This window comes from Schistocerca serialis, chromosome 1 (genome assembly GCF_023864345.2).
Source record: "Schistocerca serialis cubense isolate TAMUIC-IGC-003099 chromosome 1, iqSchSeri2.2, whole genome shotgun sequence".
Classification (NCBI taxonomy): Eukaryota; Metazoa; Arthropoda; class Insecta; order Orthoptera; family Acrididae; genus Schistocerca; species Schistocerca serialis.
Genome location: NC_064638.1, coordinates 833,702,010 through 833,846,188, shown reverse-complemented (window position 1 = coordinate 833,846,188; position 144,179 = coordinate 833,702,010). Strand labels below are relative to the sequence as shown.

At 43.1% G+C, this 144,179-nt stretch overlaps 1 protein-coding gene across 1 annotated transcript; it reads left to right on the top strand.

The window, feature by feature from the left end:
* The first annotated feature begins 59,975 nt into the window (after positions 1–59,975).
* On the top strand, positions 59,976–131,984 carry LOC126458333 (pyrimidodiazepine synthase-like). The gene is made up of 5 exons (XM_050095297.1): positions 59,976–60,020; positions 81,471–81,802; positions 100,038–100,170; positions 121,418–121,530; positions 131,686–131,984. Exons 1-5 carry the CDS (start codon positions 59,996–59,998, stop codon positions 131,806–131,808), a joined length of 726 nt encoding a protein of 241 aa, XP_049951254.1. The 5' UTR covers positions 59,976–59,995; the 3' UTR covers positions 131,809–131,984.
* The last annotated feature ends 12,195 nt before the right edge of the window (positions 131,985–144,179 follow it).

The window sequence follows — 144,179 nt, the reverse complement described above, 5'->3', positions numbered from 1 at the left end:
GTTCAGACTTTATGCAGAGGATGCAGTTGCCAAACTAGTATTGTCTGAAAAAGCTGAACCAATATAGAGAGATCTTAATTAGATCTCACGGTGGTGCAAAGCTTGTCAACATGGTTTAAACATTCTTAGATGAGAAGTAGTATACTTCACTAAACAAATAGGTGGTCCCAGTATCACAATATCACTGAGCCACAAATAGAATCAGTAAGTTCACACAGACCGCTGGGTACAACAATTTGCATATATTTGAAAAAGAATGTCCCCATACGCTTAGTAATGCATAGAGAATGTGAAGACTTCATTTCGTAGTTAGGATACCGGGAACATCATCCAGTCCAATCAAACACGAAACGAAGGAGATTGCAGACAAAAAGCGCATATGACACATCCTAAAATTTTGGTCATATGTGTGGGACAGAATTTGTAGAAGATGTTAAACCTATACAAAGAAGGGCATCACCAATGTTTTCTTTTTAAAGACACACGATAGACAGGGTTGCACACTCTGAAGGTACAAGCCTACTATCCCATGAAAGGCTACTTACAAAATTACTTCGGGAGCTAGTAATAATAAGGGAAGAATGTACTACAATTGCTGCTTACCGCTCCCACAGGGGCCACAAAACAAAGTTAGATTGATTACGACGCACACAAAAGCATTTGGGCAGTCATTCTTTCTACGCTGCATAGGCGAATGGAAAGGGAAGAAACACTAATATGTGGTCCATTGGAAGTACCTTCTGCCAGGCACGTCACAGTGATTTTAAGAATTAAATGTAGATGTAGAGGTGATGAAATGCATATAGAGAAGAAGAGTATGTCGGTAATCTAAGACAGAATGAGAGTAAGTGGACATTCTGTGAGGCAGGGACAGTGGCCTAAGCAAAGGCATAGCGAATAGTTCAGTAGGGGTGGAACATAGTACAGAAGGAACCAGTTACGGTAATACAGTATATCGTTGGTGTAGCGAAAGCGGAGGCAAAGTAGCTGTGAAAGGCTCAGAAAATAATCGAAATTATGGAATGAAGATGAAAATACAGGTGTCCGAACTAGAGGTGTACACAAACAAAACTTTATAACGAAAGGACTCGACATTTTATATTGTTGGGTGCATACCCAATCGATAGAGACACTATCCAAGATGTGATCCTGACCATTTCTTGAATTGTGCTGAGTTGCATGGGGCATGCGCGCAGCGACGGGACACACCTATCTCGACATGTCTGCGAACTATTCAGCTTCACAGATGCCTCCTGACGTCTTTTTCCAAAAGGATGGTCCCCCCCCCCCCCCCCCCCCGGACCCCGGACTATCATGGGTGCGTTACCACTTTTCTCCATGAGATGTTTCCTGAGGGTTGGATCCGAGTGGGGGAGGTCCCATTGCTTGGCCCCCCTTGGTGTCTCGATCTGATTTCACTGGATTTCAATGCATGAGGGTTTATCAAGAACATTGTTTACAAAACAAGAGCTCGAGATCCAGCACATTTGGAACAACTGACCTAGGCCGCAGCAGGGACCTATCATGCATATGAACATGTGGCGAGAAGTGGAGTACCGTTTCGATATCTGTGGCGAGCTATGAACGGTGCCCACACTGAATGCACCAACTCGCATAAAAATGTTTGATCTCCTGCGTACGATATTGGACGAATCAACTTACAAATCTTAATAGGTACTGAAATGTAAACAAACGCTTTTGTGTATCTCTAGCCCAGACGCCCTGTATAAGAATATTAAGAACAAAGTTGGATGGCACCAGTATAGGCTGCTTAGAAATAAAATCAGTAGGAAGTGTTCTACATCCTGCAGCACCGTACACTAAATGCATACCTGTATTCCTCTAAGCTGTTTGTGTCCCGTATTCAAGAACTAGCCATGACCAGTAAAAAGTTGATTACTCCATCACCGACTTGTCACTGACGACTTTGTATTGTTTTTCACCATACATTATGTAGAAAGTAGTTTGTTACGAAAGATAAGTAGTTAATTCTCACAAGCATTTCATTTCTTTCGGCGTGAAGCATCCATTACAGAACATTAGCTTTATATCTCACACTTCTCAGTTTGTATTCTCTACTGTCTCTACAGTTTTGACAGATGTAGTTGGGACATCCTGTATTAACTCAGCTGAACACGTCAGTCGCCGTGTTTATTCTCTTCTGGACACAATTCAGCACTTGTGGAAAGCACTGCTGACAGCGTAGCTACAGATACCGTTGGAGGACAATCAGCTCCTGACTTAAGAAATTTATTGTTCTTCGATCTGATGAGTCTGTAAACAGCGGCTACCTCAGACTAGCAGATGGTAGTGCTTTGGTGATTCATTAGGGTACCGAAATTACGTTCGGTTGACAACTATGGGAATGGTAGTGATAATCGTGTGGTATTGATGACAGGGAGTCTCCACTTGGGAAAGTTGGGCCCCCGATTTACAACCCTTTCCAGGTGGCGCCACATTGGGCGACTTGTGTGTCGATTCTCAAAGGGGGCGCACTGCGACAGTTGCTGTCGCACTTGCCACTCTCGAGTACTCACGACACGTTCATTTTAATGTCATGTCGAGTTTTTCGTAAACATTTATAATATTCATAACAGCACTCCTTACCAGCATTCTCACACGAACCCATACAACAGATGAGTAGACGTCCGACAGGATGCACAAAAATATGTTTGAAAATAAGTAACAACTTGGAAATGAAGATAAAGGTATGGAAGACTATATGTAATGACATACAGGGGAAGGGATGAAATCATGAAAACCTATAACAAAGTCCTACAGAGTAGGCGATGCCGCTGTTGGAACAAGATAGCGAGCCAGCCAACTGATACCGCAGTATTACATTTCGCATCTGCTTCGCCAAGTGTGTGTGTGGAAAGAGCAAACAACATAAAAGCTTTCGAGTGAGAAAGTATGTTGACTCTCACTGTTGGCTGACAGATATCTTGCAACGATGAAAAGCTTCATATTGGGAATCTGATACGTTATCACACAAGCCATGATAGAGCAGGAATAGAGACATGCTGCTAAATAGTAAATGGCTGCAGGCACTCGAAATTCTAAGATTTCCAAACTGACGTGTTACCTCAAACATCCCAGAAACAAAAGACTGGGGATGTTTATTGCTTCACAAAAAATTTTCAAAGGAAGAGAAGAAGGTTATTATTTAACGACTCGTCTACCCTTAGGCAACTGAATTTTCGAAAAATCTCCCAGTGAAACAGCAGAGAGAATTGAGAGGGCATCCTCATCAGTTACGTTTACCACTGTGTCACCTAACATGAGGTCAACAGAGAACTTTGCCCTCGACGGGGTACAGATGTAGACCCATATATCAAACTCCAAATGCGCCGCGTAAATCACAAGCTGTGAGAGAAACAACTTATATCACTCAAGATCAATCCCCCATCTGTTTTTATGATGGAGACCGTGGTCTAGGGGTAGCTGCTTTGACTAACAATCAAAATGTACTGCATACTGGGTTCGTTCCCAACTACTGCTTAGATTTTGAATAAAAATCATCAGCTAAGACGACCAAAGAATCCCGTAATATGCAGTCATCCTCATTGTGCCTACGATCTTGTCAAAACGGCGCTGGGGAACTGTACCTGTAAACTGAAGGCCGGCCGGTGTGGCCGTGCGGTTAAAGGCGCTTCAGTCTGGAACTGCGTGGCCGCTACGGTCGCAGGTTCGAATCCTGCCTCGGGCATGGATGTGTGTGATGTCCTTAGGTTAGTTAAGTTTAAGTAGTTCTAAGTTCTAGGGGACTGATGACCACACATGTTAAGTCCCATAGTGCTCAGAGCCATTTTTTTGTAAACTGAAGAACCAACAGCACGTCGGTACAGAAAACAAATGGGGGAATTATTGAATTAAGACACAGGAAGTGAGTACCAAGAACATGTGGACCCTAAATGGAATAGTGTCATGTAGACTTCAACATTGCAAAAAAATCCGGATAGTTCCCCATTCGGATGTCAAGGAGAGGCTGCCAACGGAGAACTGACCATGAGAAAAGACAGGAAATCCAACGAAAAGTAATGTTCTAAGAGTCGGAGTGTGGAATATCAGTATGAATCTACTAGGGAAGCTAGAATATCGGAAATGGGAAATAAGAAGACTAAACCTACATATGTAGCAGGGATCAGTGAAGTGAAAGGGAAAGACGATAAAGAACTATGACAGAAGATTATAGGATAATATCAACAGATGCAGAAAATTGTATACTGAGAGTAAAATTCGTTGTGTACAAACAGCAAACTAATTAGTGAGTAACTGGAAACGGTTCATCAATACAATTATTCGAGTCGGAATCGAAACCAAATCAACGCAAACAATTACAGTTCAGCTGATTTCTTCTTGACCAGCGAGCCATCTTGGATGAATTTAAATGATACCATTTTCATCAGGTAGTTTTATTGTGTACGTTATTAAGCACTTCTAGCTAGCTTCGAGCGTGCGATTATTCTCAAGTGAACCTCATTAAAACAAACCACAAAACACTCATAATAAAATGCTCTTTAAAACTAACATCCTGGTGGAACTTAGTACAGATATCGTTGTCAATGTCAGAGGCAGAAGACAACAAGATGAAGGCAGTATACGAGGGAACTGAAGGGACAGTTCAGTATTTATAGAGAGATAAGAAACAAATAATCATGAGTATTGGAAAGCTATAGTACGGAAAGGAATAGCTTCAAGCTGAGTACAGGGGCAATACAGATTCAGCAATAGGAACGACAGGGAAGGAAGATTCTGTAAATTCTGCAATAAATTTCATCTAGTAATACCAAATACATTTCTCGAAGTCACAAGAGGAATGAATCTACTTGGAAAAGACGAGGAGATACTGGAAAGTACCAGTTGGGTTACTTCATGATGTGACAGATTCCGGAATGAGGTACTGGATTGTAAGGTGTGCCTGGGAACAGATACAGACACATACCCGAATTTAATAATTTTGAACAGTAGACAGGAATTTAAAAGAATGGTCTGGAAAATTTAACGTACAACCAACTGTGATATTGATGTGCTGGGGAATGATGATGTCCGTTCGAAGTTCTATGAGGAATACTGATTACTGAAGAAAGTAAGTCAGCTGAAGAGGAAAGGAAATAACTAGAAAAAAAGCAATCACGATTAGGACAGGCAAATACACAAGGAAGGTTACTGTAAGGAGATTGTGTTTAACAGACTTAATAATTTAATTAATCGCTGAATGACGGTTATACAAAAACATTCAAGGAATTAAAAGGATACAGCAATAAAGGCCACTTAGAAATGACACCAAAAGGAAGTGAAGGGAGCTAAAAGCGAAATGACTAGAGAAAATGTGAAGAAATCGAAAAGGAAAGGCTCGGCAGGAGGACAGAGCAGCATGCATGGAACTTGGAGAAACTTTTTGTGTATTTTTAAGCAAACGCGTTAACATTCAGAGCGCAAAACGAATTCTACAATTACACGTGGAGGAGAGAACAGATAGGTACGTAGAGTATCTTAAGGTAATCAGCAAGGGGACGAACAGTATGCTCTGATAGAACATGAAATTGTCGTCGATTTGGAGGACAAAGCGGACCCAGTGTTAGACTGGGAGTTTGATCTAGCTCCGTATAATCAAACATGGCAAAAGGATTGATAACAATACACCGGAAATTGTAGAAACACTGGAGGAATGGAAACCAAATAATTATTAAAGATTGGGTGTGGAAACGATGAAAGAGAAGACTTACCATAGCGATTTCAGAATTGTACAAAGCCACCTAATACTGAAGATAGCAAGTGCAGATAAATGTGACACCTATCGTAGAATAAACTTGATACCTCATACAAGCTGCTGATCAGAATAACAAATATTGGAATTTATAAGGAAATTGAGGAATTGTTAGATGACGATCAGATTCGTTTCAGCCAAGGTATAGAGGCATCAGAGAGGCCAGTCTAATGCTACTCTTGATAATGGAAGCAAAAATTAACAAAAATCGTGGCAATATCATAGAACCTGTGTAAAATGTATGCTTGAACCGTCAAGTGTTTTTATTTTACATCCAAACATCTACCGGTTTCGGTCTTGGACCATCTTCACGGATGAAGGGTTAAAACGGTTTATGCCACCATATTGCATCAGTCATGAACTAAATTATGTAGTGCATGCCATGAATGTATATATATGACACAGGACATACTAATACTAAATGTATACATTTACTATTCGTATATTTCATGTTGTTTGATGGTTCAAATATACATTTTATACAGTACTTAGCGGCTGTTGACAGTAACCTAAAATTGTTCATAGAAAATGTCGGTCTATGAGCAGGTTACAATAATGTAAACGGGATAAAGTGTCTTCATTACTTAGGAAGAAACGTTTACACTGTAGAAAAGGATTGGTTATACACAATATGTACAAGAAACAATAGGGAACTATCGAAGATCACAAGAGTGTAGCTTCGATGACAAATGGTAGGGGTTACTAATAGCAAAATTAAAATTACAGCCTATAAAAACATAAGGACCATCAAGGATAGAGTTAGAGGGAACTCCTTTTGAGCTTATTCTTTGTGACATATGTTCCAGTGCCACTCTTCGCTTCAACGTGCAACATACTTTTGGACACAATAGTGCTGTGACGTGCACGTCGACGACACCAGTAGCGCGGCATAACTCAGCAGCGAGAATGAGGTGGGGGCAGAGACGTGAGGACTTGTAAGTCGTGACTGTATAGTTCAGTCAGTGGAGCACTTTACCATAGAAGGCAAAGGTGTTGGTTCGAGCCCGTGTCCGGCATACACTTTTAACCTGCCAGGAAGTTACTCCTCTACTTTTCATCCTTCACGTGGAAGAAGCAAAGTCGGAAATAAAATAATGGCTTAGAAGTGAGATTAAAACTCAGGAATAATTACAAGATATGTTGACAGGAATGATAAGTCTTCTGAATACAGAAGACAGATTACACCAAAGAAGGGTGAAAGTACTGACGAGCAGCGGAAATGAGACGAGCGACAAAGTAAACATAAAAATTGGGGGACCATATAGCAGTCGAAGTGAAAGCATTCTGCCGTCATGGAAGAAAAGTAATGCCACATGACGCAGCAACTTGCATGTCGGAAACAGATTCCTGCAGGCCAAGAGATCCTTCCTCGTTAAAAGCGGTCTAATTATATCTTACATTGGCTTTAACATAAGGAAGAAATTAATGAGGTTTGTCTAAAGCACAGTAGGTAAGTAGGCTGCTTAGGTTTTTATGTTGGTAACGCTACGTTAGCGCTCTGTATGAAAATCACTGACTGTGCTGTGGGCAGCTGGTCCCGGCGGAGGTTCGAGTCCTCCCTCGGGCTTGGGTGTGTGTCTTTGTCCTTAGGATAATTTAGGTTAAGTAGTGTGTAAGCTTAGGGACTGATGACCTTAACAGTTAAGTCCCATAAGATTTCACACACATTTGAACATTTGAACCTATGGCAGCGCCATCCAGCGGGCCAACCATAGCGCCATCTGGTTTCCCCCTTCAAGCTAGACAAGTTTCGTTCTTTGCAGTTTTTTCGTTTTACTCTAATTTTGTGAGATATTTGGCCCGGTCACGATCAAAGGACCACCCTGTATATGATGACTTTTGAACATTATTAAGGTACATTGTTTGTTCTCTATCAAAATATTTCATTTGCTAACTATGCCCATCAGTAGTTAGTGCCTTCAGTAGTTACAATCTTTTATTTAGCTGGCAGTATTGGCGCTCGCTGTATTGCAGTAGTTCGAGTAACGAAGATTTTGGTAAGTGATTCATGAAAGGTAAAGGTTATTGTTACTCAGGGCTATTCTTTTTGGAGGGATTTTTGAAAGTCAGATTGAGTTGCGCTAAAAAATATTGTGTGTCAGTTTAGCGATGATCAGAATAAGTAAAAAGAGAGAACTGTCTAAGTACGTTCAGTGTTACTCAGCTGTCTTTGTATCAAATAACGTAGAAGTTTACTAGCACAGTCATTCATAGTTTTTCAAAGGGGACGTTTCAAGTATTATGTGGAAGTGGATCATGGATGTACGACAACCGGAAAGAACTGACGAATTTCAGATGTGATTTTATAGATTGATGCTAATACTATGTCGCAGATTCGTCGAAGAAACGAATACGTGGAAAACGCTGACAAGAAGTAGATGTATTAACATGTGGAGATACATGTAGACGTTGTTATTGATGTATAAAGATATCATGGAATAAATTCGATGGTACTAATGGGAGCCGAACAGGGTAAAAGCTTTTGAAAGTCATAGACTGGAATACGGTGTACAGAATTCCGGACACTGGACGTAGCTGCTCCTCAGAAATCAAGAGATTGGCACAAGAAAGGACGTTGTGTCGATCCGTACAAAGCCAATCGGAAGACCGATAAAGCAAAATAAGATATTCATTACCACTTATATTTGGTCTGAAGAAAAAGTTCTGCAACGGAATAGCGCGTGGTCCTGGAGTGAATGAGGTAACCAGAAGCAGACTATATTTCAACTGCTTACACAGGGTGGACAAAAACATGGATACACCGAAACGAGATACATTACCATGCCAAATACGCTATAGGAAAACCGTTCGCATTCAAAACAGATTCCTGTCGTCTTTGAATAGATGAACACAGGTCCTGGATGGTTTTCAAGAAAATCTTATACCATTCTTCCAGAAACATAATGGCAAGTTCATGTAACGACGACGGAAGTGGATAGGTATCACGCACCCTTCTCTAAAGAAGACCACAAAGTCTCAGTAACATTGAGATCTAATGACTGTGGTGAACAGGGGAGATGAGAAGATGAATTATTCATCCTCATGTTCACAAAATCCATCCTGGATAATGCGAACTGTGTGAACAGAGGCCCTGTCGTCTTAGAATACAGCATCACCATATGGGAACAAACTTTTTACCATAGGATGGATCTGGTCAGCCAAAATTGCCGCCTAATCGTTGACAGTAGTGCGGCCTTGCAAAGTAATGGAATACCGCGATATGTCTTCCCAAATCATCACTAAACCCCCGAATGTTTCACCCGTGAGATGTATTCATGATCATCATGATCATCATCATCATCTCAGCCTTTTACCACGTCATGTGGGGTCGGCGTTGCTTTTCTGGATCCTTCTCTTCCATAAATGTCTATCCAGTGCTTCTTTTCTGAGCCATCCTTTCTCTCGTAGGTCCACTGCTACCTTGTCCTTCCATCTCAGTTTCGGTCTTCCTCTTCTCCTTGGTCCTTCGATTTCTAGGTCTTCCATTCTTCTCCCCACGTAGTACTCACCTCTTCTCTGAACATGTCCATACCATCTTAGCCTACTTTCTTGGATCTTCTTCTTTATGGACCCCACTTTCACTGTTCCCCTAATGTACTTATTCCTTAGTCTATCACCCCACTCATCTAGCTTAACATTCTCATTTCTTCCACTTCAATCTTTTTCTCTTGGGCTTTTGTAATTGGCCAAGTTTCTGCACTATACAGTATCGTAGGCCTCACCACAGGCTTGTAAAGCTTTCCTTTCATTCTGCACTAACCTTCTTATCACACAGTACTCCACTCAGTTCCCTCCAGTTCATCCATCCACTAGTTATCCTGTGCTGTATTTCGGCCTCCAGTCCTCCATCACTTTGCATGTAAGAGCCTAGGTATTTAAATTTCTTGACCAGCGTCTGTTGTTCTCCTTGTAGGTTAATATATAGGTCTTTGGCATCCTTTGCACACATGTTGTTTTCACCCTGCTAATTCTTATTCTCCTTTCCTCTAGAGCTTTTATCAACTCTTCAAGCTTGTCTTGAAGTGCCTCCTGGGTGGCTTAGCTGATTACAACATCACCGGCAAACATCGTGTTCCAAGGTGAGTCTTTTTCACATCTTTGACTAGTACATCCATGACAAGGTCAAAGAGATATGGGCTGAGAGCAGATCCCTGATGTTGTCCTACTCTCACTGGAAATGCCTTTGTTGCACCTGCAATGCTTCTGATATGTGTCATTGCACCTTCATAAATGTCTTCTACCACCCTGATACACTTTTCTGGCAGGCCTTTACTTCTCAGACATCTCCATATCTCTTGCCTCGGTACTCTGTCATATACCTTCGCAAGATCGATAAAGGCCATATGCAGTTCGGCTTGTACTTCCCTATGCCTTGCCATCAGTTGCCTTACTGCAAATATTGCATCGGTTGTTCCTCTTCCCAACTTAAACCCAAACTGTTCTTCACATACTTCAGTTTCTAGACGCAACCTCTTTTCAATTATCCTTTCCCAGATCTTCATTGTGTGGGACATTAGTTTTATAACTCTATAATTGCCACAGTTTTTGATATCCCCTTTCCCCTTATATATGGGAAAGCAGTATACTGCTCCATGCATGCGACATTCTTTCTCCTTTCCAGATCTTCTGCATTAGATCCCAGAGAACATCAGTTCCCTGTTCTCCCAGACTTTTCCATGCTTCTATTGGGATTTGGTCTGCTCCTAGGGCCTTCTCATTTTTCATTTTCTTCATTGCGTGTTCGACGTCTTCCCTATATATACTTTGAATCATTCCTTCATTTATATCTCCATCTTCATAGTTCTCTCGTACATTTTCCTCATTCAATAGCCTTTCAAAGTACTCCCACCACCTAATCAGGATTTTCTCAAGGTCGTGTATTACTACACCTGATTCATCCTTTATCTACCTCATTGATGTTATGTCTTTGGTCGCCTTTTCTCTTGTTTTAGCAATCCGCAGGAGTTGCCTGCCGTCCTGTCTTCTTTCCAGTTCTTCATACATCTCTTCCATTGCCTCGGTCATTGCTTTTGCCACTGCTCTTTTTGCCACCTTTTTTGCAGTCTTGTAGGTTCCCTATCCTCTTGTCTTCCTGTTAAGTCCCTTTGTTTTTTGCCTCTTTCTTCACTTTTATCGCTTCCTGAACCTCCTCATTCCACCACCATGCCTCCTTATCTTCTGGTGGTGCCTTTTCTGTTGTTACACCCAGTAAGTTTTTTCCAGCTTTTGTAATTACATTGCTATTATAGCTCCACCTCTCCTGTACATCCTCTGGTAATTTCACTTCTCTTAATACTGTTTCCTTGAATTTATCTCGCAACAAAATGGTTCAAATGGCTCTCAGCACTATGGGACTTAACTTCTAAGGTCATCAGTCCCCTAGAACTTAGAACTTTCTTAAACCTAACTAACCTAAGGACATCACACACATCCATGCCCGAGGCAGGATTCGAACATGCGACCGTAGCGATTGCGCGGTTCCAGAATGTAGCTCCTAGAACCGCTCGGTCACCCCGGCCGGCTTCTCGCAACACCTCTTCTTTCAGTTTCCATCACTTTATTCTTTGTTCTCCTCGCTTGATACATTTACATCTTTTCCCCACTACCATTTCATAATCGGCCACTACGAGTTTGTGTTGCGCAGCAACACTTTCACTGTATATAACCTTGGTATTCTTTATTTACTTCATGTGTTTGCTTCTGGACAACAAGTAGTCTAACTGACTCCCATGGTCTCCGCTCCTGTACGTTATAAGTTGTTCTCTTCTACGATTGACGTAGATATTGGCAATCATTAGGTCAAAAGATAAAGTGTATTCTGCAGTATTGTGCCCTGCTGCATTTCCTTCTCCATAGCTCCATCCACCATGAATTCTGTGTCTTCCCCACTCCTCCTCTCACCAACATGTCCATTTAAATCTCCCCCAATTATCACCCTTTCATTGTCTGGTATTTCCATTGTTACTCCATCTAGGATTTTCCAAAATTCGTCCTTCTCTTCCTCCGGACACCCTGTCTGGGGTGCATACACATTTACAACTGTGATGACGTCTCTTCCGATAGTAAGTTTTACGCTCATGATTCTGTCATTGATTCTGTCCACTCCACAGACTTCCTCTTTCAGATCTTTATCCACAATAATCCATACGCCATTTCTGGACTCTTTGTCTGCACTGCTATAGAACAACTTGTATCCTTCTGCCAATAGTTTGGATTTGTCGTCCTTCCACCTGGTCTCTTGTAAGCACAGGATATTTAGCTTCCTTCTTTGCACCATGTCTACAATCTCTCGACTTTTTCCTTTAATGTTCCAATGTTTAAAATTCTGACTCTGATTTTGCACTTCATTCCTTCCTTCGCACCCTCTTCTTCTGTTGGATTCTTCATAAAACGTCTCCACCTGAGATCCGATTGGGAGCCTATTACTACGGAACATTTACTTTGAGAAGTATCTATCACTTTTTTCGTTTTGGCAGGGTTTTTTCTGGCCCGATGCCCTTCCTGACGCCAACACTCCTCCTTTTTCCGGGCTTGGGAGCGGCAATAACAGTTTACGAGCTACTCAATCCACTCGTTACCTGTTGCAGGCGGAGATGTAATCTGGTCCAGAAGTTGAAAACAGTGTGAAAGAAGATTCATCCGATCTATTAACGTTCTTCCATTGCTCCATACTTCAGGTTTTATTGCTTCGGCGCCACATTTTCCTGTTACGGGCATTTGCATCACCGATGAGTGGGTCTGGATTTTCCAGATCGCCCTGCAATACGCAGCATGTGGAGCTCCCTTAGCGTTTTGTTTCTGACAGATTTCGCGAGTGCAATATTCAGTTATGCAGTTATTTTGGCGCTATCCTCCTCTTATGTTTTGTCGCAATCCTATTCAGTGTCCGTCCGTCATGATTACTCAACACATTCTTTCGCCTGTGTTATGACTTAGCGGATGATGATTTTCCATATACCCTGTATGTAATACATAACTTAAATATTGTGCCTCTTGAAACCCCAAACACTTTGGCTACCTTGGCTAAAAATTTGCTCACGTTCGAGTTCCAACACAATGCACTCACAGTTACACAGAACACTGTTCCGACCACGATGGCACTTGTAAAATGTTGTGGACATTGCACAGCTGCTGTTCGTGGTCAAATACCTCGATGCAAACTGCAGGTTTGACTAGCGTCTTCATATCCAAGCATGTATTTCCTGCCGTGTTTCCATATTTTTATACCCCTGTGTCCGTATAGTGGAGTCGAAGTTAGCCTCCTTCACGTAATATCGCTGCATGCTCAAGCACTCCTTTCTCTGGAGTACTTTCACATTCTGGTTAACCGTCCTGAAGCTATGGGAGGATCTTATGTCATCAAATGTGTAGCGCTCCTGCACTGCTGAAATAATTCGACAGATCTCCTTTAGAAGAAAAAAACGAAATGGGATAGTTTTTGAATCATTAAAGGTGAGCCTTTCCAGGAACATCTCTACTTACCGACCAGAGAAGCCTTGCTGTGAGTACTGTTCGACTAGGGTCAGCTGTAGACAAGGAGGGATTGAAGCAGCGTCAGATGATGCAGATTCTAGGCAACGAGTCTGCCTGCGGAGAAGGAAGTGGATAGCTATGGGCATCCTGGTGGATGCTGTGCTGTGACGTTCTAATAACGATGGATGCGGTGACGTGGCTCTGCTATCGTGGCTCTCAGCTGTGCTCGCAAGACGATAAATAGCCGCCGTGCCAGTTGTCGTCGGAATTTAAACTATTGACTACGCACAGCCGGCCGGAGTGGCCAAGCGGTTCTAGGCGTTACAATCTGGAACTTCGCGACCTCTACGATCGCAGGTTCGAATCCTGCCCCGCGCATGGATGTGTGTCATGTCCTTAGGTTAGTTAGGTTTAAGTAGTTCTAAGTTATAGGGGACTGACAAACCGAGAAGTTAAGTCCCATAGTGCTCAGAGCCACTTGAACCATTTTTGACTGCGCACAGAGCTTCACCGTGTGTTCTGTTCTGACAGAGGCTATTTAATCTGTTTTCCTCTTTACAGATGTGTGAGGGTACAGCAGTCTAGTGGGTACGGAGAGCGTGGTTCCTTAGCGCTTAAGCAACGTTGTTTGGCAGACATTATCGTTGATCTGTATTTCGGTGAATTCGGGTGGCATCGCTTGGCAGACATTGTGGTTCATCAGGGTATGAGTGGCGTTGTTTTGTTTGTCATTGTGGTTCGTTACAGCTGTGTACTTTTGGTGTGTTTCTCCGTCATGTCTATGTCTTCTACTGGGTTCATTTAAGACTGCTTCCTCAGATGAGCTTCCGTATGTTAGTGAATTGGTTTCTAGTAAAAGTGAGGGGCTTGTTTTTAATGCCAAGATTCTTTCTCGTTCGTCCCCTGTTGTAAAATTAGTGTTAAGTTCGGTTTTTTTGTGTGTTTTGTGTCACTGCATCACTAAGACATTGTGACGTTTTATTGAGAGGTTAATTTATAAAGCTGTGCACCATTTGACTGCTTTTAATATTTATTGCGCAGGCAGTGCCGATATTGTGTAGCGGATGGTTCGATATTTGTGAAAGCTATTGATATAAGGTTACCACCATTTAACTGTGTAACGTTACTGCGGCATTTGCGCCAACGTTATGTCAGGAGTTCTGTGTGCCAAGCTAATGTGTCATGTATATTTTTAGAGAGTTTCATGTCCAAGATTTATTGTTTAAGAAATCTCTAAACTTGTAAATGTCTTTCGTCATTCTTAAGGAGAAAGCTCCACTGGTTGGGAAGCTGCTGTTACTGTAACTTTAAATATTTGTAGTAACATTCTTTGTTTTCAAATTATTTATCAGTTCTGTTATCGGTTTTTGCGAACAATTGCGTTAATATCTGGCGGAGTATTGTTTTTCATAATGTGTTTGAAAGTTTACAGCAAAATATATTTTATTACTAGTTGTAAGGCGAAAAATTTGTTTCTTGTTGACAGTTGTTTTACGGTCGTCTATGGTGAAATGTTCCTTACAAGTAGTGTAATGTTTACTAATAAATGATGAATTGACAGTCGAGTAAAATCACCAAGATGCTCCACTCCCCCAAACCCACTCTCCTCACCGCCACAAAAGGACTAATTTTGCATTGAAAAAAAAGTAAAACTATAATAAAATATAATTTTTCATATTAGTTGTAATAATATTCGGTTTAAATTACATATGTGGAGCTTGTTTTCAGAAAGTACCAAATCCAAATGGACCAATCTTTGAGCAGAGCAAAAAAATTTCCTGTAGCCACAATAATTCTCATGTGTAAACCATACTTGATATACTGTGCAGTATGACGTAGTCATACAGTCTTAGTCTCATGCGACAATATCGTGGTGGAATGTTTCGACAGGAGAATTCTCGTCCACACATGGAAAGTTTATCTGTGACCAGGAGGACCAGTTACAACAACTGTGGGTCACCGTGCCTATGGATGGCATAAATTGGCTTTATGACGCCCTTCCCATAGGAATTAGTGCATGTGTCGAGACCAGAGGCGGTGCAACAGTGTACTGGTAAGTGACCTCATACTGCCGAGTTCTTCGTGAATTTGACTTGATTTGGTAATCATTGAAATAACAACACATACGTAGTCAACCTTCAAAGTTTCATTTCATTTGCTCCTCCCCTTCTGTATGCTTTACATTTTTTGTCAGGCAGTTTATTTAAAGTCAAGGTTATATTAATTTATGGAGCTTGTTTCCAAAAGATACCAAATTCAAAACATTCAATATAATCATTTAGAGATGGCAGCCCCTGCCTAAGAGGTTACTGGGGCTAAAAAGTGAATATTTTCTTGCAGAAAGAAGAAAATCTCTTTAATAGAAGCCATAAAATCCAGCATTTTACACAAAATCACACCAAATCCCTTTTAAGAAGTACACATACTCTTGAAGTGATCTCGCTGGGTGCTGTGACGTCACAAACGCTGTGAGACAATATAGTTTGTCTGTGTGATCATGTGATTACAGTTTCAATAATGGTTGCCTTCAGCTTGTCATTGTGTTATTTTATCTAAAATGCTTGTGCTTTCTGTTATGAATGTGTATAGTGAACAGTTGATACGTCCGACAAATATGCCGATGTGACTGAATTTAGAGATAAGTCAAAGAAACCTAAAAATCTGTAAATACGTCGTGGCGGAACGTGTTGAAACACGAAAAACAATACTGCTGCAAGCGCAAAACCTCAGATCAGAATAAACGTACTGATAGCTTTTTCAGCGCATTATTCGTATCAGCAGATGATATAATACTTGAAAATAACAGATATTAGAACAATACAGTTGTCCTGTGTCAGAGAAACTCTTTAATAGGGTACACTGATATGAACTGTCCTAAAAGAAGAAGGCCTAATGACGATCACATAGAATGTTCAAGCAAAGAGAACACTATAAGTTATAGTATACAAACGGCTCATCAGGGGGAAGGTCTCTGTTTGTAGAACTACATTCCAAAGTGTTTTCAATATTGAGTGGAGGAAGGTTGAGACTGCTGCTGGCGAGAAAATGAATAGTGGGCGGCAGTCTCTGAAACAAGAGGTGGTGCAAAGCGTGGTGACGATATGAAGAAACTGCAGCCTGAAATAATAGCTCACGTAACAAGGTTTAAAAGCAGAAAATGGCTCTAGGGGAGAAAAAAGACACCATTAAGAAAATACTTGCCTCCAGAATGTGCCATACATAAGATGTGGAATTTATCTTGCGAGGAGAGAGCAGTTGGCAGTACAACTTCAACACAATCTACTTACGCGAAGTATAATAAGATGAGCAATAAATTAATCATCTAGTAGAAATGATAGTATGACTTGACAGTAAAAAGTTAGATTCATATTACATGTAAATTTTTAGTTACCTTTCCTTTCATTTTATTTAATTTTTTATCATAAAATTTCGTTTGAGGTTTGGCACCATAAAACAGGACACCTGCAGTGACTCCCTAGCGTTCAAAGTTATTTTTTAAAGCAGCTCCTGATGAGGATATCAACAAACATCTTGTTGTGGAAAGGCTTTTCCATAAACTAAAAGCTTGTTTTAAGAACCTTGATAAATTTCCAAATGGCAGTTTAACGCTCAACTTTGATTTGATGCAGAATCAGCCTTTACGAAAGACACAAATGAATAGAGCGTATTACTCACGACAGTTATGGTGTCATGTTTTGAAAATAGTTATTCAGGTGAACAGCAAAATTATTTCACCAAACAGGACACAGTATTTATAGGTGGCTTGAGAGAGAAGTTGGTAGGGGTCCCGAGGAAATTAGTTCATGTCTGTGGCATTTTTCAAGTCAGTCTTAAAACCATACTGTGACGCGAATAATATTGAGTGTATTCGATTGTTTACTGACAGTTGTACACCTCAAAACAAAAATAATTGTATTTTATTTCTGTTTTGTAAGATTACATCACAATGTGGATTTAAGATTGAGCGTTTCTTCCCATGTGTGTGTCATCAATACTTGCCTGCAGATAGTATTGTAGAAAAGAAATTCTGAAAACTTGAAACTGTAATGCTCCCAGAGGTATATGGCAGTGTACTTGAGGCAGTAGGAACACTTTCCTTCCTGAATTTTGATTTTTCCTGGCTCAGTAGGCAAGAACTCAGTCGAATGTCGGTTCAAAAATCAAAAACCTTTCAAATTAATGAAGTTAAACGTCTCACTATTCATCATACATCACAACTGATTGATTAGCATACTTCATACGCAATGACACCAGCGTGCGAACACAAAATAATCCGAAGAGAGGTAGGCTACGATCGTATTTTGCCTCAAGTAAAGGATTTACCCAATAGTAGTCATCTGCAACAGGCAAAGAAAAATGGTTTAGTACCCCTACTTTCTGCAATGTTCTGTCAACTAAACCAAATACCTTTCTACAAACGTGTGGCAGAGTAAGATGATGTATGGGTAGTTACAGAGGGTGGAGACAATTATAACATTGACGTTCATTATAATGACGGATGTTTTGATCAAAGTATCGGTAATACTATGAAAAATTAGTTTCTACATACGTAATCGTTATTAATAAAATATCTCTTAACAGTTCACTATGTGTGAAGTGAACTAAATACCATTTTAGAAGGTCCAGCACAGAACTAATATACTGGGTGATCAAAAAGTCAGTATAAATTTAAAAACTGAATAAACCACGGAATAATGTAGACAGAGAGGTAAAAATTGACGCACATGCTTAGAATGACATGGGGTTTTATTAGAACAAAAAAAAAGCACCCCATATTGCTAGACGCGTGAAAGATCTCTTGCGCGCGTCGTTTGGTGATGATCGTGTGCTCAGCTTCCACTTTCGTCATGCTTGGCCTCCCAGGTCTCCCCAGACCTCAGTCCGTACGATTATTGGCTTTGGGGTTACCTGAAGTCGCAAGTGTATCGTGATCGACCGACATCTCTAGGGATGCTGAATGACAACATCCGACGCCAATGCCTCACAATAACTGCGGACATGCTTTACAGTGCTGTTCACAACATTATTCTTCGACTACAGCTATTGTTGAGGAATGATGGTGGACATATTGACCATTTCCTGTAAAAAACATCATTTTTGCTTTGTCTTACTTTGTTATGCTAATTATTGCTATTCTGATCAGATGAAGCGCCATCTGTCGGACATTTGAATGTTTGTATTTTTTGTTTCTAATAAAAACCCATGTCATTCCAAGCATGTGTGTCAATTTTTACCTCTCTATCTACATTATTCCGTGATTTATTCAGTTTTCAAATTTATACTGACTTTTTGATCACCCGGTATGACAAGTTATGCTGTTTCTACACTCTTCTACGAACATCTTTAGGTATCAGACATCATATATCTTATACGGGTGTAGGATAGTAGAGCAAAGATGCGGCGGTAGAGTTGTGTGTAGCACTGGGTGTAAATGTGTTGTCATTCAGTTAACAGTCACTTATTGCTGAGAGTTTTACAATCACTCTCTGTTCCCAGTGCGACCTGGCAGTGCCCGTGCTGAGCCAGCTTTGCTGTTGGCTGGCGCAGGCCCCTCGCATTGCCTAAGGTCAGTACTGCGGTCCCCTCGTAGGAGGGTACGGCAGCCAGCGGCCGGCGCCGAGCTGCAGCCTGGCGTGGCTGTGGGCGTCTGTCAGAGCCTCAGCGCTCTCGCTGAGTGAAGCTGCGCACAGGCTAGGCCCCAGAAACATGCGTGCCCCTGTTGCCGGTTGTTGAGATGGCGTGTAGGAGGTAGACCCAGCAGCAATACAAGGACAACCCGAGGAGAGGTTCCAGAATGCAGCCAGTAACGCGGCACTTTTACTGTCCTGGGATGGCTGCTCAGGCGCCCTGCTCCCACCTAAACTAAAATTAAACTCCGCCCGAACACGCCATGAAGGCCCAACAATACCGACCGGCCGCCGTGCCATCCTTAGGCCACAGGTGTCAAGATGCGGATTTGGAGGGGCATGTGTTCAACGCACCGCTCTCCCGGCCGCATGTCAGTTTACGAGACCGGAGTCTCTACTTCTCAGTCAACTAGCTCCTTAGTGCCTCACAAGGGATGAGTGCACCCCGCTTGCCAATAGCGCTCGGCAGACCAGATAGTCACCCATCCACGTGCTAGCCGAGCACGGCAGCACTTAACTTCGGTGATCGGAGGGGAACCGGTGTTACCAGTGAGGCAAGGCCGTTGGCTACTCCCAATTTAACAGCAAAATTTAACTGGCAGATCGGTTCTTCATCCATGGAAGTTTGTCCTGGCCCTCGTCTTCGGATAGGTTCAAATGGCTCTGAGCACTACGGGACCTAACTTCTGAGGTCATCAGTCCCCTAGAACTTAGAACTACTTAAACCTAACTAACCTAAGGACATCACACACATCCATGCCCGAGGCAGGATTCGAACTTGCGACCGTAGTGGTCGCGCGGTTCCAGACTGTAGCGCCTAGAACCGCTCGGGCAATCTGGCCGGCTCTTTGGATAGTCACAGGTGTGAGCGGCGTTTTGGAGTGTTGCGGTTCCCTCCACAACCGGACGGCTGAAGAGTTGTAGCAGTGGACCCCAAGCGAACAGCTGCTGGAGACACTTCGTCGTATCCTCCAACTAGTGAAGCTGACCTTCCATCCATATCAATGATGCAGATGGAGTGGCTAGACTCTGACAGTAAGTGGATGGAAGGCGACGATTTTATAGCAGTCGATGACATGATTCCCTCCATACTGGCGACCAAATGTGCTCCCGTTTTCTGAACCTATCTTCCCTCTTTGCTATCCTAATGTTTAACTTCAGAGCTTCAAAGCTATACTTTAAACAAAGTTTGAAGTCTGAAAGGCGTTCTTGTATCATCCGCAGGTCAAGTTACTACACCTAGTTCCGCTAGAGAAGGGCATTGTGTCTGCTCTGCACTGTGTGTAAGCGCTGAATCAGGTGTTCCTGAAGTTCTCTCTCGCACACTGTGAGACAGTAAACTATTGGTTTTTACTTTAGATCTTCCGGGTGTTGACATACGCCACCGTTACGTACTCGACGAGCTCGCTCCACTTAGCATTGTCCCAGCTGGTTAAAAAGAAAAGACTGCACTTAATTAACTTTCTGCTATGCAACAATTTGTGATTAGCTGTCTTCGACTGTTGTAGTTGACGACGGTTGACTACAACCAGCAAGATATACAATGGTTTGTTTCTCACGATGACAGTTAACAATTGGAATGACGTCACTCTCGTGTGCACCAGTTCAGAGGATAACTTCCCGTGCTGACAACTCTGATGCCATAAAATGTTATTCTAAAGTAGGTGCGGTCTAGGCATGATATATAAGACAGCGTACACTAGACGCACTGTGCCATTCGTGACTGGGAGCACAGCGCACACTAATGAACAGCACTGCGGGTGCAGTTTTAATGTTACAGTTGGCAGGCTGTACGTAACGGTTTCCTGCGGACAGGAGAATATTAAGAAACGGTTCTTCACTTTAACTCTCTAAGTGTGCACGTCTTAAGGATTCTGCAACGTTATTTTTAAGTAGTTTAAAAATGAATAACTCAGAAAACAACTGGTAAAATATGCTGGTGTAGTGATTGGTTCCTTACAATGAAGAGGCCGGTTACATTTAGGGAGAAATTATTTTGAAAAACACAGGTGCTGAAGCTGTGATGCAAAACTTGTGGTGTGTTCAGAGCCCGCTTAGATTCCTGAACTGTAGTTTCTGCGTTAGTAGGCAGGCAGCTTTTTTTTCTCTCTAAAACTTTCGAATTACGTCTTTCACAACATTTCGAAAAATATACAGGAATCTGTTACCTTTCCTTGATGAATCGTACTGCCCGATTGTGTCTGGTGGGTCGGGACCTTATTCTAATGTGTGCCTTTCGCACTAACAAGAGGTTTCGGAAATTCAGTTCGGGATGAGACTTCGCAGGTTAGAATTATACCTCAAGGGTGTCCACCCACAAAATTTGTACAGTGCACTAGCCAGAAGATACCGAGAAAAAGACTCTAAATTTTTATGAGCAGCTCATAAACCGGTCAACTTACGGGCTATGGCAGCACAGCGAAATTGGTGCGTCTATAGCACAGTTACTTACCACGCGAGCGATCCCGGTTCGCTTCTTCCTACGGGTAAATGTTTATTTTTTTCTTTGAAGTTGTTTTGAAAACTATGACAGCTTTTAAAGAAAGATAATTACCTAAACTATTATCAATTGAATGACAAAGAATTTTATTTTATTTTTGAAATGACTGTTAACAGCGAATAAGCAAAAACGGGGAATTAAGATTTGTATTTTCTTTTTAAAAAGTTGAATAATTTGAAATGCATTTTTAATCGAGGTAACTAAAGCTTTACCACTGTAACAAATTTTCTGCTAGGGTTTTATTTACATAAAAATTTTTGCAACATCCTCTTTATTGATCAATTTTGTGTTTTATGTACTAGTACCGGAATGATAACTGTTATAAAAAGATGGAAAAATATATATTTTGGCTTTTGCACAATTTATGAAGGACGAAGACAGTTGGATCCATCATTTACTGCATGTTTATGCAGTTCAAATGGTTCAAATGGCTCTGAGCACTATGGGACTTAGCCAGCCGCGGTGGCCGAGCGGTTCTAGGCGCTCCAGTCCGGCACCGCGTTGCTGCTACGGTCGCAGGTTCGAATCCTGCTTCGGGCATGGATGTGTGTGATGTCCTTAGGTTAGTTAGGTTTAAGCAGTTCTGTCTAGGGGATTGATGACCTCAGATGTTAAGTCCCATAGTGCTCAGAGCCATTTTTGAACTATGGGACGTAACATCTGAGGTCATCAGTCTCCTAGAACTTAAACCTAAGTAATCTAAGGACATCACACACATCCATGCCCGAGGCAGGATTCGAACCTGCGATCGTAGCCGTCGCGCAGTTCCAGACTGAAGCGCCTAGAATCGCTCGGTCACACAGGCCGGCTTTTATGCAGTGTTCACGGGAATAAAATAAAATTCTTTATGATTTAACTGATGATATTTTAAATCATTAACTTCGTTTAAAATCTGTTAATTTTAAAACAGTTTAAAAGGACAGAATAAAAAGTCACTAGAACGTAGGATCGAAAGTGTATCGTCCGCGTGACAAAAGAGTCCGGTACAGGAGAACCCATTTCGATGTGCTGCCATAGAATATAAACTGACTGGTATAAGAGCTGCGCGTAAAACCTTAAGAGATCTTCAGCTTTTGTAAGTGGACACCCTTGAATAATACTGCTAACCTGTGAAGTGTCGTCCCGAACTGAATTTATACTAATGGCTGATTCTTCTTCGGCTTATTCAAACTACCTGATAAGAAAGTACCCTTTTTCTCTTTTATAAAATGCTTATTGCATTCAAGCCTCTTGAGACTAACAGTTGAATAGAAAGAATGTCCAGTAAAGCATTATGACTAATTATTTGTTAGGTCCTTGATTGCGAGTCCTTGTGAAAGAAATATTATCGCATTGCGTTACCTTTAGAGAGGAAGAAGAATGACATGATCAGCATTTCGTAAAATCAAAAACGCCTTCTCATCGTAAGGAGGCACGTGGGGGGCAGACACGCACACGTGAGTGAGACATGTGCGGTCCTTTCTTAAGGATGGCTGCCACGGGCGGCGCCGCCTCAGATGTCGTGACTGCAGCCATAAAGCGGCACGTGACGGTGGACGCGCCCACGCGTTCCTCGGAAGCGCCGGCTACAAACACAGCCTGTAAACACCGACCCCACGTGAGGGCCCGCAGGTGCCGGGAACGCCGGCCACCCCTCCCTGCAGTACAAGGGAAGCGGTGTCTTCTGCCAGGTCACTCAACTATCGTAGTCTGCTGTTCCTCAGGCAGCATACTTTCCTGTACCTGGCGTGGAACAGGATGAAACTGAAGATCGTAAAAGGTCATTTTTGTTATTAACGTTTATCATATCCACTGAATCCATACCTGCATCTTTATGAAAATTGGTACGAGGTGGTGTAATTGTGCAAATCTGAATCTCGTCGCAATAATGTTTCATTGACTTCCCGGGTCCTATTGCATTTATTTTTCAATACGACTCGACAGATTTACAAATATCTTGACACACTACCTAAGGAATAACGCGAAAAATTCAGAGCAACGCGAGCCGTTTAAGTATAACGAAGGCGTTGATATACTCGTAGCTTCATTTCACACGGCGAAAGGCGAACTGCCATATATTCTTTTAGAGTATATTTTTATTTTTAATTAATTCCGTTGTCTTAATGCGTCTTTTTATTTAGTCTGAAAGGAATGCAGTGAGTTATCGAAATACTGAGATCTGTTTCACTCCCACGGCTGTCATCTTCACATCTACACAGAAATTTTTTCGTGTATTAAAGGTGTCCATTGATACCAAGTCTATCGGACTAAATACCTTTGGGTTTGGTTACCAATTCTGTACATTTCTTTATTAATTAGTAAAGGGTTAGCTAAATCCGTTGAGATAATTTCGTAACAAAAGGAGTTCACTGATTCTAGCTTCAAGCTGTAGTCAGTATAGATTAACACTACTGCATGCGAGAGTAACATTCGACTGTTGAACACACTTGCGAGAAACCTATGTGGTGAAGCTCTAAATACTAGCACAATCAAAACAGTTTTATCAGTCTAGCAGTTAGGTTCCTGTATGTGTTTGTGGGCAAAGAAAGAAAAAGTCTGATGAACCAGGCAGTGTACGCACTCCCAGCACATGTTAAGCTACAAGCAACATTTCGACACAGTCGACTGTGCACCTAGTGTGATATGAGGATATATCTACAGGGTGTTATAAAAAGGTACGGCCAAACTTTCAGGAAACATTCCGCACGCACAAAGAAAGAAAATATGTTATGTGGACATGTGTCCGGAAACGCTTACTTTCCATGTTAGAGCTCATTTTATTACTTCTTTTCAAATCACATTAATCATGGAATGGAAACACACAGCAACAGAACGTACCAGCGTGGCTTCAAACACTTTGTTACAGGAAATGTTCAAAATGTCCTCCGTTAGCGAGGATACATGCATCCACCCTCCGTCGCATGGAATCCCTGATGCGCTGGTGCAGCCCTGGAGAATGGCGTATTGTATCACAGCCGTCCACAATACGAGCACGAAGAGACTCTACATTTGGTATCGGGGTTGCGTAGACAAGAGCTTTCAAATGCCTTCATAAATGAAAGTCAAGAGGGTTAAGGTCAGGAGAGCGTGGAGGCCATGGAATTGGCCCACCTCTACCGATCCGTCGGTCACCGAATCTGTGTTGAGAAGCGTACGAACACTTCGGCTGAAGTGTGCAGGAGCTCCATCGTGCATGAACCACATGTTATGTCGTACTTGTAAAGGCACATGTTCTAGCAGCACAGGTAGAGTATCCAGTATGAAATCATGATAACGTGCTACATTGAGCGTAGGTGGAAGAACATGGGGCCCAATCAAGACATCACCAACAATGCCTGCCCAAACGTTCACAGAAAATCTGTGTTGATGACGTGATTGCACAATTGCGTGCGTATTCTCGTCAGCCCACACATGTTGATTGTTAAAATTACAATTTGATCACGTTGGAATGAAGCCTCATCCGTAAAGAGAACATTTGCACTGAAATGAGGATTGACACATTGTTGGATGAACCATTCGCAGAAGTGTACCCGTGGAGGCCAATCAGCTGCTGATAGTGCCTGCACACGCTGTGCATGGTACGGAAAAAACTGGTTCTCCCGTAGCACTCTCCATACAGTGACGTGGTCAACGTTACCTTGTACAGCAGCAACTTCTCTGACGCTGACATTAGGGTTATCGTCAACTGCGCGAAGAATTGCCTCGTCCATTGCAGGTGTCCTCGTCGTTCTAGGTCTTCCCCAGTCGCGAGTCATAGGCTGGAATGTTCCGTGCTCCCTAAGACGCCGATCAATTGCTTCGAACGTCTTCCTGTCGGGACACCTTCGTTCTGGAAATCTGTCTCGATACAAACGTACCGCGCCACGGCTATTGCCCCGTGCTAATCCATACATCAAATGGGCATCTGCCAACTCCGAATTTGTAAATATTGCACTGACTGCAAAACCACGTTCGTCATGAACGCTAACCTGTTGATGCTGCGTACTGATGTGCTTGATGCTAGTACTGTAGAGCAATGAGTCGCATGTCAACACAAGCACCGAAGTCGACATTACCTTCCTTCAATTGGGCCAACTGGCGGTGAATCGAGGAAGTACAGTACATACTGACGAAACTAAAATGAACTCTAACATGGAAATTAAGCGTTTCCGGACACATGTCCACATAACATCTTTTCTTTATTTTTGTGTGAGGAATGTTTCCTGAAAGTTTGGCCGTAACTTTTTTAACATCCTGTATATTTCTGAACGTGACGAAGCTCATTTTAATTGAACTGTTCATATACAAAAGATGCTCTATTTGATGTGCTTCCCAAGGTCAACGTGTTTCAGCAGATATTTGCGATTTAGGTTTTTAATTGTGTAGCTGTGTTAGCGCAAACAAAGAGTGCTCATATGTCTTTCATGCGCAGCCGAATGCCGACGATCAGCGTCTCTTTCTTTCTCATTACAAACAACATGATATTTAAAGCGAAATTTCACGTGCCTATTCCATAGAGCGGTCCCAGATTAGTTAGGTCCGACATTAGTTCTATCGATATGTATTAAAAGGGAAAGTAACATACGAAGAGTAACCAGTAATCCAGCACCAGCAGCACCACCGCCCTGGCCATGCTGAGTGCCACCGTTAAGCATCCAGCGCTACTATGTCGCTACTCGATTGCTGTTTATTTTCATGTCTTATAGTCCTTGTTAAGACATATCGATAAAGCAAATATCGCACTACACTAACAGGGGATCACTCGGTCGAACGGGTCTATAAAATTCCGATGTAAAAATAATTGAAACTTCCTGGCAGATTAAAACTGTGTGCCGGACCGAGACTCGAACTCGCGACCTTTGCCCTTCGCGGGCAAGTGCTCTACCAATTTTTTTTCTTTTTTTTCCCAGTTCGTTGCATCTGCTCGGGGCGGACGTCGCAAGATGCCCATTTCAGTTCGTCGTTGATCAATTAACTCAGATTTTTTTATTACAGAGGGCAGCTAACCCTCTGATCGAACACGCTGAGCTACCGTGCCGGCTACTGAGCTACCTAAGCACGACTCATGCCCCGCCCTCACAGCTTTACTTCTGCTAGTACCTCGTCTCCTAGCTTCCAAATTTTACAAAAGCTCTCCTGCGAACCTTGCAGAACTAGCAATCCTGAAAGAAAGAGAGACATAGCTTGGCCACAGCCTGGAGGATGTTTCCAGAATGAGATTTTCACTCTGCAGCGGAGTGTGCGCTGATATGAAACTTCCTGGCAGATTAAAACTGTGTGCCGGACCGGGACTCGAACTCGGGACCTTTGCCTTTCGCGAGCAAGTGCTCTACTGGCAGAAGTAAAGCTGTGAGGACGGGGCGTGAGTCATGCTTTGGTAGCTCAGTTGGTAGAGCAAAGTTCCCGAGTTCGAGTCTCGGTTCGGCACACAGTTTTAATCTGCCAAGAAGTTTCATATCAGCGCACACTCCGCTGCAGAGTGAAAATCTCATTCTGGTAAAAATAATTGTTTGTAATGGGAAACAAACCGACGCTTTCTATTGACAATGAGAGTCGCGTGAAAGACGCGACCATCAATAATTGCTTGGGCTGACTGCAGCTACAAACGCAAAAACAAAGTGGCAAATATCTGCCAAAACACCGGAGGAAACGCGCCTGACGACTCTTAGGAGAGGCACCCTTTATATGGGACATGAGCTGAGCGTGCCTGGCGTGATAACGTCGGACACACACGTTTCGAGATGTTCCTAGTAAATGCACGCTATGAAACACATGCCGAAACAAGGCCCCGGGATTAGACAACATTCCGTTAGAGCTGCTGATAGCCTTGGGAGGGCCAACAGTGACAAAACTCTTCCATCTGGTGAGCAATATGTTTGAGACAGGAGAAATACCCTCAGACTTCAAGAAGAATATAATAATTCTAATACCAAAGATAATAGGAGCTGCCAGGTGTGAAAATTACTGAACTATCAGTTTAATAAGTCACGTATGCAAAATACTAACACGAATCCTTTACAGAAAAATGTAAAAACTGGTAGAAGCCAACCTCGGGGAAGATCAGCTTGGATTCCGGAGAAATGTAGGAATACGCGAGGCAATACTGACCCTACGACTTCTCTAGAAGATAAGTTAATGAAAGGCAAACCTACATTTGTAGTATTTGTAGATTTAGAGAAAGCTTTTGACAGTGTTGGCTGGAATACTTTCTTTCAAATTCTGAAGATGGCAAGGGTAAAATGCACGAAAGGGAAGCAGTGGTGGAAAGGGAAGCAGTGGTGGAGAAGGGAGTGAGGGCTGTAGCCTATCCCCGATATTATTCAGTCTGTATATTGAGCGAGCAGTAAAAGAAACAAAAGAAAAACTTGGAGTAGGAAGTGAAGTCGAAATAAAAACCTTATTTCCCAATGATACTGTAATTTCGTCAGAGACAGCATAGGATCTGGAAGAACAGTTTAACGGAATGGACAATGTGTTGAAAGAAGGATATAAGAGGAACATCAACAAAAGCAAAACGAGGATAATGGTATACAGTCTAATTAAATCAGGTGATACTGAGGGAATTTGATTAGAAAATGAGACGTTTAAAGTAGTAGATGAGTTTTGGTGATTTGGGAAGCAAAATAACTGATGATAGTCGAAGTAGGTAGGGTATAAACCATAGACTGGCAATGCAAGAAAAGCGTTTCTCAGAAAGAGAAATTTGCTAACATCGAGTATGGATTTAACTGTCAAGAAGTCCTTTCTGAAAGTATTTGTATGGAATGTATCCATGTATGGATGTGAAATGTGGACGATAAATAGTTTAGACAAGAAGAGAATAGAAGCTTTCGAAATGTGGTGCTACAGAAGAATGCTGAAGATTAGATGGGTAGATCACATAACTAATGAGGAGGTATTGAATAGAATTGGGGAGAAGAAAAATTCTTGGTACAACCTGACTAGAAGAAGGGATCGGTTGGTAGGACACATTCTGAGGCATCAAGGGATCACCAATTTAGTACCAGAGGGAAGCGTAGGGGACAAAAATCGCAGAGGGAGACCAAGAAATGAGCACATTAAACAGATTCAGAAGCGTGCAGGTTGCAGTAATTACTCGGAGACGAAGAGGCTTGCTCGGGATAGAGTAGCATGGACCGATGACTATAGCAGTTAAGTCCCATAAGATATCACACATTTAGAGTAGCATGGAGAGCTGCATCAAACCAGCCTTTGGACTGAAGACCACTAGAACAACAACAACAACGAAATACTTGCTGCATATCGACAACTGGAACACATCTCGCTTCCATTACTTGCATGAAAGAAGAAAATACCGTAGGTATAGTTCGCATGAACTTTCGCCGCCGAAACTTGAAGCCGAACTGCGAAGATGTGAGATGGAACTTAGATCAAGCGATACTGTGGTGGCCTTGAAGTGGCATGACGAAAGAGACGTACAGTATGTATGTCGACGATACCTCATACAGCTGCAATGAAATCAGATGTGATTGTGTATTGAATACAACGATACTGTGGGTAAAGTGGACAAATACAACATGCTACTTAGCTCAACTAAATGTGTTCGCGACACATTGAAACGAAGCAAAAAAAAATCTTCCTTCTCTCCTTAGGCATGTGCATGTTGAACTCTTAGGTTATTTACAAGGTTCATACCGGAAAGAATACTTCACTTACCAGATTTCATCTCAGCCTCATTCGCCAGATGTTAGAGACTTACCACCAAGAAAGAAAGCATCAGGAGGTCGTCAATCAGACGGGGAAAATGCACTGCTGCTACGAGAAAGGTATTCTACAAGCACTATCGAATCATCAGCAGCGCACTCAGTAGTGAAAGGGTTAGTAATTAGTTTATTAGTGAGGTAACTAATGTACAACAGTTCATAATACATTTTAAACGTATCATAATAACTGTATGTGATATGTTGAAACTGTGTGCCGGTTCGAGACCAAACCAAGGTCCCTACGGCTCACTGGCACTTGCGAAACGTAGGTATCCATATTCAAAACGATCAAGAACACATTTCATCTTACACGCGAAGCCTAGAGAAATTGGCTGTAACGGATAACATTAAAGCGAATACGCCCAATTTTTTTTCGCACATGCAAATTCTTGCAATGGTTTGCGACTATTGAGATTTTGTAATTTGTGATTAGAGTGTACAGTGCCAGTTTCAATAGAACCACTGGCAGTCCACTGGTGCCTGTAAGCGTGGAGGTTTGTGTTCAGAGGTTATAAAGAAGGAAAATTAAATGTTTTCACTTTCTGATATGAGAATTGTGAATCACATAGTTCGGCAGAGAACGCTCTGTCTCACTTACGTAAGCCGTTATCCTTCACATCATGGTTCCATAAACCGACTATGACATAACAGCAGAACCCATAAGGATTTGTTTTAGGCATCTCTCGCTAGAGAAATATAAATTGTAATTAGTCGTCGAAAGCCTCAGCTGTTATCTAAATTTTCCGCCGCAAAATGACGTTCTATTAAGATAATTTCAGGATTTCCGACAAAATCGTGAGTTACAAGCTGATGATTGTGTGAGATGTGTCTGTCAGTTTTGCCTTCATGCAGAAATTATACTGCCGGATCCTGCACGATGGAGCCTGCAGCTTATCAGGTACCTGCTTGCCACAGAAGAGGCCCTTAAGTGGTCTATTCTCGGATGGCCGGATGTGTGACGTCATTAAAGGCAAATACTCCTCCCGCTCGACTCTGGTTCCCCAATACTGGCAAGCACAAACATCATTTCAGCCTAGTTTTCAGGATTTCATGTGTGAGTGGTGGTCTTCTAATTCCATGACATGAATAATACACTGAAAAGATGTAAAAGTGTATTAACTTTCTAATTAAATTTACGAATTGTGTATGGAGTATAAAGCAAAATATAAAAGGAGCTTCAAATTTTCAGAGAATGTAAATTTGGTGGAAAGTTTTTATCATGACAACGACGTTTTCATGTCGTGTTCAACGCTTTGCTTATACGAATGGTATCTCCAGTCGTCCAGACATACAATGAAGTTTCTGTTATGATTTTTAGAAATCTAATGCCTCTCTTACATTTTGTCCTTTTAAGTAAACGCACAGAAGTGTGAGTTGAGTTACCGAACAGTATCTGATGAAACCTACATCCATAAAGCACTATCAATAAAAAAATATATAAATTATTCAGACATGTTTCATATGTTTCACAAAAAACGTCGGTCTGTCATATATGGATATCAATCTGCAGCAAGTAGACAGAACTTTCCGGTAGTTTTGTGATGACAAGGATTTCCTCCAGCATAGGAGAGTACGACCATTATTGGCATCACTTGTCTTAGGTACACGTGCAATGGATACTGATTGTTAACTGTCCATAATATGTGGCACTGAAGTGTTCGAAAATAATGAATCAGAAGTATTCCACATGTGTGTTACGAAAGTGACCAGTTATACACTTTTTCGGAGTCAATTGTCGGTAGTGTAACTCTGAGCACTATGGGACTTAACATCTACGGTCATCAGTCAGGTAGTGTAACTGTGAAACTGTACAGGCAGTAAGGAAATCTTTCAAGGAGTGAAGGGCGAGAAATATTTCACAATATTGTGAAACAGTATAAGTGAAACAAAAGCTATAAGCCGCTTTTATGCAGTTGTAAGTTGCTGATCACTCATACTGAAATCACCACTGCGGGTACTTTAGTGTTGGCATACGGCCTGACCATGCGCAGAAAGCAAGTGGTCGCTAAGAAGACTGGTTCCTCACTTTCCTATGCAACAGTAAAGAATAAGAGAAATTTGTATCTTCGGAAATACATTCCTGGAAATGGAAAAAAGAACACATTGACACCGGTGTGTCAGACCCACCATACTTGCTCCGGACACTGCGAGAGGGCTGTACAAGCAATGATCACACGCACGGCACAGCGGACACACCAGGAACCGCGGTGTTGGCCGTCGAATGGCGCTAGCTGCGCAGCATTTGTGCACCGCCGCCGTCAGTGTCAGCCAGTTTGCCGTGGCATACGGAGCTCCATCGCAGTCTTTAACACTGGTAGTATGCCGCGACAGCGTGGACGTGAACCGTATGTACAGTTGACGGACTTTGAGCGAGGGCGTATAGTGGGCATGCCGGAGGCCGGGTGGACGTACCGCCGAATTGCTCAACACGTGGGGCGTGAGGTCTCCACAGTACATCGATATTGTCGCCAGTGGTCGGCGGAAGGTGCACGTGCCCGTCGACCTGGGACCGGACCGCAGCGACGCACGGATGCACGCCAAGACCGTAGGATCCTACGCAGTGCCGTAGGGGACCGCACCGCCACTTCCCAGCAAATAAGGGACACTGTTGCTCCTGGGGTATCGGCGAGGACCATTCGCAACCGTCTCCATGAAGCTGGGCTACGGTCCCGCACACCGTTAGGCCGTCTTCCGCTCACGCCCCAACATCGTGCAGCCCGCCTCCAGTGGTGTCGCGACAGGCGTGAATGGAGGGACGAATGGAGACGTGTCGTCTTCAGCGATGAGAGTCGCTTCTGCCTTGATGCCAATGATGGTCGTATGCGTGTTAGGCGCCGTGCAGGTGAGCGCCACAATCAGGACTGCATACGACCGAGGCACACAGGGTCAACACCCGGCATCATGGTGTGGGGAGCGATCTCCTACACTGGCCGTACACCACTGGTGATCGTCGAGGGGACACTGAATAGTGCACGGTACATCCAAACCGTCATCGAAACCATCGTTCTACCATTCCTAGACCGGCAAGGGAACTTGCTGTTCCAACAGGACAATGCACGTCCGCATGTATCCCGTGCCACCCAACGTGCTCTAGAAGGTGTAAGTCAACTACCCTGGCCAGCAAGATCTCCGGATCTGTCCCCCATTGAGCATGTTTGGGACTGGATGAAGCGTCGTCTCACGCGGTATGCACGTCCAGCACGAACGCTGGTCCAACTGAGGCGCCAGGTGGAAATGGCATGGCAAGCCGTTCCACAGGACTACATCCAGCATCTCTACGATCGTCTCCATGGGAGAATAGCAGCCTGCATTGCTGCGAAAGGTGGATATACACTGTACTAGTGCCAACATTGTGCATGCTCTGTTGCCTGTGTCTATGTGCCTGTGGTTCTGTCAGTGTGATCATGTGATGTATCTGACCCCAGGAATGTGTCAATAAAGTTTCCCCTTCCTGGGACAATGAATTCACGGTGTTCTTATTTCAATTTCCAGGAGTGTATTTTTAGGTTACATAATAAAATGTCTTGGTTGCGTCTACTGGTGCTAGAAAACTCAAATTTCATCCGGCATAAATGAATCAATCTTTACCAAAAAGAAAACAGAAAACAGTCGGTGGTTTTTCTTTATTTGCCTTAGAAACTGAAGTTACCTACCGCCGATAATTCGATAATACAGCTTTATACACTGGTGTCAAAGATTAAAGCAACAATAAGGAGTCTTTCCAGATTGCTTTTATTTTGCCACAAAACAGAATAAGCAGGTGATAGTACAGCAGAAACAATGTAAAAATACAGAATGGAAGCAACTTCAACATGCATAACGGTAGAAAAAAAAGTTCTTTTTTTTGCAACTTAATAGTTGGAAAACTGGTTAACGTGCTCAGTATGGTGTGTGACCACCTCTGGCAGTAATACAGAGCTGACAACATTGGGGCATGCTGTGAATGATGTTGTCAGTCTCACATTGAGGCAATAACGCCCATTATTCCTGCAGAGCTGTTCGCAAGTCTTGGAGAGTGGTTGGTGGATGCTGACGTGATGCAACCCGTTTCCCTAGAGCATATCGGATATTCTGTATGGGATTAAACTCGGGAAAGCGAGAAAGCCATCCCGTGCGTGCAATATCTTCCGTTTCCAAGAAAACATCAACAAGCTGTGCTCTGTGAGATCGAGCATTAGTGCGAAGTCTAGATCCAAAGCGTCTCGCAACAACTGCATATGAGGTCCCAAGATCTTGTCACGACACCTAACACCAGTTAAACCTTGCCGATTCATCCCTGAAATTTCACAAAGAGCTGTTCGAGTGCTCAACGTAATCCCTGCCCACACTATTAGGGATCCTCCTCCATATCGGTCTCTTTCCACAATTTTTGACTTCCTAAATCGTGGTCCACGTTCCCTCCAGATGTGAATCCGCCGAGAATCACTCCCCAGACGAAATCATGACTCATCTGTAAAAAGAACTTTGCCCCACTCTTCGGTGGCCGAGCGGTTCTAGGCGCTTCAGTCTGGAACCGCGCGACCGCTACGGTCGCAAGTTCGAATCCCGCCTCGGGCATGGATGTGTGATGTTCTTAGGTTGGTTAGGTTTAAGTAGTTCAAAGTTATAGGGGACTGATGACCTTAGAAGTTAAGTCCCATAGTGCTCAGAGCCATTTGAACCCACTCTTCGACTGTTCAGATGACACGTTGACGAGTCAACTCTAGACATTCCCATCTGTGAACAATCGTCAAAGGTACACATACAGTCGGTCTCCGGTAATGAAGGCCACTCTGCCGAAGCCTTCTGTACACCGTTTGACTCGGTACAACACGTTCAGTGGATGCTGCGAGCTCACACACCAGTTGCCGTGGAGTACTAAGGCGGTACATCGCGTCCTTACAGCCAAATAACGGTCCTCTTAATCTGATGTCACACGTAGTCAGCCATGTCCTGGTCGTCGTGATAGAGTTTCGGTCTCTATAGATTGTCGCCACATCCGAAAAACAACAGAACGATTCACATTAAGCCATCGGGCCACATTAGCTTCCGACTGTCCTGCGTCCATTCTTCCTATGGCCCACCACCGCAGAGAGTCTGGTAGGCGTCTTCGCTGTGCCACACTGCATCGTCTGTGACTGTGTACACAGTGATTGTGGATTGAGGCTATACTGCAAACCCTACCCCATTAGGTAGGTGCCCTGACGTCATCGCTGGCGTAGTTTTCCGTTGACCGGAATGCCATCTTCTGCGCAGAACACGATCATACGGACATCTGTTCACAGTTTGTATGATTATATCGTGAATTAGACACGGGACGGGGAAACAGCGGTTTGTCGCTTTAATTTTGGATGGTGGTGGTGGTTGTGGGGATGTTTAAGGGGGACTAAATTTAATTTTGGACACCAGTGTATTAATACAAGAGAGAGAAAGGGAACGGGAAAAAACGCGGTCCACGAGAGGACAAGCAAGAATGGACAGAACCTGATACACTTCAGGAATTTTGACCTCGAAGTCGCTGCAACGCAATATCAGAAACAACATAAGAAAGAGCGGTCTTCGAAATCCCTTAGAAAGCCTTAGGAGAATTTCAAGTAGACCTGAAAGCGATGGCCTTGGAAAATGCCAGAGAAATTATGAATGTAAGAACAAGGGAAGGATTTTTCGAATCCAGTCATCATCTACTCTAAATCAAAGCGAAGAATAACGCAAGCGGAAAGTTTCAGATCCTGGAAGACATTATACAGGAAACTGAACTCGACATCCAGTGAAGCAAGGATCACAAAACTATAGAAAGCAGGAAATCACTACAGAAAAAGAAGTATCTCCCTCAGTTCCACATTAAGACACTCTAATATAATAGCCTAACGGAGGACTTGTGCGCCTCAGAAAGAACAGCGTTTAAGGAAAGAACAACAATCGAAGAGACAGAAGTACCAACAGAAGAATGATTTGCGGGCTGATTCAGAAAGAGGGGATGTGGATAAAGAGACCGACAAAAGAACTGCCAAACAGACATTGACGATTACAAACAACACTAGGAAAATAAGGGCAAAATTCCCTGGACACATGAAAAACTGATCGAGAAGATTTCTAAAATGGTGACGATTAATAAAGTTAAAACAGACTGGGTAAAAAAGCCATGGAAGACCTCAAGAAACTAAGCGTCTCCAGAGATGACAGGCAAAAAAACATAGGAAAAACAGAACAGAAATTTTGAGCAAACGACCATAGAGAAAAAACGAAAGAAGCGGACGGAAGGAGCAAGACGAAACACAGAGAATTTTTTAGATTTTTGGGAAGAAAGAGAGAGAGAGCAAGAGAGAGAGAGAGAGAGAGAGAGAGAGAGAGAGAGAGAGAGAGAGAGAAAGGCTATGAAAATTTCTTGTGTTTTAGCGCTCTCCTTGAGGGTGGATTAACCAAGAAAAGTGATACCCTTAAAAATTAAGAAGGTAGACAAGTCAACATCAGAACTTTATGAAGCTCTAGTTAAAATTAACTTCAGTCATTTAAGTCACATGAATCCTGATTACAAAATGAGTAGGTTTGAACTCGAAAATTGATAACGGGTTTGCAGAAGTAAGGAACACGTCAGAACTGTAGTAAGAGGTAAATTCAGGCAGGCAGCAAACGACGGATAGAAATGTTGCGGCGTAAATATTAGTCGAGACGAAATATTCTATTATACTTAAACAGGAGTTTAGCCGGTCGGCCCATTACGTAAATAACTCTGGTTTGCAGAACAGATTTCATGTCACGGAGAATGTTCAAATAATTAGTAGACTATTCTGATAAATGTAATTAAGGTAGAAATGAATTTTTGGACTACATCTTTGTGCCACACAAATGCCAAAATGAGTAGGTTTGAACTCGAAAATTGATAACGGGTTTGCAGAAGTAAGGAACACGTCAGAACTGTAGTAAGAGGTAAATTCAGGCAGGCAGCAAACGACGGATAGAAATGTTGCGGCGTAAATATTAGTCGAGACGAAATATACTATTATACTTAAACAGGTATTAAGCTGTTATTCTGCAGGGCGTTTACTCTGACGAGAGCACAGAAAACGTACATCATAGCTCAACTTGTAACCGGCGACAAGGTCTTTAGAGACGAACGGGTAAAAGAAGTGTGGTGTCACCGCCAGACACCACACGTGCTAGGTGGTAGCCTTTAAATCGGCCGCGATCCGTTAGTATACGTCGGACTCGCGTGTCGCCACTATCAGTGATTGCAGACCGAGCGCCGCCACACGGCAGGTCTAGAGAGTCTTCCTAGCACTCGCCCCAGTTGTTCAGCCGACTTTGCTAGCGATGGTTCACTGACAAATTACGCTCTCATTTCCCGAGACGATAGTTAGCATAGCCTTCAGCTACGTCATTTGCTACGACCTAGCAAGGCGCTATTATCATTTGCTATTTATCTTGTGATGCATGTACCGTCAGACAGATGTTCACCAATTATGGATTAAAGTTAAGTATTCCAGAAGCTACGTACCTTTTTTGCTAGATTCAACTCCTTTAACTGTTCCAGACCTCACGCCAGCCTGCGTGAGCTTAAACGCGTGCCTTTCGGCTACCTCATAGTGGCTTGTCTGTCTTGCCAAGTCACAACAGTTTGGCGACGAGCTAAATCGCGTTTGTACCAATTCTGCCCTGATTTACTTGTGTAATGGCTTTGCCACCATCTCCAGATGTACTGTCCGAATTTTATCGCTTACAGAATCAGCAGACGCAGGCCTTACTGGATGCCCTTGGACAGCTCATCCAGGGTCAACGTGCAATGCAAAACGATGTGGCCGCCGCCGCTCCACCGCTCCCGCAGCCACAACACGCAGTTGCACCACCTTTTCGTCCTTTCGATGCGGCACTGGAAAGCTGGACGGAGTGGTCACGCCAATTTGGATTCCATCTCGGCGCCTACAGAATTCAAGGTAACGAGCGGCAGCCTTTTTTGTTAGCATCCGTAGGCGTCCAAACGTACCGTGTGATAGTGAAATTATTTCCCCGACGTGACGTAGCAACTCCGTCCTACGACGAAATTTTGTCTGCATTAGATGCATATTTCAAAGAATCAGTCAATGTAGTTGCAAAAAGGTATACCTTCTTTCGTACAAAACGTATGGCCGGTCAGACTAATAGGGAGTGGGTTGAAACTTTGCAAGGCCTTACTAGGGATTGTGCTTTTGAGTGTGAATTTGGACTTCCATATTCAGATACTATGGTACGTGATGCAATTGCACAGAATGTTTCTGATGTTCGTATACAGGAACAGATTTTGAAACTAGTCAATCCCTCCCTTCAACAAGTTATAGACATATTGGATCGGCAGGACACCCTTGACTTTGCTCAGGAATCATTTGAAACTTCACCGGCCCACCGGGCGAGCTGCGTGGAACAGTAAACAGTCCTTGCGCCCGGCCGCGCCGAAGCCGCCTGGCTCTCAGCCACGTGTACTGCGCAAGCAAGCAAATGCAGTGAAATCATGCCCGCGGTGTGCTGCTAGACATTCGCTTGAGAATTGCCCATCACACCAAGCTATTTGCTTTTTCTGTAATAAAAAGGGACATGTTCAAAGTGTATGCCAGAAAAAGCTCCGATCGGAAGCTCAAAACCATTCCAGGCCCTTTGCTTTGTGCCGGAATCGGAATCGAACCAAGGATACTCTGGCTCGTGAACCTTCACTCACGGAAATTCATGTAGTTCATTCCACTCAGCCCAGTGCCACTCTCTCTAACAGTGACTGTGTTCGTCCCACAAATAGTGTGCGTCGACATCGACGGAAATCCCGTCACGTTGCAAGTGATTCTGTACCAGTGTCAGTTCACGTTGCATGCGACAGTTGCTCTTGTCGTCAACAGGACAATAAACTTTCTCAACTTGGACACTGACGGCAAAGCGATCCCATTCCAGCTCGATACCGGAGCTGCAGTTTCACTGATCAATCAGGACACGTACAAACAGCTGGGCACACCTCCGTTGCATGCCGCAAATGTTCAGTTAAGTAGTTATTCAGGACAAGCTATCCCTGTGTTAGGATAGTGCAGCCTTCTTGCAACATACAAGGGACAAACAAAACTTGTGTCATTTTACGTCCTTCGTTCTTCTTCTGCAGTGAACTTGTTTGGTTTCGATTTGTTTCAGTTGTTTAACTTGTCTATAGTCAATCAGGTCCTATCAGTGAACCAGACTGTGCCTTCAGTGTTTCTCGCCTATGTGAAGAATTTGCAGACATTTTTGCACTGGGCCTTGGTTGCGCTAAGAACTATAAAGCACATTTGGAACTGAAAGTAAACGCGCAACTGAAATTTTTCAGAGCGCGCAATGTTCCCCACGCATTGCGTGATGAGGTCGCAAAAAATTACACGATTTGGAATCACAAGGTGTAATTGAACGTGTGCAGGCTTCTCTCTGGGCATCACCCTTAGTAATTTTGCAAAAGCCTTCCGGAAAATTGAGACTTTGTGTGGACTTCATGGCAACAGTGAATCCACAACTAGTGATTGCAACTTTTCCTTTACCTCGCCCGGAAGATCTTTTTGACAAACTGTGCCCGGGTAAATATTTTTCGAAGTTGGACCTAGCAGATGCGTACTTGCAAATACCGGTGGACGAAGAATCCCAGCGCGTTTTAGTGGTTAACACGCATCTTGGTTTGTATCGATTCAAACGACTGCCATTCGGATGTGCATCCGCCCCTGCATTGTTTCAGCAATATCTACAAACTGTTTGTGCGTCGGTCCCTACTGCAGCAAACTACCTGGACGATATTGTGATCTCCGGAAAGACGGAAGAAGAACATTTAGCCAATCTCATAACATTATTTCAGGTCTTGCGACAAATTGGTCTTCGCTTGAGGAAGGACAAATGTGTGTTTTTTGCTCGTGACTTACCCTATCTGGGCCATGTACTCAATGCCCAAAGCATACATCCGAGTCCAGAGCACCTCCGTGCCATACAAGACTTGCCTTCGCCACAGAATTTGAAGCAGCTACAGAGTGTGCTGGGAAAAATCAATTACTACCATAAATATGTGCGCCACGCCTCTTCCATTTCAGCTCCGCCTCATCGCTTAAGCCGTAAAGGTGTTCCGTTCGTCTGGACGACGGAATGCGAACGCGCCTTTCGCCAGTTGAAATCGGCGTTGCTTTCCCATACTTGCCTTACGCCATTCGATCCCCAGAAACCCCTTTTGTTGATGGTGGATGCATCGGATTTCGGGATCGGTGCTGTGCTTGCGCACAAAGATGGTTCGCACGATCGCCCTATTGCCTTTGCGTCCAAATTGCTCTCGTCTGGGCAAAGAAATTATTCACAGATCGAGGAAGAAGCATTGGCTCTCGTATTTGGTGTTACTAAGTTTCATGATTTCTTGTATGGTCGTCACTTTACCATCATCACAGACCACAAACCTTTGACGTCGCTTTTTCATCCGAAAAAGCCTGTACCTCCACATACAGCGCAGAAATTCATTCGCTGGTCTATTTTCCTCTCGCAGTACCGCTACAATATCTTGTATCGGTCCACTGCTCAGCACGGAAACGCCGATGCATTGTCCCGTTTGCCTGTTGCTGAGGATAGAGCATTCGATTTCTCCGAACTTGCTTGCATGTTCATTGATTCGGAAACCGATGACGTGGCCGAATCGTTTCCAATTGATTTTCGTCGTGTAGCTACAGTCACAGCTGCAGACCCTGTCCTTGCTACCGTTCTGCGTTTTGTTGCTACGCAATGGCCCTTGTCAAAGTCACGGATCGGAGATCCGTTGGTTGGCAGATTTTTTGCTCACAAGGAGAGACTTTTTGTACGACGTGGTGTTTTGCTGTTGCGTTCTGATAATGATCAGTCCCGGGTCGTGGTCCCACGTTCGTTACAGTCCTCTGTCTTAAAGCTTCTCCACCAAGGACATTGGGGTATAGTGAGAACGAAACAACTTGCTCGTCAGCACTGTACTTGGTTCGGAATCGATGCTGCGATTACGAATATGTGCTCTTCTTGCAAGGCGTGTGCCGAACAACAATCCGCACCACTGCGGAAATTCTTTGCATGGCCGAAAGCCACTACCCCTTGGCAACGCTTACACATCGATTTTGCTGGTCCATTCTGGAATGCTCGATGGTTGGTTGTGGTAGATTCATTCAGTAATTTTCCTTTTGTTGTCCGGATGTCTTCCACGATGTCATCTGCCACCATCCAAGCGTTATCCGCTATCTTTTGCATTGAAGGTCTTCCACAAACTATTGTTTCCGACAATGGCCCACAATTCATGTCCGCCGAATTTCAGTCATTCTGCAAGGCCAATGGTATTCAACATCTGACGTCCGCGCCGTTTTCGCCGCAGTCCAACGGTGCCGCTGAACGTTTGATCAGGACTTTCAAGTCACAGATGTTGAAGTTGAAAGAGTCTCATTCTCTGGAGGACGCGTTGTTGCTCTTTTCGTCCTCGTATCGCTCTCAGCCCCGAGATGGTCGCTCGCCGGCTGAGTTGCTCCACGGTCATCTTCATCGAACCTTGATGTCTTTGCTACATCCGCCGCATCAGGTTCCTGTGCAGCGGCAGACACCTGCTTTTGCCCCAGGCGACGTTGGCTACTATCGTAACTATCGAGGTTCACGGCGTTGAATCGAAGGGCGCATTCTTCGTTGCCTCGGCCGCGCTATGTATCTGGTTTTGGGGGCCTCTGGTGAGGTGCGTCGGCATCTCAATCAGCTGCGCCTCTGTCGTAGCACGGGTTCTGCCGCTCCCCGTCTGCTTTCAGCGACGGTGCCGTCCGGTCAGCGCCCTGGGGACCCATCTACTGGCTCGCCTCAGCCCCAGGTGTTACCAACGCTGCCTTCCATTTTGCCCCATGGCGACGCGCCGCCGCCTGTTCTCCCGCCGGCGACGCCCGCAGTGGATGCGTCGCTGCAACCGCCGGGCGCCTCCCTGGGTCAAGCGCCGCCGATCGCTTCCCGTGACCAGCTGTCCTCCGCCATGGAACTCTTGCCCGCTCCGGGCCACATGGCGTCTTCGCCCGTCGGGTGCCCCGACCCGATGGAGGTCGACCCTTCGGCCCCTCCTGTCTCTTTACGGGCGCATACACCGCATGTTGGCGTGTACCCTGGTGTAGGTTTTCAGGCGTTTTCTAGCTCCCCTCGGGCCGAATGGCAGGGTGCGGGTGGCACAGCCTCGCCTGTTGTTAGGCTCTCCACCTCGTTGCATACGTCAACGTGGGGTCCTCCCCACGGCGGGCGGAAGCCTTATACCACAACCGTCCGCCGATTTGCGGGGGAGGAATGTGGTGTCACCGCCAGACACCATACTTGCTAGGTGGTAGCCTTTAAATCGGCCGCGGTCCGTTAGTTTACGTCGGACCCGCGTGTCGCCACTATCAGTGATTGCAGACCGAGCGCCGCCACACGGCAGGTCTAGAGAGTCTTCCTAGCACTCGCCCCAGTTGTACAGCCGACTTTGCTAGCGATGGTTCACTGACAAATTACGCTCTCATTTGCCGAGACGATAGTTAGCATAGCCTTCAGCTACGTCATTTGCTACGACCTAGCAAGGCGCCATTATCATTTGCTATTTATCTTGTGATGCATGTACCGTCAGACAGATGTTCACCAATTATGGATTAAAGTTAAGTATTCCAGAAGCTACGTACCTTTTTTGCTAGACTCAACTCCTTTAACTGTTCCAGACCTCACGCCAGCCTGCGTGAGCTTAAACGCGTGCCTTTCGGCTACCTCATAGTGGCTTGGCTGTCTTGCCAAGTCACAACAAGAAGTTGTAACAAAAATTTTCATAGACTTTTTAAAGACTGTGATCGATACAAAGGACAAATAGGTGGCTGTGTTGGGTATTTCAGTTCACCTGAGGAGTCAACATGATACATTCATGTCTGAGACTGAACTTCAAAATTATGGTATTGTCAAGTACGTCTGAGTAGAGTTCAGCTTTACTAAAACAACGGTTGGATAATTATGGTAAAAAACATAAATGACGTAATAAGTGGTAGGGTTACCTGTGTTACTGGTAGCGAAAGAAAAATGTATGTGTAAGAGAGAAACTGGTAGCGAACGACTTTTGTTTTTTTGTTTATTTAGCACGTAATTAGAGCCGCACATCTTTCAGTGTTGTCCATTACGTATTGTATATCCCTACAAATTACAGATTACATTTTGTAAGCAATAAAAATAACGTGATCGTTACCGGCTGCTCTTATATGTAAACAAAACAATTACTTTTGACCCAATCACAGTTCACATGCACAAACAAAAAATCTATATAATTAATGTTGTTATTTTGGGCTCAATATGACGTTCTTCATCATGATCAAAGGCAAGAGTTTCCTGTTAGTAGTTGTTTATGAATTACCCGATTAACTTGTATGAGCCTGACGAAGTACCTTATTTTGAAGAAATTTCGTTTTCTAGCGCTGTATGTTAAATTCGTACAGTTTTTATTTTTACTACAACACATCTCTGTTTCCCATTACAAACCAAAAATTTTCGAATGAAGTTAAAAATCGACATTTTCAGTTTTGCTGCAGATATTGTTTATGCTTAAGTAACAGAGAGGAGGATATCTATGTAGAACAGCCATGTTAAAATTTTTCATATGTATCAGTTTGGTAATAATGACAAAGATACCTAATATGGATATACATTTCATTATATGAAGTAAAAGAAATGTGAGCAAATATTGCGAAAACCACTCATGAATATTATTTTATTTCCCTGTAAACCTAACGTAATTAAGCAACGTATCTAAAAAAAAAAAACATTAATGCTGGTAGTATCTGAACTGCCCAAGTTTACTGAGAAAGTAGTCTACGCTTACTTGTGATAATCGACAGCATACGATAGACAATCAGCATACGATAGACAATCAGGTGCTGAGCAAAGCTGTGACGGACGAGAAGGAGCCGTGGATCCCCGTACTTGCACGCTGCTCAGAAAACAAAGAGAATTTCACCACAGATTCAAACGTACCCAAAGCCTTGAAGATAAGGAAAAACGGAAGGAAGTTAAAATAAGCTTAAGGAACCCAACATACTATCTGACAGCATATCCTAGAAGCTTTGGTCTTATGCAAAGTCAATAACTGTATCAAAGCTCACTGAGTGACCATTGTACCACAGACAAGAAAAATGACATGGAGATGGTAAAAGTTGTTTCAGTGAGGGAGAATGTACTGTGCTTCTTAACTTCATTCGTCGCACGAACACTAATATGGCAGATACCGAAGTAAGTAACCGCGGGATAAAAAACAAACTACAATGGCTCAACAAGCGAAATGTGATTGGACCCGATACGTTTCTACACTGAGGTGACAAAGTCATCGGATAGCGATACGCACATACACGGATGGCGGTAGTATTGCGTACTCAAGGTATAAAGGGACAGTGCATTGGCGGAACTCTCATTTGCACTCACGTGATTCATGTGAAAGCGTTTCCGACGTCATTATGGCTACATGGCGGAAATTAACAGACTTTTAACACGGATTTCTTGTTGGAGGTAGACGCATGGGGCATTCCATTTCGGAAATCGTTAGGAAACTCAATATGCCGAGATCACCATGATCCAAGAATACCACATTTCGGACATTACCTCTCGTCAGTGGCAACGCAGTGGCCGACGGCCTTCACTTAACATCCGAGATCAGAGATATCCGTGTAGAGTTGTTAGTGCTAACAGACAAGCAACACTACGTGAAATAACGTCCTCATGTGGGATGTACAATGAACGTATCCGTCAGTACAGTGCGGCAAAGTGTGGCGTTAATGGGCTATGGCAGCAGACGACCAACGCGGGTACCTTTGTTAACAGCACGACATCCCCTGAGCCCCTCTCGTGGGGTCGTGTCCATATCGGTTGGATAGGCGACTGGAAAATCGTGACCTGGTCAGAAGAGTTCAGATTTCAGTTGGTAAGGGCAGATCAAAGGTTTCGAGTGAGTCGCAGACCCCACGGAATCATGGATCCAAAGTTTCAACAAGGCACTGTGCAAGCTGGTAATCGTTCCATAACCATGTAGGCTGTGTTTACATGGAATGGACTGGGTCCTCTGGTCCAACTGAACCGATCATTGACTGCGTATGGTCATGTTCGGTTACTTGGAGACAATCTGCAGCTATTCCTGGATCTTATATTCCCAAGCACTGATGTCATGTCACCGAGTCAAAGTTGTCCGCTATTGGTTTGAAGAACATTTTGGACAGTTCAAGCGAATGACTTGGCCACCCCGACCGCCTGGTATTAACACCACTGAACAGTTTAGGGTCATAATCGAGAGGTCAGTTCCTGTATAAAATCTAGCACAGACAACACGTGCGCAGTTATGGACGGCTAAAGAGGCATCGCTCAATATTTCCACAGGGGACTTACAACGATTTCTTGAGTCCGAGTTTCTGCACTGCGTGGAACAAAGGAAGGTCCAACACGATATTAGGTGGTACCCCACGACATTCGTCATCTCAGTATACACAGAGTGTGCGAAGGAATTGACTTTTGGCAGCAGTATATTATCAGTCGCTGGAGGAACAAAGCGATTCAAATGATTGGAAGAGTGAACAGTTGATTCTCGTTTTTAAGAACGGTCTTCGAACAGATTAACGTAACAATAAGCTTATATCACAGTCGGTCTATCATAAAGGTTTAGGAAACGTTTCATACCCGCGTAGTACGTCATTTCTCCACGAATCATCATGGATTCCGCAAAGAGCGACTGTGTGATGCCCAACTGGCTCTGTTAGTTCACAGGGCCCAGAACGTAGTACATACCGGCAGGCAGGTTGATGCGCATTCCTTCCGGTGGGCGTGCAATACAGTTCTGCCACGTTGCCTCATGAACGAAATAAGAAAGTACTGAATATCAGAACAGCATTGTGTCTGGACCGAAAAGCTCTCGGCAACTATGACACAACACATCGTTTTTCATGAAGACAAATCTTCAGACAATATGGGCGTGTCGCAAGAAAGTGTTATATCACCGTTATCGTTCATAAAACATACAAATGACCTAGTGGATGACACTTGAAGCTCCACCAGGCTGTTTGCGGTTGTATATAGAGGTCACGACGCTAGGAAATTGTAGCGAAATGGAGAAAAATCCTCGGAAGATCGACGCTTAGAGCAAGAGTTGAGGACTGATCCCCAACATAAAGAAATGTAACGTATTGCACAAGAAATAGGCTGAGTGACTCTTTATTGTCTGATTACACAATAGCCTAACAGTCACTGGATGCGGACACATCCATTAAGCTTGTGGGAGTAAGGGTCCCGAAGGTTTAAAGTGGAAGGATTTCACAAAACTATTAGTAGGTAAGGCAGATGCAAGACAGATTCATTGGAAGAATGGTCACGAAGTGTAGTCCACCCACAGAGAAAGTATTTACAAAAACTCATTCGACGGACACTTTATTATAGCTCCTCAATGTCTGACCCTTACTGGATACGATTAATAGGGGAAATAGAAAAGATCCTAAGAAAAATAGTGCACTGCATCAAGGATTTATTTAGTCAGTGCGGAAGCGTCAAGCGTCATGTACAATAGAGGCGTAGTACAGTCGTGTTCAAAAGTATCCGAACGACCTGAATTGCATTTCGCCTGATTCGCATGCAACCGGCATAAAGCAGCTGTCTGGCAGGTCCTCTAATCGCTCCTTGGTACAGTCGTTTGACTGTTGAAAATGGTTCCAACAAGTCACCACTAAAATACACTGCTCTGTATCGCAATAACTCAAGATGTAAAGTAATACCACGATACTACAAATATCAGGGAACACCTTATCACAGATAAGACTGTCCATAAGTCTTGTAAGCTCACATTTATTACAATAAATGACATACCTGAAATGTTACCACTCTCTTTATTACGTCAGATAGGTAATGCACGTAGTAAGTTCGTTGTATTCATGATTTACTCTTGGAAGTAACATACCGTACTTATTATTTAACACAAAATGACATTAAAAATTTAAGTTATTCACGAGCAGCTAGTTGAGAATATGTATGAACTTCAAATGACACAACGAACCGTCTCGTTCTGCATATGGATACAAACCCAGGTCATGCAGACTAAGCAAAGATTTCGTGACTGACGGAAACTAACATTCATTCCTGATTAGGCATACAGAGAGTGATATACCTCGATTTTAGACAGTATCAGTTAACAAATATCAACTTTAAATTACATAACGCAGACATTTTTAACGGACGCGAATTCCTACCCAGCATCTACTGTCCCTGTTAACGAACTACGAGAGATGTTAAATATTGCTTCTTCACAGGTAAGTTACTTGAAATGCCGTGAGGTAAAGCTTTGTGTTGGACAGGGATTCGAACCCAGAACCCAATCGGATTGATATCGAAGTACAATCAACTGTGAAATATCGGATTTTCTCGGCAGTAGCTAGATGTTTTAACTGAAATGACGAGACAAAACATTAATTTTTTCCTTCGCAGGACTCCAACCCGGCAATTATCGCTGTTATATTATAGAGAAGACGAACGTTAAATATGGGTTTGTTGCAACAGCAGCGACATGTGAGCATGTTTGAACTAAAAATAATATGACTAAGAGTTTAGTGCTGACTGGGAATAGAGCCCCACACATACCGTTGTTGACTACACACAAACGGGCGTTAGCTACCGAATTTTTCTCCACCAGCAGCTCGGAATAACATCTTGAACTTACAAAAAAAAAAGGTTCAAATGGCTCTGAGCACTATGGGACTTAACATCTATGGTCCTCAGTCCCCTAGAACTTAGAATTACTTAAACCTAACTAACCTAAGGCCGTCACACAACACGGCGTCACCACGAGGCAGAGAAAATCTCTGACCCCGCCGGGAATCGAACCCAGGAACCCGGGCACGGGAAGCGAGAACGCTATCGCACGACCACGAGCTGCGGATAATAATTTTGTTGTTTAATGTATTTTCATTCGTTGTCAACACTAACGATATTTGTCGTTTTTGACTCCCAGTGAGACACAGAACTATTTGCGAGATCACTGTAAGTTCAAGATGTTATTCCGAGCTGCTGGTGGAGAAAAATTCGGTAGCTGACGCCCCTTTGTGTGTAGTCAACAACGATATGTGTGGGGCTCTATTCCCAGTCAGCACTGAACTCTTCGTCATATTATTTCTAGTTCAAATATGCTCACATGTCGCTGCTGTTGCAACAAACCCATATTTAACGTTCGTCTTCTCTAGTATATAACAGCGATAGGTGCCGGGTTGGAGTCCTGGGATGGAAAAAATTAATGTTTCGTCTCGTCATTTCAGTTCTTTGCTTAGTCTACATGACCTGGGTTTGAATCCATATGCAGAACGAGACGGTTCGTCGTGTCATTTGAAGTTCATACATATTCTCAACTAGCTGCTCGTGAATAACTTAAATTTTTAATGTCATTTTGTGTTAAATAATTAGTACGGTATGTTACTTCCAAGAGTAAATCATGAATACGACGAACTTACTACGTGCATTACCTACCTGACGTAATAATGAGAGTGGTAACATTTCAGGTATGTCATTTATTGTAATAAATGTGAGCTTACAAGACTTATGGACAGTCTTATCTGTGATAAGGTGTTCACTGATATTTGTAGTATCGTAGCATTACTTTACATCTTGAGTTATTGCGATACAGAGCAGTGTTTTCTAGTGGTGACTTGTTGGAACCATTTTCAACAGTCAAACGACTGTACCAAGGAGCGATTAGAGGACCTGCTAGACAGCTGCGTTATGCCGGTTGCATGCGAATCAGGCGAAATGCAATTCAGGTCGTTCGGGTACTTTTGAGCACGACTGTACATACCGGGAGCTTACGTTCCTAGGAGAGCAGGATCAATCAGCGCATTAGTTCCCATTACACACATGTCGGAAATAGAACAAGAAGACATGTTAGAGCTCACTCTGAGGCTTATCAACAATCGTTCTTCCCGCGCACCATTCGCTATTGGAACAGGAAAGTGCTGGATTGACAGCGGTACGCGAAGTACGATCCTACACACCTTGTAAGACACAAGAGATAGTAATTAAGCCAAATGGTTCGAGTTTAGAGGCGTATTTCATCAAGCGTTAAAAAAATCTACGTAGTACAATAGTTAGAAGAATCCGAGAACGTGCAACGCGTTTCCCATGTGAAGTGCCGTTTCTGTTCACGCAACGTACGCAAAAAGTCGGTATCTCTACAAGAATTTGAATTCTGTTCGTCTTGACGTTTAAACCTTTTGTACAACATCAATGCTTTTTTTATTTCTTTTACGTCATGAATGATCTGAGTATTTTGATAGCGTACTGATATTCATATCTTCGTAGCTGTTATCTCATTCTTAATATTCTGTTATATACATTCTGCCGGCCTGATTGGCCGTGCGGTTCTAGGCGCTACAGTCTGGAGCCGAGCGACCGCTACGGTCGCAGGATCGAATCCTGCCTCGGGCATAGATGTGTGTGATGTCCTTAGGTTAGTTAGGTTTAAGTAGTTCTAAGTTCTAAGCGACTGATGACCTTAGAAGTTAAGTCGCATAGTGCTCAGAGCCATTTATATACATTCTGATCTTCAAAAAAATGGCTCTGAGCACTGTGGGACCCAACTTCTGAGGTCATTAGTACCCTAGAACTTAGAACTAATTAAACCTCACTAACCTAAGGACATCACAAACATCCATGCCCGAGGCAGGATTCGAACCTGCGACCGTAGCGGTCTTGCGGTTCCAGACTGTAGCGCCTTTAACCGCACGGCCACTTCGGCCGGCTTCTGATCTTCTTTCGTTGCTGCACATAGTAGCAGTTCTTTCCATTGCCTGTAACGAAGAAAAGTTGCGCAGATGTTAGCGCTCTGTACTCGCAATCTGGAGGACAACGGTTCAAATCCACGTCCAGCCATACTGATTTAGGTTTTCCGTGATTTCCGTAAATCGCTTCGGGCAACTTCCTGGATGGTTCTTTTGGAAGGGGACGGCCGATTTCCTTTCTCATGCTTCCCTAATCCGAGCTTGTGCTCCGTCTCTAACGCCCTCGTTGTCGACGGGACGTTAAACAGTAATCTACTCCTCCTCCTCCTCCTCCATTGTCAGTTTTGCTATTTAGATGCACAACCTATTTACCCCTTCATAGGGTTAGGGTTTGAGTACATTTTGTCTCTCTCTTATTCTTTCCAGAACTTATGTACTTGATCTGTGGGTTTACTTTTTAGCATCCTTGTGTAGAATCACGCTTCACAATGCATCTCATCAGAAGTTTTCATTTGCTCCAGCTTTCACTACCCAGCAATGCTGTATTCTAACTTATATTTACACTTTCAAGAATTCCTTATGTACGTTTCTGTTTTCAACGTCATTAAAGCTATTCCTCATGCTTCGGACATCTTACGTAATATTGTTTCCTTTATACAGAAGTTCTTCACTTAAGCTTCCTTTCGTAACATTTATCCTGTCATACGAGACCGACTGTTTTCCGTGATTTGCCAAAATAATTTTTGTATGAATGCATTGTGTCTGTTCCTTCGGACATGACAGAAAGAAATCTCGTGTAATTGAAGGTGGAGTGGAGAAGCAAAGAAATGACAGGAACTAATGATGTCAGCAGCATCGGGACTTTATGTACGAGGGTAAGTCAATTATTATCCGCAAAGCATTAAAAATGTTATTGTAATCAAATAGGAAACTTACAAGAACATCATTTTTTGACATAGTCTCCTTGCGTTTCGACGCACTTGGTCCATCGTTGTACAAGCTTCCTGATGCCGTCATAAAAGAAGGTTCTCGGTTGAGCTGCGAGCCAGGGAATACACCGCTTCCTTAACTGCTTCGTCCGGGGCAAATCGACGGCCCCTTAATGCCTGTTTGAGTGGACCAAACAAGTGATAGTCAGAAGGGGCAAGCTCGAGACTATATGGAGGATTAACCAGTACATCAAATTTGAGTTTCCGGAGCGTTTCAGCAGAGTGGGCAGCAGTATGCACACGGGCATTGTCGTACAATTACACACCACCTTTTGACAGCAATCCTACATCTAAATCGACATCAACGTACATACTCCGCAATCCACCATACGGTATGTGGCGGAGGGTACCTCGTACCACAACTAGCATCTTCTCTCCCTGTTCCACTCCCAAACAGTACGAGGGAAAAATGACTGCCTATATGCCTCTGTACGAGTCCTAATTTCTCTTACCTTATCTTTGTGGTCTTTCCGCGAAATGTAAGTTGGTGGCAGTAAAACTGTACTGCAGTCATCCTCAAATGCTGGTTCTCTAAATTTCCTCAGTAGCAATTCACGAAAAGAACGCCTCTTTTCGTCTAGAGACTCCCACCCGAGTTCCTGAAGCATTTCCGTAACACTCGCGTGATGATCAAACCTACCAGTAACAATTCTAGCAGCCCACTTCCGAGCTGCTTCTATGTCCTCCCTCAATCCAACCTGACAGGGATCCCAAACGCTCGAGTAGAACTCAAGAATATGTCGTATTAGTGTTTTATAAGCGTTCTCCTTTACAGATGAACCACATCTTCCCAAAATTCTGCCAATGAACCGAAGACGACTATCCGCCTTCCCCACAACTGCCATTACATGCGTGTCCCCCTTCATATCGCTCTGTAATGTTACGCCCAAATATTTAATCGACGTGACTGTGTCAAGCGCTACACTACTAATGGAGTATTCAAACATTACAGGATTATTTTTCCTATTCATCTGCATTAATTTACATTTATCTATATTTAGAGTTAGCTGCCATTCTTTACACCAATCACAAATCCTGTCCAAGTCATCTTGTATCCTCCTACAGTCACTCAACGACGACACCTTCCCCTACACCACAGTATCATCAGCAAACAGCCACACATTGCTATCCACCCTATCCAAAAGATCATTTATGTAGATAGAAAACAACAGCGGACCTACCACACTTCCCCGGGGCACTCCAGATGATACCCTCACCTCCGATGAACACTCACCATCGAGGACAACGTACTGGGATCTACTACTTAAGAAGTCTTCGAGCCACTCACATACTTGGGAACCAATCTCATATGCTCGTACCTTAGTTAGGAGTCTGCAGTGGGGCACCGAGTCAAACGCTTTCCGGAAGTCAAGGAATATGGCATCCGTCTGATACCCTTCATCCATGATTCGCAAGATATCAGGTGAAAAAAGGGCGAGTTGCGTTTCGCAGGAGCGATGCTTCCTAATGCAGTGCTGATGCATGGACAGAAACTTCTCTGTCTCAAGGAAATTCATTATATTCGAACTGAGAATATTTTAGAGAATCCTGCAACAAACCTATGTTAAGAATATTGGTAATCCGTCCTTCTACCCTTCTTATATTGAGGCGTCATCTGCGCTTTTTTCCAGTCGCGCGGGACATTACGTTGGGCAAGAGATTCGCGATAAATGCATGCTAAGTAAGGAGCCAAAGCAGTAGAGTACTCTCTGTAAAACCGAATTGGAATCCCATCAGGACCTGGCGATTTATTTATTTTCAACCCATTCAGCTGCTTCACAACCCCAGGGATGTCTATCACTATGTCCTCCATACGGGAATCTGTACGGGACTCAAACGGCGGTATGTTTGTATGATCTTCCTGCGTGAAAGATTTCTCAAACGCTAAATTTAAAATGTCAGCTTTCGTTTTGCTGTCTTCCGTTGCCAGGCCAGACTGATCAGTGAGTGACTGGATGGAAGCCTTCGACCCGCTTACCGATTTTACGTGAGACCAGAATTTCCTTGGGTTTTCAGAAAGGTCTTTTGCTAAGGTATGACGGTGGTAGTGGTTGAATGCTTCGCGCATCTCTCTTTTTACAGCAGCAAGAATCTCTACTAACTTTTGCCTGTCCTCATTCTCCCGATCTTTCTTGTACCGCGAGTGCAACTGCCTTTGCTTCCTGAGAATTCTCCGAATTGCGCTGTTAAACCACGGTGGGTCTTTTCCGTCCGTAACCCACTTTTTCGGCACATACTTTTCCAATGCGTGATTTACAATGTGTTTAAAATTTGTCCGTAATTCTTTCACGTCCATAGTACCGGAAGTAAATGAAGTCGATTCAATTACTAAGTGGGATGCTAACAACTGCTTATCTGCTCTTTCTAGTAAGAATACTCTCCTAGCCTTCTTGACCGACTTTTTAACTTTCGTAACCATAGTCGTAATGACAACATGATCACTAATTCCTGTCTCAACACTGACACCGTCGATGAGGTCTGGTCTGTTCGTGGGTACCAGATCTACAATATTTCCATTACGCGTTGGCTGTCGATTTAGCTGCTCAAGACAGTTATCGGATAATGTGATCAAAAATAATTCACACGACGGCTTGTCTGTACCACCTGCAATGAATCCATAGACATCCCAGTCTATACTAGGTAGGTTGAAGTCGCCTACGACTAATATAGCATGATCTGGGTACTTCTGCGATACAGAATGTAGACTCCCTTTGAATGATTCTAGAACTGTCACGGTGGAACCTGGTGGCCGCTAATAACACCCCACAATTAACTTTATTTCCACTAGCCCTGTTAAACGTGTCCAGATAACTTCACAATCACACTCTAGTTCGGCCTCAGTAGACACAATATTTTTGTCAACTGCAATGAAGACACCACCTCCTATGGTGTCTAATCTGTCTTTCCGATACACGTTCCAACACTTACTAAATATTTCAGAACTTCCTATCTCAGGGTTCAGCCAGGTCTCAGCCCCGAGAATAATTTGCGCGCCACACGCTTCCTGGAGGGCAGTAAATTCAGGAACTTTATTCCGAACACTCTGAAAATTTACTGCTAATATCTTGATAACTGAAGTGTCTTTACACTGAGCGCGTCCTGATTTCCCTGCCTGCACATCGACTGGTGAGTGTTCGTCAGGACACCTCGCACTACTGCCTAGCCTAAAAGACCCCCACGTGCACGCCACAAGTACTCTGCTACCCGAGTAGCCGCTTCCTTTGTGTAGTGCACGCGTGACCTATCTAGGGGCGTCCTACAGTTCCCCAATCCTCGCCGTTTGCTTCGAATTGCAGGCTTTACCCTGGCAGTAAGCATCTCACTTTAATGTACGCTGTTTATTGATGTGCCCCTTTTCCCATAATCTCCCGGTGCTGGACCTTGTGTGTCCCAAAAAAACCTTATGCATCAGTTTCCCTGCGGACGGTTAGGTCTTGAACTTTTTCTTGCACGGCGAATTTGGATGTTTCCATTTCATACTCTGCCGTTTACTCTCCGGCTCGTAATGATGGATCCATGTTTCGTCACCAGTAATGATACTGTCTAAGAAGTTGTCCCCTTCGTTACCATAGAGATCCAAATGTTTTTTGCTGATGTCCAGGCGCGTTTGTTTATGCAACTGTGTTAGTTGTATTGGGACCCCATCTCGCACTAACTTTATGAAACCCAAGTCTGTTGTGGATGATTTCGTAGGCAGAACCGTGACTAATTTTCAGACGGTGTGCCACTTCATCAATAGTTAATCATCTTTCTCAGAGAATCATTTCAGGTGAACGCTCAATGGTTTCTTCATTTGTGGCGGTAAACTGTCGTCCGGCTCCTTCATCGTGCGTAACATTTGCTGCCACCATTTCGGAATTTTTCAATCCATTCGCAGACACTCGGTTGTGGCAAAATACTGTTACCGTACTATACCGAAAGTATTCGATGAATTTCGGCCCCTGATACGCCTTCCGACCACAGAAAACGGATGACTGACCGTTGCTCTTCTTTGATGCAAATAGACAGCGGAGCAGCCATGATTAACAGCACGGCAGCGATAACGAAACTAACCTAGCTGCTTGAAAACTGCAAAGGTATAACAAAAACATAACTAAATTGCGGATAATAATTGACTTACTCTCGTAGAATCGGCAAGTGAAAATGTGTGTTGCACCAGAATTCGACCCCGGGACCCTCTGTTTATTAACAGTTGCATTAACCACTGTGCCATCCGAACATAATGTTTATCACAGTAGTGCATACTATCTCGAGACGCCTCCCTCCACATTTTGAGTGGTTTCATCCACAGCACCCGATTCGGGTGTTGCTTTTGCATTAAGTGCGTCTACAGTATCTCTCCACTCGATATTTAGCTTTTCGTTCACCTCTTTATCTTTTTCTTCCAAGAATTTGATAAATTCTTTGGAAAATCTTTACCTTGAGCGTCTAAGCGTTCACTTACCACTTCCTCTGGGTCAAGTAATAAACTCAACTCTCTGAGACAGCTGGTGGACGGGGGTTTCTATTGTAGACTGCGCTGTCTGCTGTGACTGTACGTCGCTTGTTAACTTCTTTAGTGCTTCCGGTGTCTTCATAAGCTATCTTTAGTTCCGAAATTTCGGTAAAAACAGTCGACGAACTGTTATCAATGTTAGCTAATTCTTTATTTCACTCGGAAAGAGTGGTATTAATTTGCACAGCGAACTGTTTGTCATGCTTGTCCATACGGGGTAACAGTTCCTGCTCACGTTCGCCAAGCTTGGTATTAATTTGTGCGGAAAATTGTTTGTCACCCTCTCCTAGGGAATTGTCCATTTTCGTGGAAATTTGTGTGGTCATCTCTTGATTGCGTTTGCTAAGGGTGACATTAATTTGCGTCTAAATTCGCGTGACCATCTCTTTGTCAAGTCCGTTCATTCGCGGGATCATTCCTTGGTATTGCTTATTTATCACTGTTTCAGTTTTCTTAAATCACATTGTAAGAAGATCATTTTCACTCGTATCGGCAATTTCATCAATAGATGCTGCTTGTGATTTTGAGTGTATTTCAGAAATGACTCGGTTAGAGTCCTCTGCTGCCAGATAGGTGCTACTGCCGATAATGGGTATTAGATTCAACATTCATTAGATTTTCAGAATCCATTGGTACGGCTTTCCATATTTTGTTCATTATATAGAAATATCAGTGGTGCATGAAACTGAATTATGTTACAATATAAGTTACAATTTTTAAGATTACGCGCAGAAAAAATTATTTGTAACTGTTATTGAACAAGATGGACGCTTCTTTTTTAAAACAGCAGAAAGCCATCTAAGGTCCATCTTACCCGCACGCTGCCTAAAAACTGCCAAATTAGTCACGATCTTTTACAATAATGAAATTAAGAGAAATTAATGTCATAGGGCATAAAACTTATGATCATTTAATTTGAGTTATGAACTGTTCAGTGAGGTATTTAGAAAAGGAAAAGACCGTGACGCGCGTAATGCAGGCAATAAACAATGGTGTCGCTTACCTTTAGTTTTTCTCTTTTCTTCCGTGATATATTACAGCTTTATGGTACCACACAATAAAAATTTTTCTTTCAATATTCTTGTTGTTTTCTTAACTTAGATTTCATTACGTTGCTCTTCTCTCAGGTACTGTGAATTCCTACATTTTCAGCCATGAAACAGAAAAAACACAAAATGTCTCACAATGAGAGTTAAAGTTAAAGGTCTCTCAAAGGCGAGAATTTAACAATTTGCAAATGATGCAACTTAGTATAATAGAAGAGCCGCGACGGGAGGCAACCCCCTTAATAATGGATAATTTTACTAAGAAGCTCACGACGCAACATTGCATGCAGCCGAGAATTCAAATGGTTCAAATGGCTCTGAGCACAATGGGACTTAACTTCTGAGGTCATCAGTCCCCTAGAACTTAAAACTACTTAAACCTAACTAACCTAAGGACATCACACACATCCATGCCCGAGGCAGGATTCGAACCTGCGACCGTAGCGGTCGCGCGGCTCCCGACTGTAGCACCTAGAACCGCTCGGCCACCCTTATTTGGCGTGCACGTGATAATGAACAGTAACTCTGCACCGTGCGAGATGGCGCAGTGGTTAGCACACTGGACTCGCATTCGGGAGGACTGTGGTTCAAACCTGCGTCCGGCCATCCTGATTGAGGTTCTACATCTACTACATCTACATCTACATTTATACTCCGCAAGCCACCCAAAGGTGTGTGGCGGAGGGCATTTTACGTGCCACTGTCATTACCTCCCTTTCCTGTTCCAGTCGCGTGTGGTTCGCGGGAAGAACGACTGTCTGAAAGCCTCCGTGCGCGCTCTAATCTCTCTAATTTTACATTCGTGATCTCCTCGGGAGGTATAAGTAGGGGGAAGCAATATATTCGATACCTCATCCAGAAACGCACCCTCTCGAAACCTGGCGAGCAATCTACACCGCGATGCAGAGCGCCTCTCTTGCAGAGTCTGCCACTTGAGTTTATTAAACATCTCCGTAACGCTATCACGGTTACCAAATAACCCTGTGACGAAACGCGCCGCTCTTCTTTGGATCTTCTCTATCTCCTCCGTCAAACCGATCTGGTACGGATCCCACACTGATGAGCAATACTCAAGTATAGGTCGAACGAGGGTTTTGTAAGCCACCTCCTTTGTTGATGGACTACATTTTCTAAGCACTCTCCCAATGAATCTCAACCTGGTACCCGCCTTACCGACAATTAATTTTATATGATCATTCCACTTCAAATCGTTCTGCACGCATACTCCCAGATATTTTACAGAAGTAACTGCTACCAGTGTTTGTTCCGCTATCATTTAATCATACAATAAAGGATCCTTCTTTCTATGTATTCGCAATACATTACATTTGTCTATGTTAAGGGATAGTTGCCACTCCCTGCACCAAGTGCCTATCCGCTGCAGATCTTCCTGCATTTCGCTACAATTTTCTAATGCTGCAACTTCTCTGTATACTACAGCATCATCCGCGAAAAGCCGCATGGAACTTCCGACACTATCTACTAGGTCATTTATATATATTGTGAAAAGCAATGGTCCCATAACACTCCCCTGTGGCACGCCAGAGGTTTCCCTAAATCGCTTCAGGCAAATTCCGGGATTGTTCCTTTCAAAGGGCACGGCCGATTTCCTTGCTCATCCTTACCTAATACGATGAGACGATGATTTCGCTGTTTGATTCCCCCTTTCCCCCCCAGACCAACCAACCAAGTAACTCTGCCTTACACCCTTGTTAAGACGCTTACTTATACTAAAGGAAATACACCCCTATGGGCTTGATAGGCAGGCTTCCGATTTGACTGAGAATTTACATAGAGGGAAAAAAATACGGTATTCTGTAGTGAGTACTAGGAACCTTTGGACGTGCTTCAGGAAAATGATCGCCATTTATCGTTTTATTTATTAATGATGTGTATATAGTATTTTTCACGTCCTCATACTACTTATGACGAAATGGACATCTGTAGAGAAATTTTAGCTAAATAAAACAGCATGAATGTTTAGATATGTACTGAATAGTGTTCATTATAGTGTGAATCCCGGTAGCTACATTAAAGTTTGTGAAACTTGGAGCATCAGGATAGAAACTTGTGAGAGACATGAAGTTTACACCGCACATTACGTACGTGACAATAGACAGTTGATAATTTTTTTTTTTCACTAAGTCTGACTTTGAAAGTGGTATGAGTATTGTGTGGGCCCCCATGCCATGTAACGTGGACCCGGTTTGCGTGTGAGTCAGTAGCAAATGTCAGTGATTTCAGTAGATCTCTGACAAACCAAAAGCCTGCCAACATAGATCACGGAAATATCTCAGCCTGTGTGTGGGACAGAGAAACAGTGTTACTAATTAGTCTGTAATGAAGGCATGCTCATAGCTCGCCACACGATACCGGGAATGGCCCTGCAGGAGCAATGCATGTGACGTTGCCTGAGGGAGGGTCACTACAACCGGCCCTGATATCTGCCTGACGTAGGGATTTATGATCAAGTCGCCCTCAGTACGTTGTATTCCACATCCGATGGAGTGGAGTACCCAAAGTTGTGCCAGACCATCACAGCTGGCTTTCGTTCGCTCTGTCGCTCAACCATGTAGGCTACAAGGATATGATAATCAGTGTTGCGTCTGCAATTATGCTGCCATCACTGCAAGGCAGGCTGAAGCTGTACCGTCCGAAAATAGTACATTCTGCCACACAGCACACTTTTGGACAATGATGACGTTTCCGTGACATGCGTGTCACCAATCTATCAGATTGCTGTCTGCGGTTAGCATAGTGTAATTATCGACGCGGACAGGGTGGCTATTAGCTCGTGACTGGATCACATTGTGTGCTCCAGAATGTGTTCAGCTCTGCGTACAGCTAGACAGCCGCTGTTTCCACATATTCAGTAATTTGGTAACAGCCTGTTCTCTTCAAGTCAGAACGCCATGGCAACACAAAATGACTTGTTGGGTACCTGTCATTCTCGCCCATTCGAACTGACGTGCTGATAATTCTAATGCAGGTATACTGCATTAGCCGCTGCACCTTTCGACTACATTTCACATCTGTTTGCAGTCATTTGTGACTTGCAAGACATGCCACTGTAATCTGTATATTACACCACACTGCTGGAAATATTTACATGTTCAAGGACACGCAGTGAAACACCTTCCAGATATGTAATAGTTTATGCACTTGGATTATTATCGATCCCTCAAAAATTTCGGGTCTTAGTAATCACGTCAGCTTATGTCACTAGTGGATTTGGCGCTAGGTAAATATTCACTATAGCACGGACAGTAAGCGATTTTGTTCGGTCGTGCCAATTTCGTAGTATCTACTGAGGGTTTGTATCGGCGAACAGAAGTCAATGTTTTTACTTTTATTATTAATATAACCTTTTCACTGAATTAATGGTCATAATGGGCGATGACTGGTATGCCAGATCTCGTTTTCCTGACATCCGATATCTTCACGCAGTCAGCATGTTGAAATGGATTTGACAATGGTAGTGCTAGAGGGTCGTCAGATTCGCTTCGTGTCACCACCGCTACACCCTCCTCCCCTCTTTCCCCTTTTCTCCCCTTCCGGGATGGCATTTTTGCACCACATCTGTCTGCGACCAGTCTTATCAGTCTGAGAACGTTTTCAAAGTTCTTACTAACCGTGTAACAGGCGGGACGTGAGAACCAGCGCGTTAGTCATCTAGTCATGTGGAAAACCGCATAAAAACCACAGTCAGGCTGGCCGGCAAACCAGGACTCAGCCAGGCGGATTCCATCTAGCGCCGTCGCGACTCCCTGAATCCCAGATGAGATACGTTAACGCTCGGATATCCAAGCGGGCCCACTTTAATACCAGAGATCTCTTAAGCAACTGAAGAAAAGTATGTATTTTTGGCAAAACACATCAGTGATGTTATGTAGTTCGTTCGATAAGGTACTGATTTACTTCTCTGAAGTAGTTTGGCTTGGGAACAAGTGAAAAAGATGTGACATGCCCTATAAATGATATCGCTATTGGTAATTTTCTAAAGTCAGAAGATAAATTTCAGAAAAAACAGTTGTCATTGCCCACACACTTTCCTTTTGTACGATCGGGGTGTGTTATCTCCTAATCTCAGCCCTTCTGTTCCTACAATATTCGCCTTCTTCTCTTTCGCAGCATGCTAGAAATCATTTTTTTCAATACCCCTTAAAGTAAAATATAATTAGATTGAAATAACTTAGTATAATGTTGTTTTTACGAGAAACAATTGGAAACCGACGGGAGAAACGCATGGAGGAGGTTCGAACGCGGTTGGAATCCAGCTTCGTCTCCTTACAAAGGCTGTGTGGATTACAGAATTTCACACACATTAGTACGTGACAGAAGCACGTATCATCATCAACATCCGAAGAAATATTTCGGGAAATGAATTCGATACGAAACGTGTCAGATTGGAAATGTTCAAAGATATCCATTTGGCTCTAAATCGTTTTGATATTCAGTTGCCTCGGTGGCCCGACCTTCCCGATAGACCGTGTTTATTCCTTTTCAGAATTGTAATGATGCGAATATGAGCAGTCTGGACGCTGTCTGCAAGGCGCCGCAGCTCGATAGCCTGTCATTTCTGGCTGGGGCGTTCTGAATGACAGAGCGTCAGAAAACTCGACCCACAGTGAAACAGAGTTTATAAAGCGCTGCAGAGTTTATAAAGAAACTGCATCAGTCTCTCCACGGCTGATTTATCGTAACAAGATGAGCGTCCGGTTCCTCCAGAAAGGTAAGTTTAATTTCTTTCTTCAAATGGATAAGTAACAATTCTGAAGATTTTTCGCGATCTGCTTCTACGCTAAAAAGGCGTGTCCACCATTTCGTGACAGCGTTACGTTACGCTGTTATTTTTGTAAAATCACTAGCTTCTTGTAGCAATATTTCTCTATTGGTGTTGGGACCGTTGGCCACTAATTTACAAGGCACGTTAATACTCGTCTCTAGTCAAGGTAAAGCGGGGCACTCAATTACGTATAACGCTGTCGACAAGGCATTAAGACAGAGGTAGGCATAGAAAAACGGAACCTATTCTGCCCACTCCTTCGTGCACCTCTTATTTTAAGGAAAGACATCACAAAAAAAGACTAATACCAAACGAATAATGGAACTGTTCACGATGTCGTCGATTAGCAGTCATTAGTAGACTTACAAAATACAATCAGACGGCCCTGAAGGAACCACATGAATTTACACGGTGTTATTAAGATCCATTTTTGAATATCTAGAGCAAATTTAATTGCTGTCATCACAGAATATATCAAGCGTTGGGCCAAAGATACACCCTTATCTTCCAGAGCATTATGACCACTACCTAACAGACGGTATGTCCATCTTTGACACGGGTAACAGCTGTGACGTGTCGTGACATGGAAGAAATGAGGACTTGGTAGGTCGCTAGACGGAGTTTGCACCCCATCTGCACACATAAGTCAATTTCCTTATTTGAAGGACATCGTCTTTACGCCAGCGACTGTTATAAGTTTTTATTACCTATTGCAATGTCGGCCTTAGGCCATTATCAAGTGCTGATATTATCGCTTTAAGCCATGTCAACGTAATGTAAGCTTACATTACGTTGACATGGGATAAAGCCATAATATCAGCACTTGATAATGGCTTAAGGCCGAAATTGCAACAGTGTAATAAAAAATTATAACATTCACTGGCGTAAAGATGATGTCCTTCAAAAAAATTTTTAAAACTGTGAATCCCTGCTACAACAAGTTTATTCAATTTCCTTGAATTCCAGGGAGAAGGGCGATGAACTCTGGCACCACGTTCAGGCACTTCAAAATATGTTCTATAGGGTTCAGATCTGGAGAGCTGGGGGACCAATAAATCAATTGGAATTCGCCACTTTGTTCCATCACACTCCTAGGTTAGTGACATGGAGTATTATCTTGTTGAAAAATTCCACTGCCGTACGGAAATATGATCGTCATGAAGGGATTTAGTTGGTCTGCGACCAGTGTACGATACTCCTTGGCCGTCATGGTGCCTCGCAAGAGCTCCACTGGACCCATGGATGGCCACGTGAACGCTCCTCAGAGCATAATGGAGCGGCCGCCAGCTTATCTCTGTCTCGTCGTACATGTGGTGGACGACGAATTCGCGCACTCACATCGGCTGACGAAGAAGGTGTAGGGATTCATCAGACCATGCAACGCTCTGCCACTGCGCCAACATCCAATGCCGGTGGTCTGGTGTTCATTTCACTCGTAGGTGCCGATATCGTGGTGTTAATTGGCAGATGCATGGGTCATCAGCCCATCATTAGGAATGTTCGGTGCACTGTGTGTTCAGACACATTTTTACTCTGCCCAACATTAAAATCAGCTCCACGACAGTTTGCCGCCTGTCCTGTTTTAGCAGTCCGCCCAGCGTACGACGTTCGACATTTGTAATGAAGGTGGGCGCCCGACATCACGACGTCTGGACGTGGCTTCACTATACATGGGTAGGGAAGGGGGGAAAAGGTAGTTGGATTATGCGGCTTAAGGCGGCAATGAACAGGAGGTCAGGACTTGTAAGTGGGCATCCAGGGTTGCCGTTAAATGACAGAACAGTAAATTAGATAAAATAAAGAGAATATATTTGAATGTACTGTATACAAGGGGCGCGCCTCGGGTCGGAAGTTACTACATACGTGGCCCGTATCCCACGCACGCTATTGGCTAAAACCCATAGCGTGAATTTACAAGGAATTTCAGCAGAGGGCTCAAGGCGTCTCTTGTCAGCAGCTTTAACTGGCCAGAACTGCCCCATTTCCGAAAGGCAGGCAAGTTGTGTTACGTAGGCACAGCCAAAGCTGCTATGGGAGAAAACTTGTTAAGATTTCACTGGACCTTTGAAACAAATTTTTTAAACCAATTCCCTAAAATATTCCTTGACTGGCTGCCACCCTGTACATGCCATGTGTTGAAGACACTCATCACAGCACTCCTGGAACACCTAACAATTGTGCAGTTTCCGAAATGCTCGTTTCAAGCGTCCAGGTCATAACAATATGCCCTCAATCAGACGCAGGTAGATCGCACGCCTTCCCCATTATACACACGGACTGCACGCTCACTGATACTAAACGCACCGTACGTGTGTCTGACTAGCAGTCATTCCTCGCCAGGTGACGCTGCTATTGCCTGGACGAGTTTATATCGATAATAGGTCGATGGTCGTAATGTTCTGGCAGATCAGTGTATTTCTAACAATAAAATCTACAAAGCCTCTAAGAGGAAGTGTTGCATTGGTTGACAGTGTGTAAACACAGCTTACATTTTTCGTTTAAGAGACCCAGCAATCTACACGTACAGGTTGGCTAAAGTTGATATCTTTCTCCATCAGATCGTAGATAAATTTCTACTTTCCCGTCTAGTAAGGACAACCTGTGCTCACAAGAATCCAGACTACGTGTGCGACTTTTTAGCAACCAGAATTCACTAAGCTGGCTTCAATAATGACGCAACGTCAGAAGTAAATAAAACTTCGAAAAGTGATAAAAGTGTTCTGAATACTGAGGATTGTAATGTCAGCAGGTCTTAGACTGTTCCCGGAAGACGCATTTCGTTCCCAGGCATCAGGCCATATAAGACATTTGTCAACACTGTTTATGTCAGTCGATGTCCTCGCTTGGGATCCGTATCGTCACTACTACGTAAATTTATATGCAAATCGAATACTCATGGGGGACTGGAATGCAGCTTTAGGGGAAGAAGTAGAAGGAAACGTTACAGGACAATATGGGCTTTGTACTAGGAATAAGACAGGAGAGAGACTAACTGAGTTCTAGCAAAAATTTCAGCTGATAATAGCGAATACTCTGTTCAAGAGTCACAAGAGGAGGTGTACTTGGAAACGGCCGGGTGATACGGAAAGATTTAAGTCATTTACATCACAGTCAGATAGACATTCAGAAATCAGATAATGGACTATAAGCTGTATCCAGGGGCAGATATAATCTCAAATCACAATGTAGTAGCGATGAAGAGTAGGCTGAAGTTTAAGAGATTAGTGAGGAAGAATCAATACGAAAAGAAATCGGATACGGAAGTACTGAGGAATGAGGAAATGCCCTTGAAGTTCTGTAAGGGTGTCGATAAAGCAATAATGAATAGCTCAGCATGCAGTACAGTTGAAGAGGAATGGAAATCTCTAAAAAGGACAACCACAGAAGTTGGAAAGAAAAACATAGGTACAAAGAAGGAAACTGCGAATTAACCGTGGATAACAGAAGAAATACTTCAGTTGATCGATGTAAGAAGGAAGTACAAAAATGTTCAGGTACCTTCAGGAATGCAGAAATATAAGTCGCTGGGGAATGAAATAAACAGGGAGTGCAGGGAAGCTAAGACGAAATGGGTGCATGAAAAATGTGAAGAAATCGAAAAATAAATGATTGTCGGAAGGACTGACTCAGCATATAGGAATGTCAATATAACTTTCGGTGAAATTATAAGCAAGAGTGGTAACATTAAGAGTGCAACGGGAATTCCACTGTAAAATGCAGAGGAGAGACGGGATAGGTGGGAAGAGTACACTGAAGGCCTCTTTGATGGGACGGGGATTAAAAGATCTTTCGAGGACTTAAGATCAAATAAGACAGAACGGATAGCTAACATTCCATGAGAAATTTTAAAATCATTGGGGGAATGGGCAACAAAACAACTATTCACGTTGGTGTGAAGAATGTGTGAGTCTATCGATGTACCAACTCACTTTCGAAAAAGTCGCATTCACACAATTCCGAAGACTGCAAGAGCTGACAAGGGCGATAATTATCGCACAATCAGCTTAAAAGCTCTTGCCTCCAAGTTGCGGACAAGAACAGTGTAGAGAAGAATGGAAAAGAAAATTTCAGATGTGTTAGACGACGATCAATTTGGTTTAGGAAAGGTAAAGACACCAGAGAGGCCGTTCTGACGCTGCAGTTGATCATGTAAGCAAGACTAAATAAAACTCAAGACACTTTCATAGGATCTGTCGATCAGAAAAAAGTGTTAGACAACGTAAAATGGTGCAAGATGTTCGAAATTCTGAGGAAAATAGAGATTCGCTATATGGAGAGATGGGTAATATACAATACGTAGAAGAACGAAGAGGGAACATAAGAGAGGAAGACTAAGTGCTCAGATTAAAAAGGATGTGAGACGGAGATATATTCTTTCGCCCCTGTTGTTGAATCTATACACCGAAGAAGTAATGAGACAAATAAAAGGAAGATTCAGGGCATTCCTGACCGAGAGAAGTCTACTATTATCAAAAATAGGCCTTAAGTGAGGCACAGCACAGCACTGTATAATACTGAAACACGAACTGTGGGAAATCCGGAACATAAGAGAATTGAAGCATATGAGTTGTGGTGCTACAGACGAATGTTGAAAATTAGGTGAACTGATAAGGTAAGGAATGAGGAGGTTCTACGCAAAATCGGAGAGGGAAGGAACATGTGGAAAACACTGGCAAGAAGATTGAACAAGATGATAGGACATCTGTTAAGACTTCAGGGAATGACTTCCATGGTAATAGATGGAGATGTAGAGGTCAAAAACTGTAGGAGAAGACAAATATTGGGATACATTCAGCAAATAATTGAGGACTTAGGTTGCAAGCGCGGCTGTGAAATGAAGAGGTTGGCATTAGGAGAGGAATTCGTGGCCGACTTCATCAAACCAGTTGGAAGACTGATGAAATTATAAATTTGTGGTAAGGACTTCCCCAAACGGAAGTAGAGGCGCCCAGTGTGAACACAGGTGTGAATGGAATCCTCGAACGCACATGTTGGGGAAGAGGTACGCACCTATACGCGTGCATCTACTTGCGTGTGGGGTAAGCACAGTCGCACAGCGACTAGGTGCAAGTCGCATAGGTGTAAACGCACGGTTTGTTATATGCCCGCAAATCCACTAGGTCCCACTATGTCTCGCTATCACAGTGGATTAACATTGGGATGCTGTCAGTTCAAATTCTCGTCCAGCCATCCAGATTTAGATCTTCCGTGATTTCTCCAAATAGCTCCACGCAAATGCCGGGATAGTTCCTTGAGAAGGATACGTCCGATTTCCTTCCCCATCCTTTCGTAATCCGAGCTTGTACATCTCTAACAACCGCGTTTTCGACCGTACGTCAAACCCTAAATGCCCATCCTTCCTTGATCCTTCCTTCCGTCTCGAGGTGGGCATTGACCACAAAGTTCTAGTTCATCAGTGTAGATAGCTCTGTGTGGTCAGGGTGTATTCGTGAGCCTGCAAAGTATTCGTTCATTTGAAAGCAGCTACCTTCTTGCTATACTAGCATATTATGCAAATGCGATATACCATGGCAAAGTCAAAGACTACTGCCACATTTAATTTTGTATATAGACAAGATTCTATATTTAAATAAAAATTCTTATTTGTTGAATGTAGCGTGACTACATTGTCTGGAATTTTAAACAAACCTTAAATAAGTGAAAATTGAAAATTATTTATTCAACGACATAGAACAGTCCGAAAACACTGCAACAGTAATAGAACGTGTTTCTCTGGTTGCAGTCTACTTCAAGTCCTACGACGAAGACATCAATCAATTAATAGGTCCCCGGAAACTCTTACGTAATTATATCTGGAGCATTGTAACCTATTATTCGAAATTAGTAGTTTAGTCCATCCCAACGTAATACGCCATCGCCAAGGTAATGCGTATTTAAAGTGAATCGCAAAAGCTCCAGTTTTCCTTTCGTTCCCGCCTGTACGAAACTGACGGTCCTCGAAGACATTCTGGTACACTTTTGCTGTCGTATATAGACCCTTATTGTGTAAATTAATTAGTCTGATTTCACAGAAGAGTGATAATTGGTCGGAGATGGCTTCTTTAAGGAGTGTATGCGATTAAAAGGTGAAAAACTGTCGGCCTGGCTCAGGGATGGCGCTGATATCAATAGTATCATATTTCACTCAAGATCGCATATCCTGCGCCATAACGCAAGTTATGTGTGGAAATGAGAAGAAAAATATTGTTTTATTCATTAGATTTTTTAAACTGATCAACCTGGGTAATTTACGTTCAAATCGATGCTCTACTGGAGTACCGAGTTCTCATGAAATTATTTGTTTTAGACAAACCAGTATCCAGCCAAAGCTTATAATGAGTCTGCTTAATAATTATCAACAATCAAGGGGTGCTAACCCAGGCAATAGAAGAGACCGCAATACGTTCGAGAAGAATGGGAATCATTTACCCGTCCAGCCGTTAGGCTTTCTGCGGTTTACCTACAGCTATTAAAGCGATTGGCAGGACGGCGATATCCTTCCCCGTACTTGTCCTAATCGAACTTTTGCTTCGTTGACTGTACGTTAAATCCGTATTTCGTTCCTTTCGCTTTTTACTTTCTCAGGTGACAATACTTTCTTAAAGATGATGCACATAATGGACGTGCTAAATTATTAATCATACATAAAAATATTCATAAATTACGCAACGACCGACGTTTAAATGTGTGTAAAATATTTTGAATGAAATGATCTTCAGTGGCTGTAAAATAATTTTTATTAAAAGTTACGACCGGTTTCGCGTCAATTGAAGACACATCCTCAGGTGATCTGTACAACATTAATAAAGAATTTTTTTTTCACAAAGAATTCTTAACAATGGTCAGAAGAATATAGGGATACTGAAAAGTAGTATTATACAACAATACTTGAAGAGTGCTCACATAGATTCTTTTTAACAAGTCATAGAGGAAAGTTAACTGCCTTAGAGCCACTCCCCATCATTTACATCAAGCTGTAAACTAATAGGGCGCCTAATGCGATAGTAATTGGAAATTTGTGGTAAGGTCTTATGGGACCAAACTGCTGAGGTCATCGGTACCTAAACCTACACACTACTTAACCTTAAACTAACTTACGCTATGGACAACACGCACATCCATGCCCGAGGGAGGAATCGAACCTCCGACGGGAGGAGCTGCACGTACCGTGACAAGGCGCTTTAGAACGCGCGGCTAACCCGCGCAACTAAAGCGGTAGTCCATAGTTAAAATAAAGGGGGCAGTCGAAACTATAGAAATATACCTGGATAAAAACCAAACTGTTTAAACAAAGCTGTAGACTAATAAAGCACCCAGACAGTTTCAAAGTCTGAACCCAAAAAACGAGAAGAGTCTTACTGTGCCACGTGCAGGTAGTTGAGCGACAGCGGTCAAGGTAGTCCTGACCGTTCTGCAATGCAGAAGGTGTTCACAGGTGGCATTAGAAGCGACGAAAACAAAACCGTCGCTATAGAAGGCATCAAGGATTGGGTTCAGCTGTAGATGTGTTAAATTATTAAAAATATGTAACGCAGTATACAAAAGACTGAGCCTCGTTTATAAAAAAATGTGAAAGCACACATTTAAAATGTAAAATATTAAGAAAGAACGAGTGGTAGTACAAATTCCGTCTTTCACAAAAACGATGCCATATTAGTAGACAAACGCGAAGGGCTAATCTGGGAAGCTAAAGACCTATTACAATAAAACAGTGGGCTGTAGGAGTAAGGCCTATCTGTTTAGATAGTCAACATTTGCTAAAACACCATTGTGTCGCAGGTCTGTCCGGGCATTCAAGGTAGAATAAATGAATCTTTTTAGAGCAGAACAAAACTCGACTACTTCCAAAACAAGGGTATTGCCCTTGCTTTCGCAATATAGTCCGTGCATATTCTTTCGGATTTCCATAATAAGATGACCAGTTTTGTGCAAATGCCCGCTTAGTGCCACCTTTGCGCTGGAATCATTAACGTGCTCTCTAAAGCGGCTCCCGAAGTTTCTTCCCGTCTGACCTATATATTTGGACGCAAAGGAAGCCCACACATTGGCTGCGAGACGGGACTGCCCTAAAGCAATGAGGAAAGTTGAAAATTCGTATTGGTTCAAATGGTTCAAATGGCTCTGAGCACTATGCGACTTAACTTCTGAGGTCATCAGTCGCCTAGAACTTAGAACTAATTAAACCTAACTAACCTAAGGACATCACACACATCCATGCCCGAGGCAGGATTCGAACCTGCGACCGTAGCGGTCACGCGGTTCCAGACTGAAGCGCCTTTAACCGCACGGCCACACCGGCCGGCTAATTCGTATTGGAGCGGGATTCGAACCCACGTCTCCTGCTTACTAGGCCCGTCAGCCCCAAATTCTCAACTACTAATGTATTGCCCCTTGCCCGTTACCCGCGTTACTCGTGGCATTTCACCGATTTCCGTAGGATCTCTTGAGTGCGGATGCACATGAGGCTCGAACTGTTACGGGAATCGGTGAAATGACGCCAGTAATGAGGACAATGGGCAAGCGGCACTACATTGGTAGTGTGTGGATAAAATTTTTCGCGGTGTGTGTGATTTTACATAATAAATACTGTGCCCCTATCTCGATTATTTCCGGATGTGAAACGTTTTGTCAGCATTAGAGTTAGTGAAAAAAATCTAGAACGTGAGGGAGGGCGTGATGAGGGGGGGAGGAGGGGGGGGGGGAATCGATGACAGAGAGAAAATTTCGCCGCGCACGTGATTTGTTTGCATGACAGAGAATGAAAGATTGTCAAACCGCATAATCAAAGAGGCTTCAAATAACGAATGGGCTTTATTTATTCTTCGACACATCGTTTTGTGATTGCTACAAATATTTATCATTGACTCGGAATAATGAAGTTGCCAACAGTGACCCTCAACAAATTTCCAGTACCGACCTCTTATGCAACGTCGGTATATACTGCGAGGCCAGTAATCTCTTCCAGCAGACGATGAATGAAAATTACAAGTGGAGTTTCCGTCTGATTGTGGTTAACAGAACGTCAGAAATTTAAATGGATACTCTTACTGCTGGGACCAATGTCGAAGTGTTACATAACTGTACTAGAAAGCCTTTGTGCATTTCTGCTCGACCTTTAGTGTAATCATCTATAAGGAACGCTAAGTGGAAACGCAAGAGCGATGCTACTGGGAAATGGTTGTTTTCTCTGTAAACTGTCGACATAGTCAGGTCACAGATTTGTATTTAGTCTAGTAATGGGTTTCTAGCGAAGGTTTCTGAATAATTTACTTTTAGTAGAAATTATGTGTGAAGCACTGATTAAATCTATTAAATAGAAGTTCGTATTAATTATAACGTTGACGAAACGAGTTCCTCTGAAACTGCCCAACAAAATTCCTCCAAAATTTCTATTAGAGTCCACATTCACAATTTTCCAGCTAACACTAAAAATATTACTTACGTTTGTGTTATTTATAATCGTAAGCCCGGAAGAATAAGAGGTGTTTTTCCCTGAAGACCATTCTTGTTAAACTGGCTGACATTCGATATATATATATATATATATATATATATATATATATATATATATGATGAGATCGTAATCTGTGTGCTATCTATTTTGAATCCCAATACCAAACACGGCAGGAGGTGGCAGGTGTAATTTAATAAGTCTTTATAGCAAAAGGCTAAACAGATCATCTGCAGAGAAATTGAACACTTGGTAGAAAGCTACCGGGAGGAAGATGAATTTGGGTTCCGGAGAAATGCAGGTACACAAGAGGCTCTACTGACCCTACGATTTATCTTATATTGCAGAAAGACAAACCTACATTTATAACATTTGTAGATTTAGAAGATTCTTCTGACAGTCTTGACTGGAAAACATTCTTTGCAGTTCTGAAGTTATCATTTATAAATATAGGGAACGAAAGATTATCAGAACTTGTAGAGAAACCGACTGAGCTATGAGTCGAGGGAGGGGTGAGGGGGAGGGAGGGAAGTAACTGAGAAGGGAATTATTATTCAGTAAGTGCTTTGAGCGGCCAAATCAAATGGCTCTGAGCACTATGGGACTTAACTGCTGAGGTCATCAGTCCTCTAGAACTTAGAACTACTTAAACCTAACTAACCTAAGGACATCACACACATCCCTGCCCGAGACAGGCTTCGAACCTATGACCGTAGCGGTCGCGCGGTTCCAGACTGTAGCGCCTAGAAACGCTCGGCCACTTCGGCCGGCTTGAGCGGCCAGTTATGGAAACAAAGGAGCAATTCTTTATGGACTTGCGCCCTGCGTCCTCAGTGATTTGTTGGATGTATTCAAAACTCTGCCTTCCCCTACAGTTTTTAGCCTCTACGGCTCCCTCTAGTATCGTGGAGATTATCCCCTGATGTCTTAACACATGTCCTATCATTCTGTCCTTTCTTCCCGTCGTTGCTTTCCATACGGTACTTTCTTCACCGATTCTGCAAAGAACTCCTCTTTCCTTATCTTAGCAACCCGTCTAATCTTCAACAGTCCTCTGTAACACCGCATTTCAAACGCATCGATTCTCTGCTGTTTCGGTTTTCCTACTCTCCAGAATTCACGACTATACAATGCTGTGCTACAAACGTACATTCCCAGAAATTTCTTCCTCAGATTAAGCCTATATTTGACACCAGCAGGCTTCTCTTGGCCAGGAATGTCCTCTTTGTCTGTGCTAGCGAATACCGCCAGTGCAAATTTTTTGAATGTCACAGAATTTACATTTGTACCACAAAAATGATAGTGACTTCCTCCTCCCCGACGTCACTGCGGATATACGGATTGAAGTTACGACATGTTCGATATGCCTGCCATCATTGGCGATTTTGTGCCGCAGATGAATAGTGAAATTCTACATTGAAATGTCGGAATATTGATGCTGCCGATGACCTCCTGAATGGCTGTTTTCAGCTGAGTAATGATTTTGAAGTTATTGCTGTACACCTTGTCTTCAAAATAGCAGCACAAAAAGGAGTCGCATGTGTTCTGATCCGGAGGATATGCGGCCAATAGAGGCTCTTGCCAGTGGCCTCTGGGTACCCCAGAGCCAGAATGTGGTCCCCAGAGTGCTCCTAAAGGACATCAGACACTCTCCTGCTTCGATAGAGTCAAGCTCCGTCTTGCATGAACCACATCTTGTCGAATTTAGGGTCATTTTGGTTAATGGGGTTGAAAGCATCTTCCGAAACCATCACGTACCGTTCAGTAGTCACCGAGCCGTCAAGGAATATCTGACCAATTATTCCGTGGCTGGACATTACACACCACACAATCACCCGTTGAGGGTGAAGAGACTTCTCGATCGCAAAACGCTGATTCTCGGTCCCCCGAATTCGGCAATTTTGCTTATTGACGAACCCATCCAAATGAAACGAGGCTTCGTCGCATGCGCATACTAATTCCCATCATGCCCCGCGGCCAACCATGCAGTTCAAACGTCCTAACGCAAACCGTTCAGAAGTTATGACATTGTATTTCATATAGTTCAGTGATTGTCACCCTCCACTTGCACAGTTTTAATGGCCTACTATGGGTGTGAAGTAAATCCGTGATACCAACGTATTGGCCTCCCGTGGTTATGTGTTCTGTGTGTTCTCTGAATGACTTCAGGTGAATGTCAGTACATTAACAAGCCTATGGCCAAGTTTTTCCCTTCCTTGGACAATCCAAGCTAATCATCCCCCTATAAGGACCCTGGTGTCTTTGGAAAATTGAACTGTAACGTTTCCTTTTCTTTTCCTTAACATTTATTTGTAACAATCTGTTTAGAGGTGTAGTGCATAATCAACGTACGACCTATTATTCGATGCTTCGAATAAGTTACTCATAACACCGTGTTATAAGTTCCTGTAATGTTTGTATAAATCATTTGCATCTATAATGAGTTTGCTGTTTTCATAAGCAGCTGTGCGTAGCTTAGCTTATTACATCGCTGAAATAACTCGGCGTGATGCCCGTAGCTACTTCGTCAAAGAAGCGAAGTTCCTCCCACTCGCGATGCGATCGATGGTGCGAGATGGGAGTCTGACGCAACGTTGGGCACAAAGGGCGGCTGCGGCGTGGTTTGGCATTGCCTATGTTCGCGTGTGCGGCGGAGCTCAAAGCCCTGGAGCGCGGGGGTAAGCGCAGCTCAGGGCGGCTCAGCCGCGGGGGCTTAGCTGCTGAATCAGCATGGCCGCAGAGATACAGCGAGGCAGGGACAATGATAGGGCGAGCGGGGTAAGGCGGAGAGAGAGACAGTCATAGCATTCACGTAGTAGCACACAGTACAGAAGATTCTGTGGACCCATTTACTGAAATATGGATTTCCTCTGGTAAGGAGGCCACTTTAAAAAATAATTTACTATGCATGCGTAAATTTCTTCTAGGCATGCAATTCCTTCATTTAAGAAAAGAGGAAAAAAACCTACCAGCAGTGACACTCAACATCATCACACCGTGAACTAGTTAGGTCTGATGGGACTTTATTCTTACAGGTAGTTCATGGCACCCCAATCAACGTTGGAAAACAGACATGACAACCAAACCTTAATATGCAAAACTAGATTAAATAGTGTGTAAGCTTAGGGACCGATGACCTCAGCAGTTTGGTCCTATAAGACCTTACCACAAATTTCCAATTTTTTTTATAACTTACGAAAAATTTGCTACTGCAGTCATATCAATCATTCTGAACCATCCGATCGTATTAAGTGTCAGTTTCATGAGTAATAATATAGCGGAACAATACTTTCCAAACATCAGCAACCTGTCTCGTGCACACAGAACGCGAAACTGGCCACGTGTAGTCAGGACGTAGCATGAGAAGCCAAAGAACGTGTAACTTCAAAGACAATACCAAGAAGACGACCAGTCGATTTAAATCATGTAAATCATGGCTTACAAAGATAATTTTAAAATATAACAACCATAAATACAACAACTGTAATATAGTCATATGTAAAAAATAAACAAAAACAATCAGCATCAATTAACAAAAACAGTTTTTCTGCTAGCTGTTCAACAAGCATTACCTGATAAAAATGCAATTAAAGTAACTCATGACAAAAAGTTTTGAACCAAAATTAAAACAATAATGCGAGAGTCCTAGCTACAATGCATAATTCAGTATATCTCGTGTCCTAACAGACAGGAGCATAGGATCAAATAAATTTTATTACAGTTCCCAGTATATTACTGAGAAGCAACATCAACATGGAAATATGAAAACCAGTGTTAAACAATGCACGGTACGCACTGCTACAATTCAATAGCTTAATAAAGTGTTCCTTAGTGATAGTATCCAAGAGACCTGTCAACAAAAACATTATTTAATGTCCATATGGGTGGCTAAAATAATGTAGCACACACATCTAAACTGTAATCAAACACATAGAATACATGTGTGAGAACAATTGGACATTAGACAAATAACTAGCGAGCTTATAAAATTATTCAAAACCAAGTTAGAAACAGGGTAATGAGGTTCAGGTAATTAAAGGTTGTATTGAATGGGATGAAGTATGTGACCAGTAAATGGATGGCTTAAAAATATAAAATCAAAAGTACGAAAACAGTTTTCAGCACTATAACCCATTAACGCTCTTAAATAACTATCCACAGCAGAGGCCGAGACACCTCAACTCCGATAAACCATACATTTATCCAAAGGAATCCTATAAAAAGTATAGTACAATATCCCACATGTTTCTGGGGGGGGGGGGGGGGGGGAGAGATGAAGAACGAAAGAGTGTAATGAGCCCAAGAATGTGATGTGGAGTATATAAGACAGTATCAGAGTAAAATGCATTAATAAAATGATCACAAAATACATATGATCTGTCATGATGGTATAATGTCACAATGCCATAACATAAAGGCTAAAAAGTACACTAAGAAGAGAGAAAGATAAGTAGAATTACCTTTGAACGTGTACCATCTATATTATAAGCAAACAGATGGTCAGTGACCAAAAACGGTAGCAATTTGATAAATTGTTCTAATGCAGCCAAGTGACATCAGTTTCCTGAAATGTATATCCGCTGATGAAAGTTGCCTGAAGAAAGCATTTCAGGTGCTTTATTCGGTACTGGACGACTTAAAAGCAGATAGGATGCTGAAGTCGTTCATTATCTTATGGAAGCTGAAGTAATTGAAGTGAATGTTACAAGCACTTGGCTTGCACACGCTTGTGTGTGTGTGTGTGTGTATGTGTGTGTGTGTGTTCGCGCGCACGCGTAACTCTAGTGATAAACCAAAATATGTCTTCAACTATTTTACAAAAGTGAGTTAGAGCATTTAGTTATTACGAAGTTTAAATACTAATTAATAAATCATATAAACGTAGATTTACTGCAACAGACACTCCGTAGACCAGTAGCAGACATTAGTTTCTAAAATATTACTTCTAAAAAATTACAAAAATCATTAGTTAGCTATAGGCTGGCCAGATTTCAAAGATAAAAGAACCAGGATACTTGTGGTTATACCATACGCCTAAGTTTATTGCTATACTTAGCTTACCGTTCTTGTCAGTTTTCGAGATATTTTGGAATTGATAATAGCTGGGAAACACATAGAAAGAATGTATCTTCATTTCGTGAATTGGAAAGGAACATGTAAATAAAGTTCTTTTCTTCTGAAATGAAAAAAGGTTGATAAATTTTTTACTGTAACAGCCTGGATATATTTTCTGCAATGTTTAGTCACTTACTAGCTACTTAGGTGCAATCTGTTAATTCTAAAAGCTGTGTATATATTAATAATGAACGATCAGATACAAATTATACATTTCATAATAAAATTTAAGATCTAGTTTGATTGCAGATTGTTAGGGCAAGCATACGTATAACCCAAACAATATTCAATAAACACTGCTAACACGCACCGCATCACTCACACTCTTCACAAAATTAACTTCGATATGGTCGCAGTCCCATTAGGAGAAATAGTTTGAGTGATGCTCCTTTATGCTTCCTTCAGCTTTGGTTTTACTTGTTTCGAGGGCTACAAAGCGAAAGGCCGGTAAGTTAGAGGCGGGTGTAGATATTACCTGCATTTCTCTTCAACATATCTCTTACTCTTTCTTTAGGCATAAGACAAGTCAAACCAAATGAGGTAGACTTGTAGAGGGTATTGTGAAAATATATGTTTCTATAACGTTCTAATTCTAGGAACCTTCTTTTTCACAAATATTTAATTAAATGAGAAATATTATTGCACGTATTATTACTTCTCGATTAAAAACCGGGACAGTTACGAGTGTTGTTCGGAAAGTGTGGGACGATTGGTCGCGAAATTAAAACCACAGTGAAAATCAAAACTGTTTTCTTTGCACATTTAGCTACACCTTCCAGGTACTTCTCTGCATAGTCGCCGCTCCGACTTAGACATTTGTCGCAGCGTTATACCAAATCTCCAACACCATCGTCATAGAAGGCAGCCGCCTTTGCTTTCCGATAATTCTCTACTCTGGTCTATAGCCCATAGTCTGCGCCCAAATGTTGTCTACTCAGGACCAGCCAATTAGGGCTGTGTTGTGGGTGATCGATCACTTCCCATCGAAAAGGCTGCAGGAGTGTCTTCACTGCCTCTGCAGAGTGTGGCTGAGAATTGCCACGAAGAAAGAAGTGCGTGGCAGTTGTGTTAGGTGGGCTGCATTCATTAAGGCGAAGCCTCTCAGCGGGCCCTCCTACTTGGCTGGAGAAATTGTTGTTCCAGGCACCTTTACTCGCTCACAGTGCGCTCACAACTGAAAAGAGTGTCTTGATGTGATCGACGGGCATACTAGAGACACTGTCCAAAACGTCTGTGAAAAGCCTCGTCGGATTTTCACGGTGGTTTCCATTTCGCGACCGATCGTTCCTCACTTTCCGAATAGCCTTCTTATGTGTTCTGAATGATTTTCTCGGGACACCAGGACACTTATACGAAAACTGGGACGTCTGGTCACTCTAGTTAGCTACTGAGTGACATATCTTCTAGATATGACGCCACAGTGGAGTTTTAATATCTCGAATGGACTTGAAAAGACCGCCTCTTATTCATCGGTACAATAATTCGATAACTGAAGCAGTCTATCCTAATAGACTGAAAAGTGCTATGTTGGTCATCTGAAAAACGGGATGTGAGTAAACCATTCCAAAGATCAATTTCCCTCCTCCCAGTCTAAATTTTTCTGATGTAGTGACCTATAACCGAAAACTAAACCCTCTTATGTGGAAGCATTTGCGTAACGCCTCTCTCTTTACATTATGTAAAGACTTGTGTACAGCAGAGGGAGCCAGATTTCATTATCTACTTTATAGAGCGAGAGAGGCGGTTCGATTTGCAATCGAGTGTAGCGGATGTGATTTACGTGTAGTTTCCATAAATCGTTTGGGGCGGTTGAGGACATGGCCGAATTTCTTTCCCACGCTAGTCCAATCCCAGGTCCTATCTCTAAGACCGATTCGTGGATGGAAAACTCTGATCGTCCTTTTCCACGTTGAGAAAAGACGAAGTGTGAATTTGATATTGCCGAAATCTGAGATATTTGCCGCAGAGAAGGCAATTTAATCCCAGGTAATTCATTATGTTTTAGTTCTGATGTAGCTCTGTGTAGTTCTGAGAAGAGTGATATAAGACGGAAATTTCGTGACTAGTTCTTGCACGTTGCATGTAGATGAGTTTGAATTATGTTCTTTTCCAGGTGAGGCACAAAAGTTTCTGCTCCAAAGGCCTGTAGTAAAGAACTGTCAAGAGTTCTGTAAGGAAACTGAGAAGGACTTTGTTGAGCATATGCATGTTATCCAACACCACTAATAATGATTAGGGAAGAGCGTTGTATCTTGGGGTACTTTTCAGACTCCCACCTCTAGTTAACTTTGCAATGGAATTTAAATGTATTTTGTTATTCCAGTTTTAATGGTAGCATTGACTTTTTAATGGTGTAGAATTTTCTGAAATAAAAAGATTTCTCGACAAAATTAAGGTCTTTCCAAACGTAAAACATATTCCAAGGTACTACATGGACGTACACCTAGAACCAACTATTCTATTGAAATTTAAAAGCATTACAATGAAGAAAATCTTGTGAGTACTGTATTTAGTCGTCTGCCTTTTACATTATTGCTCTGCTACACACCAATAATAAGTAGGTGGAATCAAATTAAGCCAAAGTTAACCAGTTACAAGTTAAAGACGCTTTGAAAGTGAAGCAATTGGAAACTATCACAAATTTTAGTTTTAAAGATATTTTAATACATTAACGAAATTGAATTTGCAAATCTCTCATGCCTGATGGTAAAAGACCTCTTTCTACTTCAAGGAACAAAGTGCTGCACGGCCCACGAAGTTGGTTTTAAAAATATGTAAAATTGTAACTTCCTGGCAGATTAAAACTGTATGTCGGACCGATGCTCCAACTCGGGACCTTTGCCTTTCGCGGGCAAGTGCTCTACCATCTGAGCTACCCTAGCAGATGGTAGAGCACTTGCCCGCGAAAGGCAAAGGCCCCGAGTTTGAGTCTCGGTCCGACAAACAGGTTTAATCTGCCAGGAAGTTTCATATCAGCGCACACTCCGCTGCAGAGTGAAAATCTCATTCTGGATATAGAATTGCACTTGCCATAAAATTCTGTAACTGAAGATATAACAATGTATACCAACTAACGTTAATATTTTAAACAGCAGTAAAATGTATAGACATCGAAATATTTACAAATACTGCGCAAAACACTGTCACATTTCTAGCAATAACAAAAACCGTAGAAAATGATGGAAACTGCTCATGGCGCTCTCTAGTGCGCATTCCTTCGTGTGATTCTAAAATCAGTCACTAGACTGAATTACAGACCAAAAAACTTCAACTCTTTCTCTAGGTACACTATCCTTTCGGTACAACACTCTCCACTATCATGTTTTTCAAGTCTGCAGCGACTGAATCTTTACATAAACCACTTCGTCATCATTTAGGATGTCTGTTGGTCGGGGCTCTAGGCTCCCCCCTCTAATGTTTTTTTACGTTTGTGAGGATTGATTGTTTACATAAAACACTTTTAGTCATCGTCTTAGGACATCTGTTCGTGGTGGTTCTAGGCTGATATCATAAACGCCCATATCGTGACTTGAAGCTGATCGCTTTTTAGGGAAAACACTACGTTGATGTTGACGTTAGCTGACGCTGAGGAGCGTAAGTACCATCAGTACTTGGGTAAAACTATATTGAATAATGTTAGCGAGTCTGTAACACTAGCTAAAAAGCAAAAACAAAGAGAGAATGTAAAATCAAACATGCCTTTAGTATGAGTTTCTAGGAGAACAGGTGTCCATGGTAGAATTTTAAGCCTCTACGACATGGTGCTATGATGAATAAAATTCCTCGTGTAGGTGAGATGGCAAATACACGTTAAAATGTAAGCGCTGATAAAACTGACACTGGAACAGAAAATGCCGTCCCGTCAGTGGTTCGCTGCGGTGAGAGCAAAGTTGTTGGGGCTCACTGCTTAATTGATGATAATGGCTTGAAACACTGTGTTCTACAGTCCAGATAAAATTAACTTCTCCTAACAAGATGGACGAGAAGAAGTCGGCCAAGCCCTAGAGAGGGGCTTAACCCCCGTGAGCTTGTTCCCACCGAAAGACGACTAGTGTTCGTACCAGAGTGAGAGGATGTTCCTACGTATCGCAGAGCTCATCTATTCCGCATTTTTAAGTTTGACTGATTTTGTCAGTTTAGTAATTCTCTCACGGTAATTCCTATACTGGGTGGTTTTAACTAAAATTTCCCTGCTTAACATGCTATAACACGGAAACTAATTACCGAACGAGTACCAAACTTAGTAGCATTAATGTCCAGCGTATGTGGCGTATGATTACCATGTGTCACGGCGACACCGTCCAGTTCCAGCTATGGCCACCAGGTGCCTTGCTCAATAATCGTGATTCACTGTCTCACATGCGTGACCAGTCGCACTACACTTGTTGACGTGTCAACATGAGCTTGGCCAAAAGGAGCAGGGCATTATAGGTGAGGTTCTGTTATAAAAAAAACAGTAATGCTGCAGCTCCACTTTGAGAATATGCCGGCTGATAGACTTACGCAAGGGTCTTCATCCTCCAACTGCTGTGCGGAGCATGATGAAGAAATTCGAACCAACTGGAGAACTGGGCGTCGCTTCGGGAGGAGGCCGACGACCGGTTGCACCGCTGGTGGTTGATGAAATCGCTGTTGTTAAGGCAGACAACGCTGCGCGCAATTCCCGATCGTCAGGCAGTACGCGCGCTGTGTCAGGACAGTTGAACATCCCGTGGTCTACTGTACGGAAGGTGCTTCGAACCATTCTCAAATGGTATCCGTACAAGATCCATATCGTAAAGCAGCTTACACCACAGGACGCTCAACGACGTGTTGACTTCGCTCCCCACTTTCTCGCAAGGATTGAAGTTGACGAGGGCTGGCCCTGGACGATCCTACGGACAGACGAAACTCAGTTTTCTGTGATGGGTGAAGTGAATACACAGAATTGCCGACTGTGGGGATCTTCACCTTCAGTCATTGCGCATGAAGTTCCTCTGTATGGTGATCTTGTCACCGTATGGTGTGGCTTCACGGCTACTTTAATTATTGGCCCATTCCCTTCTGTTGACTGGAATACTCTCTTTCAAATACTAAAGGTAGCAGGGGTAAAATACAGGGACCGAAAGGCTATTTACAATTTGTACAGAAACCAGATTGCAGTTACAAGAGTCCATGGGCATGAAAGGGAAGCAGTGGTTGGGAAGGGAGTGAGACAGGGTTGTAGCCTATCCCCGATGTTATTCAATCTGTATATTGAGCAAGCAGTAAAGGAAACAAAAGAAAAATTCGGAGTAGGTATTAAAATCCATGGAGAAGAAATAAAAACTTTGAGGTACGCCGATGACATTGTAATTCTATCAGAGACAGCAAAGGACTTGGAAGAGCAGTTGAACGGAATAAACAGTGTCTTGAAAGGAGGATATAAGATGAACATCAACAAAAGCAAAACGAGGATAATGGAAGGTATTCGAATTAAGTCGGGTGATGCTGAGGGAATTAGATTAGGAAATGAGACACTTAAAGTAGTAAAGGAGTTTTGCAATTTGGGGAGCATAATAACTGATGATTGTCGAAGTAGAGAGGATGTAAAATGTAGACTGGCAATGGCAAGGAAAGCGTTTCTGAAGAAGAGAAATTTGTTAACATCGAGTATAGATTTAAGTGTCAGGAAGTCGTTTCTGAAAGTATTTGTATAGAGTGTAGCCATGTATGGAAGTGAAACATGGACGATAAATAGTTTAGACAAAAACAGAATAGAAGCTTTCGAAATGCGGTGCTACAGAAGAATGCTGAAGGTTAGATTGGTAGACCACATAACTAATGAGGAGGTATTGAATGTAATTTGGGAGAAGAGGAGTTTGTGGCACAACTTGACTAGAAGAAGGGATCGGTTGGTAGGACATGTTCTGAGGCATCAAGGGATCACAAATTTAGCATTGGAGAGCATCGTGGAGGGTAAAAATGGTGGAGATGAATACACTAAGCAGATTCAGAAGGATGTATGTTGCAGTAATTACTGGGAGATGAAGACGCTTGCACAGGATAGAGTGCCATGGAAAGCTGCATCAAACCAGTCTCAGGACTGAAGACCACAACAACAACACATTCTTCTCTGAAAAGGTTGGCACTCAAGGACTAAAAACGTGCAGTATGACTGGCCAGCGTTACTACCATATGCTTCGTCAGTAGTTCATACCTAACCTACAGGAGAGAGACGCATTGAACTTAACAGTTTTCATGCAAGACGGGGCCCCACCGCTCATCACTCGTGAAGCCCACCTGCTTCTCCGAAACACATTTGAAAACGATCAAATTATCAGCCGATCGTTTCCAATTGCTTGGCCGGCACGATCACCTGATCTCACTCCGTGTGATTTCAGGTTGTGGAGCTACCTGAAGGACAGGAGAGCAGGTGCTGTTCTGAAGCGCAGCATATCAAGAGATGTAGCCAGCATACCTACGGACATGCTTTGTTCTGCTGTGCAGAATGCAATCCTGCTCTTTCAGACTATTCTGGACATTGAAGGGCGCCATATTGATCCCCTTTTGTAGCAGTAATGGTACCGTTATGCAATGGTATGATGAACCACAGCAGCACATTAAGAAGGTTTCAACTGAACTGATTCTGCACTATTTCTTTTCCCTATGTCCTTGACATTAATGCTATCAAGTTTGGTCCTCGCACATTAATTATCTTCCGTGTTGTAAGGTGTTAAGTAGTGAAGGTTTGATTGTAGCCACCCGGTATTTAAGTGATTTTGTTTTTTGCATCTGTTATGGGATTTTGCTGTCCGCGTCAGACTGTGAAGAGTTAGTGTGTGCCGAACCGAGGACTGTGCTGTGCGCAGGTGACCCGCGGCCGGCGCCACTGCAGGCGGGCAAGGTGCGGCTCTACTCGATGCTGTTCTGCCCGTACGCCCAGCGACCGCGGCTCGTGCTGGCCGCCAAGGGCATCTCCTACGACGAGGTGGACATCAACCTGCAGAACAAGCCCGAGTGGTACTCGTCTGTGCACCCAGAGGCCAAGGTGCCTGCTCTGGAGGTCGGCAGGGGCAGGGTGGTCATCGAGTCGCTCGACATCGCAGAGTACCTAGATTCCAAGTTCCCGGAGCCCCCTTTGTGGCCAGCCGACCCGGAAATTAAGGCGCACCACAAGCTGCTGCTCGACCAGTTTGAAAAGGTTTGTCTACTCCGTAACGAGACAGCCAAGCGCGAACCACGTGCTATCCAAAAATGCAAAATGTTACACCATGAACACTTCGATCTGACGCTGCCAAACTAATACTTCAATGTTATACGGAATGTTTAGAAGATTGCTACTTTACTGAAAATTTATGAAATAATGAAACAATTGCTACTGTTTCAGTCAATTTTTACTAATATTTAACTAGCTCGACGCGTTTCGGCAGCACGCTGCAATAATCAGGTGCATTCCAGTTACACGTACATTACATTAATCTGAAGTGTGATTACATTCATTTGCTAGAGAGGTTGTGTGGCAAAATACGAATTTGTACAGAAAGATACTCATATTTTAGTGTCTACATTATGTGATTTGAATGGTTCGATCATTTCATTAATGCATTTACTTACTCTTTGTTGGAAATTTAGTTGTGTGACACACAGAACAAAGTGACAACATGTCACAGCTTAACATTTTCACACACAGATGCATCTGTCCTTCCAAAGGACAGATACATCTAACATAGTAATGTACAATGAAGATTAAACATTTGCTGCGTGGATACATTTGTTTAATAGTACGTATCAGATAACATGATTAGTTAGTACAGACAGTTTTTATTGTTAAAGACAATATTTTGAATAAAATAAGTACTCAACATTGAAGAAGTTTTTGAAGAAAGTAATGTTGTTACTTCTAGCTTATTATTTAGTAACACACTACCATGCATAGTGCCTTGAACGGAGAAAAAAAGGTTTCATTTTCACTGTATATTACTATCTTAGCAGTTGAAACTAGTTTATGTTAACAGTTAAGCCTCTTTGGAATTATGTAAACACCTATACGTGAAAGTGTTAAACTGCGACGTGTTTGCTTAGTTAGGTTTAAGTAGTTCTATGTTCTAGGGGACTGATGACATCAGGTGGTAAGTCCCATAGTGCTCAGAGCCATTTGAACCATTTTTGTGACGTGGTTGTCACTGTGCTCTTTGCCTCAGATAACTAAAGCTTTAAAAAATGGAAATAAACGCATTAATGAAATGATTTAAACATGCAAATCACATAATGTACACACTAAAATACGTGTATCTTTCTGTACATTATTGTTTATCGATACATGATCTCACTAACACACACAGCAAACAAATGTAATCAAATTTCAGATTAATGTAATGTATATCCACCAGCAATGCAGCTGATGATGGCAGCTTGCCACTGAAACACGTTGTACTAATTAAACATCAGTTAAAAAGTGACTGAAGCAGTATAAATTATTTCATGAATAATACTTTGGTATTTCCGTGTCTGTGTGATATGTTGACTGAAATTTCGTACTTGTACCATTTATTTGCAGCACAGGCAGAAGGCATTCCTAGAAATGAAATATGACGTGACTACATGATGGAGTTTCATGTATCAAAAATTGCTGGGAATTTTTAAGCGGAGAGCGAAAGACTACATGCTGAGAGGATGTGCAAGTTCAGTTTATCACCAACTTCAGAATTTTTAGAAAGATGGAATCATTAACATGAGTGACATGAGAGAACCATACCAAAAGATCCCAGATAGAGTTTAATGTAGTGCAATGACTGCAGAACGAGTAGTCAAGAAGTGAACTCAGGAAAACAGAGAGGCACTCCTTCCAGAGTGGCTACACTACGAGAAGATTGTGAGATGCTTAGATTGGCTATGGCTCTCAGACAAATGTCAACACCTGAAATTCGAGAAAAGATTACTGACAGCACCACCACAAACCGTTGAGAAAACAAACTGTTAACTGTGTTGAGATCTGGAGTGTCTTTCTATCGTTTATTGCTGACACCACACCACATGCATTTAGTAGCATTACTGTGGTGTTAAGCAATGAATAACGCTTCTGTTTGTGTCCCTTAGTTCGATATTAATGTATCCGTAGACGATCTGGTGAAAGACCACAGGAAGCAGCAATTCTCGACATCCTATGCCCCTCCAACTCCTGGAATGATGCCGCTAGGTGGCAAGGATAGTAAACGCTGTTGTCATACATTTCATGATCAGTGTATCAAGTAGCATATTCCAGCAGGATATTTCGAAATCCCGCACTGTCGTTCTCGTTGGCCATTTCCTTTCATTTATCACCCATAGACCACAATTAGAATGCGGTGGAGAAATGTATTACTTTCATACAAGCAACCAGCTTGCAGTCCTGATTAAGTGACCTAGCATGTGTTGCAAGTGCGGCAAATATTCCTCAAGATGACATTATCAAGTGTCTGTTTCCATGGCTCAATGTGTGTTATCGTACCTGGGTATTAAATAATTACACCCGCTATGTCGTAATAATCTCCTTAAGAGCCATAGTAACGTGTTCAGTAAATGAGCTGTGTGTTTCAGAGTAGCGAAGATGAACAAGTGCTCATAGCTCTTGAGGTCCGCATTTTGGAACTCATATTTACTGGACATTGTTTTATTGTTTTGATTCGTACAAGGGTTGAATGAAAAGTAATGCCTCCAGCTTTGTTAATTGGGTTTGCATGGGAATATTTTAATAAATCAAACGCAGAAGTAATCCTTAGAATGTGAGCTTTAATTAACAATATTCACTTTTTCACATAATCACCAGCCAATTGGATACATTTCTGCCAACGTTGACCAACGATGAACAAGTTTTCTGAAGCCGTCACGGAAGAAGTATAACGATGTCTCATGACAATGGAGAAAGGCGTCACCTTCATTCTCGTAACGCGAGAAGAGTTCCTGGCAAATTTCAAGTCTGTGTGTTTTCATTACAGGAGTCAGCATCCGGGGTACCTATGGTGCACAGATCTTCCGATAGCCAAGCAAAGCAATAATGCGACGCACACGTTCTTGTGAAATGCCGAATGTGCTTGCAGTTTCTCTCTGAGTGATACGACGATCGTTCTGAATCTATCTGTCAACATTTTGTTTGTGAAACTCGGTGGTTGCTGTCACAGGACGTCCAACTATTTGTTTGTCACGAAGGTCAGATGTTCCCGCCTCAACATCTTTAAACTTACTCGCCCAACGACGTACAGTACTCACGTCAACACAGTCACCATAAACTACCTTCATTCCCTGCTCGGTCTAAGGCGCTGCAGTCATGGACTGTGCGGCTGGTCCAGGCGGAGGTTCGAGTACTCCCTCGGGCATGGGTGTGTGTGTTTGTCCTTAGGATAATTTAGGTTAAGTAGTTTATAAGCTTAGGGACTGAAGACCTTAGCAGTTAAGTCCCATAAGATTTCACCCACGTCGGCCGTAGTGGCCGAGAGGTTCTAGGCGCTACAGTCTGGAACCGCGCGGCCGCTACGGTCGCGGGTTCGAATCCTGCCTCGGGCATGAATGTGTGTGATCTCCTTAGGTTAGTTAGGTTTAAGTAGTTCTAAGTTCTAGGGGACTGATGACCCCAGCAGTTAAGTCCCATAGTGCTCAGAGCCATTTGAATTTTGAACCATTTCACCCACACTTGAACACTTGAACATTCCCTGCTGAATCTCCTTTGGGGTGACACCCTCTGCTGTCAAGAATTTAACGACTGCTCGTTGCTTAAATCGCATTGACCGACCGTCTACGCAGGGTTCCATACTTTATACTGTAACAGCACAATGCTAAAGCTTCCCGCCAACTGGAGCTGTAGAGAAGAGGCTACGGAACAAGCCAGTACCTGCCGCATACCAATGCTGCCAACTGTTGAAGAGGTACGAAGGCGGAGGCATTACTTTTCAGTCAACCCTCGTACTACCGCTTCTGATAGTTACCAACCCCTACGACCTTAGCAACAACAGTAATGGTCATGTATTCTACTGTCAGAGGTATCAGAAAGATTTTTGCTTACCGCATAACTTTCGACTCTGTAGTGCATTTAGCCTACTCCCATCATTACATGTATATTCACGGCCATGGCCCATATATGGTGAGACACGTAAGACGTAACATCCCTTTTACTTCGTGAACAGTTGCAAATATCAAAACGAGGTTTTCCGCAAATATTAGAACGTTCATGGGCACATATGCCTTAGTTTGGTTGTTTGATTAATTTTTTTAACTCTAGTATCAACAGAGATTGAGATGCCCTGCTTAACCTGCAGGACAGGACAGGTAGTTTGAACTGTGGAAAGGGGTCAAAATAAGGGGCTGTCAGTTACACTCGAACATCCAACTTTATTATTTGATAATACATTACAAGAACCCAAAAAAAATTTTTTTTAAACACACAGCTTTAATCCTTGGGACTTAATTACTGGCTGAAAGCCACTTTAATTTAAAAACGGGCTGAAGACCAATAACTTAAAATGCAAGCATAATCAGAAATTTAAAAAGCAAGCCTCATGTTACAACAGTTCTTTATTTAGGCTGAAGGTCCAAAAAATCTGAGATTTTGAGAGCAAACAATTTCAATTCAAATCAGCTGAAAGACCAACACTTAAGGCTAAACAATATTAAATTAAAAAACAAAAACAAAGGCGTTACGTAAAACAGTCCTTAATTAGGTAAAACTCAACCAAAACAGAAATTTAAAAGGCAAGCCTTATCTTAAAACAGTTCCTCAGTTAGGCTGAAGGCCCAAAGAATAAGACACTTCAAGAGCAAACAAGTTAAATTCAAATTGTCTGAAGGTCTAACACTTAAAACTCCATAGCATTAATTTTTTTAAATACCAAAGGCCTTACGTGAAACACTTCTTTAATTTCGGCTGAAGGCCTTAAGAGCAAAACAACTCAAACTCAAAATCGGCTGAAGGCTCAACACTTAAAATCAACAACATTAAAAATTTTAAAATGCCAAAGGCCTCATTTGAAACAGTTTTTTGAACTAGGCTGAATGCATGAAGAGCAAAACAACTCAAACTCAACATCGGCTGAAGGCCCAACACTTAAAATACAACAACATTAAAACCTTTAAAATGCCAAAGGTCTTACGTGAAACAGTTCTTTAAATTAGGCTGAAGGCCTAGAGAATCTTACGCCTTAAGGGCAAAACAACCTTAATTTTTTTTAAAAATCGGCTAGAAGCCATACATGTACAAACAACAAGAACAAATAAAAAAAGGCAGTACACCCAAGGGCGCTCAGATGTTCTAGGGTCGGCCTGGAATTCAAACACTAACTCCCGCTTAGGTGAGACAGGCAGTCGGGTCAACCGTTCACAATCCGGCGACAGCTCAACCTACCAACAGTCAACAGACCCACCGACAAGGTAACTTCCACTTCACCTGACTAGGGCACAACAGGCAGTTCAATGGAACAACTTAGAAGATATTGGCGCCCACAACCAGTCATACATGGAGCTGTCAAACTACACACCTTGCTGGACCTCAACAACACGATGAGGAAACTACACTGCCTGAAATTTACATCAACGGCCAGGGCAGGTAACCGGGACGTTAACGGCCACAAGGCAAAAGATTCCGCTGGTGCACTTCAGTTCAAATAACCAAATAAAGTGAAACTCCACCGGTGAGTGGCTAGAATTTTCCAACTTGAAAACCACGTTATTGCTCGCGGGAATATCCCAACAGCCGACAACGAACTACAACTACAAAATGTGAACAGTTTTGAGTTGCTGGTAGATTAAATCAAAACTGAACTTTCGTGTCCAGAGCCGGTACCTCGTAGCAATGGGAACAGCCCCACACACTCCGACACTGCATAGAGACCGCCAGCATCCCCGGCTAAACTACGTCCTGCGGAGAAATCCTAGCTGCTCCATGCCAACCGACCGACTGGTCGCACACCGCCCAGCCGGAAACCATAAGCGCCAGGTCAAAGATAGTCCAAGCTGCGGATATCGATACGCACCGCTACTGCCACCTGCGGAAGGAGAGGATAACAGCATAATCGCGATAACCGTAGGAGACTAAACACAGAATTGCAACGGAGGTTTAATCCAGCGCATAGCATGAGGCAGCCTTGGCTCAGAGATACTGAAGCAAGTACTTTTTTTTTAATGGAACCGTATACTGTTTATAACAGCATTCTATAGCTCTTGAGAAGACAATTATAGTGATACGGCGTTTGTTAATGTTGACGTTGAAACCGGTCGTAAAAAATTCGAGAAATGTCCTAGAACGTGAGGGCACGGTAGTCGGAAAGGGCATTTGCGGTGCAAACACTGCCAAGCAGGCTTCCCGGATCAGGCTGCGTAGTTGTACACCGTAAGGTAAGCCTGCGCCACGAGAATAAAGCTTTATTTCCCCTTGGGCCAACTTACGACCTAGATGCTGTTTCACCTACGAATACTGTATATGGAAATACAACAAAGGCTAGAGTACAGCATATCACAAAGGGCTAAGGAAATTTCACATTTGTGTATCCTTTCAGATTTACGTGAGATGAAACAGAGAAATCAACTGTTCATTCTTCAAAAACAAAGTGGTATTATACGCTGCAAAAAGCAACTACTGTATTAAATATCTAAATGTCAGAAGGAATATTTGACGTCTCTTTCCCTGTACGTGGCTGTGTACTTCACAGAGGTACAATGCTGTCAGATAACTGTCTCTACCTACACTGGTCTAAATTATATACACTCCTGGAAATTGAAATAAGAACACCGTGAATTCATTGTCCCAGGAAGGGGAAACTTTATTGACACATTCCTGGGGTAAGATACATCACATGATCACACTGACAGAACCACAGGCACATAGACACAGGCAACAGAGCATGCACAATGTCGGCACTAGTACAGTGTATATCCACCTTTCGCAGCAATGCAGGCTGCTATTCTCCCATGGAGACGATCGTAGAGATGCTGGATGTAGTCCTGTGGAACGGCTTGCCATGCCATTTCCACCTGGCGCCTCAGTTGGACCAGCGTTCGTGCTGGACGTGCAGACCGCGTGAGACGACGCTTCATCCAGTCCTAAACATGCTCAATGGGGGACAGATCCGGAGATCTTGCTGGCCAGGGTAGTTGATTTACACCTTCTAGAGCACGTTGGGTGGCACGGGATACATGCGGACGTGCATTGTCCTGTTGGAACAGCAAGTTCCCTTGCCGGTCTAGGAATGGTAGAACGATGGGTTCGATGACGGTTTGGATGTACCGTGCACTATTCAGTGTCCCCTCGACGATCACCAGTGGTGTACGGCCAGTGTAGGAGATCGCTCCCCACACCATGATGCCGGGTGTCGGCACTGTGTGCCTCGGTCGTATGCAGTCCTGATTGTGGCGCTCACCTGCACGGCGCCAAACACGCATACGACCATCATTGGCACCAAGGCAGAAGCGACTCTCATCGCTGAAGACGACACGTCTCCATTCGTCCCTCCATTCACGCCTGTCGCGACACCACTGGAGGCGGGCTGCACGATGTTGGGGCGTGAGCGGAAGACGGCCTAACGGTGTGCGGGACCGTAGCCCAGCTTCATCGAGACGGTTGCGAATGGTCCTCGCCGATACCCCAGGAGCAACAGTGTCCCTAATTTGCTGGGAAGTGGCGGTGCGGTCTCCTACGGCACTGCGTAGGATCCTACGGTCTTGGCGTGCATCCGTGCGTCGCTGCGGTCAGGTCCCAGGTCGACGGGCACGTGCACCTTCCGCCGACCACTGGCGACAACATCGATGTACTGTGGAGACCTCACGCCCCACGTGTTGAGCAATTCGGCGGTACGTCCACCCGGCCTCCCGCATGCCCACTATACGCCCTCGCTCAAAGTCCGTCAACTGCACATACGGTTCACGTCCACGCTGTCGCGGCATGCTACCAGTGTTAAAGACTGCGATGGAGCTCCGTATGCCACGGCAAACTGGCTGACACTGACGGCGGCGGTGCACAAATGCTGCGCAGCTAGCGCCATTCGACGGCCAACACCGCGGTTCCTGGTGTGTCCGCTGTGCCGTGTGTGTGATCATTGCTTGTACAGCCCTCTCGCAGTGTCCGGAGCAAGTATGGTGGGTCTGACACACCGGTGTCAATGTGTTCTTTTTTCCATTTCCAGGAGTGTAATTATATCATATAGGATACGTTTGTTGAACTAAACATATCGTTACAAATACTTTGATGACCACCTTTTTCGCTGTAAGATAAATATTCTTCTTAATGAAACGTCGTTTCATGCTGAACGTAAGCGCGTAATGACAGTGGTACCAGCTACGTACTATACACGCTGCCGACTTATATGACATTGCAGTGCAGTTTCGTACACACGTAAATGACATAAAAAATTTACTAACAATGATTTGGCAACCAGCAAAATCACATAATACAAATTTTGTGTTCCAAGAAAAAAAATCATCTTTTATTAAGGACATGTGTGCATACTGTTGACCATGGATTGAAACGCTCATTTGCAATCGCCATTCGAAAGAACAATCAACAGATATAGTTATAGTGGATAATATGGTGGAGCATGCACTGGTGATTCGACGACAAATATCTTCTGGCGAACTGGGGCTTCGTCACAGACTGCATATTTGAGTTCTCCGCAAAGAAATAAATCGAGAGGGGTCAAATCGGGTGATCTCGTAGGCCATTTTACAACGGAATTTCGTCCTATCCAGAGTCCAGCAATGTTCTCATTCAGTGTTTGCTTCGCAACACGGGACGAGTGAGCTGGACAACGGTCGTGTTGCAGCCACATACACTGTCACATACCCAGTGGTACCACTTCTAGAAGAACCGGCAGAGTGTTCGTCAGAAAGAGTGCGCACGAATCTCCATTTAGAACGCCTGAGATGAAGTGACGTCCCACACTGTAATATCCTATGACGGTGCATCATACGTTTACGCTGAGCGGCCGCTGATGTTGCACCTGACGAAGCCGGTATGGATTTTCGGCTGCCCATTAGCGCACGTTATGCAAATTTACATTATTGTTTTCAGTAAACGTTGCTTCATCGGTAAAGTGCACACGTCGGAAAAACGTAGGGTCGTCTCTCAGTTGCTGAAGGGAAAACCGACAAAATTCTGTACGACGTTGTAAATCACGATCGACTAGTGCCTGTGGTAGTAATAAGATAGAAATATAAATTCTTTCGATGTAGGATGCGAATGACACTCGTGTGGCTGATTCCACATTCCTTGGCAATATGTGCCGTGCTACTGCGCGGATTCATTAGCGTCATAGTCAGAAGAGCTTCTTCGTGTTCTCTGTTAGTTGCAGCCTTCTTTTTTGTCATCGTTTTGACGTTCAAGCAGCCTGTCCGCACTAGCATCTTAATAATTCGTGCAATTGCCTGGCGCGTCCGACATTGGTGATCCGGATAGATAGCTCTGTTCCGCTGTAGCGCTATTAAGGCATTTCTTTTACATTCACCACATAAAAATAGTACATCTAACTTCGTCTCATTAGTGTAATCTCTGCACACAACGAATGCTGAAGCAGAAATAAGCGGCATGCAGTGCAGACAAGTAAACAGGCAAATGTGTTGAGATTCTGCTTGGCGGTGTTTGGACAGATAACACCGATTCCGGCCACCGTGCTCTCAAATTGAGACATTTCTCGAATTTTTTATTACAGGTTTCAACGCCAACATTAAGAAACCCTATATCACAGTAATTTTCTTCTGAAGAGCTATAGAGTCCAGTCGTAAAAAGTATTCACTCCCATTTGAAAAATGTACTTACTTTAATATCTCCGTTGATAACAGCGCTAAAAATAATAAGCACACAAAAAACACGTGCCTCTAGACATTCTAACATTTGGCGAAAATCGTGTATTACTTTTGTAACCGTTTACGAAATAAAAGGTGTGTTACGGGTTACGTGACTCATACGGGTACATGGGGAATGGCGCAGGCACGGTAGCTCAGAGGGTTCGGTCTGAAAACTGGCCATACTCTGTAATTAAAGATTCTGAGTGAACCTCTCATCGAGGCCACTCGCGTGGCATCCACAAGGAACCACTGAAGACTTTACCACGAACAAACAGATCGAAAGAAAGCAGACAAAACATGGTTAGCGTCGCTGCCTTCGGTACGGAAGGTCTTGGGTTTGATTCCCAGTACGTCTTCAGATTTTTGTTAGGAAGGTCTGGCATGGGGTCCACACAACCCTATGAGACAATGAGAGGTGCTGCTTGAACAAAAAAACAGCGGAATCATCAGGATTTATTTACATCCGATAACGGTTGCAGAGACTGGCGACATGCTGACCACATGTCCCATGATCAGAGATCGCTCCTCGCACTGCCTTGTAGTCAAGAGCCGACCAGTGGGAACAGGCCTAAGATCTAATGCGTTAAGTTCAAAAATGTGTGTGAAATCTTATGGGACTGAACTGCTAAGGTCATCTGTCCCTGAGCTTTCACAATACTTAACCTAAATTATCCGAAGGACAAACACACACATCCATGCCCGAGGGAGGACCAGCCGCACAGTCCATGACAGCAGCGCCTCAGACCGCTCGGCTAATCCTGCGCGGCAATGCGTTAAGTGGGGTTTACTTTTGTTATTATTATTATTATTATTACATGCATGTAGTCGGCCACTGTGGCCGAGCAGTTCTAGGCGCTTCAGCCCGGAACCGCGCTGCTGCTACAGCCGCAGGTTTGAATCCTGCCTCGGGCATGGATGTGTGTGATGTGCTTAGGTTAGTTAGGTTTGAGTAGTTCGAAGTCCAAGGGACTGATGACCTCAGATGTTAAGTCCCACCTCAGATGTTAAGTCCCATTGCGCTTAGAGCCATTTGAACCCTTTGAACATGCGTGTAACCCAGGCTGCAGGAAACTGAAGTAACCAAAGAACTCACGAAAATCTTAACTGGTAAGTAATGAAGGTAGGATGTAAATAACTTTAGTTAGCAAGCAATATTAGTGTAGAAATTATTGAATTACCTGAAAAAATAACATTTCTCTGAAAAAACGTTATTAAGTTAAATTGTTGTTGTTGTCTTCACTCCGAGACTGGTTTGATGCAGCACTCCATGCTAGTCAAAGTAAATTATATAATAATATCCTCGGTGATTTCTCGACAATCGACAATAGGCCGTGACCTAAGGTATGTTTCTCTGACTTCGGTTCCACCTGCTAGTAATAATTTCCAAAATTAAACTCAAAAATATGCTGTCAGGTTTGTTGAAGTGTGAAAATTTACTTTATACGACTTTATAGGTTCTGAGTACGTCTCCAGCATTAGGAGACAAAACAACGGGTACAGAACCAGGCCTCAGGCCACGGCCTGTTCCCCACAAAACAGAAGTACCAAGCATATAAAACTTCATTGTATAGAATAATTGTTTAAATAACTAAAACCTTAAGGTATGCCTTACTTCCCAAGCAGCAGATCTGTACACATTAAGCAAAAATTAAAAAGTAGCAATGGGTTTTCCGTCCAAATCACTTAATTACTCAATACTGCCGACATGAATGCCTCTTAAAAAGATCAAATGATTGGTAGATATGCTTAGTTTTCGAATAGTAATAGTTTACGTGAATGGCTTACATATTTTGCATTATCTTACAGAATTCAACAAGTATTACTTCGAAATGCTTCAGCTCGCAATTCGTTATCGTTTAACCAGTTACAAGACGTTATCACGCTGTGAAGGTGACGCGCCGAAATGTTAATCAACCAGCATATTTTTGTATTACCATCTCCCAGGACAGCACAACAGTTATGTTCTCTAATGTGTCGTAACTGAAATACAAAAATTAGCAATAATCATATTAAATATGCCTGTTTATTCCGGAAATTCCGCATCAAATAATACATCAATAAGTAGCAAACTGATATGGTAAGAGTTCTATCCTCGTTATCACAGAGCTCACACGAGATTTGTAGAAGATTTTTAAAGACAAGTAATGCGTGCCGTATGAAAATACTGTTGCAATGTATACATGTTTCGTTTCTGAAACGTCTGTAATTGTTTTTAACCAGTGCGCCATTGCGAAAATTCAAGCTTTTTATCATTAGACCACACCCGATATGGTTAGATGAAGTAATTAAACCTCAGACAAGAGAATTATGCCTTAACATAATGAGATTTTCACTCTGCAGTGGAGTGTGCGCTGTTATGAAACTTCCTGGCAGATTAAAACTGTGTGCCGGACCGAGACTCAACTCGGGACCTTTGCCTTTCGCGGGCAAGTGCTCTACCAACTGAGCTACCCAAGCACTACTCACGCCCCGTCCTCACATCTTTAATTCCGCCAGTACCTCGTCTCCTACCTTCCAAACTTTACAGAAGCTCTCCTGCGAACCTTGCAGAACTAGCACTCCTGAAAGAAAGGATATTGCGGAGACATGGTTAACCACAGCGTGGGGAATGTTTCCAGAATGAGATTTTCACTCTGCAGCGGAGTGTGCGCTGTTATGAAACTTCCTGGCAGTTTTAATCTGCCAGGAAGTTTCATATGGTTTAACATATTGTCCAACAACATGGGATCGTTAGGGACTGAGTACAAGTTCAGCCTGGACAGGGAAGGGATAGATAATCGATCCTGGCGTCTTCAAAGGACCCATCACGCCGGTTTGCTTTGTGTAATGTAAACGAGTTGCATTGGTGAATCCCAGGTCTTGTGGATACGAGTCTATTGCCTTAATCACTGCGCTACAATCAACACAGATTCTTAAATGTTTCCCTAATATGAAAGGTGGGGCGTAGAAAGTGAGGTTTGAATTATTAAGTTAATTTATTTATCACCCCGTATATTGATTTCTCCTTTTCATTTTACTACTAAAGCTATCGACCTTACGGCCTTTTTTTTACGATAACATTTTATCCAGTTTCGCTGATAATTTTGATGTGCACATTTCTGTCAAACTGTTGTGGTTTTGAAAGGTACTTTGACCAAGTATTTACCTGCAGTATGTTTCCATAGTGATGGAACAAATATATTACAGAGCCTTGATTAAACTGCCTAAAAGACAAAATCCAAACTTTTCAAAGAAAGATAGAGAAGTGATCATGTGTACTTACAAGGTTTTATACCGTCTTACTGGTTGCCTGAATGGTGTTTTCCTCTTCCGTGGCTGCCGGCACTTATTTTGGTTTACAGCTTTTGAGAAAAACGCCCCAGGTCGATATAGATTCCAGCTTCCGCTAAAACTGTTTTCCAGCATCTTTTGTAAACGTATTGGGTTGTTATAACTAAACTTTCCCTACTTAACACGTCATAACACGGAAACTAATTACCGTGTAAGTACCAAACTTGGTAGCATTAATGTCCAGGGTATGGGTGCATGATTTCCATGCGTCACAGCGCCGCCGTCCAATTCCAGTTATTGCCACCAGGTGCCGTGATCAGTCATCGTGGTTCATAGTCTCACACACCTGACCAGACTTGTTGACGTGTCAACATAAGCTTGTACAAAAGGAGCAACGCATTATTGGTGAAGCTCTATTATTAAAACAACAGTAACGCTGCAGCTGCACTTCGAGAATATCGCCGGCTGAAAGGATTACGGAAGTGTCATTTTTCTCCAACTGCTGCGCGGAGCATGATGAAGTTCGAACCAACTGGAGAACTGGGCGTCGCTCCGGGAAGAGGTCGACGACAGGTTGCACCACAGGTGGTTGATGAAATCGCTGTTGCTATGGCAGACAACGCTGCGCGCAATTCCCGATCGTCATGCAGTGCGGATGCTGTGTCACGACAGTTGAACATCCCGTGGCCCACTGAACGGAAGATGCCGGATCCATATCGTACAGCAGCTTGCACCATAGGACGCACAATGAGGTGCTGACTTCGCCCTCAACTTTCTCAAAATGTTCAAATGTGTGTGAAATCTTATGGGACTTAACTGCTAAGGTCATAAGTCCCTAAGCGTACACACTACTTAACCTAAATTATCCTAAGGACAAACACACACACCCATGCCCCAGGGAGGACTCGAACCTCCGCCGGGACCAGCCGCACAGTCCATGACTGCAGCGCCCTAGACCGCTCGGCTGATCCCGCGCGGCTCAACTTTCTCACAAGGATTGAAGTTGACGAGGGCTGGCCCTTGAACATCCTTTGGATAGACGAAGATCTTTTACCTCCGACAGGTGAGGTGAACACACAGAATTGCCGACTATGGGGATCTTCAGCTCCAGTCACTGTGCATGGGTGGACGGGTCACAGAATGGTGTGGCTTCATGGCTACGTTCATCAATGGTCCATTTTTTTTTTTTTTTTAACAAGTTGGCGCTCGAGGACCAAAGACGTGCTGTGTGACTGGCCAGCGTTGCTGCGATGTGCTTCGCCAGCGTGTCATACCCGCCCTACAGAGAGACCCATCGAACTCAACAGTTTTCATGCAAGATGGGGCCCCACCGTTCGTGAAGTTCACCTGCTCCTCCGAAACACATCTGAAAACGATCGAGTTGTGAGCCGATCGTTTCCAGATGCTTGGCCGACGCGATCATCTGATCTCACTCCGTGTGATTTCTGGTTGTGGGGCTACCTGAAGGACAGGGTTTACCAGGGGAACATCCACACATGTGCTGATCTGCTGGGCAGCATATTAAGAGAGGTAGCCAGCATACCTACGGACGTGTTTCGTTCTGCTGTGCAGATTGCAGTCCTGCTCTTTCAGTCTATTATGGACATCGATGGGCGCCATTTTGATCCTCTTTTGTAACAGAAATGGTACCTGTATGTAATGGTGTGATATACCGTAGCAGTACATTAAAAGTGTTTCAATTGAATTGATTCTGAATTTTTTCTCTTAACATTAATGCTACCAAATTTGGTCCTCCTACGGCAATTAGTTTCCGTGTTATTACGTTTTAAATACGGAAAGTTTAATTATAGCCATCCGATATGTACACCCGTACAGTAAAATTTCATTCGATGACATGTCCATTCCTTTTAGCCAGGAATAAAATCCTAATAAATATAAAATTTCCAAAGACCGCCTTAGGGCGAAGCTACTTCCCATAGTGAGACGAAATAACTATTAGATATTTTATCAAGACCAAATACCTTACAAAAAATTAATCTCTTCAATATAAAAAATAAATGTAGTAGAGAAGTACGCTCGATTAATCTATCGCAAGACGTTTGTTGCGCCGAGAATACAAATTACTTTATTCACAACTTAATTGTGTTTAAAGGAAAGTTAGGTACACTGGCATAAGGTAGTTAAAAACTGATGTATTATAACTCTCTAATGTACTGACTCTTCGTCGACTAATTCTACTAGATTAACAGAAAGCAAAATTTATCGACAATGTCTCATGTGGCTTCGGTAAACTCTTACTTATTTCATCTTTCCATGATGTTTGTGTTTTAGTCCTTGAAATGTTTTAACACTTATGGTAATCTAGCACGTCAGAGGTTAATGAATTGTCTCCATCTATCCCTAGCACCTATCGCTTAAAAATATTCCGTACTTGCTTAGTTACGTTTAATGAAGACGGCTAGTACTTTTGTGGTTCATCCTACTCAAAAACTGGTTCTCTGAAAATGGACTACCTCTATATTTTGAGAAAGTACACACTACTCAACATTGTTAATATTTGTGTTACGCGCTTATGTCCGTGGTCCAAGGCACAACTCTATGCCTAAAGTTCCGTCTGCCCAAGCAGGAGACTTCGTCAGAATCTTTAACAGCACGCAAAACTGTTACAGATTCAAACAAGCACAGCAAGTTCGGCTTGCTATGCTTGCTTTAAACTGTAATAACTTTCTGAGTCGGCTGCGCTTCTGACGATGCCTTGGACCTTGGCCTTATGCCAATAAAACAAATATCACCAATAATGCAAATAGCGGCCGTGAAAACCTGTATTCTGTGACACTATATTAAGTTCTGCACAACATGCCAACAATTGACGTAGCACATGAACAGGAGACAGTAAAGAGGGTAGAATGCTCCAAACCTTTTGGGTGTACATATTAATGAAAAATTGATCTGGAAGAAGCATATTACTAAACTGTACAGCCGATTTTCTCTTCGCGTAATTGCTGAGTTTGGGGATAAACAAATCAACCCCCTGACATATTTTGCTTATTTCCACTCAATAAAGCCGTATGGACTAAGTTTTTGGGATAACTGGTCACTTACCATAGAAAGGAAGTACTGATTGCACAAACGCGAGTGTTAAGAATAATATATGGTGTTCACTCGCGACCGTCAAGTAGGTACATGTCCAAGGACTTTGAACTTTTAAATGCACCATCGAAATACAGATATGCTCTAATGAGATTCATCATAAATAATCTACCAATTTAAGTCCCATAGTTCTCAGAGCCATTTTGAATTTTTTTTAATCTACCATAATTCAAGAAGAATAGCGACTTCCAAAACTACAGCACTAGACGAAATGTCGTGTAAATAAGAAACATTTTAATATGACATGTTTTAAAAACGGACTAAAAAGTATAAAATGATTTCTCCTAGCCTCATATAGATTCCTAACACCATTCAGGTGGTCCTGAAAATTTGTACCTGTGTACTTTCAATAGCTGTGAAAATACTACTAGAATTTAAAAAGAAAACCGTGAGGCGCATGCAATAGGTAATAGTAATGAAATGAACTTCAATTATGTACTGCATGCTTCCCAAGTTTCTCGTTCTAAATTCCAAAAGTATTTCCATAGCTATTAAAAATTCACAAGAACAAATTTTCAGGACTACCTCTATGAGTTAGGAGAAATTATACTTTTCAGTTCGTTTTAAAAACGTGTTATATAACAAATTTTTATTTATATAATTATTTTCTGCCTTTTTGTCCTGTGTGTGTCAAATTTTTCAATCGATTTGAAACATTTTGATGAGATTACAACGGTGACATGTGGTAAAAGACCCCGAAGGTAAAATTTAGAGAGAATCGAGTTCACACAGGGACTTACCGGCAACCATTCTAACCGTGAAACACTCAAGTGGAACAAGAATAGGGGGAAATAGCAGTGGTACACCTCAGAGCAGAAAGTGAGTCAATATTTCATTGTCACCCAGTTGTTACCTACGTTGAAAGTCTCAGGTCTTTAGCTCATTGGGAAATGAGTTTAAAATCAATTGCAAAGTTTGTATGAAACAGACAAGAAAGCGACCTAATAAAAAGTGTTAAAATAGCCTTTATTACCCATTGTTAAATCTGTCATTAGCTCAAAAACGAGTCCATTATACAATAACAAAAATTTTTGATCATTTGCCCAATAACATAAAAGTCTGACAGCTAGTAAAGCAACTTTTTAAACTAACTTAAAATCAATTATCCTGGACGACTCTTATTCCATGAATAAATTTTTGTGAAGAAACCAGTAGCTTGTATAAACTCCCTAGATTTTGAGTTCAGTTGCATGAGTAGGGCTAAACAATAATTTGTTCATTAATGTTAACGTTAATCACATACAGACCTCCTATAAACTGACTCGCTCTAAATCATTTCAGTAAATGATATCGTTCGGATGATATATGGGACATGTAAAAACGTAGCTAATTAATGTGCCGGTAACTGTCGAATCCTTATAAGATAGTAGATAACACCCGAGTTTTGCAGACTGTGTGTAACCCAAATAACTCCCAAATTTAAAAGAGTGACAGCTATATTTCGAGGTACGATAAAAATCAAACAAATGTATTTTTTTATTTATACAACTTGAGTATGATATAGTCTTTTTTAACTCATTATGTGGTGTAACATTCCTCAGGTGGCTGGTTTTCATGATGAGACAACATGTAACTCTGTTCTCGGGAGTTATCCATGACTTTGTCAATGATTGTAGTATCTGTGGTATTTGAAGGAGGGGGAAGGGAGTGCAGGCTATAGGTGAACAGAGAATGCCGTATCAGTAGAAATCAACTTTTATAAGTATATCTCTGATGAAAGAACGCAAATTGTTCAACCTTGTTTTAATCCTTGATTTTTTAGACGACTACAAGTGATTAGCTGTTTAAAACAATCATATTCTATGTTGGGAGGCAGTGTAGAATTCAAGATAAATGTGCCGAATGTATCTCTAGTACTCTCATGTTGTGCATTCATCGCTCCAATTCTTTCCAGCCTTGATAAAAAATCGTTCTGAAAATTGTGTTACGAATATTTACTTTTATGTCTGTTATGTATCGGAATACAGATACTGTCTCAGGTTGGCAAAGCTCTGTGACTTTGATGATGCAGTTCTCTCAGAATCTGCCTGAACGATTGAAGGAAACCACATGAAGTCTGAGTGGAATGGGCAGGTGGCGGTTTGAGGGATATTGCTCCGGCGTGAGAACATTTCTCCTATTGTCCTATTTTCATATGAATGCGTTAGTTTTATCCTTGGAAAAGGACGCAACGAAAGATGTTTCTCGTGATTTAATCAGCTCACAGAACACTTGTTGAGACTCGACCACTGACATGCTTCCCTGTATTTGCGCAGGTCTACATGCCATACGTGCAGTGCATGAGAGCCACCGAGCCCCAGACAGTGATGGAGGTGGTGCCCACTGTAGCGGCAGCCATGCGGCCCTTCGAAGACGAACTCGCCGAGAACGGACACAAGTTCTTCGGAGGTGAGTGCTGCGCCTGGCCCGTACTCGGAAGTGAAAGAGCATGATTAATCCGTTTAGGATTATGGTGCTTCATTCCTGTAGATGACACTTCGAGGTACAAAATGTTTCTTTCAAATTTTAAATCCACTTCCACTCAATACATAAAATGGCATATACGTGTGTCAACCTGTTAATATTATATTTATGTGAGCGACCTGCAAGTGGTGCGAACATAAAAAAAACGGTATTACGAATAGACGAGTATAAAGAGCTCTTACACTTTTTTCCTTCTCTTCTGCAGGATCAACTTGTATTACATTTAGAATTCATTAACTCCTGTTTACTATAACACTGACTAAACTGAATCATCCAATTACACAACATCTGTCCTTCGACTAGTATAAACTGAGAGAGTGAGGGTTTTTGAACAGTACCAGAAACGACAAATTACAATCGGTCTCATGTAAGTGATAGGTCTTACATGTTCCTACATACTCTCAGTCTCGTCTTAATGCGTCGAAAAACTTCACATCTCTTGCCTGAAAATTTTCTGTGAAGTTTTCCTCACACCCAGTCGATATGGTCACTTAATTGTACTCGATCTCTTTTCTCAAGTCGCAAATCCTAACATTGTTTTCTTCACGCTTACCTGGCCTTGGCATATCGCACACAGGCAATGTCTTCCGTAGTATATACTGCTCAGTGAATTCTGAATCGCACCACTTACAGTTCCGGATAGAATTCTATGTCTTTCGTTTTGCTGATCTGAAAAGCTTTACTGTCTGTTATGCATCAGGACAGGCAAGGAGATCAAGTACTACCAGCGTATTATCAAATGGCATATGACCCAAGTTTAGAGTGCAGTAAATATTTAGTGGTATGGGAACTGGATCAATGTTAGAAGTTAACAAAAAACGGATTTTTCGCCTTCCCTACCACATCTTACGGGCTGCTAGATTTTTTAGCGGCAGGTCCGAACAGCGGGTAAGTGTTACGGAGATGCTTCGGGATCTGAAATGCGAATCCCTGGAAGGAAGGTGACATTCATTTCTAGAAACGCTACTGAGAAAATTTAGAGAACCGGCATTTGAAGCTGACTGCAAAACGAATCTACTGCTGCCAACAAACATGGCACGTAAGGACCACTAAGATAATATTCGAGAAATTAGAGTCGAAGAAGCAGGTCAGTATTGTTTTACGATAACAGTGGAAGGGAAGCAATCGACTCAGAGCCAGTTATAACAACTTTCCTCACTCTGCGCCCTGTTTTGAATGGCACGATGTGGACCTTGTAAATGGATTTTCGACTGCTTTACAATTTCATCATTTCTTCAGTGTTTTAATCTGTTCAAGACTGACACATCCCATTGTACTTGTCAACCATCGCAGATTCAGTGAACGGAGTTAGCAATAATACTAGAGATGCTCCAGTTTGGACACATTAGTCAAACATTTCTGACACTGGGTACTGAAACGGATCTTACATCACAATAAACTGTCGACCGTTGCTAATTCTCCATGTTTTACACTGACCACACCAAATACAGCATACGGATGTGGGTCAGTAAGCTACTGATAATGATATATGTGTTGAGAGTGGGTTAAACGAAACACACGAGCATATTCCTTTATCATTATTAACGCGATTTTGTGTCAATATGAAAATCAGATTACGTTTAACGGCAGTTATTGTAGTTTTACTGTCAAAGTACAAATTTTCCTTGTTGTTACTTATTGTAGAATGTTTAACTAAAACCGCTAACCAACCCAAGTTCGCTGGATGGAGATGAGGCTGCAATAGGGCTGGCAGACATAATCGGAACTAACGACCTTCTTTCTCTCCGAGACATTTCGCCTATCGAATCTGGCAGACCAACACGTTTAACCATATGGTCACTCTAGTACGTGTTCGTGGCCGAGGTTCTCGATTTTTGAATTGTTCTAGCACCTGCCCTCTTCCGGAGGTAATTTATGTGTTGACCTCGCTTGCCACAAAAGAGCCAATTAAGTAACACGTGCTGCACCTACACTTTTGCTACAAGCATAATAAAAGCACTTATTCGTTAGTGGAACAGACAAGGGGACTCCTGCTTTGCACCCTCTGTTACGTATCGCTAGAGGCCCCAGAGACCCTCCGGACCACCCAGGGGCTCTGTTGGGCGCAGCGACGACTGTTTAAGAGTTGCAGATAGCTGGTGGTTTTCTCGAAAATAAAGATTTAATTCTAATTATCGTCGTCACTAGTTTTACCAGTTTATGCTGACGTAGCAAGTAAAATATTAATTTAAATGTATGACAAATATAAACTAGCTGTGATGAAACTGATGATGTCCCAATAGGCTGTCATGCGATTATCATTACTGGTTTTAATAAAGAGGCTATTGTGTGATTATCATTGCTTGTTTTAATAAAATATAGATTTTGTGGCAATTAAATACGGCGGTAAAGGTTGACAGTCAGTTGCCAGCATTTGTGGTTGTGGGTATTGATGAGTGGCAATAAAATAAAGGTAACTTAAGTTTGCCACTCTCATTTCAGAAATTACAACATTTATTTCCCTATAGCGTTTGGACTCTACACTCACTATTAATGAAACTAAGGATCAACGCGCCGTGCAACTGAAAGGTTTACTTTTGTTTGGATGTAATTAGAACTATTGTTTCGACATTGATCCTCTGCGATAAAGGTCTAAACGATAGATCTAACTTTATCCAAACAGAAATAATATACATAAAACAATGTTGTCATAGAATCGAGCTGACTTGTTACTGAATGGGAGCGCGGTTTAGTATCTAGTACAATGATGGCTGGAAATAGAAACCATGGATATCCTAGTCCATGTGGGCACACGACTCAGACCTGTCCGCAAAGAACGAAGTTCCATTTTCATACAGAATGGCAATGAAAGTAAAAGATTTACCGCTCTTAACCATGACATCAGAAAGCAAGTTCGTGTTACATGGCTGCAGTCTATTATACTTCGAGCGTACTGATTGAGCCAAAAGCACGTAGCGATCTCACCAGCAGATGTGAACACCGCAACTGACAACCGCATAGCCAACCATAGCCGACCAGTGCCAAGACAGACGCAATTGTAACTGTGGTCACGCGATGCCAAACTAATTCTCGTGGCAAGCGTCCGACTGGCCACTGTAAACCAAAGAGCCTGGTGTGAGACATGTCATGCACCCTGCTAACTCCAGCTCCAAAGAGCGACGCGAGGCACAGAAGCATCGATAGCAACGTATCTACGTGCACGCCTCTTTGGATAAGACATGGTAGCGTCACGTTCATGTATCAGTGAAGCTAGATGAGGCGAAAAGCAGGAGCCTAGACATCATAAAGTGAATTACGCATGTCGTCTCCAGGTAAGACCATCGCGCAACAACTGCGATGCATCGTCAGAAGAGAGTACGTGTTGTGGTTTTCCTGTAGACACAGTTCTGCTGCAGTATGGATAACAGTTGCATCACAATGAGGGACTGAATGGCGTGGCAACTGGAAACGTGCTCAAAAGTTGAAGTATGCGTGCACACAGATTCACCGTGAAATTGTGGCGGAATTTCGCCAAAACGCAGTGTCGCGTTCATCCGTAATGTAATGGTACCAACAATATGATCGAGGTCGCACAAACGTGGGTGATGCTAAGCTGGAGCACCATCGAAATCGATCACAGACGACAATATGATATTGCAGTGCCTGCGTTGTACTGATTTCGATGCAAAGTTCTTTTGGACATGCATGCATGAATGTCGTCATTCCATACATCCATGTCCAAAGGAACCGACACTGTGGCGACTACAGCCGTTATGAAATACATAAAATGTATTCGCAATTGCGAATAATGACAAACATCAGTTGCAGAATGGAATGTGCTGGACCGGGACTCAAACACGGATTTCCCGATTATGGTGAGTGGTCGCCCTACCATTTTTCTTTTTTTCTTTTCTTTTTTGCATTGCATTTTGTTCGTTATGGTTCGTTGTATTTCGTCCGTCGGCTTTTTCCTTTTTTTTCCCATGAAGGACAGCCAGCTTTTGACGGAACACGCTGAGCTACCGAGCCGGTAATACCATTCGGCTATCCATGCATGACTCACGGCCATACCCAAACTTCCATATGTCGTCAACCATGCACGTGTGTCCAAAAGAACTTTGCATCGTAATCACAATAACATAGGCACTAAAATATCGTATCTCCCTGCCGATACCAGGCAAGCAACTTTCAAGTACAACGTCTGTATGGGAATATACATAATCTGTGTACGAGTCCAGGTCATAGACGTATGCTTGACGACATATGGAAGTTTGGGTTCGGCCCCGAGTCGTGCACGGATAGCCAAATATTAAGGCGACCGCTCGCGATAAGAGGAGAAATCTGGGTTCGAGTCCCGCACCGGCACAAATTTTTACTGTCGTCATTTCATTCTACAGCTGATGGTTGTCCTTATTCGCAACTGCGAATACATTTAAGGTACAGACGACAATGTCCATGCAGTCGAGGAACTGATTCGCAGCAACTGCAGATATTCCCACGATGAAGACTTTCACAGAGCAGTTCTCAAATAGCTCCGAGGTCAAGGAGCAGAATATATTGTCGAGAAAATTGAACGATTAGTAAAACATTCCGATCAGTGTTCACAGAGACTTGGTTATAATGCTGAAAAGTAGTGCCTTGTATGTGTGCCGCATGGAATGTCTGCAGCATTCATTAAAAGTTACTTGGCCACAATTACAAATAACTTATATTTTGAAATACTCTCATAGGCTAATATAAATATGAGACGTACTCCATGCGTTGTGGCATATTGCTTGCGTCACTAGCTGGCACTGAAACGCCAAAGAACTGGTAAAGGCTTGGGTAATCAAATACAGGGCTATTACAAATGATTGAAGCGATTTCATAAATTCACTGTAGCTCCATTCATTGACATATGGTCACGACACACTACAGATACGTAGAAAAACTCATAAAGTTTTGTTCAGCTGAGGCCGCACTTCATGTTTCTGCCGCCACAGCGCTCGAGAGCGCAGTGAGACAAAATGGCGACAGGAGCCGAGAAAGCGTATGTCGTGCTTGAAGTGCACTCACATCAGTCAGTCATAACAGTGCAACGACACTTCAGGACGAAGTTCAACAAAGGTCCACCAACTTCTAACTCCATTCGGCGATGGTATGCGCAGTTTAAAGCTTCTGGATACCTCTGTAAGGGGAAATCAACGGGTCGGCCTGCAGTGAGCGAAGAAACGGTTGAACGCGTGCGGGCAAGTTTCACGCGTAGCCCGCGGAAGTCGACGAATAAAGCAAGCAGGGAGCTAAACGTACCACAGCCGACGGTTTGGAAAATCTTACGGAAAAGGCTAAATCAGAAGCCTTACCGTTTACAATTGCTACAAGCCCTGACACCCGATGACAAAGTCAAACGCTTTGAATTTTCGGCGCGGTTGCAACAGCTCATGGAAGAGGATGCGTTCAGTGCAAAACTTGTTTTCAGTGATGAAACAACATTTTTTCTTAATGGTGAAGTGAACAGACACAATGTGCGAATCTGGGCGGTAGAGAATCCTCACGCATTCGTGCAGCAAATTCGCAATTCACCAAAAGTTAACGAGTTTTGTGCAATCTCACGGTTTAAAGTTTACGGCCCCTTTTTCTTCTGCGAAAAAAACGTTACAGGACACGTGTCATGCTGGACTTGCTGGAAAATTGTCTCATGCCACAACTTGAGACCGACAGCGCCGACTTCATCTTTCAACAGGATGGTGCGCCACCGCACTTCCATCATGATGTTCGGCATTTCTTAAACAGGAGATTGGAAAACCGATGGATCGGTCGTGGTGGAGATCATGATCAGCAATTCATATCATGGCCTCCACGCTCTCCCGACTTAACCCCATGCGATTTCTTTCTGTGGTGTTATGTGAAAGATTCAGTGTTTAAACCTCCTCTACCAAGAAACGTGCCAGAACTGCGAGCTCGCATCAACGATGCTTTCGAACTCATTGATGGGGACATGCTGCGCCGAGTGTGGGAGGAACTTGATTATCGGCTTGATGTCTGCCGCATCACTAAAGGGGCACATATCGAACGTTTGTGAATGCCTAAAAAAACTTTTTGAGTTTTTGTATGTGTGTGCAAAGCATTGTGAAAATATCTCAAATAATAAAGTTATTGTAGAGCTGTGAAATCGCTTCAATCATTTGTAATAACCCTGTACAGAGATACGTAAACAGGCAGAATATGGCGCTATCGTCGGCAACGCCTATATAAGACAACATGTGTCTGGTGCAGTTTTTAGATTGGTTACTGCTCTTACAATGGCAGGCTACAAGATTTAAGTGCGTTTGAATGTGGCGTTATAATCGGCGCACTAGCGATGGGACACAGCATTTCCGAAGAAGCGATGAAGTGGGGATTTTCCCGTACAACCATTTCACTAGTGTACAGTGAATATCAGGACTCCAGTAAAACATGAAGTCCCCGATGTCACTGCCGTCGGAAAAAGATCCCACAGGAACGGAACCAACGACGACTGAGGAGAATCGTTCAACGTGACACAAATGCAACCCTTCCGCATATTGCTGTACATTTCAATGCTTGTCCATCAAGAAGTGTCAGCGTGCGAACCATTCAACGAAACATCATCGATATGGGCTTTCGGAGCCGAAGGCCCACTCTTGTACCCTCGATGACTGCACGACACAAATTTTTACGTCTCGTCTGGGCCCATCAACATCAAAATTGGGCCGTTGATGACTGGAAACATGTTGCCTGGTCGGACGAGTCTCGTTTCAAATTTTATCGAGCGCACGGGCGTGTACGCGTATGGAGACAACCTCATGAATCCACAGAGCCTGCATGTCAGCAGGGGACTGTTGAAGCTCGTGGACGCTCTGTAATAGTGTGGGGCGTGTGCAGTTGGAGTGATATGGGACCCCAGATAAGTCTAGATACGGCTCTGACAGGTGACACGTACGCAAAAAAAAAAAAAAAAAAAAAAAAAAGAAAGGTTCAAATGGCTCTGAGCGCTATGGGACATCAGTCCCCTAGAACTTAGAACTACTTAAACCTAACCAACCTAATGACATCACACACATCCATGCCCGATGCAGGATTCGAACCTGCGACCGTAGCAGTCCCACGGTTCCGGACTGCAGCGCCTAGAACCGCACGGCCACCAAGGCCGGCACATGTACGCAAGCATCCCGTCTGACCACCTGTATCCATTCATGTCCATTGTGCATTCAGACGGACTTGGGCAATTCCAGCAGTAAAATGCGACACCCTACACGTCCAAAATTGCTACGGAGTGCCTCCAGAAACATTCTTAGGAGTTAAAACACTTCCGCTGACCACCAAACTCCCAAACATGAACATTATTGAGCACATCTGGCATACCTTGCAACGTGCTGTTCAGAAGAGACTCCACTCCCTCGTACGGATTTATGGCTAGCCCTGCAGGATTCATGGTGCCAGTTCCCTCCAACGCTACTTCACACATTAGTCGAGCCTACGCGTGCTCGCGGGGGCCTACGCGATATTAGGCAGGTCTACCAATTTCTTTGGCTCTTCAGTGTACTACGCTCAATAATAAACATAGTAATTGCAGTCAGTGCTAATGAGTGGTATTTGTAATATTCAATACTTTTACAACACTTTGAATAGTTGGTCTAGGATCAGAACCACAAACTACTAAATCATTATCAAACAACATGTTCCGCTAGCCCATACAGTTGTCTGAAGTTCATCGTATAAAAGCATACATGAAAGCTAAGTAATAGTTGTTGAAACTGAAATAATTGACACATTAGCAAAATAACATTTTTGTCACAAAGAAAATATGTACTTCTTTCTAATACTAATATCATAAGCATTTCTCTCATCAAACCAAGCCATCATTTTAATATTTGGAAAGAGAGTGTAACTGTACTCCAGAAACACTAACAGGATAGAATGCCCCTCCTCTAGACCTAAGACGCCCTAATTACTTGAACTTTACACTCCCTGGTACCTTCCAACGCTATTCACTGCATTAACAGCCTCACTGCCATGATACGAAGGTTGCACATGCTCCATGGTCACATGAGTCCGAGAGACAATAGATAGACTGTTTCCGTTTCTACCGGACGACACTCAATATGACTATTTCGAACACCTGATGCATCAAAGAAGCAGGACACCTCTCATACGGACTCTGGACGCCCAGGAGAAACGCAAGAGCGGCATAACGCCAAGCGCTGGTTAAGGAGACTTAGTACGGAACTGTACGCCTTTGCAAAACTGAGACCATCGGAAAAGTTACTAAAATGCTGCTTCGGGACGTTTCGTATGCTTCATTGCTTGTCAAACGCTACAGATGAAGCAGAGGTAAATTACCAATCAACAGGAAGACAAAATCGCAGAGATGTTGTCCATGTCCTCCGTATGAAAGCCGAGTACAGACCTGAGTCGCAGTACGACGATGGGGGCCTCTTTCCCACGAATCTGAAGACCTACTCGATAGTAGCGAAGTTACAATTGGAAGGCCATCTTCGACGCTCCTCATAGTGAAGAGGTTTGGACAACACGACCAGAATTGCAGGATCCGCCAGCGCTTCCATAGAGATGACAACCGACATGATTCAGATCCAGGGTGCTGCAATCAGCTCCAATGAGAACTTCTGAAACATCAGGTCGGCGTTTCTTCAGAATGCGACCAGTGGTGTTGCATGCAGTGTCGCGGAGCAGCTTGGATTGCTGGTTGCTGTGCTGTCGAACGTTAGTTCAAACGTGAAAGCACGAGTCAGTTTTTCCATTTAGTATTTATAACATCCGGAAGAAATGAGAAATACTAAATGGAAAAATTATTTCGTGCTGTGAAATTTGAACTGCCGTCCCACAGCCCACCATCCAGTAATGCTAATATATAAGTGTGTGTTTGGGATCTGATAATTTTTTAAAATTTTTCATTTCCCATCCCTAAAAGTTGTAGCATTGACACATTGAAGAGAGAGTGACTTTTCAGCCAAGAACCAAACTATTTGCTACTGGGCCAGGCTGAAACACAATTGGAAATGTTTGCGAGGAGGTTTGCAAGTTCCTTAGACAAAGGGACACCAACCGACAACTTTGCTAGAACCTGTGGATGGGAAGTGTTTTTAATTTAATTCTGGGACGATATGTCGCATACAAAAGAATGTCGGGGATGGGGTATGTGTAAAACTGTTTCTTTATGTTTTTAGTGAAGACGGTCGATGACTTGCTTGGTATGTGAGGTATACGAATGTCGGTGTTACACATTGGATTACTGGTCACCTATGTGGAACATTTGTCAAACAACCACGGGAGGGCAACGAATGTCTACACACAAGGACCACAATGATTATAAATGTGTTTGACTCACGGGGAGCTGAAAGAGAAATATTTTCAGAGTTTTCAGCTCCCATAAAAAGTGTTTCTGTACAGATTATGAAGCACAAAAAGTAATAATGTACAATGCAACACAAACAAGCATCCAACACGCCACGCATGCGCGGGACTACCCTTCGCTTCTCACAATGGGCTCCGCGTATGAGGTATCTGATGTTTTGCTGCAAAGTATATTTCTACTTGGAAGTACAGATGTAACAAATTAATGAAAATATGTTTACTTTTTGACTATATTATATGCAAAAATGTTTTTCGAAAGCAGGCCATGGGATGTAATATATCCGCTCCAGTATTAGATGGTTCTGTCGAGCTTCTCACATCGGGCGTTGTGCAATTTCTTTTTTCTATGTACTTCTCGATGAGCTCAGAATTCACCATTCATTTTCATTTTAAACGAAAGGCCTAAAGACTAATTTACAACTGTAGCCCTGTATTCTTCATCTGTTTGTAATTCAGCGATGTAAGGATGGAAAGGAAATGTCTATAAAACAATGTACCCCACAAACTCCTGAAACGTTTCTTAATCGAAGACACACCAGTGGTATCTCCGAACGCTGTGGAGTGCAGACGGCTATGTACGAGTGGTACAAGCGATATCAAGGAGAACTGCAGATGTCGGGTGACGCCAAAACGTTTGACAAGCCCGTGGAAAGTGTTACGAGAATATCTGTTGTGAAAGTGACAATGCTTATGTTGATTGATAATTATGCTTTTACAAATTGTTGGTAACTCCATTTTGTAATATATCCTGGGCTGCAGTCAAGCTACAAATCGTCTTACCAGCGAATGGTCGTTTGAGCGTGGTTTGTATTTGAAATTCTTCTACAGACAATAACAAGCATCTTAATAGGCATTCTGCGGAGCTGATGGTGAAACAGAAACATTGTATCTCAGTAGCAATCGATAGTCTATACTGCACACCAACGGGTAGTTGCAGCTTGACAAATAAAGTTTTCTGTTCAGATGACGCAAATGGACGAACTGGATACATCTATCAGACAAAGAGCCTGTGATATAGACAAAGCAAGAATTTATGTTTCCACAACAACTGTAGAAAGACAGAGTATATATTCTATCCAATCTGTTCACCTCCAATATCCTTAGAAACGGATTGGTAGCAATCGCTTTTCTCATGAAACGAACAACACTCCTCATGTAGAAATAGACGTAACGACAATCTTGTAGTTGGCTAAACTACCTATAAACGTTGCAATACATGCTTACGCGGATAGAACACTAAACCTGTCATTTTGGGTACGGAAATCAACTTCGACATTTACATCTACTACTTGTGTCTGATATATGTGGTAACACGAAAGAATTTGTTTTTGACACAATGTAGAAAATTTATGATACTTATTAAAATAATTTTTTGCTCAATTTAATATTGGGAAAAGAGATACTGTGATAGTGTGACAATTTGTTTCTTTCTACGACACATTCCTTTAAAAGTGTTGATTTATAAGCGATGAATAATTCTTCTAGTCAAATCGTTGGCAATCTACCATTTTGGACTTAAATTAGTTTGCAAAGTAATACAGACTTTTCTTCCGTCTAACTTCCCATTTCTTCTGTGTCATCACAACTTTAAAAGAAACAACAGCTGAAGATATTAATCTCGTTGCACAAATAAAGGGCATTCATCAAACAGAGAAAATGCATTAATATCGTTTAATAGCGAGGTGGACGAAGTATGGACGTTTTCACAGGACTTGCTCCATGTTGTTATAAAAATTGCATGAAACTTCCATCGTGCCAAATTTTCCACAATTTTCAAATTATTAAAGTAACGTGGCATACTGAATGTTCTCATTTACACTCTTTCTTCCTACTTTTTATATTTTTCCTTTCTCCTGAAAATCATACCTAATAGGATATTTGACTGAGTTATGATTTTGCTAGGGTATAAGTCTTCGACCTACAGGTTGACAATAAGTAATTCTAAATGATTCCTTTGAAATACACACTTTTTGAGTGTAAAAATTATGCATTATTTAACACTCTCAGCTATGAAAATTGAACTCATGGCTTGTGAGCCCTTAGAATGTTTTAATAACGAAGATTCACAAAGTTAACGTTCTACCTGCTTTCCCCAGTTGTCTGTGGTATGACTGCAAGAAGTCTAGCCGAAGTTTCATGGTGAAAATTGCCTGGCCACGAATTAGCGATAAGAACTTCCACCATCCCCATTAACGCTTTCACTGGAGTCTAACCTCCAACTGGAAGTGTGTCATTATTGGAGATCGTTGTCTTCTTTCTCTTGTATTTTACAACGTGATGAGGACAGTATTAGTACTGGAAGTTCTGGAACTGTCTTACATCCCACTGTAAAGTGAAAATTTTTGGAAATTTGTGGTGAGTTCCTGTGGGAGCAACCTGCTGAGGTCATCGGTCCCTAGGCTTACACACCACTTAATCTAACTTAAACTACCTACGCTAAGGACAACACACACACACACACACACACACACACACACCCATGCCGGAGGGAGGACTCTAACCTCCGACGGAGGGAGCCGTGCGAACCGTGGCAAGGCCCTCCAGACCGCGTGGACCAGACTTCGTTTCGTTTGAAACTAGTGAAATTTGTATATATAATTTTACACCAGTCTTTATTAGAAAGACCTGATGTAGGTCGCTAGTTATTAAAACAGCATCACAATGAAGACAGTGTGCAAGGAACTATAAATGCAAATTTTTTCATGTTTTACATTAATATGTACACACATCAGTGTGTTCGTGGTTTTTTTTTTCTTTGCGTCAAACAGTCTTCCCACAAAAACGTCACAAACCTTACGACCTAATGTTTTCTGCATGGCTGTAACTGCACCACTAAATAGACTACACCTGTCAGCCTAGAGTAACTACTTTGCGGCCAAGTATCAGCATTTCAAAACCTGACCTGCTGCACAAGTGAAAATAAATATTAATGGTATTAATGGCTTGCTCTTGCCACTTGTACATGGAGATAATACCTAACCTAAAAAGATACGATTTGTAATTATTAGTATTCAAATGATGTGAATATTGACGTAATGTTATTTAGTAGACCGTCCTCAGTTACCAACAGAAATATCGGCACTTGTACCCGTTACACCCTGTATGTGCTGGATGTGTTAACAGTTAGTATATCAGTGGAAATGCACGCAGTAGGCAGGTTCAATGTCACCTACATTCTGTATATAAGATCACGCAGTGGCTTTCATGTTCAGAAGTCGAATCTGAATTTTGGCTGTTCATGGGAAGTTTGTGTTATGCTTTGAGCAAGAAAAAGAAACGCCTACCAGCATGTGTCAGAATTCGACGATGGCACGATCGTAGCCAATCGAGAATATCATTTATCAATAGACGGTATTGCTCCTCGCGCTGGTCACCCCCTTGCTGTTTTCTGTTCCTCCACCAGTGTTGCAACCGTGAGCCGTCAGTTGCAGCTAACAGTGCGGCGGTTAGAGGAGTGGGGTGCAAAGACGGGTTTTCAGTTTTCTGCCGATAAGTGTGATTGTGTTCATTTTAATCGTTCTCGTCATCTTTTTACTTTGCCTGCCTTGCATATGGGGGATACTGTCCTACATATTAGAGACACAGTGCGGTTTCTGGGCCTAATTTTTGACTGGTTGTCATGGCTGCCACACCTACGTGACTTGAAAGCCACAGGTCTTGGGGCGCGGACAGGGCGCGTCTCCTTCAGTTTTATGGAGCTTTTGTGCGTTCACGGCTGGACTATGGGTGCACAGTATATGGGTCAGCGAGGCCATCTTATTTGCGGATCCTTGACGCTATTCACCATGCTGGGATCCGACTGGCCACGGGTGCTTATCGGACCAGTCCCGTACCCAGCCTCTGTGCTGAGGCTGGCGAACTGCCACTTACCATCCGGCGGCAGCTCCTGCTGGTGCGCCAGGCTTGTAAGTTTCTTGCAGCTCCCAGCTCGCCTGCTCAACGTCTTGTTGCCCATCCACCTCTGGACCGCTTTTTTTCCCGCCGTCCCCGGGCTACGTTGCCGTTTGGGATCCGTGTGCAACGTGTACTAAGAGTCCCTCGGTGTGGAGTCTGTACAACCCCAAATCCAAGGTTTTAACCGCCTGCCACCCTGGTTACTGAAGAGGCCCGGAGTGGTTTTAGATTTATTGCAGTACAAGACAGATTGCACTCCTGCCACCGTTTTTAATGCAGCATTTTCTGCCATTTTATCTGAGCACCACGACTATGTAACTGTTTTTAAGGATGGGTCGAAACAAGGGGATTCTGTTGGTTGCTCAGTTGTTTTTCCATATCGTGTCCTCAAGGTCCGATTGCCTCAGACTTTTACTGTCTTTGATGCAGAATTGTTTGCGATCTTGCGGGCACTGGAGCACATGAGACATTCTTCCTCTCCTAAATTTCTTGTCTGTTCCAATTCACTCAGTGCCCTTCACTCATTGCAACGTTTGTATCCGGCAGACAAAATTGTCCAGACCATCCAGGATGCCCTCCTCCGACTGCAGCGACTGGGGAAGGTTGTAGCTTTCTGCTGGGTTCCGGGGCATGTTGGCATTGCTGGGAATGAAAGGGCAGATCTCGCAGCCAAGGAGGCGTGTCTCGCCCCACAAGTATCTCAGTGTGCTATCCCCTTGCACGCACTCACCTCGCTGTTGAGCTCACGGGTCGTGCGCCGGTGGGAGGATGAGTGGCTGGAAGGGACTGACAATAAGCTCCGTATAGTCAAGCCCACAACGCGTGTGTGGTCTTCCTTTCAGCCCCATCGACGGGACGAGGTTCTCCTCACTCGGCTTCGAATAGGCCACAGCCCTATGACGCACGGCTTCCTGCTCCGGCGAGAGGACCCTCCAATTTGTGGTGCTTGCGGCGTCCAGGTCACTGTGCACCAAGTTTTATTGGATTGCGTTTTATTTTCTGACCAGCGGGTCGCGGCTGACTTGCCAGCGGACCTGCCATCTCTTTTAGGCAACAATCGGACGAATGTGATTAAAGTTTTAAAGTTCTGTGCCCTGTCAAATGTTTTTACAAAGATTTTAGGGAGAGGATTTTAATTTGCTCACTGTGTGACAAGCTCGCCCATATTTTATGTAAGTGGCCAGTCAATAACAATTTCCTGTGACATTCTTGTTGCTATGTTTCCCCTTTCCTTAGGTTTTACTTTCTTATGTAGCATTTTCCTTCTTTTCCTGCTTTCTTTGAGTGTGTGCTTTAGTTTTCTTGGGTCTGTCCACATTCGTTCCTTTTAATGTGTGTCAGGGCGCTGATGACCTGGATGTTGAGCGCCCATAAGCCCCAACACACCACCACCACCACCACGACCTTTACGCTGCCGTGTGAATACGGAATCGATCGGTTGAAGTGGGCCATATTCAGTGCCATTCAGGATTTTATCTATTCCATGCACAAAGCGTCCGAGAAGACAAGACATGTGATTCACTCGACCGTTGGGAATCGCACAGGAACAACACGAACCTTGAGTCAGGAAATGGGTTGACAAGACAAGTGTCCACGCAGACTGTACAACGATGTCTGGAGCACCGACAACTGCGAGCAGACCGACCATAGTTGCGGATTCCTTGACGTGACAGCGGAGAGAGATGATGAAAATTAGTTTGGGGGGCTCTCAATTGCGCGTTCATCAGCTCCCGTACAAATTCCCAATTTATATACAGTCCAATTTTTTTGCGCAGTCCAGCCACTGTCACGAATGATGATGATGATGAAGTGATGAGAACAGCCGGCCGGAGTGGCCGTGCGGTTCTAGGCGCTGCAGTGTGGTGCCGAGCGACCGCTACGGTCGCAGGTTCGAATCCTGCCTCGGGCATGGACGTGTGTGATGTCCTTATGTTAGTTAGGTTGAATTAGTTCTAAGTTCTAGGCGACTGATGACCTCAGAAGTTAAGTCGCATAGTGCTCAGAGCCATTTGAACCATTTTTTTCTTTTGAGAACAACACAAACACCCGGTCCCCGGGCACCGAAAATCCCTAGACCAACCGGGAATCGAACCTGGGACCTCGTCATCCACAGGCAGCAACGCTAGCCACTAGACCACGAGCTGCGGACCAGCGGAGAGAGGCGCGCCGACATTGTGACGCCCTTCAACAGCAACCGACACCGGAAAAGCACCACGCCTTCTTTTCTGGCGAGTGCCGGTTCTGCGTACAGTAACACAACAGACGTATCCATGTTTGGAGACTCAGAGGAGAGCGAACATTGCCAGGTTGCATATGTCACCGTCATACGGGCCTAGCACTTGATGTTGCACCTCGGAGTACTATTCGCTGGGCCAGTTCTAGAATCTTTTTTCCAAGCAAATGACTTATTGCTTTGCCCCCCTATCCCTCCCCCTTTTCCCGTACTACACTTCCGCCTGTGTCAGTTTTCACTACTAATTGTGATATGCACTGCATACAGATCTTGCACTTTGGCGAACTTGTCAGCTAGGTGCCCCAAACAGTCGCTATTAATAGAGTGATACCTCCTGTATATAAATATTACAATTGTGGCGCCTCTGGAACATCGCTCAGCCTGGGGCCCCAAGCAGCAGCGTATGGGCCATTGGATATTCAGCACGATCATCTTTGGCTCTCTTAGCCAGCAGTTTGGTCAGCAGCAGTCACATTTGAGATGTGATAAAGGCCGCTCGTCGTACCCACTCTCTCTCTCTCTCTCTCTCTCTCTCTCTCTCTCTCTCTCTCTGATACTGTATTTAAACAAGATAACGCAAGACCGAATATTGTCAATGGTGCCGTGGCCTAGCCGGATACAGAGCGTGTGAGACTGTTGCTCTGGCCAGCACGTTATCCAGATCTCGCAACTACTGAGGGCCGGCCGGTGTGGCAGAGCGGTTCTAGGAGAAACTGCTACGGTCGGAGGTTCGAATCCTGCCTCGGGAAAGGATGTGTGTTATGTTCTTAGGTTATTTAGGTTTAAGTAGTTGTAAGTTCTAGGGAACTGATGACCTCAGATGTTAAGTCCCATAGTGCTCAGAGCCATTTGAACCAGCAACTGTGTTGCTGAAAAGGAGAGATATTTGGTAAAATTTCTGCGATGAAATATTTCGTTGGCAGAAACAACTCAAGAACCAGCAGCGGAATTCACACTGAAGAGCAAAAGAAACTTGTACACCTGCCTAATATCGTGTAGACCCCACAAGCAAGCAGAAGTGCCGCAACACGACGTGTCATGGACTCGACTAATGTCTCAAGTAGTGCTGGACGGAACTGATACCATGATATCTGCAGTGCTGTCCATAAATCCATAGTAGTACGAGAGGGTGGAGATCTCTTCTGAACAGCACGCGGCAAGGCATCCCAGATACGCTCAATAATGTTCATGTCTGGAGAGTCTGATGGTCACCGGAAGTGTTTAAAATCAGAAGAGTGTTCCTGATGCCATTAGTTTAAACTCATAAGAATTTTCCTGAGACACTCCGTAGTAATTCTGGACGTGTGGAGTGTCGCATTATCCTGCTGGAATTGCCCAAGTCCGTAGAAATGCACAATGGCCATGAATGGAAGCAGGTGATCAAAAAGGATGCTTACGTACATGTCACCTGTCAGAGTCGTATCTAGACATATCAGGGGTCCCGTATCACTCCAACTGCACAAGCCCCACACCATTACAAAGCCTCCACCAGCTCGAACAGTCCCCTGCTGACATGTAGGGTCCATGGATTCACAGAATTGTTTCCATATCCATGCGCGTCCATCCGCTCGATAAAATTTGAAACGGGACTCGTCCAACCAGGCAACACGTTTCCAATCATCAGCAGTCCAATGTTGGTGTTGACGGGTCCAGGCGAGGCGTAAAGCTTTCTGTCGCGCAGTCATCGAGGGTACAGGAATAGGCCTTCGGCTCCGAAAGCCAATATTGATAATGTTTCGTCGAATGGTTCGCGCGCTGGCACTTGTTGATGGCCCAGCACTGAAATCTGAAGCAATATGCAGAAGGGTTGCATTTGTGTCACATTGAACGATTCTCTTCAGTCGTCGTTGGTCCCGTTCGGGCGGGATCTTTTTAAGGCGGCAGCATTGTCGGTGATTTGATGTTTTACAGGATTCTTGATATTCATGGCACTCTCATGAAATGGTGGTACGAGAAAATCTGAACTCCGAACTTCATCGCTACCTCGGAGATGCTGTGTCCCATCGCTCGTGCGCCGACTATAAACCACGTCCAGACGCACTTAAATCTTGATAACCTGCCATTGTAGCAGCAGTAACCAATCTAAAAACTGCGCCAGACACTTGTTGCCTTATACAGGCGTTGCCGGCTGCAACGCCGTATTCTACCTGTTTACGTATCTCTATATTTGAATACGTATGACTATTCTTTGGCACTTCAGTGTATATTAGCGAGCACATTCTGTGTTGTGCCCCAAAAAGCTATCAAACGAAAACGTGTTAACAATATTCTAGATAACAAGAAGAAAATCAGAAATGTTCATAACCAAAAATAAACAGTCGTGGTCGTCTACACTAATTGAAACAGCTGTTGTGCTTGTATTCAAAGTATTATTCAAGCGACAAGCATCTACGTATCAGTTCCGACACGGAAGAGTTTGGCCGGGTTTGGCGAGGAAGAGTAACGACGGGATAGCAGCTGGCGGACCTTGCGACAGTAGTTTTTTATTATTCTCTTTTTGTGTGTACAGGAATTTACAGGGATAGTTACCGATGTTTATTAGTGAAGAAACTAACTGAACATCTAACTGGACAAATTAATTCGTAGCGTATGCCTGTATGGACAATACGAACGTCAGCGGAAGCACCGAAATGGTTTAGGTTACTTGTGAAATAGAACAATGAAGTTACGAAGGAAAACAGTAAAGCATTTAACAAGAAATTATGCATAAGAAATTTTTGGGAGAGCAATTGTTAAAATTCTTCAGATGGCTCCCTTCAAAGGCAGAAAAGGCAGCAGTAATAGACAATAGACAATAACATAGAAGCAAGTTACATGAGTCAGCCCATAGCAGACTATGTAAGTTTAACAATAGGTAAATGTACCTGTATTTAACGTAGAGGACTTAGTTTTAATAAAAGACTTCCATCATAGTTCCTACATAAAGAAAGACACGAGTTGTTTCTTTCCACAGTGTTGTGGACCTTTTAAGGTGGTGTGATTACCACATACTAAGGCACTGTTCCTTGTTGATCCGTATACAGGCTGGGAAAAGGAACTGTACAATGTTGATACGGTTAAGAAAAAAATACCCCCAGGAAAACTTGCATACTTTTCAAATTCGGCAGAATAACACTCCGCCGAAAGCCCAGGTTAATGGTTTTGGTATTTCTTTTTCCGTTTCTCCAAAACCATTTCTTCCCCTTACACTCTTCTATGTTATGTACCTCTTACTATTCTATCTTATTTAATAAGTAAGTAGTATTCTTGTTTATGAAATCAAGAATATAACACGAAAAGTTCGATGAGAATAACTAGAATTACCATTTTTTAAAATGCATGTTTCTTACACAAAAACATACATGCTTATGCTAACTACGTAACTGTTATGTAGAATTGGGATTTTATATTTCTTTAGGAGAAACAATACAAAACTGTAGGCTGTCTGTTGGCTTTATACGAGAGGTTCTTTATGGGTTAGTAGAGATGACAATAGCCTGTCGACTATTAATGACGACAATTGACGGTTTACTGACTTCTTTTCCTTTCCTTTAAGCTTCGTTCTTTTTGCTCTCCAGGCTTAAAACAGAGATATGCTAACGTCAATTTTCGGGATCTGCAACGGTGAAAGCGTGACAAGTCCGTTCAGTAGGAAATGTCAACATGTTCTCCCTCCGGCGTTACAACGAATAACAAACAGAAGTGGGGATGCTAAGGAATTGTGTCTTTCGAGGTTATCTCCTTTTTTTCTTTCTTCGGCCTATCGGTGAAACACTTCTCTTTTACGTATGTTTTTATCACAACTTGTTGCCACAGGATGAAGAGCAACGCAACATACGGGACAAATGGGCATAATTTTCGCCCCATACACATATTGTGTATGACGTCGGTAAGCCGCATGTTTGGTGTGTCACACGTTGTGAGAGAAGATAACGGGGGAAAGCTCGCGCCTGGCGGGCAACAGCCTGAAATGTGACGTGATAACAGGAGTGTAACGAGCAGAAGATAGCAGTGCCATCTAGAAATAAATGGATTAAACGACAGCTCAGATGTGTGAATAACAAAACAATATCGTTTTATTAGTGTTAAATAGAAAGAAGGCGCTACGCAAGGATCTCGAGTAGAAGACATGAGAGTTAGGCTATATTGAAATAACATAGTGTTCAGTGTGAAAAGACGTAAATGACAGATCATCGCACGGATATATAAGTGTTTTATAAAATAAGCGACAATGGAGTTTTCTCGACTACTTTAGCAGATTATGTAATCATATAAAATAAAACCCGCTGAGTCTTCAAAGGATGAACACCCCCTTTATTTGATCTGTCTTCAGAATTGATGTAAATAGTTTGAACAATAAAGAAGAGTTGATGAAGTCTTCGCGTGTTCTTAGCTGAGTCAAAGCGTCGTTGTGCAGCAACATTGCAACAAGTTTCCTATTTGTGTCTTCGCTTGAAGATCAGAAGATAGGAAACTTGTTGAAACATTCCCGCAGGACGGCGCCTTGACTCGGCTTATAACCCGAGAAGACCCCATCATCGAGATTCGCCGAGAAAATTTAGATTCGCAAATAAAGAAGAGTATCTTTGAAGACGCTTTCGTGATTTAACACTTGTAGGTAGTGAAGTGACGCACACACTTGCAGCATCACCTTGCCTGGATACAAAGCCAAGAGGAATAAGTTAGAGCAAGGCTGTGGTACGGAGTAGCGAGACCACGAGAACAAAACTAAACGACTACCGTATTCGAAGAAGAACAATTAAAGATAACTTATAACACATCACACTGACAGATGCGCCACTTAGTGTTCCCTGCTCATGATCTCACATCCAAAACGCAGCACAACACGGGAGGAAGCAAGAGCAATGTTAATATTTTATGAATTCCGTGCTGTGTATGCTGCAATCTGACTCTGATATGGATTTCTGTCTGTAAACATGTGAGGTCGCTGAATATATTATGTAACCGAGAACTGAATTTAAATTAGCCACAAGAAAGACAGAAGAGAATTTCTTACTAATCGCTTTGGTAATACACGGATTGGCGAAACGCTCTGGATCCAGGCGGGTCTCCTGATAAACAGAACAAAACAGTTCTGGATAATAGTAACAGTTAGTAGGCAACACAATATGAGGTTATGTTTCCTGATAATTTTATAATGAGGTCAAAAAGAATTACTGTGTAATAGGATTTAGAATGGAGACTTTTCTGAACTAAACGTATTGCCGTAATAAATAAAAGTGCTCATTGTAACAATTGTAAACTGCAAACGTTCTACCAGGCGACTCGATGTGAATTCTACCAGAACTGAGTTACCAGTAATTAGGCTGGCCGGCACGACGTTCCGGCACCTCACAAGGAATGTCCTGTTCTTTTTTTTTTTTTTCCAAGTCATTGGAACAAGTCGGCACCGTTTATCTAAAATAGTACACGTGTATTAGTGTATTACATTGCAACGTAACTATAATTTTCCACTAGGCCGCCACCAGCGAACGTAACAATCGCTGATCAAGCTGATGCGACGGGAAAGAACGTGGGGTAAGGTACTAAATGTGTTTCATACAAAGAATTTTATGGCGTGAGGGTACGGGAAGTTGTATGCTTGAAGAGAATTTTAGAAATTAAGGGCTCCCAGTTATAAAGTAACGATTTCGCGAACTTTTCTAGCTGTAAACTGTGTAGTACATCTCTTACACTTTTACCGGTTGTTTTCGCAGTACAAATGCCGTTCTAAACAGCACACTTGTCTTTCAGGGGACCGCCCTGGCATGCTGGACTACATGATATGGCCGTGGGCAGAGCGCTGCGAGGCCATACGGGCCATGTACCCGCAGCTCAAATTCCCCACAGAAGAGTTTCCACAACTGGTGAGTGACGAAGCACACTGAAAACATTCTCGATATCAGACGTAGACTCAATTTCTCGTATTAATTATATCGAGTGGGAACAGATTCAGAAAAATTAAAAGCCAATTGATCAATAACAGCCACATGGAAAAATTAACTAGATGAGCCAGATAAGTAATCGCCTAAAATAACGAGAAAATCAGGGATACACAAGGCTGCCGAAAAAGTATTGAATCACCAAATTTTAAATGTCCACTTGTAGCAACATATGTAACACAACGGACCTTACCAGGACCGTTGCGTGACGAGGCGCACGCATGCATGGACGCATAAGGCCGCAAACAATGAAAGAGCCAAATAGGAAATAATAAGCAATCGATTAGTTGACAGATCCAGGAGCATTTAATGGTGAAAAACTTACCGGTGCATCCATAATTTCCGTGTGAGTTTTATTTCAATTTCGTTGAAAATACAGTCGCCGGTTAAATTATCAACTAAGTTTTCGAGAGAAAAGAAACTTAACGATAATGATTCTTAACATACTGAGCAACAAAAATCTGAAAACAGATTTCGGCTGATGTCATTTTGAGAGGAGTTGATAATTTACTCAAAATGGCAGACCAAGTTTTAAACAATCTTCCACATTCCTAATGGACGCTTAGGAGCATCTTGGGAACCATCTTTCGACGGTTGGAACTGAGCCAGAAAAGGAAACCTGTGTCGACAAAAAGACACAGTCAACCCATGTGTCTCTGCAGGAAGGCCCTGGTAGCTGCTCTCCACGTTCACTGTCCAGTCACATTAATGTGACCAGCGTTCAAAAGCTTGTTTAACCACCATTTTCTGCGTGGATCGCTGCAAGACATGGAGGCAGAGACTCACCGAGGTTCTGGAAGGTACCGACAGGGACGTGGAGCCATGCCGACCCCACTGCTGTCACCAGCTGCGCTAGTTTCCTCAGTGAGAATCTATGGCGCGAACAGCCCGATCGAGGTGGTCCCACAGATTCTCGAATGGGTTTAAATCGGAGGAGTTTGGTGGCCAGTGGAGTACAGCAAGTATGGTAAACTCTTGGTGCTCTTCGAACCTCGCACGTACACTGTGAGCTGTGTGACACGTTGCATTATCCTGTATATAGATGTCAGGAGGCGCTGGTTTTGGATAGCGCCATTTTGCCACGCGTGGTATACCTTCACAACTGTGGCACGCGAACTGTTTCCAAACTTAGCCATATTGGAAACGTTTCCGCCCTTGACCCTAAAGCAAATGACTAATCCCTTCTGAACATCAGATAAATCTCTCCGTTTTCGCGTTACTACGACGTCTACACTGTTTTTAGAAATAGTACTGTAGTTAAATGGAAAGACATATGCAACATCCACTGACCTAGAAAAGACCTGCATGGTACTGTTTGAAACAAATGGACAAAGATATATAGCTTTCATTAACAATTTATACAAAAACAAAGAGTGGAAGTAGACATATCGGTGTTCGAATGGCTCTGAGCACGATGGGACTTAACTTCTGAGGTCATCAGTTCTCTAGAACTTAGAACTACTTAAACCTAACTAACCTAAGGACATCACACACATCCATGCCCGAAGCAGGATTCGAACCTGCCACCATAGCGGTCGCGCGGTTCCAGACTGTAGCGCCTAGAACCGCTCGGCCACCCCCGCCGGCATATCGGTGTTCAGAAATGAGTTACAGCAGAAGAAGCATCTGACAAGAACGTCCCCATCTTATTGCAATTTATTTAACGTGTTTATAGAAGGCACCATTTGTTTAACGAAAGTATTGTAGAAAAAGTTAGTAACGAAAAAAGCCGTAAAAGGTGTGAAAATTAACTGCGTGACGAATATATTGTTTTATATATTCTCATGATGTTTCACCTTCAGCTGGTACAGAAACGAAAATACATCATATCTTAACCATTTACTGCTGACTCGATGTGCTCGGGCCTACAATTAAAAACCGTTCGTATTATTGCTTCAAATTTTCATAATTGTCTAAAACTCTGTTGGCTTTCTGACTGTTATGTAAATAATTCAATTAGAATATATTAAATTTCAGTTATGATTGTTGTTCAGTTGGCAAAAATATACATTGAGGTGTACAGGGCATCTCACATCAGTCCCAATGAAACAAAAATCAAAATAACACACAATGCCCATTTTTTTTAAAAAAAATTTCTGTTGCCGAATTTCATGTTATTTTAAGTGAATCCATTATCCTCTAGCACCACTCGTTTAATTGCTTTCCAAGTGAAATAAAAGTGTTGGAGTCGATTTGTTTTCTGCCACTGTATAGTAACAAGTCACCTACAGTGTAAATTGTACGTATGAAGAAAACGAAAGACGAATACCGAAACTGTTGTGTCGGTAGCAGGGCCGACACCGTGAAGTTGAGATGGCTGAAAATGCACACTAGACTAACGCTGTAGCCGATAGGGCACGCAAGGCTAACGCAGACGGGCGTGAAGTCTGGAACATGAGAACTTATAAATGAATAAGAAGAAAAGTATGTAGATGCTTATTACTTATCTTTTTATTAGTCCTTGGAATACATCTCTCTTGAATACTCGTAAGCTATAGGCACTGATACAAATGGCGCCTTGCTAGTTCGTAGCCATTAACTTAGCTGATGGCTATTCTGTCTCTCGGCTAATGAGAGAGAAAGGCTTCGTACATCTGGTCGGTAGCTAGGTTCTCGTACAACTGGGGCGAGTGCTCTCTCGTATCACAAGACCTGCCTTGGTGGTGGCGCTAGGTCTGCGATCACAGTGGCGACACGCGGGTCCGACATGTACTACATGGACCGCGGCCGATTTAAGCTACCACCTAGCAAGTGTGGTGTCTGGCGGTGACACCACATTCCTCCCCCGCAAATCGGCGAACGGTCGTGTGATAAGGCTTCCGCCCGCCGTGGGGAGGACCACATGGTGACGTATGCGATGAGGTGGGGAGCCTAACAACAGGCGAGGCTGTGCCACCCGCACCCGGCCATTCGGTCCGAGGGGAGCTAGGAAACGCCTGAAAAACTAGTCCAGGGTGCACGTCAACATGCGGTGTATGCGCCCGTAAAGAGACAGGAGGGACCGAAGGGTCGACCTCCATTGCGTCGGGGTAGCCGACGCGCGATGACGTCATGTGGTCCGGAGCGGGCGGGAGTTCCATGGCGGAGGACAGCTGGTCACGGGAAGCGATCGGCGGCGCGTGACCCTGGGAGGCGCTTGGCAGCTGCAACGAAGCGTCGAATGCGGGCGGCGCCGGCGGGAGAACAAGCGGCGGCGGCGGCGGCGGCGGCGGCTGCTGCTGCTGCGGCGGCGGCGGCGGCGGCGCGTCGCCATGGGGCAAAATGGAAGGCATCGTCGGTAACACCTGGGGATGAGGCGAGCCAGTAGATGGGTCCCCAGGGCGCTGACCGGACGGCACTGTCGCTGAAAGCAGACGGGGAGCGGCAGAACCCGAGCGACGACAGAGGCGCAGCTGATTGAGATGCCGACGCACCTCACCAGAGGCCCCCAAAACCAAATACATCGCGCTGCCGAGGCAGCGAAGAATGCGCCCTGCGAGCCAACGCCGTGAACCTCGATAGTTGCGATAAAATACAACGTCGCCTGGAGCAAAAGCAGGAGTCTGCCGCTGCACAGGAACCTGATGCGGCGGATGCAGCAAAGACATCAAGGTGCGATGAGGACGACCGTGGAGCAACTCAGCCGGCGAGCGACCATCTCGGGGCTGAGAGCGATACGAAGACAAAAAGAGCAACAATGCGTCCTCCCGAGAATGCGACTCTTTCAATTTCAACATCTGTGACTTGAAAGTCCGGACCATTCGTTCAGCGGCACCGTTGGACTGAGGCGAAAACGGCGCGGATGTCAGATGTTGAATACCATTGGCCTGGCAGAATGACTGAAATTCTGCGGACATGAATTGTGGGCCATTGTCGGAAACAATAGTCTGCCGAAGACCTTCAATGCAAAAGATAGCAGACAACGCTTGGATGGTGGCGGAGGCCGTCGTGGAAGACATCCGGACAACAAAAGGAAAATTACTGAAGGCATCGACCAGAACCAACCATCGAGCATTCCAGAATGGACCAGCAAAATCAATGTGCAAGCGTTGCCAAGGGGAAGTGGCTTTTGGCCACGCAAAGACTTTCCGCGGCGGTGCGGACTGTTGTTCGGCACACGCCGGGCACGAAGAACACATATTCGTAATCGCAGCATCGATTCCGAACCAAGTACAGTGCTGACGAGCAAGTTGTTTCGTTCGCACTATACCCCAATGTCCTTGGTGAAGAAGCCGTAAAACAGAGGACTGTAACGAACGTGGGACCACGACTCTGGACTGATCATTATCAGAACGCAACAACAAAACACCACGTCGAACAAAAAGTCTCTCCTTGTGAGCAAAAAATCGGCGAACCAACGGATCCTCGATCCGAGACTTTGACAAAGGCCATTGCGTAGCAACAAAACGTAGAACAGTAGCAAGGACAGGGTCAGCAGCTGTGGCTGTAGCGACACGACGAAAATCAATCGGAACGATTCGACCACTTCATCGGTTTCCGAATCAATGAACATGCAAGCAAGTTCGGAAGAATCGAATGCTTTATCCTCAGCAACAGGCAAACGGGACAACGCATCGGCGTTGCCGTGCTTAGCAGTGGACCGATACAAGATATCGTAGCGGTACTGCGAGAGGAAAATAGACCAGCGAATGAATTTCTGCGCTGTACGTGGAGGTACAGGCTTGGTCGGATGAAAAAGCGATGTCAAAGGTTTGTGGTCTGTGATGATGGTAAAGTGACGACCATACAAGAAATCATGGAACTTAGTAACACCAAACACGAGAGCCAAAGCTTCTTTGTCTATCTGTGAATAATTTCTTTGCGTAGACGAGAGCAATTTGGACGCAAAGGCAATAGGGCGATCATGGGAGCCAACTTTGTGCGCAAGCACAGCACCGATCCCGAAATCCGATGCATCTACCATCAACAAAAGGGGTTTCTGGGGATCGAATGGCGTAAGGCAAGTATTAGAAAGCAACGCCGATTTCAACTGGCGAAAGGCGCGTTCACATGCCGGCGTCCAGACGAACGGAACACCTTTACGGCGTAAGCGATGAAGCGGAGCTGAAATGGAAGAGGCATTGCGCACAAATTTATTGTAATAATTAATTTTACCCAACACACTCTGTAGCTGTTTCACATTTTGAGGGGAAGGCAATTCTTGTATGGCACGGAGGTGCTCTGGACTCGGATGTATGCCTTGGGCATTAATGACATGTCCCAGGTATGGTAAGTCACGAGCAAAAAACACACATTTGTCCTTCCTCAAGCGAAGACCATTTTGCCGCAAGACCTGAAATAATGTTCGTAAGTTCGCAAGATGATCTTCTTCTGTCTGTCCGGAGATCACTATATCGTCCAGATAGTTTGCTGCAGTAGGGACCGACGCACAAATAGTTTGTAAATATTGCTGAAACAAGGCAGGGGCGGATGCACACCCGAATGGCAGTCTTTTGAAGCGGTACAATCCAAGATGCGTGTTAACCACCAAGACGCGCTGGGATTCGTCGTCCACCGGTATTTGCAAGTACGCATCGGCTAGGTCCAACTTTGAAAAATATTTTCCCGGGCACAGTTTAGCAAAAAGATCTTCCGGTCGGGGCAAAGGAAAAGTTGCAGTCACTAGCTGTGGATTCACTGTGGCCTTGAAGTCCACGCAAAGTCTCAATTTTCCGGAAGGTTTTGGCAAAATTACTAAGGGTGAGGCCCAGAGAGAAGCTTGCACACGTTCAATTACACCCCGTGATTCGAGATCGTGTAACGTTCTTGCGACCTCATCACGCAATGCGTGGGGAACATTGCGCGCCCTGAAAAATTTCTGTTGCGCGTTTACCTTCAGTTCTAAATGTGCTTCATAGTTTTTAGCGCAACCTAAGCCCGGTGCAAAAATGTCTGCAAATTCGTCACACAGCCGAGAAACACTGTCTGTAGGCACAGTCTGATTCACTGATAGGACCTGATTTACAATAGACATGTTAAACAACCGAAACAAGTCTAGACCAAACAAGTTCACAGCAGAAGAAGAACGAAGAACGTAAAATGACACAAGTTTTGTTTGTCCCTTGTATGTTGCAAGAAGGCTGCACTGTCCTAACACAGGAATTGTCTGTCCGGAATATGTAGTTAGCTTAACATTTGCGGAACGCAACGGAGGTTTGCCCAGTTGTTTGTACGTGTCATGATTGAGCAATGAAACTGCAGCTCCGGTATCGAGCTGGAAGGGTATCACTTTGCCTTCAAAGTCTAAGTCCACAAAAAGTTTATTGTTCTGCTGACGACAAGAGCGACTGTTTTGTGCAATTGGAAGAGACACTGGTACAGAATCACTTGCTAATTGACGTGATTTCCGGCGACGTCGACGCACAGTTTTTGTGGGACGATCACAGTGACTGTTAGAGAAAGTGTCACTGGACGAAGCGGAATTAACGACATGAACGTCCATAGGCGAAGGTCCACGAGCCTGAGTGTCCTTGGTTCGATTCCGGCGCGAAGCAAAGGGCCTGGAATGATTGTGAATGTCTGATCTGAGCTTTTTCTGGCAAACACTTTGAACATGTCCTTTCTTATTGCAGAAAAAGCAACTAGCTTGGCGTGACGGGCAATGTTCACGCGAATGTCTAGTAGCACACCGCGGGCATGATTTCACTACATTTGTGGGCTGGCGCGGCACACGTGGCGGCAGCTGTGCGGACGTGCGCGAGGCCCGGTTACCGGGCCGCGCAGCGCGTCCAGCGGGCCGGTTAATGTTACACACGGCTGGCGAAGTTTCAAAAGATTCCTGAGCACAGTCAAGTGTGTCCTGCCTATCCAATATGTCTATTACTTGTTGAAGGGAGGCATTAACTAGTTTCAAAATTTGCTCCCGTATGCGAACATCAGAAACGTTCTGTGCAATTGCATCACGCACCATTGTATCTGAATAAGAAAGACCACAGTCACATTCAAAGGCACAGTCCCTAGTAAGGCCTTGCAATGTTGCTACCCACTCCCTATTAGTTTGACCGGCCGTACGTTTTGTACGAAAGAACGTATACCGTTTTGCAACCACATTAACTGTTTCTTTGAAATAGGCATCTAATGCAGACAAAATTTCCTCGTAGGACAGAGTTGCTACGTCTCGTCGGGGAAACAATTTCACTATCACACGGTATGTGGACACACCGACACAAGAAAGCAAAAACGGCTGCCGCTCTTTACCTTGAATTCTGTAGGCTGCTAGATGAAAGTTGAACTGGCGAGACCACTCGTGCCAGGTCTCATCGACTGCCACGTATGGTCGAAAGGGAGGTGCAACAGCGTTTAGTGGCAGCGGTAGCGAAGAAGCGGCGGCGGCCGCATCGGTGTGCAGCGCACGTTGACCCTGGACGAGCTGTCCAAGGGCATCCAATAACGCCTGCGTCTGCTGATTCTGCAAGCGATAAAATTCGGACAGTACATCTGGAGAATGTGGCGAAGCCATGACACAAATAAATGTAAGCAATCAGAAAGAAATTTAAATCGTCGCCAATGTTGTGTCGGTAGCTGGGCCGACACCGTGAAGTTGAGATGGCTGAAAATGCACACTAGACTAACGCTGTAGCCGATAGGGCACGCAAGGCTAACGCAGACGGGCGTGAAGTCTGGAACATGAGAACTTATAAATGAATAAGAAGAAAAGTATGTAGATGCTTATTACTTATCTTTTTATTAGTCCTTGGAATACATCTCTCTTGAATACTCGTAAGCTATAGGCACTGATACAAATGGCGCCTTGCTAGTTCGTAGCCATTAACTTAGCTGATGGCTATTCTGTCTCTCGGCTAATGAGAGAGAAAGGCTTCGTACATCTGGTCGGTAGCTAGGTTCTCGTACAACTGGGGCGAGTGCTCTCTCGTATCACAAGACCTGCCTTGGTGGTGGCGCTAGGTCTGCGATCACAGTGGCGACACGCGGGTCCGACATGTACTACATGGACCGCGGCCGATTTAAGCTACCACCTAGCAAGTGTGGTGTCTGGCGGTGACACCACAGAAACTATTGGAAGTAGAAGCACTATTGGAAGTAGAAGCAGAAGAAAAGTAAGATAAATCAGATTCAGATTCATTTGATGAGTGCAAAAACTGGAATATGCCACTGATAAAGAGACAGATGGTGACGATAATGAAATAAGTTTTGAAAATAATGTGAACTTGGGGACAAAAATCAAAGAAATGGATAAAGAAACCTCCATAAAGAAATTTAAGGACACGACCTCAAAATCCTATAATTCACCTCACAGCTGTTATAGGTGCAGCGAGAGTTACGAAATCGATATCAGAATGCTTCTAGTTGCTTTTTATGAAGGCATATTCGAAAAAACGTGGATACACTAACGTCGTTAAATGTACTTATGTATATGTGGATGAACTGATGTCCCGATAACGGATGAAAAAATGTATTTCTATCGAAACACCGCGCGGGATTAGCCGAGGGTCTGGGCTGCTGCAGTCATAGACTGTGCGGCTGGTCCTGGCGGAGGTTCGAGTCCTCCCTCGGGCATGGATGTGTGTGTTTGTCCTTAGGATAATTTAGGTTCAGTAGTGTGTAGGCTTAGGGACTGATGACCTTAGAAGTTAAGTTCCAGAAGATTTCACACACATCTGAACATTTTTCTATCGAAACTTTACATGATTATATCTGCAAATAAACAATTTAAATGTTGACATCTATCATAAATTTGTCTGATTGACAACGGCTCATGTAAGTGAAGATATTTAGCTGCGGCTGCGAAAAGAGATAAGCGATTTCACTATCTACCATTTTCCGTTAACAAAATGTTCAAATGTGTGTGAAATCTTATGGGACTTAACTGCTAAGGTCATCAGTCCCTAAGTTTACACACTATTTAACCTAAATTATCCGAAGGACAAACACACACACCTATGCCCGAGGGTGGACTTGAACCTCCGCCGGAACCAGTCGCACAGTCCATGACTGCAGCGCCGTAGACCGCTCGGCTAATCCCGCGTGGTTTCCGTTAGCAAAATTTTGGGTCTAGGACTAGTATGCACGAAAATGTCACGTAAATACTCAACAAACTCCAATGGGAGACGCTACTAGAAAGATGCTGTGGATCGCATAGGCGCTTACACTAAACATTACGACTCAAGAAATATGTTACTACCTTCAACACACATCACATAATCAGCGTTATGATAAAATTACACGAAATCGGGAGTATCATGGGGGGCCTCACCAGATTTTCTTTCAGCGTAGCTTAGGCGAATGGTACACGATGATCCTGGTACATTACGTAGCTGCCATCACACATCGTACGATGGCATGGGGAGTACAAATACAAACGTATGAATCAAACATTCTACAGCGATGGCATCAACAAACTGGTCTCTCGTTGCTAGAAATGTGTTCGTCTCCAGGATTACTACGTTGAGAAATAAACGGTTAGACATAACGAGTAAAGATGTAGAATGTTAGTAACCTTTGTTTTATTTAAAAAGTTTTAAAGAGTTTTCACATTAAAAATTCGGAGGTATTCCTTTTCAGCACACCCTCTTAGTATTATCATCATGACAAATCGGTGTTTTGCATTCAACATATTGTAGAGCTTTTCTGGGTATAACTGTTGTCTGGGTATAACTGTTCTCTGAACACAACTGAAACTTTTAGCTAATATGTTATCCCAGTGATTCCGGACTTTTGCGCGTGAGTGATTTGTTTATTGGAGAGGGTTTTTTACACAAAAGATGGTTGGTAAAGGGTTGAGGAGATCCTGCATCATCGAACAATACATTGCCATTTTTTTCTTTTTTTAAATTTTAGAGGAAAACGTTCTGGAGAGTAAGATATGCAAATCACAGAGTTTATGGACTGTCTAAGTTTTTTAAACATTTACGTCACTGTTGGAGGTGTGAGAGCGACACCATATTGTCATTCTGATCTTCAAAACTATTATTTTTCTTCGATCACGGTCACTAAATATTCAATGAAATTGTTTCCAAATGCGATATGAAAACGTAATTTTGGAATACTTTAATCTACTTTACTCGAAAGTAGTCTTCTTTAATTGAAGACAGTTTCTCTGCAGAAAATCTTGTTACGCTGTGATGTGCGTTTTGTTCACAGCTGGCTTGGGGAGAGGCCATGAAGGAAGACCCTGCGGTGCGGGCGTCCATCATGAAGCCGGAACGACACGCCGACTTCATCAGGAAGTTTGCCGAAGGCACCCTCGATTACAATGACCTGTAGTCACCACAGCCATCTCGGCCACAGGGCGACACGTAGCCACGACAAATGTTTCCTATGAGCATTACTACACAAAGCTGTTGTCAGATACATTCACACTTTATGAGTGCATAAGGAGTGTAGCTAATTTAATTGATTTCGTTTCCTAGTTGTTTACACAATAACAACACCAGAATGAAATAAATGTATGCATCCTTATTGTATTTAGGCTATCCTTTTCGCATCCTTCCGTCCATAAAACTATAGTATACTCACTTAAGGGCTCTTTGATTGCAAAGTTGTTTTACTACACGCAACAACTTTACAAAATTGTAAGCGCTACAAGAACGCTCAACTCTTTTTTTGAGGCTGTTAAAAAAATTCCTTATGACGCAGCACATAATCTGCCATTGCTTTCTTCCTTAGATTTTATGGGAAGTCTTCTTGAGGTCAGTTTCTGACGTGTCAAATGGAAAACTAACTGCAGCCAATGGATAGCTTATATGTACGCCTGTGCAATGGGACGATGCCTGCATTCTTGAGAATGAGTACAGAGAGGAGTTAGGGGATTTTAAGGGAAACCTAGTGCAACGAAATGTGTGTTCTACTCAAAAGGGAGGGAAAATGGTTCAAATGGCTCTGAACACTATGGGACTTAACATCTGAGGTCATCTGTCCCCTAGACTTAGAACCACTTAAACCTAACTAACCTAAGGACATCACACACAGCCATGCCCGCGGCAGGATTCGAACCTGCTACCGTAGCGGTCGCGCAGTTCCAGACCGTAGTGCCTAGAACCGCTCGGCCACTCAGGCCTGCCGTCACTGTACAGTTTGATTTTTTTGATGGAGCCCCGACCTCACGTCTGCCTGCACCACTTCGTCACTATCAAAGACAAATCCCCTTTATGTTTTGGAAACACATGAAGATCGAATGGGGCCAACTCAGGACAGTGTAGAGGATGACGGACGACAGTGGACCCAAGGTGACAGTTTATTGCAGATGTCGCAGCTCTTGTACGTGGTCTAGCACTGTCATGCAAAAGGAGGGAAGGTTTACTCCAAGTGTGGACGAACTCTTAGAATTCGAGGCTCGATTACGGCACGCTGTTTCTCACGCAACGACTTAGTTACGTTACACACCGCCCTGTTACACGCTACAATTCGGAGCCCTCCAGCGGCAGAGGCTGAAAAATATAGACATAAAGAATGAAGTTGCAGTGACTTTTGGTAGTACAAGTACGAAGGAGTTCAGTGTAGTATCCTCAGCTTTCTGATACAATAATGTGTAATTAGTATCTAAATAGTACAAGCTTCATGACTAGGTAAGGTTAGCTTTTCTAACAGTCTACAAGCTGGCCTCTACTACATAAAGTAATTAGTCTGAATCCGGGCAATTCTGTTTGTCTGTTTTACTTATTTAGGCAATAAATAAAATCTGAAACAGCTACTTAGATTAGGCCTTCTTTAGCGGAATTTACAAGTAACTTACAATGACCAGATTAAAGTCGTTATTCTACTTGTAAAATGTTGTACCTTAATAAAAAAATCACTTGTTTTTGAAGTAGCCCTGTTTTTGGACAACGCGCTTTGCCCAAAGTTTTTTCAGTGAGCATATTCCAACCCTAATGAACGATTCTGGAAGGTCTGCAAATTACCTTTTCACTGGACTAAAAAGATTTTCCACCCAGAATTTCCTTCAGAAGTACAAGCATGTGGAAGTCACTTAAACACTTTGTTCTGATATGCCTATGATGTCAGGTACTTTAGACACCTTTCAAAATGATGGAGCACAGCAATCAGACGTCCTTGCCTTGCAGGTTTTGTTAAAGCAAATCTAGATTTCGGCTAGTGCAGTTTCAACACATGTCCTAGTATGTCAGTCCCATGTTGTTCAGGCTTCTATCACAGTTCATTCAAGATAGCAGTATAATGAGGGTAGCTTTGTGGAGAACACATCGGTTGGCTGTAAGGCGCCTTCTGTAATTACAGTTGATATCTCTCGTCAGTCCAACCTGTGCTATACCTTTAATCTCTTCTCATGCCCTGTACACCCAAATACTCTGGAGGGTGTGTACACAATGATCCCAAGTAATTCGCAAAGTGTGAACCACAGGACGTCTCGCGCCGTAAAATCGTCTAGCTGCTCGTTAAATGGTGCAAAAAATGTGACAACTCTGCTACCCCCTTACTAGTTCATGTACCACGGGTGAGTTCTACAAACTTTATACATAATATAAAACCCTTACGCCGTTTTTGTCGCTGACGACTCCCATTGCTCTGGCAGTAAAACTGCCGCATCATGTATGTCGTTTTGATTTATTACGTATTTACTACTAACTGTATATGTTGACAGTACTTACAATAGTACTAAATGTACCTTCAAAAATGCACCGGGATTATAAGTTTCCTTCCGCTACACGAGAGGCCCTCAACGAAAGTTGTGTCATCGTAGCACAGTGAAACATTTGTAAGGAGAAGTGGAAGAGAAATAACGAATAAACCATTGAAAGAAACACATTTTAATTTCCACATAAGACGGTAACATAACTGTTAGTTGTGTACCGTGTTTACATTCAAGGTTACAGAAGTATATCAATGTGACGACCATCTGTAACCACAACAGCCTAGAATTTCACTAGAGATTGCTCTATTGCTGCCCGCAGCGTCTCATGTGGAAAGTCGGTCACCTTCCTAGCTTTGCTCATCTTCAACCTGCAACGTGTGTCCTTTTGATAAAGCAGGTAACCCCATAGGAGGAAATCACACAGGTTTAAATCTGATGGCCTTAGTGGCCACGCAATTTGGAACGATCGGCCAATGATTCGGTTTTCCCCAAATGTGTTATGGAATGTGAGGCGTAGCTTCATTATGCATTAGATTTTTTTTATTATTATTATTATTTTGATCACCTTCGGACCGGATTGATGCGGCCGGCCATGAATTCCTTTCCTTTGCCAACCTCTTCATGTCAGAGCAGCACTTGCAACCTACGTTCTCAATTACTTGTTGGGTGGATTCCAATCCCTTTCTCCGTCTACAGTTTTTACCCTCTACATCTCCCTCTAGTACCATGGAAGTTATTCCCTGATATCTTGATAGAAGTCCTACCATCCTGCCCCATCCTCTTGTCAGTGTTGTCCGTATATTCATTTCCTCTCCCATTCTGTGCAGAGCCTCCTCGTTCATTACTTTATCAGTCCACCTAATTTTCAACATTCGTCTGTAGCACCATACCTTAAATGATTCCATTCTCTTCTGTTCCAGTTTTCCCATAGTCCACGCTTCACCACCATACAATGCTGTACTCCAAATGTACATTCTCAGAAATTTCTTCCTCAAATTAAGGTTTATGTTTGATACTTGTAGACTTCTCTTGACCAGGAATGTTCTTCTTGCCAGAGCTAGTTTGCTTTTTATGTCCTCCTTGCTCCGTCCGTCTGGGTTATTTTGCTGCCTATGTAGCAGAATTCCGTAACATCACCTACTTTTTGACTTCGGTTAAGTTTCTCGTTGTTCATATTTCTGTTACTTCTCATTACTTTCGTCTTTCTTCGATTTACTCTCATTCCATATTCTGTACTCATGAGATTATTCATACCTTTCAACACATCCTGTAATTATTCTTCAGTGTCACTAAGGATAGCAATGTCATCAGCGAAACTTAGCATTGATACCCTTTCACCTTGAAATTTAATTCCACTCGTGAATCTTTCCTTTCTTTTCATCACTGCTACTTCAATGTACAGACTACATCGCTGTTTTACACCCTTCTTAACCCGAGCACTTCGTTCTTGGTCTGTCAGTCTTATTATTCTCTCTGGGCTCTTGTACATGCTGTATATTACTCGTCTCTCCCTGTAGCTCACCACTTCTTTCCTCAGAATTTCGAACATCTTGCAAAATTTTACATTGTCGAACGCTTTTCCCAGCTCGACAAATCATATGAATGTCTTGATTTTTCTTCAGTCTTGCTTGCATTATCAACCGGTTCAGAAATTCTTTTCTGGTGCCTTTACCTTTCCTAGGGCAATATGATCATCGTCAGTCCTCAATTTCCTTTGCCATTCTTCTGTGTATTATTCTTGGATGCATGAGCCGTTGCGCGGTAATTGTCGCACTAGTCAACTCTTGTTGTCAACTCTTGCAGTCTTCTGAAATGTGTGGATGACATTTTTCCGAACGTCAGATGATACATCGTCAGACTCATACATTCTACACACCAACATGAATGGTCGTTTCTTTTAACTTATAACTCTAGCACTGGATCCCGTATTTCTTCCACATAGACTCCTGTTCCTTCTTCTATAACATCAGACAAATCTTCTCCCCCCCCCCCCCCCGCCTCCGCCCCTAAAAGAAGCCTTCAATGTAATCTTTCCACCTACCCACTCTCTTCTCTGCGTTTGTGCGTTTAACAGTGGGATTCCTATTTCACCCTTAATGTTACTACCTTTGTCTTTAATTTCACCGAAGGTTGTTTTGACTTTCCAATATGCTGAGTCAGCCCTTCCGACTATCATTTCTTTTGCGATTTCTTCACATTTTTCGTGCAGCCGTTTCGTCTTAGCTTCCTTGCACTTCCTGTTTATTTCATTCCAAAGTGACATGTATTTCTGTATTCCTGAATTCACTGAATATTTTTGTACTTCCTTCTTTCACCGATCAACTGAAGTATTTATTCTGTTACCCACGACTTCTTCGTAGCTATCTTCTTTGTACCTCTGTTTTTGTTTCCACCTTCTGTGATGGCCCTTTTTTAGAGATGCCCATTCCTCTTCAACTGATCTACCTACTGAGCTATTCCTTATCGCAGTATCTATAGCCTTAGAGAACTTATTCGAGTATTGATTCTTCCTGACTAGTGTCTTAAACTTCAGCCTACTCTTCATCATTTCTAAATTGTGTTCTGAGTCTATATCTGCTCCTGGGTACGCCTTACAATCCAGTATCATCAGAATAGCTGACTCCAAAGCATCTCTCTCCCGTAGAGCAGCGATCACATGTTGGCGAAGCAGATCACAATACTTGTGCCGCTCACGCTGAATTTCCTTGATCCTATGAGTCCGAGTTCCTCCCTACGTTGCTGTACCAATATCTGCTCCTAATGGTAATTCATGACAGTAATACTACTAACAACGCAAATGCTGCAAAGAACAGTTTGGACACCATTCCTAAAAAGTTGGACAACCATACAGTAAATGGTTCTCTACCAACATTGGCTGAAGTAACGGAAGTTTAATTATAACCACACTGTATATTATTGTACGACACATGATTTTACAGATACGATTTCATAAACATTTAACTGCGTGATACCGAAAGAGCAGGGTGAAATTCGCTAGAGAGTGAAATATATTACGTTTATGTGAAACGTATGTGACAAGTGCATATTTGGACAAAGTTGAAGGTAAAAAGCTGCCCCTAAACCCAGGGATCAATTTCAGCCAGACTTGGTACTTATATTACCTGGAAAGAAATACTGTGGGGGTAAGAACCAGCAGCCTCATATCTGGGTGAGGGTGTTACTGTGGACAGAGAAAAAGGAGGAGGAAATGGATAAACAGAGGGGATAAAGCAGATGAACACAAATAGGGGGAGGAGATGGACAGAAGGGGAGGGATTAAAGGACAAAGACAGGGAGGAGGATGGAATGGACAGAGGGGGAAGAGGAGGAGACAGACAGAGAGTGGAGGAGGAGGAGATGGGCTTAGAGGGAGTGATGATGAGAAAGAGGGGGAGTAGGAAAAGAACTAAATGAACTTAAAGAGAGAGGATGAGATGGACAAAAGGGGAAAGAGCAGAAAGACAGAGGGAGGAGGGGATGAGAAGATGGAATGACAGATGGGTAGAATTACATTGGCAGAAAGACGAGGGTCAGAATGAGATGTCATGGACTGAGAGTGGTGTTGGACAAAGAGTGGGTCTGGACAAAGAGAGGAAGGATAATTAGATGGTCAGATAAAGGAAAGAGGAGGAGATGGACAAAGAGGGGATGAGGAGATGCACAGTGAGTGGGGGAGGAAGAGATGAACAGAGAGGGTGGGAGGAAGAGATGAATGGGTAGAGAGGAGGAAGTGGTTGACAGGGAGAGGGGAGAGGAGGAGGTGGACAGGAAGAGGGGAAAAAGATGGGGAGAGGAGCTGAAGGAGATGGACAGTGGGGTATGGTGAAGGTACAAAGAGAAAGGGGCGGAGGAGAAGATGGATTGGGAGAAGTGGAGGGAGAGAGGAGCAGAGAGATGGGGAGCATGAGCAGATGGACTTGGAAGGGAGTATGAGATGGAATGCAAGAGTGGGAAGGAACAGATGGAATTAGAGAGGAGGGAAGATCAGATGGACAGAGAGAGGAGCAGATGGAGATTGACAGAGAGAGGGGAAAGGAGAATGTAGACTAATAAAAAATTTGAATAAATATATACTTGGTAACCCTAGGTACTTAACTAATATATAAAACACAATATGTTGGCTAACACATTATTTAATAGCTGAAAATATTGGTTGGGTAAACAGTGTAACAGGTCATACTGTCGTACAATGCTATGCACAAGGGAAATTATTGTTTTTCTTCCACAGACAAAACATTAAGATGTTGATACACATCAGACAGACATTTGGATATATTTTCAGCGGTTCAAATGTAAATTTCGATGTGAGTCGCACCAGTAGCACACTAATGTTGGAAGAAAAGAAACGCAGCAAAATAATACACGAGTTAAGGAGCAGCAGACCAGTCCAAGAGTCCAATGATCGTGAGTACATATATTTTCAGAAATTCTGTCACCAAATTCCTCTCGGGCACAATTCAAAATTAAAGATAAACAAGGCACAAATGTCCCATATCATGCTTTCTCTAAATCTAACGCATTAACTACTTTTCCGTTAGACTACTGCACAAAGTGACTGACCTCTTGCCCTTTAGCAAGGAAAACTTGTGCTGTGGTATTTTTTGATACAGCTTGGTATCTGTTCATTATTTCTTATCTCTAGATTTGTAATTTATAATTTTCTACGAAAATCGTTCAAATGGAAATCTGCGTAATATTATCTGCATGTGTAGTTTAGTGGTATGAAAGACGTTTCTGCGTAGTTCCATGTTATTAGCATTGGAGTATCATTAAGACGGTTTTACTTGTCACTGTGTATACTGAGGTGACACAAGTTATGGGATAGCGATATGCAACTACAGATGGCGGTAGTATAGCGTAAACAAGGTATAAAAGGGCAATGAATTGGTGGCACTATCATTTGTACTCAAGTGATTCATATTGAAAGTTTCCGACATGATTTTGGCCGCATGATGGAAATTAACAGACTTTGAACGCGGAATGGTAGTTGGAGCCAGACGCATGGGACATTCCATTTCGGAAATCGTCCGGGAATTCAGTATTTCGAGATACACGAGGTCAAGAGTGTGTTGAGAATACAACATTTCAGGCATTACCTCTCACCACGGACAAGGCAATGGCCGACGACCTTTTCCTAACGACGAGAGCAGAGGATTTTGCTTAGAATTGTCGGCACTAACAGACAAGCAATACTTCGTGAAGTAATAGCAGAATGTGTGACGTACTACGCTTCCCGACAGTTTGGTATTGTCACTATAGGATTTAAAACATTTTTTACTAATTTTGTATGTAGTGTACCACAGGAGACCCTATAACTGTAATTAAGTAGTGCATGAACTATAAATTACGACTTGCTTTGAATAAAATATGGAGTAATAAAATTTATGGTGGTTTAATAACAATGCAACATTTCTGCCCGTTAGTGTACTAGCGTTAAGGTGCTATACACGCCTGTGAAGCAGATGGTGCAACCATAAAAGAAAATAATTTTAGAAAGGCAACAAACTGCATCTGCACGAAGCACACCCTACAGTACGTTCAAAAGTTATCAAAGCCAATGAATGAAACCATTAATGCGCAAAATTGTAAAAGAACAACGAACTATGCACGCCCGTAAAGCAGGCAGTGAAGCCAATAATCCAAACTATTTAAAAGAGAACTTTTCACACTCATCTGTAACTCACACGAAGTTTTATGTTTTATGATCATTAATAAAACAAACAGGTAACACAATCAGACGTTTGAAAAAGAATCAAACCGTACGCGTCTGTGAAACAGATAGAGCAGGATGTTAATAAAAATACTTTACAGAGAAAGTAATTATGCATGTCAGTGAAGCGAACGTAACAGACTGCTGCATATAACTTAAGCTTTTTTATTTATTAACAACAGTTTTACTATCGTATTGGAGTTTTGAGCTCAGTTCCCGAGCTTGCATAAAATAATAATGAATTAAGGACGGGTCTGCCTTTTCGCCAGCACACAATTTATTGTTTGGTTTTAAGACCCAAATATGTTTCACCACAGCTGTGCAACCTCGGTGCTTTTTTCCTTTTATTTTTTCTTTATTTTACGTTGTGTGTGCCCTGTGGTTGCCAATCGAAATCAGCCACAAGATCCAAATTAGTACAACATAGTATTCGGGTAGTCCTGGGGTGTGTGAAGTTAGTTTTTGGTTGCCAAATGTGTTTTTGTGTAGTTGAGCTACATAGTGGGAAGCGCACCAAGCCATAGCTACACAGCAAGACACAGTATTAAGAACCGAACAGGAGAAAACGTTCAGCTCAAGCACACAAACACGTTTGGCACACACAGACAAACTTGCACAGCTCAGGGCTAGCCAAATACTTCAATGATGACATGTTGAAATAATTCGGACCAGTGCCTGATTTCAGTTGGCAGCCACAGGACACAAACAATGCAAAGCAAAAGAAAAATGAAATTAAAAAAACCTGTTGAGTTGTTAAAGCAAAATAATAATTAGTGTACTTCCAAACAGACGGACCATCCTTAATTCATGATTTATTTTTTCACTGTTAGGAGTCCAGGTGGTTGCTAGACTCAGAACAGATTCTAGAATATACAGAATAAAAATTAGATTTAAGTAGCAAGAAATGACAAACCATAAACAAGCCCCCTAAGCACAGTAACATGTGAACATGCAACGAAGTCGCGTTTGGGGATCAAACACTAACCAAAGGAAATACGTAAATTCAGTTAAGCTAATTTTTAGATTACCAAATACAAGCATCAATAGCGCAAATTACTACTAGGTGAAATTCTGACTTGCTGTAAATAAAAGAGATGGATACACCAGACTAAAATCTTACAAATTACGTAAAGGTGTCCTTGCCTGCTATCGCGACCAGAGTACAGAGCCAATATGTATTCTTAAACATAAATTCAAAACGAAACTCAAATAGCAATTGAAAGACCGCACAGGCTTCCCACAAAACACCATGGGAATGGAGCACAAGCCTTGAACTTGAGTGAAAGTTGAAAGTCGCGAGCTCTATCTTCTTATCTCGTGTTTTCTACTGAAAATCTCGTGCTTGTACTCTTGTTAACTTTACTATTACAGAGATCGCCTAAACTTTATTTTTTTAAAATTGGTCCTGTGCCCAACAAATAACTTACTTGGTCTTTCTGCTGCCACTGCTTGATCTGATGCATTCCATTATTTAACCAAAACATAAAAAAACCTATTATTCATGCTGAGTGCAGTGCATGTTCTGTATGGCGGCTCCTGCTGTTTCTGTGGCTGCTGCTGCTTACTACAACTACATATAATTCGAGAGAAAGGGTTTGGTCAAATCTAAACTCGATAAATGAAAACCCAAACAAGTAATTCCTTTTTTCTAAAACTATATTCTGAAAGCGATTCTTTCTCATTCAATTAACAAAACGCTCTATGAACAATCGCTTCCTATGTAAATCTGCCTCCAGTGGCATTAAAACAATATTACAAATTAATCAAACACTTGAGACAGACTGAAATACTTCTCGATTAAATACATAGTGAAACAATTCCCTGACAATTACAAAAGAAATCAATGACAAAAATCAATACTTAATCTATTCGCCTAACAATAGTTTCCCTTAAGAATTTAACTCCTATCATTATCAAAATTACCGTCTGCTGATACGCACATACACAAACCCTTTTCTTTAAATTAATAAGCGCGCTGCAAATTATAAAAAATATCAACTCAATACCAAATTCTGTGTCGCTGCTGGCGGACACGGCAGTACAGCAGCTCGGCGACGACCCCCTCGCCCAACACACGTGCGCACCACAGCAGGCGGGCTCTTACTCTGGCTTCCAAACTGCCACTAATTAATCCGTGCACTGCGAAGCGCGACAACAATATCTTAGATTCCAGAGTTTGTGTATGTGCACTGTAGCCAACCATTAAATTCTAAGAGAGTATTGCCAACTCTCAAAGTGATTAACTCAAGAACACAAAAATGTGGAAAAGCGAAAAGTTCACTCAAACGAGCGTTAGCTTTGATGACGTTGAGGATGGTGAGATACCCTTTAACTTATTGGCTAAACTACGGCCGGTAGAATGATCGGGCGACAACAACAAATGACACTTAAAGGTTACAGAGTAAAAATTTGTCACGCCACTAACAAAATGTTAAATGTGTGTGAATTCCTGAGGGACCCAACTGCTGAGGTCATCGGTCCCTACACTTACACACTTCTTAAACTACGTTATGCTAAGAACAACACGCATACACACATACACACACACACACACACACACACATGTCGGAGGGAGGACTCGAACTACCGGCGGGAGGGGCCGTGCAATCCGTGACATGGCGCCTCTAACTGTGCGGCCACTCCACGGGGCGCCACTAACATATTAACTGCTGGCTACCATGGCTCCTGTATTAGGCCGAAGTCAATTGTGGACGACGTTGGTTGTCCTGCTCAACCAAGGCGAAAACGAACTGCATCGTGTGGCCTCGTCACCTCACAGACAGAGTAAGACCGCAGCTCTGCAGCAGACCAAGGCATGATCCGCGAAGTCATCCTGAGCGATCCAAACACAGGGAGCAACCCACCACGACACCTCCGCACAACGAAGTTTCCTATCACGGCTCCATCCATCGGCTGACTCCCTGGCGACCTCCAGCCAACGGCCCCCTGAGCAGACAGCCCAGCTGCAAACTATGCACGCACTTACATCGTCTTCGCGTAGCTGCAAAAGTGCCGCCAGAGGTGTCGCTCGGGAATCAGCAACTTAGCAACGCAACCAAACAGGTTCATCGACTACCAGAATCGATATCAGGGCGCGCGCACGGCTGAGGTTTACGCTCCCGTAACAAAAGAGCCAGACTGTGAGACACTTCTCGCCTTCGAGCACCTCTATCGCATCTTTGAATGGTTCTAAAAATGTCACGAGTTATTTTGAAGTGTACTTGTCGTGACCAGTAACGCTTTCATAGATGTGCTTCTCTGCATGTATTTCCATAATTTTATCGAACTACCTAACAACAGACTGTAGTGCTCTACAAAGCTGCTCCACCTAGTGTCCGTTGCTTGTTCCAAGCTTACCTGTATCAAATTCCCATTACCAGATTTCTTCATGAATTGAACTGTATCTTGGGCAACGAATGTTGTGAATAAAAGCACTGAAAACTTATTTTCAAAGTAATCTTCATCGAAAATATGTTCAGGACTGTGTTCAAAACATGTGCAATGAATACACAATGCTGAAATAGTTGGAATGCCTTGCATATATTTGCGCCTCAGTCAGTGCCAAATGAAACCTTATTAAGACGCTTAGGATTTACTCCTAAGCTAAAAAAATGATCCTTGTCACTAGCTAGTGAACAACTGTCCCTTGCTGAGGATCAACTGACACTTACTAAGAAACAACTACCAGTTGCTACGTAACAGCCGGCAATTGCTACGGAACACCGCACCAATGATAGTAAAAGGAAATGTAGAGCGCGTTATGTGTTAACTGCAGAGAAACCTGTGCTGGAGCGCACTGCATCATTCGATAGTTTATGCTGTAGTGTCTTTGGTGAAGGTTGTTGTGGAAACGATTAGTACTACATTCCGTGTAGAATCGCAAAATGTCTAAAAGACATCATTTGAGTGCTTACGATCGTGGACGAGCAGTTGGACGATTCGAAGCCATTCAACTGTTACCACTTCGAGCACAGTAACAGATGGGTCCAAAAGGTATCCTCGATTAGAAAAGGACGTTGAAGATGAAAATTCTATGCGGAGGCATGCTGGTGGCCGTAGATGGACCGCCACGACGCAAGAGGATTGCTACTTTGCCCTAGTGGCGGAAAGGAATAGGCATCTCACTCTAGAGCAGATCGCTGCAGGCCTTACAACTGCTGACGGAACACGTACCTCTGTCAGAACCATTTCGCGGCGATTAAGTCAGGCTGGTTTGTGTGTACGGAAGCCTGTTAAATGCGTCGCACTTCAACCACACCATCGCCGAGAAAGAATTTATTTGTGCAGGGAGCATGTCGATTGGGGTTAGCTACTATGGTCCAGAGTGACGTTGTCCGA

Excerpts from the sequence above, each read along its gene's own strand:
- LOC126458333 (XM_050095297.1), top strand. The coding sequence starts at position 59,996 with ATGAGCGTCCGGTTCCTCCAGAAAG. Across the intron at positions 100,171-121,417 it reads CGGACACAAGTTCTTCGGAG|GGGACCGCCCTGGCATGCTG; the intron begins GTGAGTGCTGCG and ends CTTGTCTTTCAG. Across the intron at positions 121,531-131,685 it reads CAGAAGAGTTTCCACAACTG|CTGGCTTGGGGAGAGGCCAT; the intron begins GTGAGTGACGAA and ends TTTTGTTCACAG.